The 119,810-nt window shown below is 40.6% G+C and overlaps 1 protein-coding gene and 2 long non-coding RNA genes across 6 annotated transcripts; 2 read left to right on the forward strand and 1 right to left on the reverse strand.

The window, feature by feature from the left end:
* The first annotated feature begins 19,735 nt into the window (after window positions 1-19,735).
* LOC117520701 lies at window positions 19,736-20,968 on the forward strand. The gene is made up of 2 exons (XR_004563738.1): window positions 19,736-20,730; window positions 20,814-20,968. It is a non-coding gene; the product is annotated as an uncharacterized LOC117520701 (long non-coding RNA).
* On the reverse strand, window positions 20,426-115,466 carry fam13b (family with sequence similarity 13 member B). Of its 4 annotated transcripts, XM_034181993.1 has the most exons (25): window positions 100,852-100,862; window positions 100,116-100,118; window positions 85,076-85,228; window positions 81,864-82,067; window positions 79,111-79,323; window positions 77,583-77,760; window positions 76,887-77,031; window positions 71,530-71,657; window positions 57,416-57,460; window positions 54,513-54,608; window positions 52,920-53,067; window positions 41,465-41,562; window positions 40,787-40,826; window positions 40,581-40,713; window positions 39,894-39,965; window positions 37,024-37,291; window positions 36,709-36,850; window positions 36,380-36,461; window positions 35,537-35,716; window positions 32,463-32,677; window positions 31,837-31,920; window positions 31,313-31,408; window positions 29,184-29,554; window positions 28,263-28,364; window positions 20,426-20,954 (listed from the first exon to the last, which is right to left on the reverse strand). In XM_034181993.1, exons 4-25 carry the CDS (start codon window positions 82,027-82,029, stop codon window positions 20,831-20,833), a joined length of 3,126 nt encoding a protein of 1,041 aa, XP_034037884.1. In that variant the 5' UTR covers window positions 82,030-82,067; window positions 85,076-85,228; window positions 100,116-100,118; window positions 100,852-100,862; the 3' UTR covers window positions 20,426-20,830. The 4 variants fall into 4 exon arrangements, with proteins under 4 accessions (XP_034037884.1, XP_034037883.1, XP_034037885.1 ...); XM_034181992.1 differs by lacking the exons at window positions 100,116-100,118; window positions 100,852-100,862 and adding an exon at window positions 115,220-115,466; XM_034181994.1 differs by lacking the exons at window positions 39,894-39,965; window positions 100,116-100,118; window positions 100,852-100,862 and adding an exon at window positions 115,220-115,465.
* Window positions 57,139-75,857, forward strand: LOC117520702. The gene is made up of 3 exons (XR_004563739.1): window positions 57,139-57,149; window positions 61,421-61,429; window positions 75,154-75,857. It is a non-coding gene; the product is annotated as an uncharacterized LOC117520702 (long non-coding RNA).
* Window positions 115,467-119,810: the final 4,344 nt, after the last annotated feature.

Consider the following 119,810-nt stretch of genomic DNA (forward strand, 5'->3'; position numbering starts at 1 on the left):
TGGTCCCAGTTGGCCTTTTTAAATGTGCAAAAATAAAATGTAAAACACTGATTGGGTGGCGATTAAATACTGCCATCCAGTGGTGAGTCTGTAGCAATAATCTGTGTTGTGGCCACTAGAGGCCACTATTGCTTGTTCAACCTCATACATAAAAGTAAATGTACCTTGACACTTGCACAAATTTAATCCCCGCCCTTCTGCGCAATTCATCATGCCAGTGTGACCCGCTTTGTCCCGCTGGGTGCCGCACTTTGTCCCATTTAATGCTGCATTAAATAAATAATTATTTCGTAGTGGATGACACATTTGCTGTTGGAACTTGGCTGATGAAACCATCTCTTATCGCTCCCGGAATCACAAATTCTCTGCAGCTGCTGCATCTCTCATGTACTTCCTGAGGTGGAGAACACATTGTTATAAAGGTAATTACTTATAATATCTATATATTTTAATGGATTGGTAAAACAGTTGCATTTTCATTCCTTCTTATGAGTTAGATAATGTATCTGTAAATTTATGTTTGTCGAAGTAACATCTCATCATATTTGTTCAGATGTGCTGCACTGCGCCAATGAGATGCATTGACTCGTAGTGACTTGGGTGATCCCCCGACACTTTGTATTACTGATTTGTGGGGGGGAGATATGTCCTGATGACTTTTGTTTTTGTATGCTTCATGATTTTGACATAGGTGGGTGTCTTTTTATTTTTTTTTTCCCCACTGACTGTCAGTGTTCCATGATGCATATCACAAAATGGCCACTGCACATCCAAAATGTCCTTGTAACTATCTGATCTTAACCTAACTGCTTTCCAAAATGGCTGACACACAAAATGTCCTTGTATTTGGGACAACCATCTGATCCTTTTATAGCTGTCTAATTGATAAAACCAAAATATTCACATCTATTTGGACAGCATGATGGAACATTGACATACACAAACACTAAGATTTTTACATAACCTTGAACGCAATGTGAGCAGACACCCGCTTTAGAGTGCCTTAATTGAGAGAATGGCGTCCACTCAGGACATGGCACCATTTTGTTTACAACTGCGCCGAACTGCTGAATGAACCTTTTATGGTTTCAATTTTTTTTTTTTTTTTTTTTTTTTTTTTTTTTTTTTTTTTTTTACTCATTTAACCACATACAGCAACACATCCAGGTACACCTGCTATCAAAATAAATATAAAAATAGTTAAGATATCAAATTTACAATTTATGATGATTTATTTAATTAATTTAAAGCCTGATTCATGCAGCTGCACAGCTGTAATTCAGTGTCATGCAGTGACGTGCATGACAGTTTTAAAGTTCTCTGTCTCTGGATTATGCTTTATTCTGGACTAATTTTACCCTCAACAAGCTTTTTTTTCTACAGTCATCGTGTCCAAATCAAAGGTAAGCTGAACAATTTACTCGTTTACTGACTTTGTGCTGTAAATGTGCAGACTTTTCTGATCCATTTGCGCGCACTACAAAAACTTATAATATGATGGCTCATGAAGCAGTGAAAACAGAAAAGTGTCAAATCACAGTCTTTTGTGTCTTAACAGGGGCACGTCAGGCTGCAGGTCCGTGTCTGAACACGGTTTGAAAAATAATAAATGGTTGGTTTTTAATCACAGAAATGACTCCGGTCCCACTTTCCTCAAATCAGCAAGTGTCAAGAGTGCTGAACTTTAATTTGTACCTCTGTTACTTTACACGTCCAGACTGCTCAGGGGTTTTAATGAAAATACATTATGATTGGATGGGACATTTACAAAAACAAAATCCATTATATAAAACTTTGACACTGATATCGGCTTCCATCCCACACGGCTGACTTTATTTTCCCAAATGCACAGCAACCTGTCATTTTCAGTAAAAAAAAAAAAAAAAAAATAGCTGGATTTACATGCAGACAGATTAACATTTTTTTTTAAATCATTAAAATAAGTCATAAAATCAGCAATAAAATTCACACATTCGCTAAAATTCAATTTTTACACATTTTTCCAAACTGAGTGCTGTAGTATAACCAGCAGGAGACCTCTGTGTTGGGTGAATTCGGTGACACCACACCTGAATTTATTGAATACTATTCGTTTTTGCACTTTGTACACGGCCCCTTAATTTCTGTTTTTCCACTACCTGCTCGGTCAGATCAGTATTAGTTTTTTGGCTTACAGGACGGTTCATATGGATAAAAATAAAGTTGTAGCTCGTTGTCTACTTTCCTGAGGTTAGAAACTAGTGTTTGTTTTTCTGCAACGTGTGTCTTCAGAATATTGAGCCGTTTATCGGAGGGGGAGGTTTCTGTCCTCTGTGAGGTTGACAGGTGGACCGTTCCAGTCAAACTCCTCACCTGACACCATCCCCGGAGCGGGACACACCCAGTGGGACCGGTCGCCTGACACCGAGAGCTGCACCTTCTCAGGCTGTAGTGACCCTCGCCCAAAAAAAAAAAAAAGTCATTTTGCGGTAAGGTTTATGATCAAGATTTCCTGCAGTAATTGAGTTGTAAACTGAAATCCATAAACTCCTTAAAATGAAAATTATATATATCATGAACGATATTCACATTTTGCGAGACCCGCGTTGACGTTTTGGGCGATATTTTTTTCAGTATTCACATTTTGCAATTAACGGTTTGCAGATAATTCACATTTTGGGGGTTAACAACAGTGAATACTAGTTGTATTTTGGAACCAAGATGGCACCATGAGTCACGTGACCTTTTTGACTTGTCATGTTGCCACTCTCTCAGTAAGCGAAGTGCGCAACGCATCTGCGCATGCGTGGGTCAAACGGGTCAAAAATTCCAGTTACCAAACACACACCGCTACCATTGAATTTCATATACGGTAGCGTTTGAGGAATGAAAGTTAAGGCTTACAGGGATTGTTTCAAAGGCTTTAAGCCTTAAGCGACACATACAATAATGAAAGGTTTTCAAATGCTCAAACGGCATTTATAGGCTTGAAAGGTGGATGAAAACACACAATTGCAAAGCTCTGCCGAGTCCACCTAAAGACGGAAAGAAGAAGAAATGTGGTTGTAAACCTCTGTTCATTCTACACAATTTCCCCACAGAAAAGAAAGATCCTGATGGACGTAAAAGATGGACTAAAATTGCAAGTTTCTTGCACACATTTATTTTGTCAATATCCTGAAACCGTGCAGAATTATAATGTTGTTGATGGCGCCATTTTCGTGCATCGGCTTATGACTGTAATGTCGCACCATGAATGACGTGGCGCGTAATAATGTAATATTGACATGTTCTATAAACAAACTGCATGCATGCACATACCACTGTACAGTAGTGTTCAGAATAATAGTAGTGCTCTGTGACTAAAAATATTAATCCAGGTTTTGAGTATATTTTTTATTGTTACATGGGAAACAAGGTACCAGTAGATTCAGTAGATTCTCACAAATCCAACAAGACCAAGCATTCATAATATTCACACTCTTAAGGCTATGAAATTGGGCTATTAGTAAAAAAAAAAAAGAAAAAAAAATTACAATAATAGTACTGTGGCATTCAATCAGTGAGTTTGTCAATTTTGTGGAACAAACAGGTGTGATTCAGGTGTCCCCTATTTAAGAATGAAGCCAGCAACTGTTGAACATGCTTTTCTCTTTGAAAGCCTGAGGAAATATAAAAAGCCTGAGATATTTGCGAAGATAGACAGAGTTTCTGTTAAACTGGGATCTGACATCATGACCGTGAGGGCAGAACTGAAAGCGGCAATTGAACCACTCCAACAGAAAGTTAACTCCCACGAGGTGGCTGTGCGGGAGCTAGAGGAGGCCGCTAACAACCACGTCTCTCGCATTACTGAGCTGGAAGTTAAAATTGAGCAGTTAGTTACACAAGTGGGGCGTTTGGGTGAGAAATGTGAAGATTTGGAAAGTAGATCGAGAAGAAACAATATTCATGTGGTCGGAGTGGTTGAGCAGGTCGAAGGGCCCCGAGTTACTGATTTTGTTGCGGGCTTATTACAGGACTTGTTGAATTTGGATGAGAAGCCACTGCTTGACCGTGCTCACCGCACGGGGGCAGCATGATCTAAGGAAGGTGCTCCTCCTCAGCCCTTTGTGGCCTGGGTGCTCTATTTTCATGTCCGCAACTTAATTCTACGTTGTGCTGTTGAAGCATCTCCACTTTTCTACAAGGGCCAAAAGGTTTTCATATTTCCTGATTTCACCGCTGCAGTTGCAAAGAGTTGGGCTGCTTTTGGTCCTGTGAAGCGCACACTACGCATGTTTGTGGAGGTGAAATACAGGCTCTTCGACCCTGAAAATCACCTTACCAGATGGCACTTCACGATGGTTTGTGGACCCCTCTCAGGCTGCTGACTTCGTCCAAAAGAACTTGAAATAATGAACACTGATATTTGATGCAGGTAATGGGTGGGGACTTACATTATTTCCATTGATAACGATGATGCTATTCCCTCCTGTAAGGTTTGCACAATGACTTAAGTATTATATATAATAAATGATGTTAAAAATTATTGGTTGATTGTGATTTCATAATTCTTTTTATTTAATATGCACATATTTCCTGTTTCTTATAACCATGTTTGAAATTTAAGTACTTTGTTTTATTCACTGATATCAACTTTTTCACAGGTAGCGCTAGCGTAATTAGGGCTATCATGGAGCGTTTTTTTGTTTTGTTTTTGTAGTCGAGCAGGGTTTTGTGTGCGTCGTGTTGGGTTGGATGCTAGCAATGGGGTGGATGGGGAGTGAGTGTGTGCGTGTATGTGTTTTTTCTTTTACAAATGGATGCTCATATTGTGCTGCTGCTGCTCTAATTTTGGCTACTTCAATCCTCAACCAATCTTTGAATGGTCTTACAAAATATGAACAATAAATTTAATGGTGGGGACTACATTTTTGTGTCTTGGAACTGCAAAGGTCTTAACTCTCCAGTGACGCGTACCAAAGTACTGAATCATCTTCATCGCTTAGGAGCTCAGGTACATTTTTTTTTTTACAAGAAACACACTTAAAACCTAGTATATGTTCACAGATTAAAAGTAGATGGATTGGCCAAACATTTTATTCTTCATTTCATAAAAAAGCCTGTGGTGTTGCAATATTGTTACACAAATCAATTCCATTTATTCCATCTCAAGTAATTTCTGATCCTAATGGTAGATATCTTATAGTGGTACACTACATGATATTTCACTACTACTGGTCAATGTCTGTGCTCCAAATTGGGACAATGAGGGCTTCTTTAGGCAACTTTTTTCAAGACTTCCTGACATGTCATCCCATCATCTCATATTAGCTGGTGACTTTAATTGCTGGCTTTCCCCAAATCTTGACCGCTCATCCACAAAACTTACTACCATTTCAAAATCTGATAAGATCCTGAAAAACTTCATGGCTGCGTTTTCTATTTGACCCTTTTCGTTTTTTTTAATCCTACAGCAAGAGTTTAGTCATTTTTCTCACCTGTACATCACTCTTTTACTAGAATTGATTATTTCTTACTTGGTAATCGGCTTCTTCCTAAAATCACCCCTAGTTCTTGTTCTTATGGACCAATTGTCATCTCAGATCACTCCCCAGTTACACTCAAAATTCATTTTGATAAGGATGGCCACTCACGATCCCCCTGGCGTTTCAATAAATCACTTTTGTCTGAAAATTTTATTGGTACAATTTCTGATCAAATAGATTTTGATCTGTCTGTCAATAACACCCCTGACGGGAGTCCCTGATTCCTTTATAGCACTTAAAGCGTATATTAGAGGACAAGTAATTTCTTATGTAAGTAATGAGAGAAAGAAAAAGAAAAGATCACTGCTCTCACCAATCGTATAGCTGAACTAGATGCTTTATACACAGTCTCGCCTAGCTCTGACATATACAAAGAACGTCTAATTGCACAATCAGAATTCAATATTTTGACTTCAGACCAGGCTGTCCAATTATTACTCAAATCCAGGAGTACATATTTTGAGCAAGGTGATAAAGCGGGCAGGCTTGTGGCACATAAACTGAGGCAGACTGCCTCCTCTCATCAAATTTTATAAATTCGTACTCATTCTGGCACCACAATAAATCAAGTTGAGATTAATGATGAATTTAAACAATTCTATATTTCACTCTATTCATCTGAGGTTAACCCAAGTAATCACAAATTAGATCTTTTCCTCTTTAGAAATTCTACAGGTTAATCCAGATTTATTGAACGATTGGAAATGCCAGTGACTGCGTCAGAATTATTGGGTGCTATCAAGTCAGTGCAGGGTGGCAGTTGCCCAGGGGCCGATGGTTATCCACTGGAATTTTACAGATGCTTCCAACATAAGCTACTTCCAGTTATGATTGATATGTTCAATGAATCCTACACTGTCTCAAAACTTCCTCCCACTCTAAACCAAGCTTCAATTTCTCTCATCTTAAAAAAGACAAGGATCCTCTTAGTTGTTCCTCTTACAGACCAATTAGTCTTTTGAATGTGGATTTAAAACATTATCAAAATCACTGGCACTTCGTCTGGAGACTATTTTGCCAGGTGAAATTTCTCCTGATCAAACGGGGTTCATCAAGAACAGACATTCTTTTTTTAATTTGAGACGTCTTTTTAACACAATTTACAATCTCCCCTCATCTAATATCCCACAAGCTATAATCTCTTTGGACGCTGAGAAGGCCTTTGATCGAGTTGAGTGGACTTATTTATTTTATACCTTACAGAAATTTGGTTTTAAAGAAAAATTTATTTCCTGGGTTCGGCTTTTGTATTCATCTCCCCTGGCTTCGGTTCGAACAAATAATAATCAATCTTCATATTTTTCCCTATTTCGCTCAACTCGTCAGGGCTGTCCTCTCAGTCCACTTCTATTCGCACTTGCCATTGAACCACTTTCCATTGCTTTTCGTAACCACCCTCAGATTAAAGGCATTTTGAGTTGTGGACAGGAACAAAAGGTGTCTCTGTACGCTGACGGTCTTCTTTATATTACAGATTTATCCCTCTCCATCCCAACTGCCCTTTCTCTGCTAAACTAAATTCGTTTGGATCTATTTCAGGCTATACACTCAACAAAATATAAACGCAAACACTTTTGGTTTTGCTCCCATTTTGTATGAGATGAACTCAGATCTAAAACTTTTTCCACATACACAATATCACCATTTCCCTCAAATATTGTTCACAAACCAGTCTAAATCTGTGATAGTGAGCACTTCTCCTTTGCTGAGATAATCCAACCCACCTCACAGGTGTGTCATATCAAGATGCTGATTAGACACCATGATTAGTGCACAGGTGTGCCTTAGACTGCCCACAATAAAAGGCCACTCTGAAAGGTGCAGTTTTATCACACAGCACAATGCCACAGATGTCGCAAGATTTGAGGGAGCGTGCAATTGGCATGCTGACAGCAGGAATGTCAATTAGAGCTGTTGCTCGTGTATTGAATGTTCATTTCTCTACCATAAGCCGACTCCAAAGGCATTTCAGAGAATCTGGCAGTACATCCAACCAGCCTCACAACCGCAGACCACGTGTAGCCACACCAGCCCAGGACCTCCACATCCAGCATGTTCACCTCCAAGATCATCTGAGACCAGCCACTCGGACAGCTGCTGAAACAATCAGTTTGCATAACCAAAGAATTTCTGCACAAACTGTCAGAAACCGTCTCAGGGAAGCTCATTTGCATGCTCGTCGTCCTCATCGGGGTCTCGACCTGACTCCAGTTCGTCGTCGTAACCAACTTGAGTGGGCAAATGCTCACATTCGCTGGCGTTTGGCATGTTGGAGAGGTGTTCTCTTCACCGATGAATCCGGTTCACACTGTTCAGGGCAGATGGCAGACAGCGTGCGTGTCGTGTGGGTGAGCGGTTTCTGATGTCAATGTTGTGGATCGAGTGGCCCATGGTGGCATTGGGGTTAATCGTATGGGCAGGTGTCTGTTATGGACGAAGAACACAGGTGCATTTATTGATGGCATTTTGAATGCACAGAGATACCGTGACGAGATCCTGAGGCCCATTGTTGTGCCATACATCCAAGAACATCCACCTCATGTTGCAGCAGGATAATGCACGGCCCCATGTTGCAAGGATCTGTACCACAATCTTGGAAGCTGAAAATGTCCCAGTTCTTGCATGGCCGGCATATTCACTGGACATGTCACCCATTGAGCATGTTTGGGATGCTCTGGACCGGCATATACGACAGCGTGTACCAGTTCCTGCCAATATCCAGCAACTTCGCACAGCCATTGAAGAGGAGTGGACCAACATTCCACAGGCCACAATTGACAACCTGATCAGCTCTATGCGGAGATGTGTTGCACTGCATGAGGCAAATGGTGGTCACACCAGATACTGACTGGTATCCCCCCCCCATAAACAAAACTGCACCTTTCAGTGGCCTTTTATTGTGGGCAGTCTAAGGCACACCTGTGCACTAATCATGGTGTCTAATCAGCATCTTGGTATGGCACACCTGTGAGGTGGGATGGATTATCTCAGCAAAGGAGAAGTGCTCACTATCACAGATTTAGACTGGTTTGTGAACAATATTTGAGGGAAATGGTGATATTGTGTATGTGGAAAAAGTTTTAGATCTTTGAGTTCATCTCATACAAAATGGGAGCAAAACCAAAAGTGTTGCATTTATATTTTTGTTGAGTGTAAGTTAAATTTGGGAAAAAGTGAGCTTCTTCCACTTAATAAGGCTGCCTCTGAATACCCACTAAACACCTTACCATTTAAAATCATTAGGGATCAACTCAGATATCTTGGGGTTCAGGTAACAAGGAGTCTGAGAAATTTATTTAGTGCAAATTACAAACCCTCTTTTGTCCCAGGTACAAAAAGATTTGGAAACGCTGGTCACTGCTCACTTTATCATGCCTGCTTGTATAAACAGCATTAAAATGAATGTTCTTCCTATGGTTCCTTTATTTTTTCAGTATCTTTCAGTCTTTCTTCTGCAATCCTTTTTTACAAAACTGGATACAATCATATCCAGTTTCATTTGGAATAATAAAACGCCTAGGATCCGCAAACAATTTTTGCAGAGACCTAAACAATTAGGAGGTATGGCATTACCCAACTTCAAATTTATTATTGGTCATCTTGTTTGAAAATATTACAATTATGGCTACATTCTGATTCATATCATACAACCCTTGTTTGGTTGGAGATCTCTTGCAGCATTAATTCATTCATTAAATCAACCTATTGGCAAAATGCGCACTAAAAACTTGATTGTAAAATCTACGCTAAAAATTTGGAATCAATTTGGCGCTGCTTTGGATTTCAAAACATATTCAATTTGGCACCAATTAAATGAAATCATGCTTTTCCTCCACTGATTGATCAATCTTTTATCATTTGGTTTGATCTGGGCATTAAATCATTCAAAGATTTATACATTGATTACTCATTTGCTACATTTCAACAATTATCTGAAAAATTTTCCCTCCCCAAACAGCACTTTTTTAGGTACCTACAGGTTCGTAGCTTTGTTGCTACTAGATTCCCTCATTTTCCTGTTCGGCCCCCTGATTCCACATTGGATTCATTTCTTGAACCAATGCCTACACTAAAGGGGATGATATCAGTTATGTATTCTGACATTCACTCTCTAAAAATGACTTCATTAGCCTCTATCAAGTCACGTTGGGAAGCTGACTTGGAAGTCATTCTTATTGGTGACGTGGAGGAATATCTTTGATAGGGTGCATCATTCCTCAATTTGTGCTAAGCATGGTGTGATACAATGTAAAATATTGCACCAAGCACATTATACAACAGTTAGGTTTTCCAAAATATACCACAATATTGATCCAATTTGTGATAGATGCCGTCAAACCACAGCTTCTCATATTCATATGTTTTGGTCTTGTTCAGCCTTGTAATTTTTTTGGAACAACATTTTTGACACTTTATCTACAGTTACAGGAAAATCACTTCATCCTCATGCAGTTACAGCAATTTTTGGTCACATTCTTTTACTACAGCAGAAAAGTCCTTTGTAGCATTTGCAACTTTGCTTGCAAGACGGTTAATTTTGTTAAAATGGAAGTCACCCACCCGTCCATCATATTTTCATTGGATCAAAGATGTAATTTATTTTGCCAAATTAGAAAAAAATCCGTTATATGCTGAAGGGCTCCAATGCAAAATTTACAAAGACTTGGGATCCATTTTTTCAATATGTTGGGAAGCTGGTCTTCCCAGATAGTCTCGAATACAAAACAAAACAAAAAAACCCAGAATGGTAAAGGCTCACCCATTGATCAGCTCCAGGATGATCAAAGACAGTCTGGAGTTACCTGTAAGTGCTGTGACAGTTAGAAGACGCCTGTGTGAAGCTAATTTATTTGCAAGAATCCCCCGCAAAGTCCCTCTGTTAAATAAAAGACGTGCAGAAGAGGTTACAGTTTGCCAAAGAACACATCAACTGGCCTAAAGAGAAATGGAGGAATATTTTGTGGACTGATGAGAGTAAAATTGTTCTTTTGGGTCCAAGGGCCGCAGACAGTTTGTGAGATGACCCCAAACTCTGAATTCAAGCCACAGTTCACAGTGAAGACAGTGACGCATGGTGGTGCAAGCATCATGATATGGGCATGTTTCTCCTACTGTGGTTGTTGGGCCTATATATCGCATAACCAGGTATCATGGATCAGTTTGGTTATGTCAAAATACTTGAAGAGGTCATGTTGCCTTATGCTGAAGAGGACATGCCCTTGAAATGGGTGTTTCAACAAGACAATGACCCCAAGCACACTAGTAAACGAGCAAAATCTTGGTTCCAAACCAACAAAATTAATGACTTGCAGATGTGAAGAAATCATGAAAAACTGTGGTTATACAACTAAATACTAGTTTAGTGATTCACAGGATTGCTAAAAAAGCAGTTTGAACATAATAATTTGAGTTTGTAGCGTCAACAGCAGATGCTACTATTATTGTGAACACCCCCTTTTCTTTTTTTTTTTTTTCTATTAGCCCAATTTCATAGCCTTAAGAGTGTGCATATCATGAATGCTTGGTCTTGTTGGATTTGTGAGAATCTACTGAATCTACTGGTACCTTGTTTCCCATGTAACAATAAGAAATATACTCAAAACCTGGATTAATCTTTTTAGTCACATAGCACTACTATTATTCTGAACACTACTGTATGTGAGACCCACCTTCCTTGTAGTCATTACGAAGCCAGTGGCGTAGCGATTTCTCATCCCTGCTTAGCAAATATTCTGCAATATCCACAGTTTAAGACTCTGGACTTCATCTGCAGCACACGCAAGGGCAGGCAGCTCTTCTTTCCGTTTCTCTCTACTGCCGTACATAGTCCTGGTTGTAACAGGCAATCCGCGGAGCTTACAAAAAACGCTTTAAATCGTCAACGTTCCAGCGGTTGAAATGGTCCAAATCATAGCACTCCTAGCTGCTTTCCGCCATCTTTGAATGTGGATTGATAGCTGAAAAATTTTGCATACCCATAATCAAGGTTGGGTAGGATTACTTTGAAATGTAATCCAAAAGTAATCAGATTACAAGTAATTCAAATGTATGTACATACATACATGTGATCCACATGTATTCTTTCAAAGTAATCCTACCCAACCTTGCCCATAATGCACTGTGCGGCCTGAGATGCGCACTTCCGTTTTTAAGATAAGGGGAATAGAATTTGATCAAAACAGATCAATAGCTTTAAAGTCAGAATCTTGAGATCAAAGAAAAACTTGTAGAATTCCAAACTTTTCATCAAAACACAGAATCAATGACATTGAAAGGAAACTAACAAATCTGTATTTAGATCAAAGTGATTTCTGTTCCACCATGTTTAATCCATACAAGGTCAACAGTGAGCTTCCCTCAGTTAGTTTCCCTCTGGCAGATCCCGAGCAGCTGGGAAAGCAGGCCGACTGGGTGACTGTGAGGAGGAAGCGTAGTTCTAAACACAAGCCCCGTGTACACCGCCAACCCGTTCACATCTCTAAACCGTTTTTCCCCACTCGACGACACACCCACCGAGGATCAAACTCTGGTTATTGGCGACTCTGTTTTGAGAAATGTGAAGTTAGCGACACCAGCAACCATAGTCAATTGTCTTCCGGGGGCCAGAGCAGGCGACATTGAAGGAAATTTGAAACTGCTGGCTAAGGCTAAGCGTAAATTTGGTAAGATTGTAATTCACGTCGGCAGTAATGACACCCGGTTACGCCAATCGGAGGTCACTAAAATTAACATTGAATCGGTGTGTACTTTGCAAAAACAATGTCGGACTCTGTAGTTTTCTCTGGGCCCCTCCCCAATCGGACCGGGAGTGACATGTTTAGCTGCATGTTCTCCTTGAATTGCTGGCTGTCTGAGTGGTGTCCAAAAAATGAGGTGGGCTTCATAGATAATGGCAAAGCTTCTGGGGAAAACCTGGTCTTGTTAGGGAGACGGCATTCATCCCACTTTGGATGGAGCAGCTCTCATTTCTAGAAATCTGGCCAATTTTCTTAAATCCTCCAAACCGTGACTATCCAGGGTTGGGACCAGGAAGCAGAGTTGTAGTCTTACACACCTCTCTGCAGCTTCTCTCCCCCTGCCATCCCCTCATTACCCCCATCCCCGTAGAGACGGTGCCTGCTCCCAGACCACAATAACCAGCAAAATCTATTTAAGCATAAAAATTCAAAAAGAAAAAATAATATAGCACCTTCAACTACACCACAGACTAAAACAGTTAAATGTGGTCTATTAAACATTAGGTCTCTCTCTTCTAAGTCCCTGTTAGTAAATTATATAATAATTGATCAACATATTGATTTATTCTGCCTTACAGAAACCTGGTTACAGCAGGATGAATATGTTAGTTTAAATGAGTCAACACCCCTGAGTCACACTAACTGCCAGAATGCTCGTAGCACGGGCCGAGGCGGAGGATTAGCAGCAATCTTCCATTCCAGCTTATTAATTAATCAAAAACCCAGACAGAGCTTTAATTCATTTGAAAGCTTGACTTAGTCTTGTCCATGCAAATTGGAACTCCCAAAAACCAGTTTTATTTATTATCTATCGTCCACCTGGTCGTTACTGTGAGTTTCTCTGTGAATTTTCAGACCTTTTGTCTGACTTAGTGCTTAGCTCAGATAAGATAATTATAGTGGGCGATTTTAACATCCACACAGATGCTGAGAATGACAGCCTCAACACTGCATTTAATCTATTATTAGACTCAGTTGGCTTTGCTCAAAATGTAAATGAGTCCACCCACCACTTTAATCATATCTTAGATCTTGTTCTGACTTATGTTATGGAAATTGAAGACTTAACAGTATTCCCTGAAAACTCCCTTCTGTCTGATCATTTCTTAATAACATTTACATTTACTCTGATGGACTACCCAGCAGTGGGGAATAAGTTTCATTACACTAGAAGTCTTTCAGAAAGCACTGTAACTAGGTTTAAGGATATGATTCCTTCTTTATGTTCTCTAATGCCATATACCAACACAGTGCAGAGTAGCTACCTAAACTCTGTAAGTATCTCGTCAATAGTTTTACATCCTCATTGAAGACAACTTTGGATGCTGTAGCTCCTCTGAAAAAGAGAGCTTTAAATCAGAAGTGCCTGACTCCATGGTATAACTCACAAACTCGCAGCTTAAAGCAGATAACCCGTAAGTTGGAGAGGAAATGGCGTCTCACTAATTTAGAAGATCTTCACTTAGCGTGGAAAAAGAGTCTCTATAAAAAAGCCCTCCGTAAAGCTAGGACATCTTACTACTCATCACTAATTGAAGAAAATAAGAACAACCCCAGGTTTCTTTTCAGCACTGTAGCCAGGCTGACAGAGTCAGAGCTCTATTGAGCCGAGTATTCCTTTAACTTTAACTAGTAATGACTTCATGACTTTCTTTGCTAATAAAATTTTAACTATTAGAGAAAAAATTACTCATAACCATCCCAAAGATGTATCGTTATCTTTGGCTGCTTTCAGTGATGCCAGTATTTGGTTAGACTCTTTCTCTCCGATTGTTCTGTCTGAGTTATTTTCATTAGTTACTTCATCCAAACCATCAACATGTCTATTAGACCCCATTCCTACCAGGCTGCTCAAGGAAGCCCTACCATTATTTAATGCTTCGATCTTAAATATGATCAATCTATCTTTATTAGTTGGCTATGTACCACAGGCTTTTAAGGTGGCAGTAATTAAACCATTACTTAAAAAGCCATCACTTGACCCAGCTATCTTAGCTAATTATAGGCCAATCTCCAACCTTCCTTTTCTCTCAAAAATTCTTGAAAGGGTAGTTGTAAAACAGCTAACTGATCATCTGCAGAGAAATGGTCTATTTGAAGAGTTTCAGTCAGGGTTTAGAATTCATCATAGTACAGAAACAGCATTAGTGAAGGTTACAAATGATCTTCTTATGGCCTCAGACAGTGGACTCATCTCTGTGCTTGTTCTGTTAGACCTCAGTGCTGCTTTTGATACTGTTGACCATAAAATTTTATTACAGAGATTAGAGCATGCCGTAGGTATTAAAGGCACTGCGCTGCGGTGGTTTGAATCATATTTATCTAATAGATTACAATTTGTTCATGTAAATGGGGAATCTTCTTCACAGACTAAGGTTAATTATGGAGTTCCACAAGGTTCTGTGCTAGGACCAATTTTATTCACTTTATACATGCTTCCCTTAGGCAGTATTATTAGACGGCATTGCTTAAATTTTCATTGTTACGCAGATGATACCCAGCTTTATCTATCCATGAAGCCAGAGGACACACACCAATTAGCTAAACTGCAGATTGTCTTACAGACATAAAGACATGGATGACTTCTAATTTCCTGCTTTTAAACTCAGATAAAACTGAAGTTATTGTACTTGGCCCCACAATTCTTAGAAACATGGTGTCTAACCAGATCCTTACTCTGGATGGCATTACCCTGACCTCTAGTAATACTGTGAGAAATCTTGGAGTCATTTTTGATCAGGATATGTCATTCAATGCGCATATTAAACAAATATGTAGGACTGCTTTTTTGCATTTACACAATATCTCTAAAATTAGAAAGGTCTTGTCTCAGAGTGATGCTGAAAAACTAATTCATGCATTTATTTCCTCTAGGCTGGACTATTGTAATTCATTATTATCAGGTTGTCCTAAAACTTCCCTGAAAAGCCTTCAGTTAATTCAAAATGCTGCAGCTAGAGTACTAACGGGGACTAGAAGGAGAGCGCATATCTCACCCATATTGGCCTCTCTTCATTGGCTTCCTGTTAATTCTAGAATAGAATTTAAAATTCTTCTTCTTACTTATAAGGTTTTGAATAATCAGGTCCCATCTTATCTTAGGGACCTCATAGTACCATATCACCCCAATAGAGTGCTTCGCTCTCAGACTGCAGGCTTACTTGTAGTTCCTAGGATTTGTAAGAGTAGAATGGGAGGCAGAGACTTCAGCTTTCAGGCTCCTCTCCTGTGGAACCAGCTCCCAATTCAGATCAGGGAGACAGACACCCTCTCTACTTTTAAGATTAGGCTTAAAACTTTCCTTTTTGCTAAAGCTTATAGTTAGAGCTGGATCAGGTGACCCTGAACCATCCCTTAGTTATGCTGCTATAGACTTAGACTGCTGGGGGGTTCCCATGATGCACTGTGTGTTTCTTTTTATTTTGCTCTGTATGCACCACTCTGCATTTAATCATTAGTGATCGATCTCTGCTCTCCTCCACAGCATGTCTTTTTCTTGGTTCTCTCCCTCAGCTCACCAGTCCTAGCAGAAGACCGCCCCTCCCTGAGCCTGGTTCTGCTGGAGGTTTCTTCCTGTTAAAAGGGAGTTTTTCCTTCCCACTGTCGCCAAGTGCTTGCTCACAGGGGGTCGTTTTGACCGTTGGGGTTTTTACGTAATTATTGTATGGCCTTGCCTTACAATCAATATAAAGCACCTTGGGGCAACTGTTTGTTGTGATTTGGCGCTATATAAATAAAATTGATTGATTGACTGATAAAACTCAGCTCTTACCGCAGGACTAATTCAAAAATAAATGACTAAGCAAAAAAAAAAAAAAGATATTTCAGACGGGGACTCGACTCCCTGATTGGTCACTTTGCTGGGAAATCACTTGATTTATGAACATTCTTCTTTAAATGCGCTAAACTTATTGGTGCCTTACAAACTCAGGGAACTCTGCAAAGAAAATATTGTAGTTCTTGGTCTGACGTTTATGTATTTAGTACTTTATGATGCTTTGTTGGAAATTTTTCTTTTAAATTCAGTTATTTTGTTGTGAACAAATAAAATGACATAAAAACAGATATGTGGCCGTGTTTCAATGGTCAGTGTGAAGTTGGTCACGTGATTGCAGCAATGAAGTGTGTGTATTTGTGTGTGTTGATTTCTATTGTTCCCATCAAAGTCACATATGTGACTCCTCTCCTCCACTCAGGTGCTGTGGGGGGCGTTTGGTTTAATTTGTTATTGCCCCCCCCCATATGGTAGTTCTCCTGGTTTTAAATCTCAGGTTTTGAGCAGCCAAGGACACTTTGGACACTCACTGGGTGAGTTTCATTGGTTGTAGTTTATTGACCACCAGAGGGTGCCGTTACCTCAATGCATTTCTGTATTTGTATAATTGACCTACTTATTTATAGGTTAAAGGTCACAGAAAATGTTTGGGCTGGAGCCATGATGATTTGCTGCTTTTTAAAATCTGCAGAAACTTGATTGTTGGTTCATCGGTTTTTGTAACGTTGCCTTTGGAACACAACATTCAAGATCTGCTTTGAGTGGGGAAAATTATGGGATTTGAGAGAGAAAAAAAGTGTCATCAGCAGATAAGATATCCCCACCAGTCCCCACAAACCAAGAGTACAAAGTAGGACCCAGTGCTCACAAATGACTAATAGACAATAGAGCAAATAAGGAAGCAACTTATAATCTGGAAGAAATGGACCGTGTGATCAGTATTCCTTTGGATTTTTGAGCTCATGACCTACATCTACAGTGGGGCAAGGCAGAGAAGGCAGAGCGTACTGATGTTCAGGGGGGAGTGTTTGGTCGGCGCCACCAGATCCGGATTGCACTTTATAGGCTTTGAAGGATTACGCCAAAACTACTTCACAGATTCTCACCAATTTTGCTTCACAGATAGATAACAGGGCATGGAAGACTCCACTGAATTTTGGAGGTGATCAAGGTCCAGATTGGGGTTACGTCAGACATCTCGGATTGTGCTTGATATTTTCATTGCAAACATTGTCTGGCATATTTTACATTATGGAACATATAGGAAGCAGTCCATGAAACTGAAGACATGGAGAAACCATAAGCCATTAGCTTACCAAGGCTAAGTCCTGCTGACCATCGGCTACCTGCTTAAACACATTAGAATTTTGATGTGCTGATCAAGGCTAAATGGGGATGATTCTTGAGATACATCTCCAGGAAAGACAAAATATTTGATATATTGCCATGACCTTGAAATGGACCCCAAGGTCACCATAATCAACTCGATGTTTGCGACTCAGGAATCAGGAGAAGTGCTGTGGTCTTGTCAACATCATCTTTATTGTTGTCATTACTGATTGTTTTTTTCCCCCATTATCTTGTTAAAAAAAAAAACACAAAGCATTCACAAAGAAAATGCACAAAGCCATGTGCAGAGCAAAACAGCACGTCACGTGTTCTTAGATATGAAAATGCAGAACCACCCCTCACACTTCTGCAGCCAAACTCACAGGAACAGTCGCTATCAGCGATGTCAAAAATAAAATAAAATCTGCATTTGTTTTGTAGTTGTGGTGGTTTTTGTTTTTCCTCCTCAACATTCTCTGAAGAATTCCTGCTCAGGATCATCTGACAAACTTTTTCCAGGAGTAGGCGTCTGTGACAGCGACGTGTCCCCATAAATTCAAGGCTACAGGTCAGTAAATGCACCATACGTGACAAGAAACATACGCCACACATACACACACAGAACACGTGATGAATAACGTGCACGTTTTCCTGCTGTGCTGCAGCTGTATTTGCACGCTGTGTTAGCAAGAGACTTTTTGCAGGATATGTACTGGAATGTTTGCAGATACAGTTGCCGGTGTTAACGTGAATGATGTGTACGCATAGTGTGTATGATGAAGGCCAAACGAGAACAAGGACCGTTCTCTTTACTTATTCACTCACACACGTTATCTAAATCCTGATGTGGAATCTCTGCAAAAAACATTATTGCTGCTTCTTCATGGCACAAAAAAATCCCAGATACATTAAACAATTTTTATTTTGTCTCTCCTTACTCAAGTTCTCTTTTTTGCCATGCAAGCTCACTACAGCACTGCATCTATTTTAGCTTATAATACAGAGCAAAAAACAAAAAAACAAACAAAACAAATTCACATCTGATTCACAACACTAAAGTCCCACTGTCTGTCTTACAGTAAGTTAATACAAAAGGGTTATTATGACACAAAATAATGGTAGTAAGAGGGGGACAACCCAACCCCCACCCCAAAATTCTCAGGGCTTCACAAATATCAACCAAAGGGGCCAAACGTATCGTTTGAAATAATTTATCCATTTCTGACATTCATTCCTTCAGGTGTCTATATTTACAGAATATATTTATATTTGTATAGAAGTAGTGCTTATTTTTTACGTTTTTATTTTTAAAAAGGGAAAAAAAAAAAACCGAAAAGGTCTGCATTCTGTGAATGCTGTGCAAAAATCATCTGTTCATATCTCGACTCTGGCAGGTTGGGAAAAATACAAAAAGTACAACGCCACCATCAGCTGCTTTGAACTGTTGACGTTCCTTCACTTTCGCTGACAAAAACACCGGTTCGGTTGACAAAACAGTCTCGCTTTATGAAGAAAAACCGACTGCTTGCCGTCAGTACCGTCGCTTCACCCGCCAGCAGGAGACGAAATGTCACCGAAACAAAACTCACCTTCCCCTCCACGCGACTATTAATCAGGATCGCCGCAGTGAATTAAGCTAAACAAAGAGAAAAGTCATCAAGTGGGCAGGAGAGAGAGGAAAAAAATAAAGATACACGAGTTAAATCAGTTTTAAAATCGGTCTTGAAACGTCAGCAGCACGACATGCAGCTTCTAAAAGTCCAAAGGGGAAAAAAAAAACCTGGTGAACCACAGGTTGCTTTCAGGATCAAACCGCTTAAAAAAAAGTGGTTATTCTCTATTTATTACCGACGAACCCTCAGCACCTCCCCTCGTTGAAGCTGAACAAAAGCTACAGAAATCAAAAGGCTTTACTTCAAAACTCGCAGTGACTCGTCTACCACACGCAGAAGCTTACAGACGACTTGCCATCGTCACGTCATCTGTTGACTTACTTTTTCGAGCATGTGACCTCCCGACTGTGATATCTGAAATTATACTGCACTCCAGACAGCAATGACAAAAAACAAAACAAAAAAAAAACTTTCAGTGCAAGAGCCTCATTACTGCAGGTAAATGCTGCCGTGTTCGCCTGCTTTCAAACTGCTAAACATCGTGATAAACTGCACGAGACAGGAAATCAGAACCTGAAACTTTCACAAAGCGCAACATCCACACAAAAAAGAAGCAGTAAAAAATAAGTCCCTTCCGGCTGCTCCCATGTTTTTTTCCACTCGGGGTCGCCACAGTAGATCCGAGGTGGAGCTGCATGTTGATTTAGCACAAATTTTACACCGGATGCCGTTCCTGATGCAACTCCACATTACATGGAGAAATGTGGCAGGGGCGGGATTTGAACCGGGAACCTTCCGCAATGAAACCAAGCGCGCTAACCACTTGGCCACCACAAAAAACAAACAAAAAAAAACAAAAAAAAAACGCATTTACAAAATAAAGGCATGAACAGCATTGTGTAGTAACATGTTTGTATAAACATTTTAACAAATGTACAGTGACATCATCTTGCCACAGAGAGCCGGTTTAACCAATCGGCTCCCTGCCACAAAGAAATATGTCAAACAGTGTGTGTATGTGTGCGTGTGAGAGGTTAGGGAGCGTTGTCAGTGTCCCCAATTGTCCAGTGTGTAAAAACAAAATAAAACAGAAACCAGAAGGTTGACGTGTGTTCATTTTTCCTCACGACATTAAACGAGACGAGTGAAAAGACCAAACCAAACGGTGATTTGTGCGTTTCAAGGACGTGGAAGCAGAGGGCAGCAGTGAGATAACCTTGCAAATGGAATGCAAGTCACAAATTGGTGAAAGGGGGAGGGGCCATGTTGGAGTGAGTCTGATGTTGCTTCATTGATGTCATGGGAAAACAGATGTAAATATTAACGTCCTGCTAATTAAACATTAAACCAACAGCAGTGATGTTCACGTTAATCAAAGCATAGTGAAAGATTTCACAGATCAAAATGTTTAAAAACGTCACAGGAAGTCGGCGTTCAGTCTGATGCGCTCAATATTGGTGCTTTTTGACCAATTTATTAATGGAATTTAAAATTTCTTCACCACAGTTGTTTGTGTTTCAATCTAAATTATTAAATTAGTGCAATAACAGATTTAAAAAAAAAAATGTGTTGATGCAAGGTTTTGATGGAAAAAAGCACTGTCTTGTTTATTTAACCGTTTAAACCTCAGCAACGTTAAAAGATTATTGTCTTAACACTGGTGCTACCTGCAGCCGCTATGGCATCATGCACGCACATGGAAGTTTGGATGTTCAGAGTTAAAACGTCAGTAAACAGGTTTTAAAATCCCATGACATAAATGCAGCGTTCACATGGTCTTTGATTTTCTGAAACACCCCCTAATATGCAGATGAGCTAAAGGACTTCCTGGGTGGGCGTGTCCTGACAGCTGATATGTGAAGAGGTCTAGATTGATTTAGAGGAATCCTGTTTGCTGATGAGGACTTCTAGGAGGCGGAGTTTGGCTTTGATCCTCTTGTACTCCCGGTACTCCTCCATCATTGGCACACGGTCCTCCTTCTGGACGTTTCTGCAACAGAAAAATCACAAAGATGGTTCACCGCACGCCCAACTTTCAAAAGGCCAGCAGCTACGGACATGTAACCTTTGAGTAAAGCACTGAAATCCCCCATTTTGCTGTTTATCACTGAACCTTTAAAATTTATGTTAAACGCACAGACTAATTTTATTACGATACTTATATTTTAAATCCTGATGGGATTAAAAAGCAGAATCTGGATTACAAGCTGTTAAAGCTTCACAATGGGAAAACAGTGGATCAAAGCTCAAAGTGAGTACTTAGTTTTAATGTGCTGTATCATGTAGTGAGAAAACATATCAAAGTCAATTTTAAGCATTTAACCTTTGCATAAATATACATTCATGTATATTTTACCCTTTGGAAAAGTTTTTTTTTTTCCCCTGAGCTCCACAGAAATATTAACAGCAGCATGTGAATTGACAGGTGGAATGATGATCACAATCCAGAAAAGTTTATTCTTTCTTACATATTTCTTATGTAAGCTGGGGCAGGGGTGGTGGCCAAGTGGTTAGTGTGCTTGGTTTCAGTGCGGTAGGTTCCTGGGTCAAACCTCACCCTACATTTCTCCATGAGTTAAAATAAGCGAGCAGCCATTTTTGTTTTATTTAAATTCATACATGAATTGGGTAATGGGCTTAAAGGATGGGGGCCTTATTTTGAGGGGCTCGTCCGGGATATAAATAAAAGGCACATCTGAGGTGTGATTGGAAAGTTTTGAGCTTGAACCACAAAAAGTAGGGCATGGTTCTCCACTATGTCCTTTTATGAGAACGGTATTAAGGCACTGCAGCAATGCTAGAAAAAGTGTGTAGACCTACATGGGGAATTCAGTTGTGGTTTCTTCTTGGTTGTGCTCAAAACATTTTGATGGGGTGGGGTGCACTATGTCACATCCAGTTACATTTTTTGTGTTACAACAAAGTGATATTCATTCACAGAGGAATGCAATTGATGGTTTGTGCCAAGTACAGCTGTATGCAGTGCATCCAGGAAGTATTTTTCCACATTTTTTATGTTACAGCCTCATTCCAAAATGAATGAAATTCATTTTTTTCCCTCAAAATTCTACACACAATACTCCATAATGACAATGTGATTTTTCTGAGATTTTCACAAATTTATTAAAAAAACAAACAAAAAACTAAGAAATTACGCATACATAAGTATTCACAGCCTTTGCCACGAAGTTCAAAACTGAGCTCAGGTGCATCCTGTTTCCACTGACCATTCTTGAGATGTTACAGCTTAATTGGAGTCCACCTGGGGTAAATTCAGTTGACAGAACACAATTTAAAAAGGCGCACACCTGTCTACATATAAGGTCCCACAGTTGACAGTGCATGTCAGAGCACAAACCAAACATGAAGTCAAAGGAATTGTCTGTAGACCTCCGAGACAGGATTGTCTCAAGGCGCAAATCTGGAGAAGGGCACAGAAACATTTCTGCTGCTTTGAAGGTCCCAGTGAGCACAGTGGCCTCCATCTGTAAATGGAAGAAGCTGAGCTCCATCAGGACTCTTCCTAGACTAGACTAAACTAAGTGATTGGTGGAGAAGGGCCTTAGTCAGCGAGGTGACCAAGAACACGATGGTCACTCTTGTCAGAGCTCCAGCATTCCTCTGTGGTGAGAGCTGAACCTTCCAGAAGGACAACCATCTCTGCAGCAATCCACCAATCAGGCCTGCATGGTGGAGTGGCCAGATGGAAGCTACTCCTTAGTAAAAGGCACATGGCAGCCCACCTGATGTTTGCCAAAAGGCACCTGGAGGAAACCAGGCACCATCCCTACAGTGAAGCATGGTGGTGTCAGCATCATGCTGTGCAGATGTTTTTCAGCAGCAGGAACTGGGAGACTAGTCAGGATTGAGAGAAATATGAATGCAGCAATGTACAGAGACATCCTGGATGAAAACCTGCTCCAGAGCGCTCTTGATCTCAGACCGAGGTGACGGTTCATCTTTCAGCAGGACAATGACCTTTAACATACAGTCAAGATGTCAGAAGTGGCTTCAGGACAATTCTATGAATGTCCTTGAATGGACCAGCCAGTGCCTGAGTGAACATCTCTGGAGAGAGCTGAAAATGGCTGTGACGCTCCCCATCCAACGTTGCTTGAGTTTGAGAGGTGCTGCAAAGAGGACTGGGCAAAACTGCCCAAAGATAGGTGTACCAAGCTTGTGGCATCATATTTAAGAAGAACTGAAACTGTAATTGCTGCCAAAGGTGCATCAACAAAGTTTCGAGAAAAAGGTGTGAATGCTTACGTACATGTGATTTCTTAATTTTTTTATTTTAATAAATTTTCAAACTAAAAAAAAACAAAACAAAAAACAAAACAAAACCAAAACAAAAAAAAAACCCACTTTTTTTTCATGTCGTCATTATGGGGTGTTGTGAGTAGAATTTTGAAGGGGAAAAAAATTAATTTACTTAATTCTGGAATCAATCAAATCAATTTTATTTATATAGCGCCAAATCAAAACAAACAGTTGCCCCAAGGCGCTTTATACTGCAAGGCAAAGCCATACAATAATTACGTAAAAACCCCAACGGTCAAAACGACCCCCTGTGAGCAAGCACTCGGCGACAGTGGGAAGGAAAAACTCCCTTTTAACAGGAAGAAACCTCCAGCAGAACCAGGCTCAGGGAGGGGCAGTCTTCTGCTGGGACTGGTTGGGGCTGAGGGAGAGAATCAGGAAAAAGACATGCTGTGGAGGGGAGCAGAGATCAATCACTAATGATTAAATGCAGAGTGGTGCATACAGAGCAAAAAGAGAAAGAAACACTCAGTGCATTATGGGAACCCCCCAGCAGTCTAAGTCTATAGCAGCATAACTAAGGGATGGTTCAGGGTCACCTGATCCAGCCCTAACTATAAGCTTTAGCAAAAAGGAAAGTTTTAAGCCTAATCTTAAAAGAAGAGAGGGTGTCTGTCTCCCTGATCCGAATTGGGAGCTGGTTCCAGAGGAGAGGAGCCTGAAAGCTGAAGGCTCTGCCTCTCATTCTACTCTTAAAAACCCTAGGAACTACAAGTAAGCCTGCAGTCTGAGAGCGAAGTGCTCTATTGGGGTGATATGGTACTATGAGGTCCCTAAGATAAGATGGGACCTGATTATTCAAAACCTTATAAGTAAGAAGAAGAATTTTAAATTCTATTCTAGAATTAACAGGAAGCCAATGAAGAGAAGCCAATATGGGTATATATATATATATATATATATATATATATATATATATATATATATATATATATATATATATATATATGTCAGTACTCTAGCTGCAGCATTTTGAATTAACTGAAGGCTTTTCAGGGAACTTTTAGGACAACCTGATAATAATGAATTACAGTAGTCCAGCCTAGAGGAAATAAATGCATGAATTAGTTTTTCAACATCACTCTGAGACAAGACCTTTCTAATTTTACATATTTGTTTAATATGCGCATTGAATGACATATCCTGATCAAAAATGACTCCAAGATTTCTCACAGTATTACTGGAGGTCAGGGTAATGCCATCCAGAGTAAGGATCTGGTTAGACACCATGTTTCTAAGATTTGTGGGGCCAAGTACAATAACTTCAGTTTTATCTGAGTTTAAAAGCAGGAAATTAGAAGTCATCCATGTCTTTATGTCTGTAAGACAATCCTGCAGTTTAGCTAATTGGTGTGTGTCCTCTGGCTTTATGGATAGATAAAGCTGGGTATCATCTGCGTAACAATGAAAATTTAAGCAATGCTGTCTAATAATACTGCCTAAGGGAAGCATGTATAAAGTGAATAAAATTGGTCCTAGCACAGAACCTTGCGGAACTCCATAATTAACTTTAGTCTGTGAAGAAGATTCCCCATTTACATGAACAAATTGTAATCTATTAGATAAATATGATTCAAACCACTGCAGCGCAGTGCCTTTAATACCTATAGCATGCTCTAATCTCTGTAATAAAATTTTATGGTCAACAGTATCAAAAGCAGCACTGAGGTCTAACAGAACAAGCACAGAGATGAGTCCACTGTCTGAGGCCATAAGAAGATCATTTGTAACCTTCACTAATGCTGTTTCTGTACTATGATGAATTCTAAAACCTGACTGAAACTCTTCAAATAGACCATTCCTCTGCAGATGATCAGTTAGCTGTTTTACAACTACCCTTTCAAGAATTTTTGAGAGAAAAGGAAGGTTGGAGATTGGCCTATAATTAGCTAAGATAGCTGGGTCAAGTGATGGCTTTTTAAGTAATGGTTTAATTACTGCCACCTTAAAAGCCTGTGGTACATAGCCAACTAATAAAGATAGATTGATCATATTTAAGATCGAAGCATTAAATAATGGTAGGGCTTCCTTGAGCAGCCTGGTAGGAATGGGGTCTAATAGACATGTTGATGGTTTGGATGAAGTAACTAATGAAAATAACTCAGACAGAACAATCTGAGAGAAAGAGTCTAACCAAATACCGGCATCACTGAAAGCAGCCAAAGATAACGATACGTCTTTGGGATGGCTATGAGTAATTTTTTCTCTAATAGTTAAAATTTTGTTAGCAAAGAAAGTCATGAAGTCATTACTAGTTAAAGTTAATGGAATACTCAGCTCAATAGAGCTCTGACTCTTTGTCAGCCTGGCTACAGTGCTGAAAAGAAACCTGGGGTTGTTCTTATTTTCTTCAATTAGTGATGAGTAGAAAGATGTCCTAGCTTTACGGAGGGCTTTCTTATAGAGCAACAGACTCTTTTTCCAGGCTAAATGAAGATCTTCTAAATTAGTGAGATGCCATTTCCTCTCCAACTTACGGGTTATCTGCTTTAAGCTGCGAGTTTGTGAGTTATACCATGGAGTCAGGCACTTCTGATTTAAAGCTCTCTTTTTCAGAGGAGCTACAGCATCCAAAGTTGTCTTCAATGAGGATGTAAAACTATTGACGAGATACTCTATCTCACTTACAGAGTTTAGGTAGCTACTCTGCACTGTGTTGGTATATGGCATTAGAGAACATAAAGAAGGAATCATATCCTTAAACCTAGTTACAGCGCTTTCTGAAAGACTTCTAGTGTAATGAAACTTATTCCCCACTGCTGGGTAGTCCATCAGAGTAAATGTAAATGTTATTAAGAAATGATCAGACAGAAGGGAGTTTTCAGGGAATACTGTTAAGTCTTCTATTTCCATACCATAAGTCAGAACAAGATCTAAGATATGATTAAAGTGGTGGGTGGACTCATTTACATTTTGAGCAAAGCCAATAGAGTCTAATAATAGATTAAATGCAGTGTTGAGGCTGTCATTCTCAGCATCTGTGTGGATGTTAAAATCGCCCACTATAATTATCTTATCTGAGCTAAGCACTAAGTCAGACAAAAGGTCTGAAAATTCACAGAGAAACTCACAGTAACGACCAGGTGGACAATAGATAACAAATAAAACTGGTTTTTGGGACTTCCAATTTGGATGGACAAGACTAAGAGTCAAGCTTTCAAATGAATTAAAGCTCTGTCTGGGTTTTTGATTAATTAATAAGCTGGAGTGGAAGACTGCTGCTAATCCTCTGCCTCGGCCCGTGCTACGAGCGTTCTGACAGTTAGTGTGACTCGGGGGTGTTGACTCATTTAAACTAACATTCATCCTGCTGTAACCAGGTTTCTGTAAGGCAGAATAAATCAATATGTTGATCAATTATTATATCATTTACTAACAGGGACTTAGAAGAGAGAGATCTAATGTTTAATAGACCACATTTAACTGTTTTAGTCTGTGGTGGAGTTGAAGGTGCTATATTATTTTTTCTTTTTGAATTTTTATACTTAAATAGATTTTTGCTGGTTATTGGTGGTCTGGGAGCAGGCACCGTCTCTACGGGGATGGGGTAATGAGGGGATGGCAGGGGGAGAGAAGCTGCAGAGAGGTGTGTAAGACTACAACTCTGCTTCCTGGTCCCAACCCTGGATAGTCATAGTTTGGAGATTTCTAGAAATGAGAGCTGCTCCATCCAAAGTGGGATGGATGCCGTCTCTCCTAACAAGACCAGGTTTTCCCCAGAAGCTTTGCCAATTATCTATGAAGCCCACCTCATTTTTTGGACACCACTCAGACAGCCAGCAATTCAAGGAGAACATGCAGCTAAACATGTCACTCCCGGTCCGATTGGGGAGGGGCCCAGAGAAAACTACAGAGTCCGACATTGTTTTTGCAAAGTTACACACCGATTCAATGTTAATTTTAGTGACCTCTGATTGGCGTAACCGGGTGTCATTACTGCCGACGTGAATTACAATCTTACCAAATTTACGCTTAGCCTTAGCCAGCAGTTTCAAATTTCCTTCAATGTCGCCTGCTCTGGCCCCTGGAAGACAATTGACTATGGTGTCGCTAACTTCACATTTCTCAAAACAGAGTCGCCAATAACCAGAGTTTGTTCCTCGGCGGGTGTGTCGCCGAGTGGAGAAAAACGGTTAGAAATGTGAACGGGTTGGCGGTGTACACGGGGCTTCTGTTTAGAACTACGCTTCCTCCTCACAGTCACCCAGTCGGCCTGCTTTCCCGGCTGCTCGGGATCTGCCGGAGGGGAACTAACGGCGGCTAAGCTAGCTTGGTCCGCACCGACTACAGGGGCCTGGCTAGCTGTAGGATTTTCCAAGGTGCGGAGCCGAGTCTCCAATTCGCCCAGCCTGGCCTCCAAAGCTATGAATAAGCTACACTTATTACAAGCACCATTGCTGCTAAAGGAGGCCGAGGAATAACTAAACATTTCACACCCAGAGCAGAAAAGTGTGGGAGAGACAGGAGAAGCCGCCATGCTAAACCGGCTAAGAGCTAGTAGCTACTCGTACACTAAGCTAGCGGATTCCTAAAAACACACAAAGTGAATAATGTGTAAATAATTTAGAGGTGATTCAGCAGAGGGAGTGCTTTAGTTAAGGCACGTGAAGATTACACTGTGAAACAAATCGTTATCTAGTTAACTAGATCAATCTAACTGCGCAGATTAAACAGCTAACAGATACAGCAAAACACCGCTGTGCTCCAGAACAGGAAGTGATACAATACCGCAGTGAGAGCCAACCCTAATAAGGCTGTAACATAACAAAATGTGGAAAGTGAAGTGCTGTGAATACTTTCCGGATGCACTGTAGTGCTAACAAACAAACAGTTATGTTTTCTTCATATTGTTAAAAAACAGGAAAATGTGGAAAACAAAATCAAGGTTCAGACATGTTAACAACAACAAGACATTAATTTTCAAACCTGAATAAATAATAATTCAGTTGAAGGTTAACACAGCGTGTCTGCTGCCTACCTGCCGTTACGTTGATAGAAATCCTCCTCAAATGCGCGGATAGTCTTCCTCATTTTCTTCTTCTCTGCTCTGGCCTTCCACAGCTGTTCTAACAACTCAGGCCTGAAGGATGATGGGATAAAGAACAAAGTCATACACCATGTTGGGGTCAACATCACGTCAGTGAAGTGGATGTTCTGAGCGACACATTAAAAACACCTGCTAGTGTCGCCACAGTTTGACATCAGTTAACACAAGGCAGGAAAACCTGTCAGACCAAAATTTATTCAAATACAGCTGCTTAAATTATCTGTACTCTGAACATGCTGCACACATGCTCAGGGCGTGTAAAGGGTTTGAAAATTTTGAGCTTTTATTTAGCTGTAACTTTTACTGTGGTCAAAATTAAGGTTGTCAAAAACAAGCAAACAGTCGATAAGTCATTTAAGTCATAATTCAAGATGAGACTAATTGATGATGAAATGCAAGTAAAGATGATCGCTCGCACAGTGTCAGATTTGGCTGAGGTGCTGGTATACTACATATACCCTATACGAGTATATTGTTACTTTCACCCAGAGACCTTCAAGGCTTGAACAGGACTTTTTGTGTCTTGCAAAATTACTTTTGTGCAGGTTTGACTGTAATGACGCTTTTTAAAAGTCATTATTATTATTAAAATCATTAAAAAATAGAACTGGATGAACACACAATAATTACTTTCATCTGTGTTACACTGACTTACAGAGGAGGTGCACTAATGACATGTACCACAATTAGCCACTAGGTGGTGACATGGTTTGGGCTTCACTTTTAAGATGTTGCCCCTCCCACCTCCTCTGACTGTTGGGGGTCTGTGGCACTAAAACACCTACATCGACCGAGAATTTGTCGACACTTTCCCCACAGCTTGTGCCAGCCTGATTTATCCCGTGTCCTTACATGGAGGAAGCGTTGGAACTGGACAGACGCAGATCCAGGGCCAGTTTCCCTGACCCCTCCTCCACCTGGGCGGTCACTGGACCTCCTGTCTCGCTGTGTTCACCGAGTCGGTTCAGGCTGCTCAATGACCCATCAGTCTCGTCGACCATGATGACCTCTGAACTCTGCATCTCCCCGCCGCTGCTCTCCCCTTCCTCCTCCTCCTCTTCATCGTCATCTTCTTCGTCATCCCTCTCCTCCTCAGGGTCATTCTTTCCTTCTTCCCCTTTGCCTCCATCATCCTCCTCTTCTTTCTCTTCCCAGAAATGGGCAGTTTCCCCCTCAATGATTGGCTGAAGGATCTGACTCCGCCTCTTACTGGAGGGCGACGCCTACAAGTGAGAGAGGGAAATTTTAAACCACAGCACACTGACATGAAGATCAGATTCATATAAAGTGCAGGAGAAAGAACGTAGATTACCATGTGTGGCTGACATCTAATAACGCAGCTAAAGCCACTCCCCTCACAGCGCTCACCACGCTGGCGACTCCACGCAGCTCGGGAGGGCCTGGTTCAGCCAAGTCTAGAAATGTTGCTTAATCTTGTACTGGCTTTCGACATGTTCCAAAGTTTAAAAGTTCAGCTAGATTCCCAGATACTGCAGCCTGACCTAGTGCAGCTTTGGCACAAGTCCTCATCCGATATTCATGCTAATAACACAAGATAAAAATACTGAGTTGAGGAGGAATTACAGTGAGGTGCACCGAGCCTGCACAGGGTCGCCCCAAACTAAGGATGCTGGAAGTCCAACTGAGATCCAGAAAAAAAGTCATGTGGACAGGAGATGCCTGCTTTGCCTGTTACGGCGGCAAGAACAGCTGAGTGTGAGAGCTGTTTAACCTTATGGAGTCGTCCGACGCGTGTCCGCATCAAAGAAACATGACCGAATTAAGCGGACATACAATCCACTCCACCACAGTCTGAGTCTCTGTTTGAATGTATTTTGAAAATGCAGACTTCAAACTATATACCAGTTTTTAAATTCTGTTGATTAGGGCTACCACGATTAGTTGACTATCAAAATAGTCAGAGACGAATTTAATAATCTACATCAGTTTATTTTTTAAGCTTTGTTTTTCTCTCAACGCTGCCGCTGTACTTTCCAATGCCTTTCTGTCCTTGACGCACATATGCAGTAGTTGTAATACAGGTCAGTAGTGATGTCACTGGAAAAGTTATGCCCAAACAACATCATGGCTAGCCGGCAATGAAGCTCAAACGTTTGGGAGCATTTTAAACAAATTAAAGAGAAAAATGTGTAATGCAAAATCTGCAGGGCAGAACATGCCTAAAATGGCAGTACAACAGAGATGCAGGAGCATCTGAGAAGAAAGCACATTGTGGTTGATGCTGACGAAGAGGGCTAGTCGTCTCGGTAAGCTAATTGGCTAGTTAGCTGCTAACATTAACATCAAAAGTACTTATATTGATAGCTGTAAAACATAACATTAACAATGACAATTTCATTAGTCTCAGCACACGTGTTTGCTGTAACGTTATAACAGCGATGTCATGACTGAATAGGAAATGTGATAACGCTAATGTTTTATAACAATACGTTACAGTGCTAAAAAACATGTTCTTCAATGGACAACTTTGTCACCAAGACAACAACATGCAGACCTCTGCAAGCAAATATTCTGACTGAAGCAATCTTAAACATGTCGGTAACTGACATGAGACCTCTGTCCATGGTTGGCGATCAAGGTTTGTCTTTATTTTATAGTTAGCACATACATTAAATACGTCAACACGTATTTAATGTATAACACAGTATGTCAGAATGAAATAAAAACTGTGAAGTCACATAAGTGATGTGGTGAAAAAAATTACACCAAACAAGGCAAAATAAACAGTTTTTAAGGTAACCGAAAAAGTAGTCAAAAACTATTATACCCTGGACTCCAGATGGTTAAGTTTGTGTGTTTGTAAATCACAATATTAGATGTCAACGGTAAAAATAAGATTTTTAAAATGGATATATCATCTTCGATAACTGTTTACGACAGGGATTTATTTACGGGCATCAACACTGAATATCTTTGGATATAAAGAGGATTTTTGTTCATGCTGTGTTTTGAGTACATACTGTGACTGGTGCAATGGCGCCTCTGGTAAGCATCTGTTTGACCAATCGGTATCGATCGTAGAGCGGCTTCACCACCAGATGTTCCTCTCTGCTCACCTGAAGGAGAGAGAGCTGGTCAGAGACGGGTTCATTCACAGAAGAAGAAGGGCCTTTTTTTGTTATGGTACATACAATAAAATGAGTCGTCTGCATTTAACCCATCCTAGCTACAATTAGGCACAATCCAACCACTAGGCGTGGTGGACAGCCACAGTCCGGCACTGGGGACCAACTCCAGATGTAAAGACCTTGCTTTGGTCAGGGGTAGAGAAAGGAGCAGTCTGGAAATAAGCATGTTTTTGATAGTGGAAGAAAACCCACGCAGAGACGGGGAGAACATACAAATTCCACACAGAAAGGACCAGGCGGGAAGTGATCCTAGGATGTTCTTGCTGTGAGCCATCAGTGTGAACAACTAAGCCACGGTGCCTCAGAAAGAACAAGTTTAAAAAAATAAACAAAACATAAAACAATTGATGACTTACAGGTTGACCGTGCAGGCCTTCATAGTGCAGCAGGTTTTTCTGAAGGACTGTCTTCTCACAGGAAAGCTGCTCCTTGGTCATCTTCTGCACAAATTGTCACATTAAAATAGATGTTTTTTTCCCCTTCCTAATTTTTTAAACAAATATTAATAGACTGAATATGTGGTGCATTAAAGTTTTGATCATAGAATGATGTCACTGAAAATACCATGGAATAAATCACACAGGATTCCACTTTTTAATTTAGAAACAGACATGCACATAACTGGTACGCGTGAGTGTTAAAAATAAATGATGCTCAGCAGCAAAACACAGAGGGAGTTGAAAGAGGTGATGACAGATGGCATGAAAAGCGGCGACTCCTTTTATGCTGTGCATCATTTATTTTTAATATGCACAAGCACCAGTTATGTGCACACCTTTTAAAAGGTATGGTAAAAGTGTGTTTGAAAAGTAGAATGAATGAAAATCTTTTTCTGCCTGCATCTCTGTGACTGCCACCCTGAGCCCAAGTTCAAGTTCAATCTCGGTAACAAGACGAGAGTCGATTTTTCAGTCTCTTCATGTTAATGACGGTCTGCATGTCACTGAGCTGACTCAACCTGTGGAAGAGTTCTCTTGCTGACCTTGATGTCTTCAGGCCAACCGTCCTCCTGCCTCTTGCCTTTGACCCTGCGATGGATTAGGTCTAGTGTTTCTTCTCTTGTTGGATGTTGACCTTTGATTTCATATGCTGCATCAGAGGCACCTTGGTCAAGCGTGGAACCGAAACTTCTGGGTAAAGTGTTGCTCCGTGGACGAGTGTGTGGGCCAAGCTCGCTCTCTGCACGGTGTTTGGCATCTAGGTGGGGGGCCAGAAAGAGAAACATGAGAAAGGGAACACATGAGACAACCAGGTAGCAGTAATGATGTCACAAAGGAAGGAAATGACCGGCGGGGGTGGTTAAAGAAAAAGTGGAATGAAAATAAAATAAAGATAAGCTACATGATTGCATGTAAACAACATTGGCATCATGGTGACAATGATCAAGACAAGAACAGCAAAACTCACATTACCAGCTTTACACACACACATATTAGTGGAGTAACCACAGTTGATCAGTGATCTGGGCAGACCACATGTATATACACCCACCCACCATATTTTCTGGCGCACAAGTTGCTTTTTTTTTTTTTATACATACAGTTGGGCAGGTCCTACTGATTTATAGTCTGGTGCGATTTATATAACGAAAGATCACAAATTTATTATTAATAATAAAAATAGTGATTATTTGTGTACAACTTTTTAAGGAAGCAAATCACTAAACAAAATAACTGCAATAACAAGAGAATAAATGACAATAATAAAAATACACTGCAACGATGCACAAAAATCCCAAATTAAAGAGCTGAAAATACAGAAAAAAGGTGCGACTTATACTCCGGTGCGACTTACATACAGGTTCTTCCTCTTCAATAGGCATTTTTTAACAGGTGCGACTCCATAAAATACGGTGTGTGTGCATATAGGTACAGAAACACACAAAAAAATGTGACTGGAACCTCAGAGAAGAAACAAGGACAGAGTTTGGAAAGTCACAAGAAGCAATTTTATGGCCATCCATCCATCCATCCATTTTCTTGAGCTTTATCCGGAGTCGTGTCGCGGGGGCAGCAGCTCAGGCAAAGCCGCCCAGACCTCCCGATCCACACACACCTCCTCCAGCTCCTCCGGGGGAACCCCAAGGCGTTCCCAAGCCAGCCGAGAGATGTAGTCCCTCCAGCGTGTCCTGGGTCTTCCCCGGGGCCTCCTCCCAGTGGGACGTGCCCGGAACACCTCTCCAGCGAGGCGTCCAGGGGGCATACGGAAAAGATGCCCGAGCCACCTCAACTGACTCCTTTCGACGTGGAGGAGCAGCGGCTCGACTCCGAGCTCCTCCCGAGTGACCGAGCTCCTCACCCTATCTCTAAGGGAGTGCCCAGCCACCCTGCGGAGGAAACTCATCTCGGCCGCTTGTACTTGCGATCTCGTTCTTTTGGTCATGAGCCAAATCTCATGACCATAGGTGAGGATCGGAACGTAGATCGATCGGTAAATCGAGAGCTTTGCCCCCCTACTCAGCTCTCTCTTCACCACGACGGTCCGATACAGCGACCGCATCACTGCAGATGCTGCACCGATCCGTCTATCGATCTCACGCTCCATCCGTCCCACACTCGTGAACAAGACCCTGAGATACTTAAACTCCTCCACTTGAGGCAAGGACACTCCACCGACCTGAAGAGAGCAAAGCACCTTTTTCCGGTCGAGAACCATGGCCTTGGATTTGGAGGTGCTGATTTTCATCCCGGACGCTTCACACTTGGCTGCAAACCGCCCCAGTGCACGCTGAAGGTCCTGATTTGACGAAGCCAACAGAACCACATCGTCCGCAAACAGCAGAGACGAGATTCTGTGGTTCCCAAACCAGACCCCCTCTACACCTTGGCTGCGCCTAGAAATTCTGTCCATAAAAATAATGAACAGAACCGGTGACAAAGGGCAGCCCTGGCGGAGGCCAACGTGCACTGGAAACAGGTTTGACTTGCTACCAGCAATGCGAACCAAGCTCCTGCTGCGGTCGTACAGGGACCGGATAGCCCTTAGCAAAGGACCCCGGACTCCCGGAGCACTCCCCACAGGGTGCGCCGAGGGACACGGTCGAATGCCTTCTCCAGATCCACAAAACACATGTGGACTGGTTGGGCAAACTCCCATGAACCCTCGAGCACTCGATGGAGCGTGTAGAGCTGGTCCAGTGTGCCGCAACCAGGACGAAAACCACACTGCTCCTCCTGAATCCGAGGTTCAACCATCGGTCGAATTCTTCTCTCCAGTACTCTGGAATAGACCTTACCGGGGAGGCTGAGGAGTGTGATCCCCCTATAGTTGGAACACACCCTCCGGTCCCCCTTCTTAAACAGAGGGACCACCACCCCGGTCTGCCAATCCAGAGGCACTGTCCCCGATCGCCATGCGATGTTGCAGAGACGTGTCAGCCAAGACAGCCCCACAACATCCAGAGACTTAAGGTACTCAGGACGGATTTCATCCACCCCAGGAGCCTTGCCACCGAGGAGCTTTCTAACCACTTCGGTGACTTCGGCCTGGGTAATGGATGAGTCCGCCTCCGAGTCCCCAGTCTCTGCTTCCTCTTCGGAAGACGTGACGATGGGATTTATGGCCATAAAACGAGATCAAAAGAAGTATATATATATATATATATATATATATATATATATATATAAACTCATTTTTCAGGAGCAAATATTCTGATTTAACATATGACTAGTAATCAACTAATATAGATTTGTCTTTCCCTAATTTGCCCATAAAAATGTCAAGCTGCTGTAGTGTGTGTGTGTTTCCTGCTGCACCGTTTACCTTTGAAGTGTGAAATTATCCATAATTTCTGCTCAAATCATCATGTGACACACCCACTAACCGTTACATTGGAACATGACATACATTGGGAGATGACTCACTGATGTCCACAAATGATTAAGTGGGTGTTTGTTATGACCGGATGAAGTGAGCGGGTGTGTGTGTGTGTGTGTGTGAAATGTCTCAGTATGCCGTCCCAACACAAAAACAAAGGCAAGATGCTCTCACAGCGGCGCTTCATTGTGCCTGTAAGCCGTGTTGCTGGTGTCTACTTACTGAGGGGTTAGTACTTACTGAGGTGACACGGTCTAGGGCAGAAGCCTGAGTAGGTGTGCAGCGAGGGGGTGAGTGTGTGATGGGAGGGCGAGGAGATTGAGGAGGAGAAGGGGAAGTAGGAAGCATGGTGACGTCTGTATGAATGGAGCAAAGCCTGGTGCCTCAGCGTGCTTCTGGGTAAAAGGTGATGCTGCCGTCCTGGTTGGCCGATCAGTCAGTCAATCAAGCAATCGGGCGATGGTGCGGGAGGAGGAGGGAGGAAAGTGGAGAGCGGGCGCTCGCGTTATTGTCGTTTTCAATTTTGACTCTGAACAAAAGAGAAATGTTTCGGCCACTGTGTTCTCTCTCTCTCTCAAATAAAAAAAAAGAACAATCACCTCAACGTGGAGGAAGGTGAGCGGTGTGATGAGCTTTGTTCAGTACGGTGAAATGGAGGACTGGATTTCTAACCTCTGCGTCAGGTTTTGGGTCGTATGCGTGCATCAGAGATTGATTCCTTCACATTTGAAATATTGTGCAGTGAATTTCTCCTCTGTGAGCTCAATAAAGTTTTTATCTTTTCTTCCACACTCTTTTGACCTTACTGAATTCACCACAAAGGTAATGAATGTGGATTCACAAGGACGTAGTAACACACAGGTGGGCGGAGCCACGAATGTGAGAGCCACAGCAACAAACAGTATGTGCATTTATATACGTGTGTTTGTTTTTGTGAGTTGGCGTAGCATGCATGCTGTCGTCAGACGTAGTGATCAGCCAATCGCTCCAGCATGAACAGGATGACACACACACAAGAAACCAAAAAAAGAAGGATTGAAAAAGAAAATCCAAAACAACAATAAAAACCATACACACGTCTACCTTTAATCTGCCTACGGAGTTTTGTGAGGTCTGCCATCCATTTCAAGACTTTGGGGTTCGCAGCCTTTTCTGCATGTGAGGGCTGCAGCAAGAAAAAAGGAGCATTTCAGAAAAAAAAAAGATAATTCATAAGCAAAATATATTTTACACATACATGAAGACAAATACATGTCACAAGATCAACAGTGTACAAGAATACAGAGTCCATGAAAAACTATGATAAATTGTCTTTTGTTTCCTCAACTATTAAAACATTGTATTTCATTTAGCAAACCAACACAGCAGAAAATCTTAAATCACAGTTTTGTTGCTTATGTTTTTTTTTTTACCTTGTAGTTTCTCTCCTTTTCAAATTGCTCCTCAAACTGTTTAATTTTCTTTTTCAGGTGCTGTAGTTTCTTGGTGAGTTGGTGAATAACTGAATCTCCGCCTTTCACTGCCTCTTTAGAGCCAAATGACGCGCGGCGTGGCCTGAAATTTGGTAGAGTATACACAGGTGAATAAATCCAACACGCACCCACACATTTCTACTGAATCCTCACCATAAAATCATGGCCGCAAAAATAAAACACAAACAACTCACAGTTCCAGTGAGTAAACTGCAGGTATCTGGACAACCTAAATGTGGCCGTGTTCTGACTTACTTCTGTGCCTTGGTGGGCGAGGTGATGTCCGGGTCCTCCTGGAGGAAGCGCTGGGCGCTGTGTGCACCAAAGTCAAGGAAGCGTCGTGCCAGGTGGTGAGGGTGGGTGCGGGAGGAAGAGGGGGAGGTGTCCCGCCCTTCCTCACCCACACTGTTATCGATTTCCTCCTCTAGGGGGAGTAGGGGCAGGGGGAGCATGCGCCCAGCTAGTGGAGAGAGCTGTGCCTCGTCACTGTCATCCTGCCATGATTTGTAGGCTGGCACGGGATCTGCAGGATATATTTGAGAAAGGAGGAGGAAGAAAAAAGAGAGAAAAGAGATGGAGCAAATACAAGGAAGGAAGAGAAAAATACAAATCGAGGTTAACTGTGAGTGTAAGCGTGTTGGCCCATGGGCGCTGCTGCTTATCCCCTGAGAAGCGAGTTAGCTTTGGATATGACAAAGGACCACGGAGACACACTTGCATTGTTGATTCATATAAAAACAATTTGCTTTGCTTTTCTTATTCAGAACAGCAGTCTGACGTTTGTCAGAACTACACAGAGTCAACGGAAGCAATGAAGAGGGAGGAGTGAAAACGTGAAGGAAGCATCAGGAAGATAACAAGACTTCAAAGAAGTTGGAAGTGGGAAAAGTCCCATATTTCCTTGATTAAATGCCTGACCCTGAATAGGGGCCTGCCTCATTTAATGACCAGGTCAAAACTTAAATAAGCGACAGGCATTATGTGCATTAAAAAGGATTACATTTGGTTGGGTCACTCTTTTTTCTATGTTCGCTGCGGAGTGGTACCTTAAAATCCAAAAGCCTGATTTATGCTTTTACAACTCTGTAATTCTGTGGCCACATCATAATAATGTGGGCTTGACCCTTTTAAAGTTCTCCGTCGTCTTGGTGGGTATCGTATCGTAATGCAATTTACCACAAGAACAGTGGCACTTTCGGGACCAATTTGTGCCTCAATGAGCTCTACTTCTTTATACAGGCATCAACCTCCAAACCAGTGTTACAGTACGCACAATTTCCCTCCATGAATTGCGGGTCATTTGAGCGTTTTTGTAGTTTTTAGACTTTGTGTTGTAAAGTTGGTCATATTTTCTACCAAACATTCATTGATTTGATCCATGATCAAAATGTAATCGGCGGGCGCACTGCAAAAACTTTTAAAATATGACGGGTGAGGAAGGAGTGAAACTAGAAAAGTGACCAATCACAGCTTTTGCGGTCTCCGTTGTTTGGGAGGTGCACGTCAGGCTATGGAGAGGGGTGACAGTCACGCAGAGGGCTCTGATCTAAAGCGGTTGTCTTTGGTTCATCACATCCAATGATACATTGTTAATAATTGCTGGCCCTGAATAAAAACCTGCCTCACTTAGGCACCAGGTCTGAGCACGGTTTGGAAAAACAAAAACAAACAAAAACAAGACAAAACAAAAAAAAAATGGCCAGGCTTAATCAAGGCAATACGGCACGCTGATCAACCCACCAGCATAGGACCAATAATTAAGTAAATAAATAAAAGGAGGCTGAGGGAAGGAGTCTGCAGTTGTCTTACCGCAGCTGATGGAAGTAACAAATGTTTCGCATGTACACAGAGATGGGTGAAAATCAAAAACCTAAGACACAAGCAGCTGCACTGCACTTTAGTTAGTCAGTAAAATGATGTCAATCATACACTCTTGCCTTTGCAGTCACCAGATTTCAACCAAACTGAACACAGATCAGAGAATTTGGACCTATGTGTTAGACCAGGGGTGCCCAAGTTCGGTCCTCGAGATCTACCTTCCTGACACTCTTAGTTGTCTCCCTGCTCCAACACACCTGAATCCAATGAAAGGCTCATTAAAAGCCTGCTAACAAGTCTTTCATTGGATTCAGGTGTGTTGGAACAGGAAGACAACTAAGAGTGTCAGGAAGGTAGAGCTCGAGGACCGAAAATGGGAACCCCTGTGTTAGACAGTGCTCCCCACCATCATTGCCAAAACACCAACTGAGGGAATATCTTGTGAAAGGACAGTGATCCACAAGTAAAATAGACTTATGCCTGGTTCACAGGACAGGATTTTAAAATTATCTGTAGGTTTCTAAAACCTGAGACCACACACGTGGAGATAAAAAAAAAAAAAATCATAGATCTAACAGGCTTTTTCGTACAGTGTGTGGTGTTCAGCCACACGGGAATGTCACCTGGGAGCGTCAGGGAGAGATGACCCACTTGGAAAACTACTCCCCCCCACAATACATAAACATTAATAACACCCCGCTCTAGGCAATGCAAAAACAAACCAATATGTGCAGGCAGAGTGTATGTGCATTGTGAACACAATTATGTAGGTGTGTCTGACTGTTGCACTTTTCGCACATTGGTGGAGTTTAGATCACATTATTACTGGTCTAAGACACAAATGTTTTCTGGTGCTGAGCAATATCAATGTGCCAGCTCTGAGCCCGGCCACACTTCATTTGTAAACCAACACTTTTACATATGCGCAAGTTGATTGTGAATCAGATGGCAGGGGCACCTGGTGTACACTAGGGTCCATAGAATCAATGTCAAGAAGCTTTTCAGGCAGAATGTGTTGATCTAAGAGCTTACTGAAACACTTTGTATTGGTTTGTCTAATTTGTACCCATCTGTACTGAATTATCACCGTCACCATTTATTTATCACCACCATGTGCTTTGAAAAAATGTGACAGTATTTTAAATAATGCATCCTGTCCTGCATAGACAGTGTTCTCCATCCTTAAAATATATTTGGAGCCCAAACCAAAGTGGGCCCAGCTTGAAATGTTTAAAAAAGTGCAGGAGAAGAAGAAAGAATGGATGGGTATATTTTGTGGACAGGTGGGCAGACATGAAAGTACTCACCTTGGCCTTCTTTTTGCAGATGCATACATGAGAAGTCTATGGGGGGGAGGTGGAGATGTGAAGGGGGTGACGCTGTTTGGATGGAAGACGGGCAAAAGGTGGGAAGAGAAGGAGGAAGAATAAGGAGAAAGACAGCAGAGAAGATGAGGGCTGTGGTCAATCACGACGTCATCCACCAACATTCATTCAGTGTGTGTGTGTGTGTGTGTGCGTATTAACACAGTTCATGTGCCAACAAAAGTGTAGACCATCAAGTTCTTTCTCTTATAGTAATTCGGAAAATTAGAGAATAATGACTTTCTCATGACCCAGCAATACAATTATGGAAATTAAAAAAAAAAAAAAAAGCAAAATATATAAAGAAGAATTCATATCTTAGACAGTATGCATGTCACCTTTATTTTTGAAGCTTTGTCTTATTGAGCATGTAGAATAATATCCACAAGCACTGGATAAAGCACATCAGTATACTTGGACTTTAATCTGGCGTCACTGAAAATAAACTTTCAACAAGAAAGCACCTGACAAAGATGAAGCAAGGCATAAAATACTCCAAATTCTATTAACTATTTCAGTGATTATTTGAATTTGTACTGCACTGCATTTTATTTATTTTGCAACTATATAGTAAAATATGATCTGCCAACTCGTAGCTTCACGTTTGCAACTACTATTCTTAGTAACTACCTTCCCACTGATCATCAGGGAAGAGCTGGAGGGTGTGGCCAGTGTTTGGTAGTTGTGGTTGGCATGGTGACAGATGGTTTCTGTTGGTCTCGCTGGTGTTGGCATTCTGATCACATGGTAACGTTTCCAAATCCTGGAGACAGACAGAAATGACAAAGAGAAGACACACAGACAGAAAGTAATTGATGATCCAATGTTCTACTTACACATTCTATAGTGTCTGTCTGCTCCATGATGTCACAGGTCCTAAAAACAAGCACAAGGAACATTTATACGTATTAAAAAAAGATAAATATGCAAAGATGAATCATTTAAACAGGTAAAAGGTTACTGATAGAGACATTTCTTGAAGTCCGTCCTTTTTTCAAATTTTTATTTTGTTTTCGTGTGTAAAATTTCAGCAATTTCGCAATACACTAGCACGTACGTTAAAGACTATGCCACAAATGATACGACACCTTCAGCCACGATGAGATACAGACATTTTATGGTATATGTGTGACAGAGAAAAAAAATCTGTTTCAGAAAACGAGCCCTGAGATAAACATCAGTGCCATCTGAGTCACAGTCATTCTCTTTAGGAAAGAAGACAGGACATGTTTTGACTTAGCACTAGAAACATAGTATTACTTTATCACAAACAACCAATAATTGTTGATCATGTCATCAATTAACAGACCAACTATACAGACTAAACAACGTGGAACTTCTTTAATCTCTTGATGTCTAGTTGTGGTCTTTAAACTTGTGACCCAAAACAAACAAAACAAAAAACTTGGTGTTATATGGCTGATGTGATACAAGACTGAACTTGTACAACGATTAACAGCAACCAGGGCCTTAACGTTTTAAAGGTTAATAAAGATGACGAAGCAGCAGTTCACCTCGCAGTTTTAACATTGTTATCAGCATCTGTGATGGTTTCTGTATCCAGGTCCATTCCTGATGTCTCCTCTGAAGGGGAACCAGAACCTGCAGAGTCCTGAAAGAAAGCAAATCCAGAACAAAATATAAAAGTTAGATTGGGAATCAGGAAGAGGAGCCATGACACATTACCACAATAAGAAACTGAGTGTTTCGGGTGCACAGAGTTCTTGTACGTAGTTGTTGATGGTAGACGGCGAGTGCTAATAGAAAAATGCAGACACCAAACGTTAACACCTACTGTAAATCAATAAATTACTCAGGAAATTTTGAGGTATTTCACATCTTGAATGTGCCCTATTTCTCTTGGTGTGACTCAGTACTTTGAGCATCCTCCTCATTTTGTCTCATGTCTCTTCCTCTTTACAGTATAACTGTCATATTAAAAACAAGTCGCACTGAAGAGCTTCAGCCTTTACAGGTTTAACTTTTACAACATTGACGTCCAAGTCTGCAGTTTTATCTGTTGCTGAATATATCACCAACACCATCATCCTCGTATCATCATTGTGGAATCACTTCAGAGTTTTAGCTGATCTTCATAAATTTATCAGAGCAGGACAATTATCCCCACTTAGTGAAGGACGGTGCAGGAGTCGCGGGATGACAAAGCATGTGCACGTCAGATACATCACCGAACACATGAACGGCACATATCACACAGACACAAATCAGCTTTAGGTGCTTAAGCAGCTTTAAATAACAGTGAAATGAGCTACAGGTGCTGCAGTCATTTTTACCTTCAAGGACATCAAATATGGCCATAGGGTATTGTGAAGACTTTGCGTCTGTCCGTCCGTCCGTCCATGCTCAGCATAAGTCCAGTCCTATTACTGTCAGAGACTTCAAACTCACAGGGAACATTCTTGGGACACACTCTTTGAACAAGTTTAAAGATGGCTAACCTTGATCTATTTTAAGAGGTTAAAAAGTCACATTCTGTTCCATTTTTTGGAGGGGCGGGGGTGACAGCCAATCAGAGTAGCGCGGCACCGTGGCATCAGTGGCTGGTCTAGTTAGCTGCAAACTCCGTTTTGTTTTTGAGTAAATATATACACACACACATACAGTTTACACTGGGACACCAATTAAACAACTGCAAATTAGAAACAAGATGAGGGTATTTTAACATTACGTGATATTTCATATTTAAGCTGTTGATTTGAAGGATGCGACACAGAGTATAGTTTACTCAAGTGTGTGACTTGTTTTCTGTGGCTGTCACAACACCTCGCACCCTGATCACCATCTCGTCTGCCTTTCACCTCTCTCTGCCATCTGGAAACCAACATGTGACATAAGAGGGCAGCATACAGGGGTTTTACTTTCCACTGACACAAGCCTTACTAAAAATGCAAGTGACCGATAAAATATGTACTCACAGCACAACAGTAGCAAGTGTAACGTATGTGAAGAATTACCAAATTCATCTCCTTCAAATAAACTGAAAGAGGGACAAATTTTAATTGTGTGTGTGTGTGTGTGTACCCGAGCAGATTTTTTTTTTTCTTTAAACAGATTTTTTTTTTTTTTAAATGGGCACTGTACTGTAGAGGGCTGACTAATTTCTCACCCAGCTGTAAAGGCACTTTGGCGTTGACTATAACATGACAATTCTAACCGAGCTGAAGAACTCTACTCTCCTCTTGACTGGAGAAGTAGCTTGCATCACACCGGCGTCTGATCCACGGGGAGTTATAGACTCACCTGTCTGACACTATGCTATCTGGGGATAACCACAGACACCCAGGAACCTGTATGGGACATATTTCTTTATATATATATATATATATATATATATATATATATAAAGTGATTTATTATCAGAGGACATCAAATATGGCCATCAGGTATTGCTAAAACTTTCTTTGCCATCCGTCGGTCGGATGGCCAGTGTGCACACCAACTTCCATTAACGCAAAGCTAACTTCCGTGCCTCATGTACAACCTCTGGCAATAATTATGGAGTCTCCGGCCTCAGAGGATGTTCATTCAGTTGTTTAATTTTGTAGAAAAAAAGCAGATCACAGACATGACACAAAAAAGTAATTTCAAATGGCAACTTTCTGGCTTTAAGAAACACTATAAGAAATCAGGAAAAAAAAAATTGTGGCAGTCAGTAACTGTTACTTTTTTAGACCAAGCAGAGGGAAAAAAAATACGGACTCACTGAATTCTGAGGAATAAATTATGGAATCACCCTGTAAATTTTCATCCCCAAAACTAACACTTGCATCAAATCAGATCTGCTCGTTAGTTTGCATCTAAAAAGGAGTGATCACACCTTGGAGAGCTGTTGCACCAAGTGGACTGACATGAATCATGGCTCCAACATGAGAGATGTCAATTGAAACAAAGGAGAGGATTATCAAACTCTTAAAAGAGGGTAAATCATCACGCAATGTTGCAAAAGATGTTGGTTGTTCACAGTCAGCTGTGTCTAAACTCTGGACCAAATACAAACAACATGGGAAGGTTGTTAAAGGCAAACATACTGGTAGACCAAGGAAGACATCAAAGCGTCAAGACAGAAAACTTAAAGCAATGTGTCTTAAAAATTGAAAATGCACAACAAAACAAATGAGGAACGAATGGGAGGAAACTGGAGTCAACGTCTATGACCGAACTGTAAGAAACCGCCTAAAAGCAAATGAGATTTACATACAGAAAAGCTAAATGAAAGCCATCATTAACACCTAAACAGAAAAAACCAAGGTTACAATGGGCTAAGGAAAAGCAATCGTGGACTGTGGATGACTGGATGAAAGTCATATTCAGTGATGAATCTCGAATCTGCATTGGGCAAGGTGATGATGCTGGAACTTTTGTTTGGTGCTGTACCAGTGAGATTTATAAAGATGACTGCCTGAAGAGAACATGTAAATTTCCACAGTCATTGATTATATGGGGCTCCATGTCATGTAAAGGCACTGGGGAGATGGCTGTCATTACATCATCAATAAATGCACAAGTTTACATTGATATTTTGGACCTTTTTCTTATCCCATCAATTGAAAGGCTGTTTGGGGATGATGAAATCATTTTTCAAGATGATAATGCATCTTGCCATAGAGCGAAAACTGTGAAAACATTCCTTGCAAAAAGACACATAGGGTCAATGTCATGGCCTGCAAATAGTCCAGATCTTAATCCAATTGAAAATCTTTGGTGGAAGTTGAAGAAAATGGTCTGTGACAATGCTCCAACCTGCAAAGCTGATCTGGCAACAGCAATCAGAGAAAGTTGGAGCCAGATTGATGAAGAGTACTGTTTGTCACTCATTAAGTCCACGCCTCAGAGACTGCAAGCTGTTATAAAAGCCAGAGGTGCTGCAACAAAATACTAGTGATGTGTTGGAGTGTTCTTTTGTTTTTCATGATTCCATAATTTTTCCTCAGAACTGAGTGAGTCCATATTTTTTTCCCCTCTGCTTGGTCTAAAAAGTAACCGTTACTGACTGCCACAATTTTTTTTCCTGATTTCTTATAGTGTTTCTTAAAGCCAGAAAGTTGCTATTTGAAATTACTTTAGTTTTGTGTCATGTCTGTGATATGCTTTTTTTCTACAAAATTAAACAACTGAATGAACATCCTCCGAGGCCGGTGATTCCATAATTTTTTCCAGGGGTTGTATGCGCCATTAAAACAAACAACATATCGTTTATGACTGATTGAGTTCATTTTTGAACATCAATATAAACATACAGAGGTGAATACATTAATGATACACAGATAACACAAAGCATGAATGCTTATTACCATCCTTGTGAAATTATCATGAGACAACATAGAGGGGTTTGACTGAACATGTACAAATTTTACATAAGGCAATAGGATCTTAATAAATAATGTAAATAACAACACACACACACACACACACACACACACACACACACACACACACACACACACACACACACACACACACACACACACACACACACACACACACACACACACACACACACACACAGTGAGGAAAATAAATATTTGAACACCCTGCGATTTTGCAAGTTCTCCCACTTAGAAATCATGGAGGGGTCTGAAATTTTCATCTTCGATGCATGTCCACTGTGTGAGACATAATCTAAAAAAAAGAAAAAAAAAATCCAGAAATCACAATGTATGATTTTTTAACAATTTATTTGTATGTTACTGCTGCAAATAAGTATTTGAACACCTACCAACCAGCAAGAATTCTGGCTCACTCAGACCTGTTAATTTTTCTTTAAGAAGCCCTCTTATTCTGTACTCTTTACCTGTATTAACTGCACCTGTTTGAACTTATTACCTGAATAAAAGACACCTGTTCACACAGTCAATCAATCACACTCCAACCTGTCCACCATAGCCAAGACTAAAGAGCTGTTTAAGGACACCAGGGACAAAACTGTAGACCTGCACAAGGCTGGGATGGACTACAGGACAACAGGCAAGCAGCTTGGTAGAAGACAACAACTGTTATGATTATTTTTTAGAAAGTGGAAGAAACACAAGATGACTGTCAATCTCCCTCGGTTTGGGATTCCATGCAAGATCTCACTTTGTGGGGTAAGGATGATTCTGAGAAAGCTCAGAACTACACAGGAGGACCTGGTCAATGACCTGAAGAGAGCTGGGACCACAGTCACAAAGATTACATTAGTAACACATGATGCTATCATGGTTTAAAATCCTGCAGGGCAGCAGGGTCCCCCTGCTCAAGCCAGCACATGTCCAGGCCTGTTTGAAGTTCACCAGTGACCATCTGGATGATCCAGAGGAGGCATGGGAGAAGGTCATGTGGTCAGATGAGACCAGAATAGAGCTTATTGGAATCAACTCCACTTACCATGTTTAGAGGATGAGAACAACCCCAAGAAAACCATCCCAACCGTGAAGCATGGGGGTGGAAACATCATACTCTGGGGGTGCTTTTCTGCAAAGGGGACAGGACGACTGCACCGTATTGAAGGGAGGATAATTGGGGTCATGTATTGCGAGATTTTGGCAAACAACCTCCTTCCTTCAGTAAGAGCATTGAAGATGGGTCATGGCTGGGTGTTCCAGCATAACAATGACCCCAAACAGACAGCCAGAGCAACTAAGGAGAGGCTCCGTAAAAAGCATTTCAAGGCCCTGGAGTGGCCTGGCCAGTCTCCAGACCTGAACTCAGTAGAAAATCTTTGGAGGGAGCTGAAACTCCAAACGTGAAAGATCTAGAGAAGATCTGTATGGAGGAGTGGACCAAAATCCCTGCTGCAGTGTGTGAAAACTTGGTCAAGAACTACAGGAAACATCTGACCTCTGTAATTGCAAACAAAGGCTACTGTACCAAATATTAACATTGATTTTCACAGGTGTTCAAATACTTATTTGCAGCAGTAACATACAAATAAATTATAAAAAAAAAAAAAAAAAAAATCATACATTGTGATTTCCTGATTTTTTTTTTTTTTTTTTTTTTTATTAGATTATGTCTCTCACAGTGCACCTAAGATGAAAATTTCAGACCCCTCCATCGCAGGGTGTTCAAATACTTATTTTCCTCACTGTATATAAAAATTAATATTAGTGCAGATATAGAGAAGTACTTGTTCCATGCATGTGTTTTTTGATTTATTATCAGAGGCCATCAAATATGACCATCAGGTATTGCAAAGACTTTCTTTGCCATCCGACGGTCAGATGGCCAGTGTGCACACCAACTTCCGTTAACGCAAAGCTAACTTCCGTGCCTGTTAAAAGCTCATGTATGCGCCATTAAAACATAAACAACATATCGTTTATGACTGACTGACTGAGTTTATTTATGAACATCAATACAGAGGTGAATACATTAATGACACACAGATAACACAAAGCATAAATGCTTATTACCATTGTGGTCCTTGTGAAATTATCATGCGACAACATAGAGGGATTTGACTGAACATGTACAAATTTTACATAAGGCAATAGGATCTTAATAAATAATGTAAATAATATGTGTGTGTGTGTGTATATATATATATATATATATATATATATATAGTGGTCCCTCATTTATTGTGGCAGTTACGTTCTAAAAATAACCCGCGATAAGCAAAATCTGCGAAATCTGCAAAGTAGTCAGCGCCAGTGGCGGCTGGTGAAAAACAGTCTTGGTGGGGCTGCTGTGCCAATAGATTCCCTTGCGTTGTCCAGTACAGGCATTCAAGAGATCAGTCAGAAAATTACTACAATTCCACAATAATCATTTCATGTCCTTCTCAAAATCAGCAGTTTTACAGATAAAGTTAACCATTTACAGCTATATTAGGCCCCATTTCTACTTTGGAAAGGAACAGTATCAAATACAACACTCAAGTTCTTGAGCAAAGAACATTTCACCATTTGACACCAATTACACACATAGTACACCAAACTGTACTGCACTGCCATTATCTTCAGACAAACAGATCCTGGGGTTCACAATGACACCGACCTTAACAAAATAGAAAATATCACCAAATTTACACACTTTCAAAATATGGAAAAATTCTTCAATTGACAAAAGAACATTATGTACATATTACAATGTTCACACCACCGAGAGAGAGAGAGAGAGAGAGAGAGAGAGGGAGAGAGAGACAGAGAGAGAGAGAGAGCGCGTGGGAGTGTGAGAGAGCGTGTGAGAGTGAGAGAGAGAGACAGAGTGACAATTAAGGTAATATTCTGCATGAACATTACTGAGTGGAATGGAGGCAAACTAAAGAAGCTTGAAAAACTTAAATAACTTGACTAACTAATAACACCAAAACCTTTAAATTAAATTGGTTAAAATTAATTAACAGTGTAGAGGACAAAGCAAATTAAGTATACAAAACCACTTAATTAAATGCGTTGCTAAACCTGGGTTTGTCTTACTATAAGTGTCTTGTGTGAATTTCTTTAAAAAACATGCAAATTACTATTTTAGGGTTTTGTTTTGTTTTTAAACTGAGCAAATAATTTGTTTTAGAGTGTGGAATACTCCAAAGAATATTTCACTTCTGTGGACGGATCCTCATAACTTGTAAAGTGAAATCAAAATGTCAGCATGACTGCAGCTTTGAACACTGTTACAAACAGCCCCGGCCTCCCCTATTACCATTATAACTGGTCTGCTGTCCCAATAAAGATCACAGCTTTGACCCCTTAAAACAAACAAAAAACATCACTCATTCGTTTTATCTTAAATTTTCATCCTCGTTTCCACACCAGGAGCAACATTCGGGAATAAATCCGAGCAGCTCGTCAGCTGACCTGAAGAGGTGGATGCGCTCCTTTCCATCCGCGCAGATCAGCAGCCTCCGTGACGTGTGCGCGCTGACAGTGTGAATGAAGCCTGACACGGTTTATAACGAGTCAGACAAACGTCTCTCCTCCAACCGGGATGTGCAATTGTCATTAAACCACGAGAAAGATCTGATGTGCGCACCTCCATGCGCCTCCAAAAGGATCCCCGCCAAACTTTGGTGTCATTGATTTGATTAGTTTTGTCCTGTTTTAACCCTCGGAAGACATAACGAGCAGGAGTCCCAGAGTTCTTCAACTTACTTCAGCAAAACACACGGAGACAAAATAAAAATAAATATAACCCAAACATCGCCATCTCTCTTCCTGCCTGACTGACTGACAGCAGCAGCTGCAGCATCACGTATAACACTGACTGTAGCAATCTAACGTTCCCGCATTTTTGTAGCAAGGGCTAAAATTCCGGCGGCCCAAAGCCATTAATTTTGGCAATGTTGATTTGCCAAATATTTATTAATTTTCCCTAGCAACTACATACAATTGGTTATTTCGCTGCACTTCAAGGGCGCTTGAATGAGCGCCCAAGGCGAGGAATGATACGTTCTCTGCCTATGTCGGTGGAAATGCACTGTTGAATGAGAGTCAGTTGGAGGAAGTGTTGTTTTAATCATTCATATTACATGTAGGCACATACTATTAAGTAAAACTGACATTGATAATACTTTTAAAAAAAATATATATATATATTATGACTTTTCCCCTCCACATCGAGGAGGGCAGCGCCCGAGCGCCCCCTATGGGCCGGTCGCCACTGGTCAGCGCTATTTTTTGCAATTATTATAGCTGTTTTAAGGCTGTAAAACCCCTCACTACACACTTTATACACTTTTCTCAAATAGGCATTAACATTTTCTCACTTTTCTCTCCTGTGTAAACACTCTCTTTTTTCTTCTGGGCGAGAAGATTATAAACAGACACACGCAGAACTCTCTCTTCGCTCACTGCCTCCGGAGGTACGGATGCGGGACCCGCAAAGAATCCAAGTCCTCTCTTGGTGGCCACAGAGCTCTGTGGCTACGGAGCTCTGTGGCTGCGGTCAACATCAGCATCAAAACAGCAAGCGTAATCTCTGGACCTGTTGCCAGATTTGGCGCAGCTCCACACAGCAGACAGGAGGGCGGTGTGAGTGGCCCACTGTTGCGTTTACCGAGCCCGCAGACTCAGTAAGCGCATCGGAGGCAGTGAGAGCAATCGCGGTGATGCCGACCGGTACCGCGACCGGCCCACCTGATAAGGACGCAGAACACAATGCGCTGTAAAAAAAACATGCAAAATTGCACTAAAAAAAAAAAAAAAAAATCATGGAAACTGCGAGGCCGCGAAAGGTGAACCGCGTTATAGCGAGGGACCACTGTATACAAATATATATACAAACACACACACAAACATCAAGCACCCCTTGCTGGGCACATTCGAGTTGTCTGTGAAAACTGTCAAAGTGCAACACGAGTGTGCCATCACCAAACAACACACGTGTGTGACTGCGCTGAACCCCCCACACACACACAAAAAATGGCATGTACGAGTGCGGTGTCCCCTTTCCCCCCAACACAAATGGCTTGTGGTGCATGTTGTCGGCCCCCGCTCCCCCAACACACACACACACACACACCATGAATCCAACATTGTCAGGAGTGGCTGAGGGTGCGCACAGTGCGCAGCTGGAACAGCTGACCGCTGTGTACTGCAACTCATCTCGAGAACATGCAATGCATATGTGTGGGCGGGTGCTCAGGCCCTCATGACATGCTGATAATTACGCACAGAGTACATCGTCTGAGCGTGCACAGTACGGTGTGAAATGAAAGAGCCAGCCAGGCAGGCTGATGCCACTTCCACCACGTAAATTGTAGTTTACATGACAGGCAGAAAGAGTAGAAATTAAATAAAACAAGTATGGGTAAGGCATGAACTCAATGTGTGATGGGTTTGCGGACATATGGTGCCTGTCACCTGACCGCCAACTGACTATCATCTGGACCTGACCGTGCACGCAAGGTGTTAAAATAAAAACACAGACATCAGACAGATGCAGGACAAAAAAAAAATACATACAACAATAACTACATACATAAAATAAAAACCACAGAACAAAGGAACAGAGAGTGAGCCTTTTTTTTCTGTGAGCTGACAAGGTCCTCAGACAAAGGTGGGCACGTCCCTGCGGCCTGCAGATGTTCAGATATCTGTGCTCGCAAGTCACAGCTGGAGAACACCTGTAACGGCTTGTAGAATATGACCTTGCATAACTTCACCATGAAGCGCGGATGTTGGCATGCTGTCCTCACATGGAAATAAATTAAAAAACATATCACCTCAGCTGACTGTGGCAATGCTGGTGAATATCGTGCGATGTAGCAAAACACCTAATGGGACACCTCCGCGAGGCATGTGTATCTGTGGGATACATTGTAATAATTAAAACACATATCACTTTTGCAACGCAGTCACTACTGATCACTGTGCACTGGACACCCCATGCTGGCTGATGTGTTCATGAGACAAGCGCATCAGGTAATTCATGTAAAAAATAAAAGGAAGAACAGTAATCCACGTCATTTCAGTACTTCCTGGTGTACGTCTAGGTGGAAGCTCAGTCCACTGTATATATTATGTATTATAAATTGTGGTGCTTTTTTAATTTTATTTATTTATTTTTTACAGTGAGAACAGATTCATGACCAGTAACATGATTGTCTTACATTTAAACAGTAAATTCATTGTTCCTATAATGTTCTGAATCTGTGCTCTGATTATTTTGTGTTACACATTTTCGTTTGTTTATGTATATATGTCCAGCATGTAATTGCTCCGCTGCTGTGTGGGTGACTTTCCACATGCTCGCACTGTGTTCATGTGAACGAACACGAGCATGCATGAAACAGTCACCGTGGTATCGTTCACGCCTGTTTGACCGTGTCCCCTTCCTGACAGCAGGTGGAATGTTTCGCGGTTCCCCATTTCCTTTTTTGTTCACAGATTTTCAGCCAGTTTTCTGCTGTGAAGGGGCCTTTAAGGGAACAGTTTATGGGGTCCACACTACAATCAATTAAAAACAAATTATATGTGCATAAAGAGAAAATGTTTAAAAAGATGGGGAATATATCTCCACATCTTCCAGGCAATTCAATGCGATACGACCCAAACTGAAAGCACCCAGTGTTGTGATTATTTACATTTGTTTTTAATACATGGGTTTTTCTTTATGTACTGACAGTCACAGTGATCATAGGATAGCGATGACTGATGATAGCATCTATGGTGCCATCATGATAAGTAAAAATCTAATTCAAGAGAACATTCTTGTATTAACTGGCTGAAAATGACGTTTTATGGACTAATTTAGAATTATACTCTGAGTAGGCAGTTAAGAAACACAGCTGCTTCAAATTCTCTGCACTGTCCACTGCATGGAAATTTGACAAACTGAACAAAGCTGACCAACACGGCAAAGCCACACTCAGAGAAATGTGGCTTCATTCTTGTACACGAGGAGTGAGAAGTTCATTGTTTGGGCTGTCGTATAGAAGACAATTCAAACTTTTGTTGCTTTCTTTTTGTGTGAATGTGAACAAGGCCAAGTTAAGGAATGTATTTTTACATTTCTGGCCAATCATGGAGAAAATGTGATATTTTCAAATGATTATGACTGTGTGTGTGTGTTTTTTTTGCTGGTGTTGTGTGTGTAAAACAGTCTTGTTATTGTCTCTTCCTGATACCACAGTAAAATTCCAACTTATGTAGCAATCAGAACAGAACAAAGACGGACTGTGCTGATATTATCAAGCATTCAGCCTTCTGACGACGCACCCGCCTGACACAGGAAGGTTAGTTATGAGAAATATGCTGCTCCTCCACACTAACTGGTCTGGCTGTGGGTCAGGCATGTGCGTTCACAGTAAGCCACCATACACTGTTTAATTTCTCTTGAAATTTGTGTACAATAAATAAATAAAAAATAAAAAATAAAAATCACATTTTTGTGCATTTGTATGCATCTAGAGGTGTCTGCGTGATTCAGAAGTTCCACACACACACCTACTACTACTACTACTACTGATACTACAGCTGTTCACAAGTGCGTGTGTGTGTCACACGTGTTTGTGCGTCTCCCACAGACCTGTATGTTGTTTTGTCTGTGGTCGTTAGGACACTCCGAGTGTTTCACTGGGGTCTCTGCGCCCGGGTAGCAGGGACTGTCCTCGAGAGTCGTATGTTGATCCTCGTCCCCATAACGAGTCCGGCCCGCAGAATTGCTGGGATCCACCCTAAAATTTATTTTAAATAAGAATTTAAATTAAATATATGAATGAGTAAAATGAAATAATTTTTAGTAAAAAGCTGTTAAAGATTAGTGGTTTCAAAGAGGGCAATGCTTTTCAATAACCAAATACTAGCTACAACCAAATGATCAAAAAACAGTTTTAACTAAAAAAAAACAAAACAAAAAACAGACAAAAAAAATATTAAAAGCTTATCTACTGCTTATCTTCAGCTTCTCGGGTCACAGTGTACTGACACGCCAACAGCATCAAAGATCATCTTTCCATTGCAGGTAAAACAAGTAACCAGTAAACTAACTCAATGTGTCTTTTTCAGGAGTAAATAAGGCAGTGTAATAAACATGTTTTGTCCCATAATTGTCCCACTGTGAGAGAACGTCGGCTACGACGTTATGACTGTGTGGCGCATTTCTCTGAGCGCGATCCAGTGCACAGGTGTCTCAGTGCTGAGGATTCTGGTGATGGAAAAAGGCCAAGGAGATGCCTGGCTATCACCTGGATGCTGCAAATGGATGGTTACTTTCAGGAGCTGGACATGAACCCGCGGTCTTCCTGGGTGGTAGCCAATCAGTCCAAGGCCTTGGGCAGTTCCACGGTATGGGATGTAGTGACACGCAGCCTTGGTGTATGCTGTGATGATGACGAAAAGTCAGCCTCTCTGAGATTATAACTAACCATCAGACTAAGCGTGTGTATTATATTACATCTAAGAAACTCTGTCAATAAACCTGCTAACTTTAGTATGCAGTATAGATTTAGTTTAATGGGTTTTTTTTTTTAAATGGTGCGATGAACCCCTTAATAATCACAAATTTTGTACATCATGTTTTCGTTAAGTTTCGACTCCACTAATAACAGCTGATAACCTCAACATGTGCAGGATGTTTATTATCTTGACTGCTGTCAACAGGTTTGCCGATAACCTGAACCACCCATGTGGCTTCATGCACTTCGACGCTGACTGACTTATGCTGACTGATGCGTGTCCTAACACCAAGCCAATGCTAATTTCAGCCACTTGGAAAAGTTGCTTCGTGCAAATTTCTTCCAGCAGGAGCAGAAAGAAAAAGTACAACAGTGTGATTTCACACCGATAAGGTTTTGTCAGAGTCATATAAGAACTTCAATAGGGGTGGTGGCCAAGTGGTTAATGCGCTTGGTTTCAGTGCAGAAGGTTCCGGGTTCAAATCCCACCCCTGCCACATTTCTCCATGTAATGTGTAGTTGCGTCAGGAAGGGCATCCGGCGTAAAACCTGTGCCAATTCAACATGCAGATCCACCTTGGATTTGGATTTGCTGTGGCGACCCGAGTGCAAACAAGGGAGCAGCTGAAGGGACTTACTTTATATAAGAACTTCAATGGAAACAACACTATGTGTTTGGGCTCAGTAGATCCGGTTCGCCCAGGTGTTTTTGAAGGCAAACCTACCTCTGGCTGTCATAGTTGCTGAGGCCTTGGTCGATGGAAGACTTCAGCTCAAAGAGGTGGTGTTCTACTGCAGCCCTGATGGATCTCTGAAGTATCCTATGAAACACACACACACATTTCCTTAATAATTTCTATTTTTTGTTTTGAATCACAAGGGATTTTTACGGCGTTCAGCTCAGGCCCATCAGACAAAAAGACACACTGTCCTCTGCTGGAATGTTGCTCAGACAGTAAAACTGAAATCAGGGTAAAATTTAAGTGTGGAGTTCAGTGTGTATACTGGAAGGCAGCCAGTGGTTTGAGTGTTTACTTACAGTGGACGAGAACATGTGCATGTTTTCTCTGTGACCGACTCAAAGCCGAAGCAGGGGGAAGTCCATGCATATCCAAGCAAATCAAAAGCCTCCTCGTCTATTTAAGTCTCGCTTAAGGAGTTTTAATGTATGATGCAAAACTGTCTCCTTGCCACTGAGGTTTATATCACAACTCAGGCACCAAGCATGCTGTAAAATCTGCAGTACTTCATTAAACTGCAGCACCAAACACAAATCTGTCCAAAACAGCCTTAATAATCAGATTTTATACACTGCATCCTGTCGTCTAGCCACATTTGAGACAAACAATGACGGATAAAGCTCCCCAACTGAAAACATACATATGAAGAAACATGTTGGAGAATCTGTTTTTCCAAACAGGATTAGGTCGTGTTCGCTCCTCTCACCCTTGTTGAAATGTTGAATGGCAACACAAATGACAATCTTATATGCTTCTGTGCAAAAATTTTAATCTGGTACTCACCGGAAAATTAACTGTCACCTTGAGGGGTTTTTCTAAACGGGGAAATAGGGGCACGGCGCCACTTTGTTTTAGCATGAACCCTTGCCAAAATGCAGATTTTTTTTCAAGCGCTATTCCTAGCATACAGCCTGCACCTCAGTGATCGATTCTTCCAGAAATACACAACACAAGTGTGTTTCCCGTGGGGAAATTATGTAAAGTTTCAATAATGAGTTGGAATGGCGTGCGAGTCCAGAATGTTTTTAGAACCTTAAACCTCAACAATATTTCGAAGAGGAACTCAACCCTTTTATTTCCTGTTAATTACTTAATTATTTAATGTTAATTTACTGCTTTAATATAATTATCAATTGTTTAGGTTCTTGCTATAATATACATAATATTGTTATTGTTATTATTATTATCATCATCAGTATTATTATTATTTTATTACTTCCACCAAGGACGTAATAAAATCATTGGTGTTAATTTTTTTTTATCTGCCTGTCTGGTAGCAGGATTACGTCAAAACTACTACACAAATTCTTGCCAAATGTGCACCACAGATAGATATTAGGGCATGGAAGACTCCACAGAATTTTGGAGGTGATCCGAATCCAGATTGGCGGACATCATAAATCTCTGATTGCTTTTGTTTTATTATTACTTCTATTTTGTCATTTGATTTTTAAATGGACCACAATGGAAATACATGTTTTCACTTTCTTGTGCCATCTATGTATTTTTAACATATTTACAATTTCACATTGTAAATATAATTCTGACACGGGGAAAGATTAAGGGGGGGGGGAGCAGAGAGGTGGGGAGGCCAACAAAACCTAGAAAAGGTAGCGTCAGCCTTCAGACTTTGAACTCTCGCAGCCTGATATGGAAAGTTTCAGCTTCAATTTTTTTTCCCCTTTTTCTTTTTTGGCTTCCTCTATTCACAGGGCCACTTTGCACCTAATCATGTAGCTCTCATGTGTTGTAACTTTTTGCTATTCTTTGTTACAAATATAGTTCAATGTCATAACTCGATATTACGAGTAAAGCCAAAATTTGTGTGTGTGTGGGGGGGGGGGGGGAGTAGTAACAAGATATCTATACAAATTACTTGATATGATTTGACATCAACCCTGAGTTTTCAGTAAGTACAGAATTTAACATGTTCAGAAATAAACCAATTTATGCATTCAGAATATTTTTTAAAAATGTAAGTTACTGAACAGTATTAAGAAAATACAATGCTTTTTCTCTGTCTCTCTCTCACACACACACACACACACACACACACACACACACACACACACACACACACACACACACACACACACACACACACACACACACACACACACACACACACACACACACACACACACACACACACCCTGTAAAGCGGGTCTGCTGCTGTGATCGGGAACTCATGTAAATCCTGCCAGCTGAGGAGGCGTTTTAAATGCCCCCTGGTAGCCGATGTAAAGTGAAGGCATTAATCAACCTCTCTGACACACACAAAACCGCACTGAGGAAACCACAGCCTCTGTAGCCACCTAATGCTAACACTTTACAGACTGACTCAACTTAACATGTAGTATACGACTGCTTTGCCATACTTTAAAAAAAATACTAACCTTTGACAGTCAGACTCCATTAATGTCCACATGTGACATAAATTTTTTTTTTTTTTTTAAATCTTGTTTCACGCAGTGAAGATGCAGAGGAGCAAATCATGTGACTGATTTCATGCCCTTCAGGCTGTAAAAGCATGCGTTTGTGCAAAATGCTTTGATTTTCAATAATCACCCTCTTTGTCACCTTTCTTGGCTCATCAAATTCTTTTCTGTCACGCCTCTCCTCGTCAGTAGCTCTTTCTCATTTCTGCTTATTCTGGCACTGCTTTATTAGAGTCCCTGTTGGGCTAACGCTGCCTCTCACATCCCTATTTTACAGTTCTTTTTTGTAATCACTCTACTTTTATTGTATTAGATGAGTAAAATGTGTGGGATCAAACTGCTCATACGAAGGCCCCCCCCCCCCCCCTCGTTTTTCCTCTTTTCTGTACATGAACATTAGTGTGTGTGTGTGTTGTGGTGAGTACACAATGTGACTGTGTGTGCACTTACTCAGCAGACTCTGCAGGCAGTATGGATATGGGGGAGAGGTGTGAGCTGTGGAGAAAGAAAGAAAAGAGGCAGAGGTTAGAACATCATGTACTCCTCAACCCCCCTCCTAGAGGTAAATGACTTTTGTGTGCAAGTGCGTGTTCCAGGCACATGACTGCATGTGAACACACATTTGTGTATATTATATGTGCACCATATATATAGGACAGATGGACCAAAAGACTAATGCCACGTTCACACCGGGTGCGACGCGAGCGACAGGTTGCCATGTAATCCCTATGGAATGACGCGTTTTGACACCAAGTCACGCAATGTGACGCGATGGACGTGAATGAAGTGTCGCGAGTGAAGCGTTTTTGAGCGATTGGCGCGTTTGTGGCGCGATATTGCGTCGCATCACGTCGCGTTGCCCTCCTCCCCAAGTTGAAAAATCTGAACTTTTTCCATCTCGTCGCACCGCGATGACCAATCAGGGACTGAATATGTAGTGACGTGGAGATGTCTAGAGTTTGACTGAAGATGTGAACATGTCCTGTATCTGGTAGCAGCCTGTGAGCAGGACTTATGTCTCTTTTGTCCTTTATTTCACAATTATGAGAGAGTTTTTGGAGCGAGCAGCAGCCCTACAGCAGCGGGAGCAGAGTTTCTTTCTCTTTTTATTTTACATGCATGCGCGAGCGAATCGTCCGTGGAAATTATTTTACTTATTAACTACACAGATGTATAATAAAACAAATGGTGACTGGTTTCTAAACACTTATTGCTCCCGGTGTGTAGTGAGCGCCTTGTATGGCAGCACCCTGACATCGGGATGAATGTGAGGCATAATTGTAAAGCGCTTTGAGCGTCTGATTCAGATGGAAAAGCGCTATATAAATGCAGTCCATTTACTTATTTATTTCTGTATGTATGTATTTATTTATTTATGTATGTTCATTGTTAGTTGGTTTTATATTTTCTGTTGCGTTTCTATTCAGGTTCTTTTTGTCTCTTTCTCTAAAACTGTATATAATAACTAATCATTAGATTATTAATATATAAACAAAAATAAATTTAAAAAAATTATAATTTGTAATACATTTGACTTTTACGACAACAAACGCTTGACAGCTGCAACTGTTTAATGCTAACTTTAACATTGAAAATGCCATAGATATGCTAACGTGTTAGCATTAGTCACGTTTTTAAGTTATAAAATACATCAACTGTTTCAGAAGACCATAAGAGGTCGGTTTAACATAAAAAATGGTAAATAATACTCATAACCATATGCTCTTTAGAGTTTTAGCAGGGGAAATTAAGATAAGCGAAAGAAAAAAAAAAGAATCAACGAAGCAATGATCGAAGCACTGTTTCGATCTGCGAATCACTGCTTCCATTGGTTCAAGGTTCAAAGCAAAGCCGCGCTGCAGATAAGTTGATTACAGACCCGCTGCAGGGTCTGTAATCAATGTAGAGAAATGATCATTTTCCTGACAAACACCCCAAAAACAACGGCCACACTGAAGCACCGATAAGGGAATTGTTAAGTAAAAAGGTTATTGATGTCGGTGGATCGAATCATTTCTTAACGATACCCGAAAGGAACTGGTTCTCAATACCCATCCCTACACTGGATCAGAGTTGTTGGGAACAGATGGTCCAGACCTTGTGTTACATTTGTTGATCAGATCTAATAGCTTTGTTCACAACCATTATGCTTCCACTGTCAATTAGGAAGGATTCAAATCATTAATAAAATGATCAACTGCATTCATAACTTTTCAATGTGTACAAACTGATGGCAGTAATGCACCAATATGACGGTATGCCAAATGCTGTCATGACGCGATCACTGCACCCACACTGTCATTTAACTTGCATAAGCAAGGAAGTGTGGCCGTGCATGCTTATGTGCAGTGAAATGTGTTTGTTTATTCAGCAGAAGGACAGACAGAGAGACATATGGGAATGTCCAGGATTATATAACACGCTAACGTATACAAACACACAAGGTTACTCACATTATTTAAAGAATATAAAGCAAAGTGGGTGTGTGGCAGGAAAACCATAAAATCCTCTGATGGATTCATAACCAGCTCTTTAAACACACACAAGTTCGCTGTGGAGAAGCTAAAGAGGCGCGGCCTTGAGACCGTCAAACAAGGAAATCATTAAGGTACCACAGACAAGGTCCTTCATCCAGCAAATCGCAGCACACAGACATCACTGCGTGAGTGAACAGGTGAATGTGAGGCATGACTGCAAAGCGCTTTGAGCATCTGCATCAGATGGAAAAGTGTTACAAAAATGCAATCCATTTACACACACGCGTGTCTGCACCAAATACTCCAAATGCAGCAAGAAGTACTGACTGATCAATAGACTGAATTATTAATGGAAGACAGGAAACCAAAAGGTTCACCTTTCTTACTTTTCCACATTCTGATCAGCCACTTCACATTTTTTAATTCCCATTTATGTCCTTTGACAGATTACTTGATCCACAGAAAGACTTTGATAATTGTTTACATAATGCATCAAAGAAAAAGTCAACTGACTGGTTTAAGAGTGAAAAACCTGTCGATCTGCTGCTTCTCTCTCTCTCTCTTTTTAAATGTTTAATTTTTTTGAAACATCACTGTACACTGGACATCTTTGGATAGTTTGCTCTGGCAAAATGTGATGACATTCAGCATTTTCTTAAACTTTGTTATTACAAATGATTAACTGAAGAATCACAAGAATAACTAAAAAAAGCTAACATTTATTTGCTCATTTTTCATTCCATTATCACGGTTCCTCTTTTCTGTCTGTGGCTCCCTTTTTTATTGCTGCTTGTTCTAAATGTAGCTTGTTGTTGCATTTTATTTTCCTAAGGCATCCGTATCACATTCCAATATTAACACTGCAACCTTAATAGTGACACAATTGTGTGTTCAAAAAGGAATGCGGAAAAAGCGAGAGGGAAGTTTTTTCCTTTGCTGACTTAAATCACATGCTCAGTTCTGGAGTGTGGCAAATGTAAAAGCAAAGTTATGCAATTAAGCGCACAGATGTCTGATTAGTTTTCATAAACTACAGCTATCTGACCCAACAGTCTACATCTGTGTGGCGAGTGGACGTTTCGGACTTGTGCCAAAATATGCTGATGCATATTTGTGTAATATTAGGATTAGACTTTCAAATACACCAAAAAACCTCAGCAATCTCAATTTTATCTTGGTTTTCCAAATAATTAGATGAAATAACATTTTCATTTTTATGAAAACATGAAGGTTACAGCTCATTAAGGCTGTGAAAGATGTCAATTCTGACTGGAACATCCTAGGTCGGAATGTCCTTGTCCGAAACATCCGTGACATAAACATTCTAGACTCCATCTCTGTGTGATGTTCATTCCTCAAACATATAAACTCTATTGGATGTGTGATTATCTGGCCTGAGCTTCTGTCAGACTCTAAGTCAAAGAATTTACATTAGATCCTTTTCTCCTGATACACAGAAGAGCTCTTTAAACGGTAACACACCCTTTACACGGCAGCTCTCGTCCCTTCAAGCACAGATAACTGCACCAGGCTTTCTTGTTAAGCTGTACCCAAAGGGGCCAAGCTGGGTGGTTGTATCACAAAAAGATCCTTGACAAGGCCTTGAAAGACATTACATATTCTCAGAGGGCCCTAAGGATACAAGAATTTGATCCCACACAATTTTACCCCTAAGAAACCTGCTAAGCGCTTTGGGATGTTCCTGAATGCTTCAAGCTCTTCCAACGGAACAGTTTTGGTTTATATATATATACTCAACAAAAATATAAATGCAACACTTTTGGTTTTGCTCCCATTTTGTATGAGATGAACTCAAAGATCTAAAACTTTTTCCACATACACAATATCACCATTTCCCTCAAATATTGTTCACAAACCAGTCTAAATCTGTGATAGTGAGCACTTCTCCTTTGCTGAGATAATCCATCCCACCTCACAGGTGTGCCATATCAAGATGCTGATTAGACACCATGGTTAGTGCACAGGTGTGCCTTAGACTGCCCACAATAAAAGGCCACTCTGAAAGGTGCAGTTTTATCACACAGCACAATGCCACAGATGTCGCAAGATTTGAGGGAGCGTGCAATTGGCATGCTGACAGCAGGAATGTCAACCAGAGCTGTTGCTCGCGTATTGAATGTTCATTTCTCTACCATAAGCCGTCTCCAAAGGTGTTTCAGAGAATTTGGCAGTACATCCAACCAGCCTCACAACCGCAGACCACGTGTAACCACACCAGCCCAGGACCTCCACATCCAGCATGTTCACCTCCAAGATCGTCTGAGACCAGCCACTCGGACAGCTGCTGAAACAATCGGTTTGCATGACCAAAGAATTTCTGCACAAACTGTCAGAAACCGTCTCAGGGAAGCTCATCTGCATGCTCGTCGTCCTCATCGGGGTCTCGACCTGACTCCAGTTCGTCGTCGTAACCGACTTGAGTGGGCAAATGCTCACATTCGCTGGCGTTTGGCACGTTGGAGAGGTGTTCTCTTCACGGATGAATCCCAGTTCACACTGTGTAGGGCAGATGGCAGACAGCATGTGTGGCGTCGTGTGGGTGAGTGGTTTTCTGATGTCAATGTTGTGGATTGAGTGGCCCATGGTGGCGGTGGGGTTATGGTATGGGCAGGCGTCCGTTATGGACGAAGAACACAGGTGCATTTTATTGATGGCATTTTCAATGCACAGAGATACCGTGACGAGATCCTGAGGCCCAGTGTTGTGCCATACATCCAAGAACATCACCTCATTGCAGCAGGATAATGCACGGCTTCATGTTGCAAGGATCTGTACACAATTCTTGGAAGCTGAGAATGTCCCAGTTCTTGCATGGCCGGCATACTCACCGGACATGTCACCCATTGAGCATGTTTGGGATGCTCTGGACCGGCGTATACGACAGTGTGTACCAGTTCATGCCAATATCCAGCAACTTTGCATAGCCATTGAAGAGGAGTGGACAAACATTCCACAGGCCACAATTGACAACCTCATCAGCTCTATGCGAAGGAGATGTGTTGCACTGCATGAGGCAAATGGTGGTTACACCAGATACTGACTGGTATCCCCCCCAATAAAACAAAACTGCATCTTTCAGAGTGGCCTTTTATTGTGGGCAGTCTAAGGCACACCTGTGCACTAATCATGGTATCTAATCAGCATCTTGGTATGGCACACCTGTGAGGTGAGATGGATTATCTCAGCAAAGGAGAAGTGCTCACTATCAGATTTAGACTGGTTTGTGAACAATATTTGAGGGAAATGGTGATATTGTGTATGTGGAAAAAGTTTTAGTTCATCTCATACAAAATCGGAGCAAAACCAAAAGTGTTGCGTTTATATTTTTGTTGAGTGTATATATATATATATATATATATATATATATATATATATATATATATGCCACATGTGGGACCCAAGACCAACATATGATTAAAAACACACATTTTAGATTTTTATACTAGCACACAAAAACAGTGCATCTGTCTTCAGATGTGATGTACTAGAAATCACCAGATATAACAACAACATGGATTATATCAGCTCATACCACATTTCTTCTTTAGTACTGATCCTTTTTATGCAACCAAATGCACCTTACACCGTGTTAAGTGGAATGAGCCATTAATGGCATTATAAATGACATCCTAAAATGATGACATACTTAAGACAGACATCTTTAAATATCTTCTCACATCATCCAAGAACTGAGTAGAAAGGAAAGAGAGAGAAGGTGTATGTGTGTTTTTGTGCAGTCAGTCTGAGGTCAGATGTGATTCCAGAGAGGTGCTGTAGTCAGTACATGTGACTCGGCTCAGTTCTGCCTGTGAGGTACTACATACTGCAGCAATCTAACCACCCACACAAGAGACACACACACACACACACACACACACACACACACACCACTGCCATACTACTTTGCATCTGCTCTAAGCCTTTTTCAAACATCTACATAATTTTTTCATTTATCCTTTACACACAATGAAACATGTACACAAAGATAAAGCCCATACTATCACAGAAGCACATGCAAAATGCAACCTACATATCACTACCACATTTAAATAATAATTTTTAAATATTTACCAACTGTAAATAAAACTGGACACACACACACACACACACACACACACACACACACACACACACACACACACACACACACACACACACACACACACACACACACACACAATTCAAAGTACATACTGCAACATTGAGCATACCATTGTTTAAAATCAACAAAAAAAAATCTTATTTCTACATTAACACATTGCATAAAATGATGGAAATACTGCATAAATAGACAATTTTGTAGTTTGGGCATTTCATGGAAGAACAGAAATTAGCCACAGTTAAGTTTTTATTATAAGCATGGTGACAGTTGTTCAACAACAATGTGGTTCACAATAAGAGTACCTTTAAGAAGGATTTGTAAAGTATTTACATTTAGTTTAATAATTAGGTTGTGAATTAAGTTATGAATTATTCATGAACTCAATACAGTAAAAAGGGGGTAACAGAAAAAAAATCCAACTTTGGATTGGTTAAACCATTGTACGTGCAACATTTTTTTTTCAAGATTTAGATTAAACTGTTGAAGGAATAGCAAGAAACTGTTCATCAGAAAATTCAAAATGAATGAAGATTTTCAAGGTTGAAGATGAATTTGAATATTTATTTTAGGCCTCCAAGTTCAGATGTTATTGCTAAAGGTCTACTGAAGGTTGTTGTAGTGCTGCCATCAGGTCACATAAGCTATACCTTTTTGCAGGTGTCCGTAACGAACATGTTCAATAAGTTTACTATCAAAATAGTTATTCAATCACAAGGTATAGCTGATTTTGTGATATAAACCACACCCACTCAACTTTGGCCCCCAATTGTAGCAAAACAGAATAAATAAATACATAAATAAAAATTAAAACTCCATGCAATAACTTTTGTGGTTCTTAAATTTTCCACACAATCATATTTTGCACATCATGACCAATTTATCACTTTGTTATGAAAATAATGAATTGTCACTGCTAAAAATTAAATCTGATCCTATACCCAAACTAAAAATGACATCACTGTTTTTTTTTGTTTTTTTTTAGAAACATACAACAAAACAACTTCTTTTCATGGTATTTGAGTTATTGGCAAATTTCTGTCAAATGTTTGGTATGTTTCAAAGGAAAAATACCATCCTGCACACATCAATTAAAACAATTCTTTCAAATGTGCAGGATTTAAAAGATTATATTGCAAAAAGTGCAAACCAAGTACAGTAATCAAAGTTGCTGCTTCAGCCATTTGAAAAATTGCACACTTTCAAATAGATGTAAAAGCGTTTAAACATTCAGCCCAAGAAGCAGACAGAATTATAAGCATATTTCAATAACAGCTCTTCAAGCTGCCTCTAAAAGAATAAACATTTACAGACTTTCACATTAAGGACAAACGTTCATACAGTGACTTCCACACACTGAAAACCCAAACAGAACAAAACTATTATTGCTGGATTAAAGATCACTTTGTCTCATGTCATCCCATTTAGAGTAAAATTACAACCTGACTTTCTCGATTGTCTCTCTTTACTCGTTCTCTGATAAACACTGACCAAGAAAATGGTCCGACCTCAGCTTCTCCCAATTCTATTGATTTCACTTGATTGAAAAGTAAAAGGCTTAAAATATTCAACATTTCAAGATTTCTTTTCATCAAACACTCAACCTTATTTATTCTATCCTCTAATTAACAATCTACCTTTTTCAACTTCTCTCCATCCAGACTTTTAAAATGTTTACCTGTAATCCATTCATTTATCCATCAATCCTTTATCCAGTAACACGTCTATTCATGCACTTACTTCAATCAAGCCAGTAAAGTTACAAAACACAGATGTTTACCTCTGCAGCAGAATGTCACAGGCTAGTCTCATTTCTCCAGCCTACTGTGACAGTAAATTGTCTTTCTTTCCTTGTCTTCTTTTGTCAGTGGATTCAGCCCGTAGGTGTTTCTTTGACGTCGTAGGGCACTTTGGCCAGTTTCTCTGTTCTGTCTGGGTCTGTATGTCAGCAGACCAAAACGTCACCTATTCAATCCCAGCTGCTGATGCTTTCAAATGTCCAAAAGAATAACTAGTTTCACTTTTAAATAAACTCTGTACGATTTCTGGTTTTGCCTTCTCTTTTGCCCATTTGACACATATCTTGAAGGACCAATATCCAGATGACCAGCTTATTCTGGCTTCCTTCAGTTTTCTCCTGTTGGTATTTACTGTCAGTATTTGACAGATCTGCGGGTCGACCATTTATCCTTTATTTCCAGTGGAGCACTTTGAGGTGTCAGCGTCGGCACCAGTAGGTCTAGCAGCACAGCCGGGTATTGCTTGGGTTCATTCTGTGGCTTCCATTGATCGGCTGTTACTTCTGTGCCTTGGACTGCTGGAGTCTGTGTGTTTATGTGAGTGTGTGTGTGAATGTGTATGTGTGAGTGAGCTTGTCTCACTCCACACTGCAAAAGTGCTGCAGTTGAGATCCACCGCTCTGCTCAAATATATGAGCTTCTGATGTAACCAGGCAACTACCCAGGGAAGACCAATGGAATGATAAATACTGCAGGTGATAGCCAATTATGAAGAGGGAATAAGTCCTGATGGCCTATCACAAGGCACAAAGTGGGAGGGCACTTGCTTTTTTTTGGTCCACTCAGTAGTGTCTATGAACTTGGTAGTTATTGCACTCAGCTCAACGGGCTGTGTAATGGTACACACACACTAATTTTATATAAGACTCTGAGCCTTTTGTAATGCCTATCTTAGCTTTGCAGGATGGCATCAAAATTCAACAGTTTCCTAACCACAAAGGGAAAGAGAGAAAGCTTGACAGTGACACAAAAACAGGTGGTCACAGAGTGTGTGACGTTTCTATATGAAGGAAAGCTGCAAATGGAGAAAAAAAAAAAGGTTAACACTAATTTTAACGGGAGAAAGATGACGGCAGAATAAATAGAGGAAGATAGAAAGTCCTATTTAAGCATAACAAACATGTTTTAAATGTATATTTCACAGTTCTATTCATGCCTAGGCTGTGTGAAGACACTTCAGGGTCTGTATATAAAATAGATCATCTAATGAGTTTTCAGTCAGAAGGGGCCTTTGGACTGAATTTTACTATTCAAGTCTGCAGCAGTTTGGAAAGCTTTTTCCAAACATTACAAAAGTGCCTTGGGGTGACCTATGTTGTGATTTGGTGCTATATAAATACATTTTATTAAATTAGCAAAGCATGTTGGGCTTGTCTTTTTTTTTGCTTCAAAATCTACAGCAGTATTTTACTGACCCTGTGACATGAGTTTGTGTCTGTGTTTCTTTCTTCTTCATTTGCACACAATCTGTTCGCATATCAGATCAACAGAATGTGTTTTTCTTGTTCTTTCCTAAGGCAACATGACTGAGCAGCGGATGCCACAGTTACCTCACTGCAAGACGAATAAATGTTCTGCCCATGTGGTGTATACATGCTCCTCTGATGGGTGCACGTTGGTTCCTGCACACTGTGCAGAGGGATAAATAGCACTGTTTAAGAATGGATAGCACTACTGGCTAATCGATAGCTTCATTGTTATTTTAATTTATGGCATGACCAACACGTTTACATAAACAGACTACTGACATATCAAGTGTGTTCTAACCTCTAGTTGACTTAATCTTGCTCATTTTGGTTAATACTTGAGGGCATTCAAAAGGTGCCAGATGTCAGTATCATCAACAGAATGCGACGCCTGTCAATATAAATGCCAAACCTTGCAAGCACCCAGGAAAAAAACAAAAACAAAAAAGAGAACAAAAAAAAAAAAAAAAAAGTAATGCCCACCTCCTCCCTCTGGGAATATATTTTGCACTGTAGACATCATGAACGGCCCCCCTGTAGTTGATCAGAATTCATTACACCAGATACGTGTGTGACAGATTTGTTGCTAAAGTCACTTTCACTGAAGGCAGACGTGTAAAACTTTGACACTTTAATGTGAACTGCGTTGTGAATTTGTGGTGACTGAAGCAGCTCTTTGCCAACTCTCTGTGCAGCGCATGAAAGTCTATAAATCAGGCCTACCTAATTTCAGGCCTGGATGCAACGTTTGGCCTTTGCTTTGAACTGATTCAGCAGGTATGCCTGGAATTACATTTTCAAGAATAAAGGGGGTGAACATACACCCTGATATCTGCCATAAATGACTGCAAATGAGGTCAGTATTAAAAAAAAGTCTAGAAAATAAATTTGGTCCATTAGGCAGAATAATAAAAGAGGGGGAGGAAGAAAAAAACATTCCATCATCCCCACTCTTATACCGAAATCGGCCCGTATCAATTTATTTTGGCCGAAATTCATTGACAGCGGTGCAGCTGGTGCAAGAACCAGCATGTCCGCTAGGTGGCGATTACGTTTTGGCCGAAGACAGCCAAAGTTTACATAGCTGGGCCACAAGATTTTTTTTGTAGGCTACTTACAAGGGGAAGTTTCATTTAACAACTTCAAAATTTTACTGTGTTGTTTGTTCTTCTTTTCTAAGAAAAATATAGCAAAATTATTTTTTAAAAATCCGCCCACCCTCATCACTTTTTTCTGATATCAAGAAACATGAACTAATGTTTTGTATTTGTTTTTTAATGTGGCCTTAGGCCCCAGTCACACTGCACTAATGAAGGCCACCGAAGCCAAAACGAAACAAGAAATCTGGACTTACGTTGACTTTCAGAGATGTCATCTAACCGTTGTCCAGCTTCGTTCCTGTAGCTGGCACTTTGTCAGAATTTTCAAACTGTTGAAAAATGTGACCGAATCCCGATGACAACTTCAATTCGTCCGTATTCTGTTTTCTTTGTCTTGACGGTTCCTCATCGTTTGTGTAGTTCCCATACCGTCAGCATTCCGTTTGACTGTCGTCCAACTTCGTCCAACCTCCCAAGTCCGACGTCTTGCACGAACATTGACGATATCTGAACGGATCAATAACTAAAGATCCCACGAGCTGAACGTGACTCGTCCATGTGCGGGATGAAAAGTAACATTTTCAAACAAACAATAGCGGGAAGAACATTTCGCCGTTTGCTTCATTTTTCTTTTGTTAGTTTTGGTTTTGTTTCGTTGTTTTATGCACTCCGGACTCGCAGGCTTTTTGGTGATAGGAGAAGTGGCAGCTCATTCGTCCACTTTTTCTCAGTGATTTGTGACTCTGGGACTTTTTTCCTTCGTTCAGTGATCGCCGTGTGGCGTGTGACCGGGCCTTTACTGATATTGATTTGAAGACATATCACCCAGTCCTAGTCATAAACATAACCAGTGGACAAGCGATAAGAGCTGTTTCACAAGTTTCTGTAGCCTTTTGTGACTTTTTTTTTTTAAACACCATGGAGAAACAGACTACACAAAGTCCTGGGTGCATTAGTGCATTGCTCTGTCATGATATAATAGTTGATGACCTCCAGAACTTACATGGTCAAAACACAGTGAGTCTACATTCTAGTCATACAGCTGTCAGTCCTGCACCAACTGACATGTACTCAGATCTATGTTGAGATTAGGCTTACTCATCAGACTGAACATAAATGTATAGTTTCTATGAATATGGGTGAGTGAAGAGAGACCTTAAAGTATACCTGGCATTACTTTAAGTTTGAATGACAAACATGCTGCATGCACGCATGTGTGCCTCGATGTGCATAACGCGTGAGCTACAGCCCAAGAAAAAAAAAAAAAAAAAATACAGCACACGTGCACCATATGCAGACGTGTGCGCTGTTGGCATCCAGAGAAAGCAAAGAGTTCTCCAGCATGTTGCAGTGTTTGATTAGAGTATAAACCATGTCCACAGCCACATAAAAATAACAAGGAGAAAATCTCATAAGGGGATTCACAGAGAGGCCCTTCAAGAAATGTAACCTGATTACAGCCCGGTTATCTGTGCTAACGGACGGCATTTCACTGGCAGAGCGTTGTTACAGTCATGCTCGGACTGTGATGACTGTAACAGACAAGAAGAAGAGCACAAATACAGGCCGAAAGCTCAAATTTCAGGACTAAAGTGGACACAAACGTTTCATAATTTGTTTAGAATTGACCTTATTTCCTGCAGTTTGACATTACCTTTCTCCTCAGACTGAAAAAAACTAAATAAAACAATAAAAATCAATAAAATTGATAACAGTGTAGAGACTCCTTCAGTCCTCCAGCCCCACCCCCACCCCCTTGTTGCTCCATCAAAGCTGTCTCTGCCCTCAATACATTGTTCCTTCCATTAATCCATCCCTGTCTCCTACATGTCTATTCCTGACAAGAGACAAAAGTGCCCCAGAGTCCTTGTTTTCAGCTGGTTTGATATTTCAGTGACCTCATCAAAAATACTTTCCAGATATGAAGACTATAAACCATGGACACACAGACAGGAAAACAGTGACATAACAAGAGTCCAGAAGATAAACAAAACACCAGGGATTATATAGATCTGAAATGAGTAGAGGCTGTTAACACACACACACACACACACACACACACACACACACACACACACACACACACACACACACACACACACACACACACACACACACACACACACACACACACACACACACACACACACACACACACACACACACACTGTTAATGTGTGGTGTTAATGTGTGTGTGTTTACTGTCAGATTATATTCAGGGACGACTGGATCAGGAAAAAAGAACAGACCTCCCTGTCAGTCAAGTGCGGGACAAACAACTCAGATAGTTAATGTCAAGTCACTTGAGGAGAGCTTTCTAAAGTGATCTCTGATCTCTCTTTGTCAAAGAACTGACAAACAAATGAAATAAAGTAACCTCAGAGTGTTTGAAACAATAAGAGACATTGATCATTACAGGACAAAGGTTGATTTAATCACCATAAAGAGTTCAGCATTGTCAGGCAATGCTCAGTAAATGTGTACGGCTCTATTATTTCTATACACACACACAAAAATTAACAGGCAACAGTTAAAGGACAGCATGTTAGGATGGAATAAAGACAGAATTAAAAGCTGGACTCAGTCTATTGGATCAGTATTTGAGGGCTTTCATAAAACTTTCTGTGAGCTCTTAAAGCAATGTTCCTGTGCACAATGAATGAATGACCAGTGACGCGCTGCAGCTGCAAGCATCAACTTTTTAAACAGGGCATGCACAGAACGATGCAATCAAGAGCTATTTTGGGACCCACTTAATTTCTCCAGGTACAGTGCTCACGAAGTACTGAAAATTACATTTAATGCTGAACTATTTTAAATGCATGCATCTACTCACATTATTGTCAACCAGTAATTATGAGTCATATATGGGTCATTTAACTAAATAACAGTTGAGAGCACAGCGATGCAACGAGAACTACATTTGCCATTTATTTAAGTTTTTCTGTGGTTAAAAGCCACATTTAATAGTTTTTCCTTTCTACCAGGAAATAAGGAGGCTTGTCTGAGTCATTTCTGCAAGACAGACTTTTTTTTTGGGGGGGAGAGATAAAATTTCAGAAATGTAAAGAATGTGGAAGAAAGGAAATAAAAGTGGCACAGAAATACAATACCTGGTGTTTTTTTTTTTTTTTAAACAACTTCAAAACAGATGTGTTCTCTGGAGCTTTGAGCCAACACACATTCAAAATGCTTTCTGATGCAGGCTGCAGACAGCTGGTGCTATAAATACAACAATAATCCACGAGACCAGACACCGAGGTTGGCCAAGGTCAAAGCCATGATGGCTGCAGGCTAGACAAGGCTAACAGAGAAGTACAACCACCTGAAACAATAGCATGAGAATTAAAGATCAAAAGGGCTGACTAACACTGTGTCATTTAGATTTATTCGCTGTATCTAATCCACATCTTTGACTGTGATTAAATCCACGTACTACAGCTGTCACCTCAAGCTATCATCCAGCACCACCCCCACAGACACGAGGTATTTTGTGTTCCCCTCACGAATAAACCTAATTCCTCACTGAGTCAAACAAATGATTAGTTGGCCCGATAGACTTGTGGGTAAGTACTGGTTGTCCTCCAGAGCACATGTCTCACCTAGCGGTGGGACTGTCTTCAGTGCATGTCAGCTGTGGTGAGTTGGAGGAAATTGGAGCTTCCTCTCCATCCTGGGGCAGCTCTTCACATTCTGCCTCACATTTCTCATCATCCAACAGCTCCGTGATCTAAAGACAAACAAGGAGAGACGTGGGTTGTTATAGGACAAACGGTAGGGCAAATGGCACTTAATGTTTAATGCAGCCTGCCTGGGGTGACCTGATCTCTGGAGTGTAAAGTCCTTTATATGACATACACTGATCTGTGCTTTTTATATTTACTCTCACTCTGATTTGGAGCGGAAAAACTACATGTTAGTTGAAATTTTACATTTTTTTGTTTGATTTTCTGTCCTAATTCAAGTGAAGAAAGAATGTGAAAGCAAGGAGACATGACCACTGGACAGAATGTAATGAATGTAGCACTGCAAAAAGAGGAGGGAGTGGGGTGGGGGGGTGGTGTTAAATATGTCAACAAAAATAGCTCCTAATGCAGATTGCTCACAGCATATGAAGAAGACAGTCTGCAGTGTAGTTTTGATGTGGTACATAGAGTCACTGTGTTTTAAAATTTTTAATTTTCTAGTTATGAAACAAGTTCTTTTGTTTGTTTTTTACTCCACAATATTTCTGTTTTCAAAATATTTATTTGTCTTTATTTAATGATTCCTGTGGTGACCCCAACAGAAAAAAAAACAAAAAAAAAAAAAACAAGAGAGCAGCCCAAGGGACTTACTTTTATTTAATGATTATTAAGGCAATTTTTAAGTGCAATAATTCTGGGAATTCAAGTCTGGGTCAGAGGTGATGAATTTGATTCATTTCAAGTGCAATGTTGCACATTAGGCCACCGAAACATGTTGAAAGGATGTTCTGTTACCGATTTTCTGGTTTTTCTATCCTACATATGACAATTTGTCCTCTAATTTCTTCGCTTGCCTCTCTTCTTCACCGTTCTCAGCAATCACGTCCATCTGCTGCTGTCACTGAGTCACTGCTATGGCAACATCTCCCCTCCAAGACCCGTGATTGGCTGCCTGGGAAACCTTGCATCGTCACATGTGCAGATCTGGTGGGATGACTCACTAGAAACTCTTTTCTGTTTGTATGTGTGTTTGAGAGATTAAGAAACCACACCATTTTTCTCTTTAGTCTTTAACTACCATCTCCCTATATATACCTTGGCTAAAAACTTTGGAACTCAATTTTCCCTAACTGCACAAATTGTTTTATCCACAATGCATGTAACTTGGACATTATAACTGAGCACACATACCGTTTGATAATGTAGCTTCATGCCTGCAGTCTGATCCACTGATCACACAATGTAAAATGAATTCACTCATAACTCCCCACAAGCAACATGAACGGCCTGAAAACGTGTATATAAGCTCAAGTTGTGCAGATATTTAAAGGTTCTATCAATGTTCTGATCACTGGCTCTACTCTTTTTTTTTTTTTTTTTTTTTTTTTTTTTAAGATATTTAGATCGACCTTAGTATACACTAGTAGAGTTCTACTTTAGAATTGGAATATATTAGAGAAGACATACCTTACTGAATTTTCATGAAAGAATGAGCTGTAATATACATTTAAATATAAGTCTTCTGAAGTGTATCATGTACGTACAAGGTCAATATTATGAACTCTAAATGATAAAATATTCATTCAGATGAGTCTACAAAGTTCTTAATGCGATCAAAGTTGTGGACAGTAAGATATCAAAAAGCCATGACTTGGTATGGTCACTCAGAGGGGAAGAAGCGAGGGTACTGGAAATAAGGAGGTGGAACATTTTAATCGCATTAATGCCCAAATTACTGAGCTGCAGGACATCTATGTGACTGATGCTTTAGAAGGTTTTGTGAGTGTGTCAACATATCCAAACGTGTGTGCGTGTGTGTATGGGGGCAGACACACAGAGTGAGTAAAGAGACAAAGAATGCCTGGGAACAAAAGGTCTTGACCTTGGCTTGTGTTCAGCGGTCTTGTCCAGAATTTCCAGATAAAACACAGAAACAAACTCACATCACTAGTTCAAGCAGAACTGCGAGCAAGCAGAGAAAACAGAACCACAACGATCAACTATTCTCATCTCAAAAAGTTGGTTTAAAGGCTGAGAGGGCTTTTTCTGTGTCTAATATATGTACTGTTTTACCCCACAGGTGGCACCAAATTATACTTATACTATGTTGGCATTCATTACTTCAGAGGAAGTGCAGTGGTGCAGAGCCAGTGCACTTGCTTTGCAAACAGAAGGATGCTGGTTCAAGCCTAACTGTACCCATCGGATACGATACACTTTATTGATAAATGGATAAACTGGAGATGTGTCAGGAAGGGCATCCGGTGTAAAACGTATTAGTGTGGCACTACTTTTAAAATTCTGCGTATGTATGAGCTCAATATTATTATTAATTTTATTTCTCAAGAATTTAACATTTAACATCAAGGTTTCTAAAACCAAGAAGGCCTTCAACAAAGAATCCTCTAGAGTCTAGACAAACTGATTTTGGGGTTGAGTGTTCTATTATACTTCATGCTAGTTTATCAACCAAGGTCTCAGCCTTGGAGTAGGTTATTGTGGTCCAGTTCTTTCTGCTGTAGAGAAAAGAGGAAAACAAACAAGAGCTCATGAAAAAACAACCAGCATCACTATAGTCACTAAAACAAATCTGTTTGCTGACATGACAAGGCTGGCTGATCAGGAAACGCTGACCAAATGTAGTAAGCACTGGCTCAGTCTGCAGTCTGTCCGACATACTGCATTTACTGAAAATTCTATCCAGCAATTTGCACTTGTTGGAAGCCAGAATGATATGAAGATAATAAATTAAACAGCATAATATGCTAAACTTTCCTTTCCTTTTTTTTTTTTTTTTTTTTTACTAAATGTAGCTCATGCGTTTCCACCTCACTCTGTCCTCTGCATCTTCATCTGTCACAACAACCACCTGCATGTACTCCCAACACATCCAAAAGCCTCCTCTTTAGCCTCCCCCTTCCCGTCCTTCCTTGTCACTCCATCTTTGACATCAGTCTTCCGACATACAATGTTTCCCTCCTCTGCACATACTAAATCAATCAATCAATCAATCAACTTTTTTTTTATATAGCGCCAAATCACAACAAACAGTTGCCCCAAGGCGCTCTATATTGTAAGGCAATGCCATACAATAATTATGAAAAACCCCAACGGTCAAAACGACCCCCTATGAGCAAGCACTTGGCGACAGTGGGAAGGAAAAACTCCCTTTTAACAGGAAGAAACCTCCAGCAGAACCAGGCTCAGGGAGGGGCAGTCTTCTGCTGAGACTGGTTGGGGCTGAGGGAAAGAACCAGGAAAAAGACATGCTGTGGAGGGAGGCAGAGATCGATCACTAATGATTAAATGCAGAGTGATGCATACGGAGCAAAAAGAGAAAGAAACAGTGCATCATGGGAACCCCCCCACAGTCTACGTCTAAAGCAGCATAACCAAGGGATGGTCCAGGGTCACCTGATCCAGCCCTAACTATAAGCCTTAGCGAAAAGGAAAGTTTTAAGCCTAATCTTAAAAGTAGAGAGGGTATCTGTCTCCCTGATCTGAATTGGGAGCTGGTTCCACAGGAGAGGAGCCTGAAAGCTAAATCATCTCAATCTCACTTCTCTGACCTCGTCTCCAAACAGTCTTACTTGTGCTGTCTCTCAGATATGTTCATTCAAATTCCTGTTCATCATGAGTACCAAAGAAAATTGCAGCATCTTCAGCTCTGCCTCATTTTTGTTAGTGCCACCCCCTATAAGCCATAAAACACAGCTAGTCTCTCAACCATGACGTAAACTTTCCCTTTCACGCTTGTAGACACCCTTCCATCACTAATCTCTCTCCTCCACTTACTTTACCCTTCCTGCACTCTCCTCTTCATCTCTCTACCACACTCTTTATTACTTTTAACATGGATCCCAAGTAAAAATACAAGCGTCATCCTTAAATACACACTCTACCAAATCATCTAACTCACTCCAGAGATCTTCTTTCTCCTTCAACTCACAACCTACCTGTGGGGCATATGCACTGATGACATTCATCATCACCCATTCTATTTCCAACTTTACACTCAGCACCCTATCAGACATTCATTTAACCTCCAACATTCTCTTAAAATACTCTTCCCAAACACCATTTCTCCTCCAGTCCACACCATGATACAAGAACCTCCAATGCTCCTGACCTCACTTCCCTTCCACTTGGTCTCTTGTGCTCAGCAAATTCAAATTTCAGAATTTCACACTTCTAACTTTCATCCTGTCCTTCTGTCCCTGGACACATTCAAAGCTAATTCTTCGCTCAACTGCAACCCAGTTTCTGATGTACAGATATCATTTTTTTATTTTATTTATTTAACAAGGTTAGTCCCACTGAGATAAGACAACACAATCAGGAAGAGTTGATCCAATCCAACCTTTTATTACATTGATTATTTTTTAAAAATGTAACATTTCAGATCGTTAAATGGCATTTTAGGACAAGGCTGCCAAAAACTACCCCTGGAGGGCAACTGCCTTGCATCGCCCCCCCCTCACTTACACCCACAACTAACTAACTGACAGGTGTGTTCAGCCAATGAAGAGCTGGGAAACATCAGAATTAAACAGTCAAGTATAGACATGACATTATGCAGGGTAGGGGCCCTTCAGGAACAGACTTGGGGAGCCCTGCTTTTGGGTTTCTGATCAAGTATTTTTAGTACCATACTTAAGGTGTTTATTACATACATACACACATGTTCAACTGCTTATCCAGGATTGGGTTACAGGCTTAAGGTGTTTATTATTATTATTATGAAAACCTTGATGAAGGAAGGATGTTTTTGTTGAATTCTCCCCCAAGATCAAGCAAGATTCATAGCCTAGTTTTCTGACAATATTTAAAATGGTTACGTGCACTTCGCTGGAGAGCAGGTTTGAAGAATGACTTATTTTTAGTACAGTAATTGTATAGTCTTTGGCAAAATGGGAGGCAAACTTAGTGGATTTAAGGATGCACAAAAAAAAAAAAAAAAAATCAGTGAACCTCAGTGTTTATTTCTTTGGGGATCAATTTTACAGCAGGAGAACTAAGATTTTGAAAGACAGTCTCCCCATGATTTCTCATCAATACGAGTAGATTCACAGCGACAGCTTAGATAACATTCACACAAACGTTACTTAAACAGATTTGGAAACTAATATTTCAAAAGCTTGTACAACAACAAAAGTAAAAATAATCAGGTATGGCATGACTCCTATCTGCATATTACAGATTAAAAAAAGGTTTATTCTGATTTACAATATGAAAATTAAAAGAGTCAATAAACATGTTAGAAACCAAGTAACCTGTTCATTGATGGAGCTGTAGTCATTTGTAGTGGAGACGTCATCGTCCTCAGAGTCAAATAGGCCCTCCTGGTTGTCCAACAACTCTGCCAATATTCTACTGACAGATTCTTGGTCTCGTAGGTCCTCAGCTTCTGTTGATAAGCTAGATGAAGCAGAAGAGGAAGCATTTGCTGTGGTGGATTTAAACTTCTTCTTATAGTTTGTCAAATTAGTAGCTGAGTAAATGGATGTCAATGTAAGTCCTTTATTTGTTTATAAGTCTATTTTCTTCTGATAGGAAAGAAATCAAGTGCCATATTCTTTCTGGATATCATTCTATAATATGTATTCTTCCCAATGGTGCGTTACAGAGCTTTCTTGTGATTCAATTATATACATGTAGATATACTAGGCCCCAATTTCTAATAAACGTGTAAACGTAAGACTGTTTTGAGAATGGTAAATTAACAGACATGTTATATTGCCAAATTCATACAACCTGCTGCTCAACTTTCACATAATGGAAAAGGTTACAAAAGCACAACATCCAATCTGAATCTGCATAAAAATCTACCTCCTTTCAGAGAAAAATCAGACACAGACTTGGTAAAGATTAGCACAACATAACCGTGCCTCTCTCCAGTGAGAACATTTTTCAAATGCAGAGTGACAGGGATCACATAATTTTTAGACAGCCCTATGCCAGCAACCTACTGGAAGATGTCTGGTCCGAAGACGGCGGCCAGCGCCCCAATGTTCCAGTTCTCCTGCTGAAGTGATGCCACGCTGGACAGGAAGCGGCACAAGAAACGCAGCAGGCCGTAGTTCAGCTGAGGAAGCTGTTGCAGCAGGTATTTCAGGTTTCTGCACAGCTCTTCTTCAGTACTATAATCTAGAAATTAATAAAGAGTAAACAGCAGGTTATGATAATATATAATTAGTATCATCAGAACTTAACTAACAACAGGCAGAGCAGCATATTTTTCACATTGTCATTCTCAATCGAATGTGGCCTCTTGCTACCACATCCTACTTGCTCTGCACAGTTGCCTGGGTTCTGTTTACCCTGGGTCTTAATTGCTATTGCTGCTAACAGTGATTGAAACCCTACGCTTCCCAGTGGGCGTGAGGTTGTGCAAGGATCATTTACAGAGGTGTCAGAAAAGAGTGAATGGTGGGGAGAACAGTGCACATTCCAGGCATCACTGTCCGTATAGACCAAGGGGCAAGACAGGGTTTTCTCCACAACATTACAGTTGCACTGATGCTGAAACCCAAGTCTTATTTACTTTGTTGGGAGCTGCTACAGATTTTAGTGTGGGCAGTGCTACACAGGCAAGTCTAGAGTACCTACGAAAAAGAAGCACTGGAAACGAAATTTTCAGAAAGCTGAATATTTTCACCAATAAAGAGGTCTTGGTTTTTGGCATTAGTGTGGCAGAGTCAGTAAATTCTTAAACATCCTCATCAGATTTAAACTAAAAACATGTGATTTGAAAGAAAACTGATACTAATGTTGGGCAAAGCCTTAAACAGAAGACAGTGTGGTTTATGAGATTCACAATCACTACTAGAATGAGTACATCTGATATGCTTTGCACCAAAGTTGTCAAAAGTGAATATTTGGAAACAGTCTGGACTCAGTTATGATTTTTGGAGCCCTTCTTGCTCCTGTGCACCCGGTCCTAAATATTCTTATCTGGCAGGTATAGGCAGAACAAAATTAGAATCCCTGGGGTCAAACAAAACCAATTAAAAGTCTTAGGAAGCAAATCGTGCTATTAGAGAAATTCTGTGAAACACTATCGTAATATTTCAAGTAAAACACGACAAACGCTAACGTGCTATATGAGAAAAATAATGCGTAACGTCCTAACCCATTAATGCTGTATTTGCAATGTAGTAACAACAATGGCTGAGTAAGAAGGGTTTATCTGTGAATAATAAGCAAGTTCAAACAGAACAAAGAAAAGGAGTGAGGGAATGAGTGAGAAAAACACGAAATGCAGAAGTGGGAGGGTTTGCTGCAAACAAAACTGGAACATGCGGCTGACTGACTGGATATGAAGATTTTAAGTAGACAAAATGATGTAATACCAAAACCTAATATGTTCATTTTAAAATGGTTCATCTTAACTACAAATTAAACATGTATCAAAATAATAATGTGAATTAAAAAACAAACTGCATCACACACAAAAAGTGAAACTGAAAGCAGAGAGCTGGTTGCCAGACAACACACCTTGGTGTAGCTGCAATATGTGTCGTTGGATGGCTGTAGGAATAACAGGCTCAGGGAGCTCCTGCAGGAACAATCGGAGTAAGCTGACTGCTGATGCCAAGTCTGCCTCCTTTTCTAGCTCCACCTCCTCACCGCTGTCGTAACGCTGTCGCAGCCAGTCTACACGCTCTGCATTGCCATTAACCAGGAACAGCCCCTCCAAGTCCAGACAACCTGTTGGGAGTCATACAGAGACAAAACAACAAACCTGAATTAAGATTAAAGTCATGACTGGACAGATGATGTCATCACAGGCCCGACAAAGTACATGTGCAGAATATTTATCTTGTGTACATTTGTGCATCTTAAGAACCCCCATTTCAATGTGAAATCCCATGAAATATCACTAAATGATGTCCACAGGCATGTGAGCGTGCATAAGTCTTAATCACACTTAAGCCCTGTTTACACATAGATGGTTTTGTTGGCGGGTAGTACGTAGACCGAAGTTCGTGGTAGTTCCGGCAGTTTTCGTGGTGGAAAGGGGCGGAGCATTTCGCCGGCGTTTTGGACGCAGTACTATCCGCAAATATGTGGATAAAACGCCGCTAAATCCGCCAAATAAAGCGGCGTTTTGCCGCCGTAGCATCCGGCACACGTCAGGCAACAGGGGTTAATACCCAGTTCTATCCTTTACAATCGCAGGTTAAGACGCACGTGAGAACGGCGGTGTTCTGCTGCCGCCGATAATGCCCTCTGTACCGCTGGTATACCCAGGTTTTTATCCAGGCAAATCCTGCGTTACTCCAGGATCTTTTGCATATAGGCACCACCCACAGAGTATAATAGGCTGAAGCAGCAGGAATACATGCCTCTGTCACTGCAGGGGGAGGGAAATCATCCTCAGCCTTTTATTCTCCTTCCTTTCCCCCTCCTCATGGTGTTGCTCCATCTCCACTACAGGCCTCCCCTCTGCTTCTGAACCAGACCTCTTGGTAAGTCCTTGCCGCTGCCAATTTTCTTTTGAGGCATACTGGAGCTTCTCTGCAAAAATATCTGGAGCTGGCCGCGAGTGCATGCAGCGCGCTAGCGTTTTTATACTGACCGCCGCCTATCGGCCGTTTGGAATGCCATTACCGGGAGGTGGCGTTTAGACCTCTGTCGCTGGTTAAAACGCCATTGAGGACGCCGATGTGGGCTCTATCGCCGTTTTACACGCCGTTGGTTAGGGATACAACGCCGGCTGCCAATTACGGCGGTGTAAACTGCGGCACTACAGGAAGGGGCAGGATGAAACGGCGATTAAAAAGTATCAAATGCCGTTGTTCGCATTGTCTCCGTCGTCATGCGAATTCTCCGACATGTTGAATAATTTTTTCGACGATTCCCGGTAAAGCCGGAACTAAGCCACGCCCCCTAGTGCCGGCGTTACCAACGGCGTTTGATCTTTTAGACGGCCAAAGACTCTTCCGGGAGCTCTTACCGTCTATGTGTAAACGGGGCTTTACGCAGCAATATCTAGTTCACATGAGCTTACCTGAGATATCATTAACTACTGCAAGGTCAGCTGAATGAGAAAGCATGTGATCTCTCTTCAGTTAAATGTGGACATGACTGGCATTTGACTACAGCACATTTAAACAAATTACTTCTCAAAACCTTCTCAGGAAAGTTTTTGCACAAAGAAAAATTGTACCAACCCCTTCAGTAATTGTTCGTGCAAAGATATTGTGGCTTCTTTGATTAAAAACGTAATGAAATTAATGAAAATATTTATTATGTTTCTTTCCGACTCATTTTATAATGTACTCAATATGCTGATACGTGGGGCAGGGCAGTGTTTTAGTGGTCAGCACTATTGTCTCATAGCTAGAGGGTCTGAGGTTCACTTCCACCTTGGTCCTTCTGTGTGGAGATTACATGCTCTCCCCATGTTTGTGTGGGTTTCCTTCAGGTGCTTCAAATTCTTCTTACTTCAAAGAAATGCAGGTTTGGTGAATAGTGCACCGCAGTCTTGTTTGAACCCTGCGTGATATCGCAGGATTTGACCACTTATTGGGACAGCGGGTCCCGTTATGCAATATATACACAGCATAACCTCACATAAAAAAATGGTGTACTGTTTTGTTTTTGGCTGCAATCACCGTAGAAGTCACGAAAAGTGTTTTTTTCCCCCGGCTCCCAGTGGAGAAGGGAAGACCAGGCAAAGGGGAGACATCGTGTCGATAAGTTAGCCTGCACAGCTAACCAGAGTAATTGCGTTCTCTCGCCTGCAAGACCGCCGTGACATATATGTGCTCCAGGTCATAAACAAACCACAACACATATACTTCCCATCGCATAGTCACTTTTTCTTTGCATTTTCACTTTGTCTGCATGTAATTTGCCCAAAAACTCAGAAAATGTTTTTCCCCTGGAAGCACAGAAATGACATCACATGCATCATATTTTACCCCTTTAGCGTCCGCCCTCAAACGAGACTGCGGTACATTGACCGTAGGTGTGAGTGAATGTGTTTAACTGTCAACATGTGGCCCTGTGATAAGACTGGCAACCTGCCCCCTGCCCAATGATCACTGGGATAGGATCCAGCCACCACCCTTGTCAACCTTAACTGGAATAAGTGGGTATAGAAAATCAGTGAATGACTGTTGATGCAGGTTAAGCCACTGAACATTTATAATTGATAGTCCATTCTTGTCCCCTTCCTGGGCTTTAGCTGCACACAATAATTTGATGCTCAAACAGAAGTTTTTAATATATATATCACTCACCGTGCTCTTCAATGTAGTCAACGATGTGTTTCACAAGTGCAGGAACCTCGTGGCCACTGATTGTGTGCGTGCGTGTCACCTCTTCCAATGGAACACCAAATACCCGTGTGGTGCTGGCTGAGCTCCCGCCCTCGTTGCCTGGCAACAGAGACACGCTCTTCCTCATGGCCGCCTCCTCACCACAACCCCGCCAAGACCTCACGTCTTCAGAAAGAAAAGGAACAACACAGGATTTACAAATAAAACTGCTCTTTTTTAATATATGCCAACATATAATGTGACTTCATCTTCAGGGATACTCTACACGTCTACCTGAAAGAAACAAAGAGCGATTCCAGGGAATAAATGGAGCAATATAAGGACACTGCTGTCATGCAAAACGAGCTGGTTCTCATATTGTTACACAGACCCTGAAGCTTCCCTTCCCTTCTACAAGGCAGAAAGGGATGAGGAGGAAGGCAATACCAAGCACAATGGCACTTTGGCCTGCAAAGGCAATTATGCCTGGCATGTGTATGTTTAGAAAAGTAAGAAAATGTGCAAGAGAAATGTAAGTGCTTAAAATCATCCTGTAGTTACAACATTTGCAAACACATGACCAATGAAGTTTTTTTTTCCTGAATATGAATGTTAACCAAAACTGGCCAAAGCACTGTTTATAATGGACTGCATTTATATAGCGCTTTTTCACGTGCATCAGAAGCTCAAAGTGCTTTACAATGATGCCTCGCATTCACCCATTCACACTTATACACTAGGCATATGAATCTCATCATTGATAACGATTCAATATGCATCTCGATACACTACCAGCAATACGATACATATTGCGATACGATTTGATAGATACTTTACTGATCCTTCACAGGAAATTACGCTGTTGCAGCAGCTCACAGAGACATACATTTCATACATCTATCATTATCATATAATGTAAAATAAAATGAAAGTGCAAAACCATGGACATCATTTAAATAATCAATGTGCATTAAACAACCTAATAGCAGCCGGGAGGAAAGTCTCCAACTTGCACCTCGGTGCCATCAGCCTGTGACTGAAGGTGCTACAGGTGATCACTTCCAGGGCATGGAGGAGGTGGATGATGCCTTAATTGCCTTGAACTTTGAGAGCATCCTGTCCTCGGCCACCTGTTGGACTGGTGAAAGTTCTGAGCCAACTACAAAGCCAGTCCTGTTCCCAATTCAATGTGATTTGATATGTATTTGATGGCGATTCAATTCCTCACAATGCGATTTGGTGTGATACGATGCAATTCAACATGATGCAAAGAAATACCAGAAATTCAAATTGAAAATAAGAAGCTGCAATCCAGTATGGTACTATGGTATTCTTCTACTTCTGATTCTACTAGGTACAGAGAGGATTTGTTTTACTCCTTATAAGCAGCAAATTTTCCAGATTCAACAGTAAGGAACAGGAACCGGTTCCTTCATATTTGGAACCCTTTTCATCACACTGTCAGAACTTAAACAGTACAGTAAACAGAAAGACATCACTCTCAATGAGTGACTTAAAGTGAGTCACTCACTGACAGAGTACCTCATTGGCAAAAGTACTATGACATACTTTTCTGACCAGTTTTGCTGGAGCTTCACTCAGTTTACAATCTGAGAAATCCAAGTTAGGTGGACTAGCGGCGGCCACGGCATTCTTTACAAACAACCTGCATCTTGTCAAGTTTCCCATCTTTTTTAAAAAGTGAAAATCTCTCCAAAACGGCTGTTTTAAATGTTTTTGGTGCGTCAAAAAATCTCCACTTGCTTGCGCTGTTGTCGCGGGGGCTCCATTTTGAAATAGATTTGTTGCAGTAGAAATGTGCATTCAGGCTTCCGTCGAGGCAGGTACTAAATGAAATTCGAGACCAACATTACAGTAACTAAAAACAAAGGGAACCCCTTCCCCCCAATATAAATGTCTAAAGGTTGGTAACAAATCTGCCCAAATATTTATTGTAATACAGAACATAGTTACTGGTTTTAGCCATGCTGCAAAATCTTCCTCATAAAGCAAATTTTTATTACATTTACACTTTCTCATGTCATCACATATGTTGCGTGGAGCTAGTAAAAGTGTCTCTGCTCTGAGTGTTCCGTCAACAAAAATGAGATTTGCTGGTTCCACTATCTCACTTTCAATAAATTATATTTTAAAAAGAAAATAGGAATTGCCATTTATTTTGATATTTCTTTACAGTAATGTCATAAGAAAACATGTATTTTCAAGACTTTAAAGACTCTAAAGTCATTTTAATACCAATAAAGGCCTTAATTTTAGATTAACAAATTCAACAACTTTGAAGACTTTAAGGATCCACAAGAACCCTGGTTTTCATTTGACACTGAAATTGAACCATAAGTACCTTTTTAAAAAAACAAAACAAAAAAAAAAACCTTTGATAATATGTGTAAGTGGCTGTTCCAAAGTGATGCACAGACCTTTTAAAACATCTCTGTTCCTACTCATCTTCCTTTGTATTTTCTCCTCCACATCTCTCTTCCTCTCTTGCAATATACACAGTCATAAATCACACAGGATTTCGAACAAACAAAGTTAGTCTTGTTAAAAATAGCTTCTCCTCCCACATTTGATGAGCAGTTATAAATCAGGCGGTTGTACTGATGGTACACTTGTTCTGCATCACCACATAGCATGGCAGTACAACTAGCTGTTTGTCAGAATTATGCACACAGAGCTAAATAAGTCATCTAAGTCACCGTGTCTGTTACATTTTGATATTTAGTCTGGGATTCCAGGTCAAATCATGAATATGTCGTTATGACTGAGGATTTAGAGGAGCTGCACTGACATCACAGGTCATGGAGCACACACTAACTTCCAGCATATTTTTTTTGATTAATCTTTCCATGACTAAGCATTCTCGCTTAACGTTCAAGTTGTTCAAACAGATGTTTTTCCATTTATTTGCTGTCTGTAAGTGTTCTGACACAATGAAACCAACAATACTCTCCCTTAAGTATATTGCAAAAATAGCAAAATTTTCATTACTCCATACTATCGATCATGCTGAATAGCAGGAATATAATGAAAAAAGACTGCACAGCCTGCTTGACCAAGACTTTCAAAGGGTTATGTGACCACTGTTTTTATGGCGATTATCCTAAATTTGAGTGCATGTTTGAACAGGGTACCGAGGGAACATTCCAGCAGTAAGAGTGTGTGTGTATACTCACCGTGTAGCAGTGAAAGTGTGTTTTATCCGCTCCTCCCCTAGCCAGTGAACCACTGAACCATCTATGGCTGCTTCAGGTTGTGGCAGAAGATGAGCCGGTAGTTCCTCATTGACAGACCGCAAATCCCTCTAGCAGGATTCCCTTCTAGCCACACTGAAGTGATACAGAAATGAAAGAATGGGAAAGAAAGACATAAGATCACAGGACAGAAAGGAAAAAAAATAGAATGACATGGGAGGTTGGAGGCAAAGGTCAAAGAGTTAACAACAACAAATTAAATTTATACAGACCCTTTCAAAGAACACAAGATCACTAAAAACATTTACTATGAATATACACAAAGTATACCTCTTGCTTGAATTAACAGTTTTCTGATAGAAACCGGAGACAGGATAGTGACAACGCAATGTGAACCCACTGGTGCATACCTTAAAATAAATAAATAAAACTGATTTTGGGTAACACACACGCAACAAACATTTTTAAGATTTCACCAAGCTTTCCACTTTTGTTATACAACATCTAAAACATTTGGATCTCTGGAACGAGACCTCAGAGTTACTCTCCATAAGCTCTGCAAAATATCAAGTTCCCCAAATATCATACCATTAGCTTTATAGTGTGTAGCTAAGCAAACATCAAAGTTCCATTTTCTGTTCCTACAAAATTCTATAAATTCAAAACACCAACGTAGCTCCACCTGTATTGCATTTTATACAGACTGCAGTATGTGGACCTCGTGTCATACGTATGTGTACCTTATTAGAGGAGACAATAGAGTTTAAAGATGGTCAAATATGATACTGTATCTTTCTTAGAATTACTATAAACTGTTTACAAGAAAAAGTGTATAAACTAGAACACTACTCATGAAAGGCACATACCGGATTTTCTAGCCTATAATTTGTACCAGGAGGATAAGTCGCATATATTTTTGAAACATATATTTCACACAAATTTAACAAAAAACATTTTGTAACACACTAGCCTAAAAAACATACACCAAGTATCTTTAATGTTGTACTTGTATACTGTTACACCCCTAGTTTTTGACATATAAATCACAACACAGTCCAGAAAATGTTGTAGTTCACCGTTTTTCAAATTTTTCACTTTGTATCTTTCAAGTTTTATTATAGCATCCACTGAAATGCAAGGGTCACTTCCAACTGAACTTTATTTAGAATGAACCTCTCTTACACCCTACTGGTTTGGCATTTGCCAAATTGATCCCGTTTTCATTTACAGCATCTTCCGCAGCTAGCCATTTTCTCTGTCTTTTTCTTGTGCACTACCATTCTATCTTTTCCCCACTGTGAAGCTTGAGATGTCAGGTTGTCCAAGACTCTGCTGGAAGTGATGAAAGAAAACAATTAACCAGATGCCGTCCACCACGGAGAGCTGCATCAGTGCGAGTGTCCATGTTCTATATGCCTGTGCTTGCCTGTGTGAAGTATAAACTGTTACTTTAAATGTGCATTTCAAGAACGTGCCTTTTAAAAGTGAGTGTGTCAATATGTGAGTGTGTACTTGTGTAGTTGATGAGGCCTGTGAGAGTGCAAATGACACTCTTGTTCAAAAAGAAAAATTCATGCAAGAGAAAAAACAAACAAACAAACCAAAAAAAACCAAAACAAAACAAAACAAAACAAAAAAAAAACAGCTGGACTATCCATTGTGAAAAATGCAAGTATGTGTATCTCAAGTGTGCACGTGTGGCACAGAGTGCAAGTGTGTTATTGGGTTCCAAGTGTAAAAGAGTGTGTTTGAACAGCCCTTTGTTGTTGTGGACATAGCTGTTCCATATGGCAATGCAGCTATACAATGACTTACTCAAAACAATATTTATCCTTTATTTTAAAAGACAAAGTCAGACAGGCAAAAAAAAAAAAAAACAAGGAAGGTGACTAGGAAGAAAATCAGATGGCAAGGCAAAGTAAGAAATTAAGTAGGAAGAGAAAAAGTTTCTGGATGGCACTCGACACAGTAGCAGGGTCATCCAGTTCTGGCACGAATGTGCTTCATAAATTAGTGTTTGAGAAAAGAGTGCTGGCCACTTGAAAATCCAATATGGCGCCCAGGTCAGGGTCAATGAAGAATTACACAGGGGTCAAAATTTAAAAATACTCCAGTCATATTGAAAAGTATAACACATTACTTACCTGATCATGAATATTCCAAAAAGGTATAGTTTGGACTATCTATGACTGAATGTTATGGAGTTATGGGGTAAAAACAGCAACAATGGTGACAAAGGACAGTTTCAGTTTGTAGCTACAGGGGTCAAAAGTTAATGTTGCTCCAATTTTTTGTAAAATGTGATGAAAATTACTGGTAATAGGGTGTAATTCTTCACTGACCCCTACCTGACCGCCATACTGGATTTTTAAATGGCCAGCTCTTTTTTTCTCAAACACTGATTTATGAAGAACATTCATGCTAAATCTGATGCTTGTATCACCATGTGACAGATTGTTTCAGTTATATGCTGCACTACCCAGCACCCTCTTCCCCCACTGGAATATGTTTATAAATATGGTGACTGCAGATACATTTACTTAAAAACATTCTTTTCTCACTCACAGAATTTATGTGCGACACTTGATCATGCCAGATATGCTGAGGAGAGTCTGCACTGAGCTAGATTATGCCATCGATGTTTGATGAGTAACAGGCGGGTGTCTGTGATACCAATTGATACCACATGAAACTGAGATCATGCAACTGTAGCCACCAATGTACACCCAACCCGTATCCAATATTTACAGCTTAATGACATGAGATATGACATCTCAGAATAATTGACAGAGATGGGAGCAACTTCTCAATAATGAGTGTTGACACACCATCATCACACCATTAAAACAAACAAAAAAACAAGCTTGTGCTTTATGTTTCTTGTGTTCTCTGCTCTGTGAAAGAACAGATTAAGTGTTTTTTTTTAAGCTGTTTGTGGTCTGTGCACAATCGCACTCCGTGTGCCAAAGCAGGTGATCCAAACACCTTTCATTCGGTGTTTCACCATTTCCCATAATCAGGGCTGGCATTGAGGCAATATGGCTAAGCCTGAAACTAATTTGTCGAGGGGTTTGGGTGCCGCCTAGGTCCCCAATGGAGTCCAGGGGCAAAGACCCAGGCTGGGGGCTGTAATTTTAGGCCTTTTCAAACCTGTTTGGAAAGCTCTCAGGAACACCCAATGTTAAAGATTTTAAACAATCATTACCATCTTTGAGGGCAAGTGGTTTGTGTTTTACAATGCAGTTTTCTAAAGCAAGAGGCCAATCTTGTTATTAAACAAAGAACAGGGTATATTTCACAGTTCTTATTAGACAAAGAACCGAAATATTTCCCGGCGTTAAACGTCATTCGCGGACCATCCCCTCAAACTCTGTCATAATTATGTTATAAACCAGTCACCATTTGTTTTATTATACATCTGTGTAATCAATAAAATTATCTTCGCGGATGATCCGTTCGTGTGCGCACGCATATGAAGGAAAAAACAAAAAACAAAACACCGGCTGCTGCCGCACTTCCTCGCTTTCTCCCCTCAAACTCTGTGATAATTGTGTTATAAACAGCATTTGTTTTATTATACATCTGTGTAATTAATAAAATTATCTTCACAGACGAATCGTTTGTGCGTGCACGCATGTGAAAAAAACAAAACAAACAAACAAAAAAACACCGGCTGCTGCACTTCCTCACTTTCTCCCCTCAAACTCTGATAATTGTGTTATAAACCAGTCTCTAGGGATGTGAATCGTACAACTCACGATTCAATTCGATTCCGATTCTTGGGGTGACGATTCGATTCAGAATCGATTTTCGATTGAAAGACCTCTGAGAAATAGTAATAATACTTAAAAAATGTTTATGTTTAAGAAAATGCAGCTCTACAAGGTTAATCAAGTGATTCCAGATGTAAATTTACTTATCTGCTTTGCTCATTCAGAGTTGGCTGGCAGTTTAGTGAAGCGCTAGTCAGTAGTCGGCAGATACCGCTGCTCCACTTCTTTTAGCTCCGGGTGATGGCGTAGCATGTGGGCTTGTGGATTTGAAGTGTTTCCGAAGTACTTGACTTTCATTTTGCAGATTTTGCACACTGCATAAGTCATGTCAAGCTCCTTCTTACGCAGCAAAGGATAAAATCCAAAATGCGCTCAAACATTTGCCTTCAGCAAAGACGGTGCTGGCTGAATTAGCTCTTCGTCTGCCATGCTAAGCTGCAGCTCACGAATGTTTGAAGCACGCCGGACCCTCTCCTCGTGGGGATGCTGTAGTACGGAGGCCGTTGCCTGACAGTACACGCAGCGAGTAAGTAAGAAAATGTTTTAAAAAATGCTTTTTAAAAATCGATTCTTGGACATTTTGGATCAATTCAGAATCGTAAGAAATAAGAATCGCGATTCGGACGTGAATTGATTTTTCCGTCACACCTACCAGTCACCATTTGTTTTATTATACATCTGTGCAATTAATAAAATTATCTTCACGGACGATTCGTTCGCACGCGCACGCGAACAAGAAAACACTGGCTGCTGCACGTCCTTGCTTTCTCCCCCTCAAACTCTGTCATTATTGTGTTATAAACCAGTCACCATTTGTTTTATTATACATCTCTGTAATTAATAAAATTATCTTCACAGATGATTCGTTCACGCGCGCACGTGAACAACAACAAAAAAAACACCGGCTGCTGCTGCACTTCCTCGCTTTCTCCCCTTCAAACTCTGCCATAATTGTGTTAAATAAAAGACAAAAGGGACATAAGTCCTGCTCACAGGCTGATTGCCAGAGACAGGACATGTCCACATCAAGTATAAACTCCAGACAGACATCTCCACATCACTACATATCCACAACCCGTCCTTACATAGGGATTACATGGCAACCTGTCGCCTCCGCTGCATATATCCGGATCCAAAAGCTGGAAATCCGGCTCAAGCCGGAAAAATACCAGGCCTGCATAATGCCCCTGGTGGCCGCCTACGCTTCTCAGAATGCACCGTGGTGCCAGCAGAGTTCCGCTGTCTCACAGCACATGTAAACAATGGCAAAGCAAGGATGTGGATAATTTAGCAAGTTCACGGGCGATTATGATGATTATACACTCTCCCAAGTTGAGAGGGTTATCTAGAGGTGGTGTAGCACCTGTGATGTACTTCTGCTGCGCCCCAATGTTGTCTTATTGTCCATACTACACGAGATGTGTTTACACTGTGAGTGCTGAGCTCCTGACACCGGACCTCTGCTGAAACTGACCTCTCGCGTGAGTTATGGACCGCCACATGGCGCGAGATTCACAACTGTGAAACACTGAATACAGCACAAAACAAACAAGTCCCATCCAACTGACTTCATATTTAATGTGGTACTTTCCTGTTTAGGGCAACACGGTGGATTAGTGGTTAGCACTGTTGCCTCACAGCAAGAAGGTCACAGGATCGATTCCCACCTGTCGCCTTTCTGTGTGGAGTTTGCATGTTCTCCCCCTGTTTCCATGGGTTCCCTACAGGTGCTTCCAGCTTCCTCCGACCTCTAAAGACATGCAGGTTAGGTGAATAGGGTGTGAATGTGTTTGTCTATATGTGGCACTGCGACAGTCTGTTTTTCTGTCTGGGGTGTAGCCCCCCCAAAGCCCTTAATTGGAGTAAGCAGGTACAGAACATGGATGGATGGACTTTCCAGTTTAATCTTAATCATGACTGCAGAGGCTGTAGACAAAATGTTTGTTAACAGAATAGAATAGAGCCTTTTGCCATATGGTATTTTATGGTATTTAATAGACATGTCCAGCTTGTCCACAATTTCTCAGATAGTCACATGACTGAAAAGCCACCGAAAGCCGTCTGAATTTTCCGAATGGTTGACGAGCTGGGCAGGTTACAACATGTCCTGTGAGACTTCAACACGGAGGCGCTGTTGCTGCGTGTTCAGCTTCATGTCGATGAATTTCGCCGCCACTCTTTTCATGGCAAAATCTTCTTTCACAGTGGAATGTGCCGAAAAAGTGCTGATGTCCACCTCTTCCACAATTTCTCGGATAATCACACGACAGCCCCACATCACCACAGCGTTCACTTTGGAAATGATCCGGTCATTTCAGGGTGTTGATGCCGATCGGAGCGTGACGCGCCCTCCACCGTTGTGCGGACATTTTTTTTGTACCGCTCATTAATCTGTGTGATGCCCAGAGGATCGTCACCGAAAGCCGTCTGAATAATCCGAATGGTTTCCACCTGGCTATTGCCCACTTTGTGGCAAAATTTGATGCAGTCGCGCTGCTCCAGTCGTTCCGGCATTTCCTTACAAAGAAAAAACGACAAGACTCCACCCATCCTCACACAAAGGCTGCTTACAAGCAAATGACGCAACCGACAGGCGTGAAAAAAAAAAATCACGCATGCGCACGAAGGTTCAAGGTTGGTTCATGCAAGCACACGTGATTCAAATCCATCAGGTTTTTGAAAAAAATAAAAAAGGTCAGATACTTTTCTAACAGACCTCGTACATACATATAGTGAAATTTGTCCTCTGCATTTAACCCATCCTAATTTACAGTTAGACACAATACAACCACTAGGAGCAGTGGGCAGCCACAGTCCGGCACCTGAACTATGGCTTGTAGAATTTTTTTTGTAGAAATTCTACAAAAAAATTAAGTGTGATATATCAAATCTCTGCTGCTTCTGTGTTGGTTGTCTTCGAAATGCCTCTTCCAGCACTTTCACAGTTGACATAAACCTTTTCCATAGAATATGATGGAATATTAGCTGACACACATTCACATGGGATAGCTATAATTTAAGGTAATTCCTACAGATTGTTTTACAGAAGGTAAAAGTTGCTGCAATCATGACTGACACTGCAGTGAGGGGAATGGTGCATTCATATGGGACTAAAATCACTGAGTAACTCACTGTATTACCCCACCTCCCCTGGGAAACTAATCCCCTCTGAAAAGGACAAAAGTGAACAAACACCTAGAGGACATTTCCAGATATGACAGAACTCACTTCTCCCAAACTACTGCTTATCCTGCTGTGAAAACCGACCTTAAAGACTGCTATAGTGAAACCCTGATAAGTAATGGAACACTACAGAAATGGCCCTGTGTCTGTCTACTGGTGTCTCAAACCCAGGTATCATGCCTTGCAATCCTCTGCTCAACAATGAGGGGCATTGTTGTAAGGGAAAGCGAAGCGGACGGCTAGGGGTGAAAAGAAAGCGAGAGAATGAAAGGCAGCTACATAGAGGACCAGAAGGAAAAGGAGTTCACAGGGAAGGTTAAGAGTGATTCAGAATGAAGGAGCTTTATTCAACCACTGGTGTAAATTTCAAAATAAAGGTTTTTCTTCAACTTGCACTTTACAGAGAAATTACAATTTAATTTAATATCTTAGGTAAAAAGACCATAATGTGCACCAATGCAGATTTTAAACATGATATAAAAGCATCTTCAAAAAGAACTTCAACAACATGCATCTTAGAGTGTACACTTCTGCCGAGTCCAAAAGTGTCCTATCTAACAATGGTCTCTTTCTCTTGGATGTCGCTGCCTGACAGTCTTTCCAGATCCATTCTCAGACCAATGTAAATGCTATAAAGACACTATTAGAGCAAATCCCTGACAATTTTATATATCATATAGGAAGCAATATCTTTTATTTGTCAAAGTGCATCAATTACCTCCAGTGTCCTCATTAGCATTAAGTACTGAATTCCCCATAATATTTATCTAATTTGTAAAATACTTAACACGAGATGATGATAGCAGTTTAACTTTTTAAAACTTCATAGTCCATTTAAACAAGTCATTCGCCCTGCCCATTTCTCATGTCATGTGGAGTTGTGTCAGGAAAGGCATCCGGCATAAAACTTGTGCCAAATCAACATGCAGATCTGCTGTAGTGACCCAGAGTGAAAACAAGGTAACAGCCAAAGGGACTTACTATTCTGTCGTGTCTGCCAATACCAGAATACCAAGAAAAGACAGAACATAGTACAGTAACAATCTTTATCAGAACTCTGATGAGGAGCCTATAACAGCAGTCATAGGGTGAGAGGCAGGGTACACACTTAGACAGGATACCAGCCTATCACAGGGCAAGTACATTAATTATTTACATATGAGGTCTATTAGAAAAGTATCCGACCTTATTATTTTTTTCAAAAACCATATGGATTTGAATCACGTGTGATTGCGTCAGACAAGCTTGAACTCTCGTGCGCATGCGTGAGTTTTTCCACGCCTGTCGGTTGCGTCATTCGCCTGTGAGCAGGCTTTGAGTGAGGAGTGGTCCACCCACACGGCGGATTTTCATTGTCAGGAAATGGCGGAATGATTTGGGCTTTTTTTCCAATCAGAATTTTTTCAGAAACTGTTAGAGACTGGCAGCTGGAAACCATTCGAAAAATTTATCTGGCTTTCGGTGAAAATTTTACAGGCTTCACAGAGAATAAGGACTGTTACTACAGCTTTAAGGATGGCTTTAAGGACGCTCGGCACGCCGCGCTCCATGCCGCCATCGAGAGCCACAAACCACCGGATCATTTCTAAACGGATGGCTCTGTGGAGCCGGACCGTCGTGTGCACTCTCTGGTTATCACAAGAGCTGGACATCAACCATTTTCCAGCAGATTTCACTTTTAACAAGAGATTTTGTCATGGAAAGCCGAGCGGAGGCTTCGCACGTCACGACCGATTTGCTGATGGAGCGAGACAAAGGAACACCTCCGTTTTGGTCTCACAGGACAGCTTCGAGATGGTGTTCAGACAGCTGTCGGTGGTTTTTCCATCGAGTGATTATCCAAGAAATTGTGGATGTGCCTGGGCATGCCAGAACATGTCCCGTGAGGCTTCATCACGGCGTTGCTGTGCGCCATGCAGCACCGCCGCGACACGCGAAGCCTCCGCTCCTCTTTCCATGACAAAAACTCCTGTAACAGTGGAATGTGCCGTTCATTTCCAAACTGGACGCTGTGTTTTATCCGGGACGTCGTCTGACTAGCACAGGAATTGTGAAAAGACGTGGACATCAGCACTTTTTCGGCAAATTGAGACAGACGTGCGGAGGAATTCCTCGCGTCGCAGCGGTGCCGCATGGCGCACAGCAACGCCGTGATGAAGCCTCACGGGACATGTTCTGGCATGTCCAGGCACATCCACAATTTCTCGGATAATCACTCGATGGAAAAACCACAGACAGCTGTCTGAACGCCATCTCAAAGCCGTCCTGTGAGACCAAAACGGAGGTGTTCCTTTGTCTCGCTCCATCAGCAAATCGGTAGTGACGCACGAAGCCTCCGCTCGGCTTTCCATGACAAAATCTCTTGTTAAAAGTGAAATCTGCCGGAAAATGGTTGATGTCCAGCTCTTGTGATAACCAGAGAATGCACACGACGGTCCGGCTCCACAGAGCCATCCGTTTAGAAATGATCCAGTGGTTTGTGGCTCTCGATGGCGGCACGGAGCGTGGCGCGCCGAGCGTCCTTAAAGCTGTAGTAACAGTCCTTATTCTCTGTGAAGCCCGTAAAATTTTCACCAAAAGCCAGATAAATTTTTCGAATGGTTTCCAGCTGCCAGTCTCTAACAGTTTCTGAAAAAATTCTGATGGAAAAAAAAAGCCCAAATCATTCCGCCATTTCCTGACAATGAAAATCCGCCGAGGGGGCTGGACCACTCCTCACTCAAAGCCAGCTCACAGGTGAATGACGCAACTGAAAGGCGTGGAAAAACTCACGCATGCGCACGAGGGTTCAAGCTTGTCTGATGCAATCACACGTGATTCAAATCCATATGGTTTTTGAAAAAAAATAATAAGGTCGGATACTTTTCTAATAGACCTCGTAATCCTGCAACCTCAGCAACCATACGAGGTCTGTTAGAAAAGTATCCGACCTTTTATTTTTTTCAAAAACCTGATGGATTTGAATCATGTGTGCTTGCATGAGCCAACCTTGAACCTTCGTGCGTATGCGTGAATTTTTTCACGCCTGTCGACTGCGTCATTTGCTTGTAAGCAGCCTTTATGTGAGGATGGGTGTAGTCTGGTCGTTTTTTTTTTTGCAAGGAAATGGCGGAACAACTGGAGCAGCGCGACTGCATCAAATTTTGCCAGAAACTGGGCAACAGCCAGGTGGAAACCACTCGGATTATTCAGACGGCTTTCGGTGACAATGCTATGGGCATCACATAGATTAAGGAGCAGTACAACCGGTTTAAAGACGGCCACACAACGGTGGAGAGCGCGCCGCACTCTGGTCGGCCATCAACATGCTGAAATAACCAGATCATTTCCAAAGTGAACGCTGTGGTGATGTGGGGCTGTCGTGTGACTATCCGAGAAATTGTGGAAGAGGTGGACATCAGCACTTTTTCGGCAGATGCCACTGTGACAGAAGATTTTTGCCATGAAAAGAGTTGTAGCGAAATTCATGCCGATGGCTTTGGCATGAAGCTGATGGTGGAACAAAAGCGCCACCGCGTTGAAGTCTCACAGGACATGTTGTGACATGCTCACCTCTTCCACCATTCGGAAGACTCAGACAGCTTTCGGTGGCTTTTCAGTCGTGTGACTATCCGAGAAATTGTGGAAGAGGTGTGTCGTATGTTCTTGAACCCTCACAGGGGGGGCATTTTTTGTTGTGTGATGTGAGGGTTCAACATTACGACAATTGTATGTTGTAAAGCTCGAAAGCACAGAGCCATTCTCATAATAATTATTATTATAATTATTAATAAAATTGCTATTTGTGGGCCACATGAGCACAATTTAGTAAATTAAGTAAATCAAGGACAAGTTTTAATAATCAGCAATTTCGCCATCATTTAGTAGCAGCAAATTACACAATTTACATTGTTGACTGAAGAATAAGAAACAGAGCAGGGTGCAGAAAAAGGAGATATACTCAACAAAAATATAAATGCAACACTTTTCGTTTTGCTCCCATTTTGTATGAGATGAGCTCAAAGATCTAAAACTTTTTCCACATACACAATATCACCATTTCCCTCAAATATTGTTCACAAACCAGTCTAAATCTGTGATAGTGAGCACTTCTCCTTTGCTGAGATAATCCATCCCACCTCACAGGTGTGCCATACCAAGATGCTGATTAGACACCATGATTAGTGCACAGGTGTGCCTTAGACTGCCCACAATAAAAGGCCACTCTGAAAGGTGCAGTTTTGTTTTATTGGGGGGGATACCAGTCAGTATCTGGTGTGACCACCATTTGCCTCATGCAGTGCAACACATCTCCTTCGCATCATCCGTGAAGAGAACACCTCTCCAACGTGCCAAACGCCAGCGAATGTGAGCATTTGCCCACTCAAGTCGGTTATGACGACGAACTGGAGTCAGGTCGAGACCCCGATGAGGACGACGAGCATGCAGATGAGCTTCCCTGAGACGGTTTCTGACAGTTTGTGCAGAAATTCTTTGGTTATGCAAACCGATTGTTTCAGCAGCTGTCCGAGTGGCTGGTCTCAGACGATCTTGGAGGTGAACATGCTGGATATGGAGGTCCTGGGCTGGTGTGGTTACACGTGGTCTGCGGTTGTGAGGCTGGTTGGATGTACTGTCAAATTCTCTGAAACGCCTTTGGAGACGGCTTATGGTAGAGACATGAACATTCAATACATGAGCAACAGCTCTGGTTGACATTCCTGCTGTCAGCATGCCAATTGCACGCTCCCTCAAATCTTGCGACATCTGTGGCATTGTGCTGTGTGATAAAACTGCACCTTTCAGAGTGGCCTTTTATTGTGGGCAGTCTAAGGCACACCTGTGCACTAATCATGGTGTCTAATCAGCATCTTGGTATGGCACACCTGTGAGGTGGGATGGATTATCTCAGCAAAGGAGAAGTGCTCACTATCACAGATTTAGACTGGTTTGTGAACAAAATTTGAGGGAAATGGTGATATTGTGTATGTGGAAAAAGTTTTAGATCTTTGAGTTCATCTCATACAAAATGGGAGCAAAACCAAAAGTGTTGCGTTTATATTTTTGTTGAGTGTATTAAAGATTGTCTTTGCCCTTGAATAAGTAGCAGTATCACCCTGCTCTGGCCTACTTTTGCTGTTACCATCCCAGGCTACTGCTAGTGATAAATTAATAAGAATGAATTACAGGGGCATTGCTCATGAAGGTCTTCTCATCTCTTTCTGTACTCAAACTACTAGGATTACCCTTAGTTGTACAATTAAAGATAATTTTACATGCATATATTTTGTATAGATTACGAAAGTGTAGCAACTGCAAGGGGAAAGCTTGAATAGATTAACAAACAACAGCCATCCTAAATTTTCTTCAGCGAGTTGTCTCTGAAGCTCTTTCATCTGATGAATATGTCTGCTGGAGGGGCTGAGCAGACATGAGCTTGTTATGTGTGCCCAGACCAACTCTGCCTATGCCATTTGTTGTGCGAAAGTCTGTTGTGAAGCTTTTATGAATGCATGGAAAAAAAAAATTGCTGGATTATTTCTTATACAATAAGTTCAAGTGGAATCTTCTGCAGCTAGTCGTTAGCCTCCATTGAAGCAGTGACAGATTATGGGCCCTCCTAGAGGACATCTTAATAGCCTTTGCTGAGAAAGGAGGAGATTTGTGACAAGTGGTGATTAAGCCTGCTTCATTATACTCCAGGTTATAAGAGTGTTCTTACACCTGTGATGTTACACAGTCCGGGGGGGGGGGGGCATGCAATTACAAGTACTTTGAAGGGACATGAGTGAAATCTAAACTTTGCTGGCTTGCGGCTCTGTGACTTGCAAAAACCTTTGATGCCAGCTCTGGACACAAATACAGTGCTGTGTTTGTAACCGTGGGAGTGGAAGTAAAGCAGCTTTGTTTGGCTCATCTGCATAAAATTTACTTGGGTGACTACTGGCTGAAAGGGCATGAAGGTTCTAGAGTTATAAGCTTTTGTAATTCTTCACATGGTCCAAAATTTCCAGCATATATAAAAATCCTGACTGATTTCTGGAGCAGAAATCTCTGGGCATCTCACAAGTTGATTAGATTGTAAAATGATTATCATTGCTTCTTGATACATCTTTTTCTTCCTATACAGGATTTCTTATTACCCACTGTGTGACTACTTGATACCTTTCAAAGCAAAGTACTGTATTTGTAATGGTCCATAATGAATTTACATTCTTTAACAGCTCAGACATATTTGCACCCTTGTGGGTCTAAAACCCGGAGGGGTTGTTTCCCCCCAGTCCACCCGCTATAACCACATGGAAGTGCTGGGCTCACATATGAAACTGACTTGATGTTTGGATTGTTATCACTTCAACAAAAATAAAATATTTATGTTCACTTCAACGCAATGCACAGGCACATGCACACAAGATGTGCTGCACTAACCCACTTTGTACTTCTGTCTGAACAATTTAAACAGGAACATGCATTGAGACAATGGTGAAACTTTGTTGCACTGCTGACACTCTTAAGACTGTAGAAACCGTGGCACACAGAATATGTTCTCATTTCAGTTTTGTTTAAAATTGCACTTTGGATTCAGCAGAATGAACTGCACCCAGTGCACCACAATGAAAAACAGGTGTGGAGACAAACTGAGGTACTCAGTCAAAAATGACAGCAATCTATTTGGAATCTTCCTTAGCCAATTATGAAACAACAGAATGAGTCTGCTTTCACTGGAGCACTCAGGTGAGCCTTTAACGTGCAGATGGAGGGTGAAAATAAAGATTTTCTTTAGCAGCGCAAACAAGCGCAACAACACCTCACTGTTTTGTTTGTTTAAGACTTTGAAGTTGAAAAATATGTTAAGATGCCCTAAAACTTGTCTCCAGGTGCTTCTTGTCCTGTGGTGTGTTGCTTACAGTCCAAAAACAGGTGGTTGTTCACTTTCATTATGGAGCGCAGCACCTGCATCTGCTCCACGCCATCTCCCACAGACGGACAACACACTGTACCAAGAGTGACTGTAGCGAATCCGTATGGCGAATGTATATTGAGATAAAAAGTACATTTCTGGATCAAAAATGACTAGCAAAAGTAGAAAAACAGGTTCACATAAGGGCTGTGAAAACTCATTAACAGTGGCCAGCAGCCATGTTCCTACCACAGCAAATTGTCCACCACTAACCCCTACTGTTTTCATGTCTGCAAGCTTGACTCGCATATGATTATTTAACTTTGGTGCTTCCCTGTGATGGTCTAGTGGTTAGCGGTAGGTTCAAGACCAAGGGATCCTCTGTTTGATTCCCCATCACTGCATCAGTTCTTGTAAACTGACATGTACACAGCCAAGTGTGGAGGCTGTCAACTGACAGGTCAATTGGCCAACAGGTGTCAGGGTGAACAGGCATTTCCCTGCTCTTGACTGACTAAGCACACCTGACCAAGTTAGTGAGACGTGGCTGAAGCGAGGAAGAGTTAGAAAATATGCAAGGCATGTGCTCTCCAAGAACAGGATTAGACACACCTGGCATGCTTTGATTTGGTAATGCATAAAATACCATATGGCAAATTTACATCAGTGGACTTTATTTTATACCATCCACCTCAAGTACAGACTCGGAAATATAAATCACAGCAATATCAGTGCAACTCAGTCAATAAGTGTTCAAACTTTAGAGGTTATTCAGAGGCACTGGGCCCAGTCATGTCTGAGAAAATGACATTAAGTCTTATTGATTTAGCATTAATCTATATTACCCAAGGTTTCCCATTCAGTCTCATATTGTGGACATTTTCAGACCATGGCACAATATGCTTTGTGTATCTGCTGCAGTAACAGAGGTCTCTTTCCATCTGTTGTCTTTATATTCTGAGCATGGCTGATAGCTACGTGAAAGCAGTGACGGCGGTGCAGTAATAAAGTGACAACGGCGAATCAATGAAAATCCCAAGTCTGTTGTTAAATATCATCCAAGTCTTTGCTTTTTATTACTGGATAAAATGAACATCAAACAAATATCTTGTACAAGATCATCCAAATCTTGTCAATTCCATCTGTGTGCGAGTGTGCCTGTGTGTGTGTGTAAACAATAAAACACCAGCTGTGAGACAACATTGACAAATGAGTCAGCTGCACAGCATGCAAACAGTGACCAAGCAAACGGACAGTGAAACTGCAGTGTTTCCTTCACAGCAGATACAGCTGGTAAATTAAGTTCCATTGCCATATTTCATTGTTTACACATGTACTAATTTAATTTCCATTTCTATTTTGTGACACTAACAGACTTATACAACCTTGAAAACTGTAGTTGTTACTGATGGTAAGCTTCTGGAGGCAAACAGAGGGCAGAAGTTATGTTCATTTAAAAACAAAAACACAGATCAGAAAAGATGCACATTAAAATATCCCATCACTTTCTGCAGCTTTGGTGTCACCTATCTCACCAGTGTTTCCTACCTGCCATATTAGATTTTGGTCATACAGGGGATTGTGGGAAATGTGTCCCTGCTGCATATGCACAGATATGCTCAGAAAGTAAAGGTTCAGAATGTTGGTGTCGCCGACCGAACGGTCCCCCCTAAAAATCGCTCCGCCCTGCCTTCACTGCGCATGCGTCATTTCAGAGCTCAGCAGCATTATTTCTGAGCGTCACCAGCAATTCACTGATTATCGCCTTGTTTCTGCTTCAAACTGCATTCTAGTCATCATCTATCTCAGCAACAGATATCTAAAGCTTTTGTACAACAATCACTTCCACATAAATTCAGCATTATTTCATAATAAAAGACAGCGGACCGATCAGAGCGCAGAGCAGCTGCTGCAGTGCCTACGTCAACACAGAGCATGAATAACGACTCGCCAAGTATCACCTCGTTTCTGCTTAAAACAGCCTCGTTCTTTCTAAATTTGACTTTAGAATAATTTAAGAGGTTCTACTTTGTCATCTGATGGTTAATAATCCCATTAATCCTTTTGATCGCTTTGGGTCAGAGCGTCCGTCTCAGACGTGCTGCTGTGGTCCCAAATGACACGTACAGTGAAGGCAGGGCGGACCAATTTTTAGGGGGGGAACATTCAGTCTGCGACAACAGGGATTACTTGTGTCCCTGCATGCTTCAATAACAATCTCAGGGATAAATGTGAATGTCTGCATTTTTTTTGGAAAACTTGAAAAGGAGTTTTTTTTTCTTTTTTAAACTGACTCATTTACATGATACAGCCACCCACTCAACAGTGGTGTCGCTCTCCACAGCACCTCCAGATGCAAGATCTGGTTGTCTTCACTACAGGTTTGTTTTCAGAACAACAACATGTGCAACGTGCGCACATGCACATTCCAGCCAAAGACAGCTGGAATGTGTGTAAATAGTAGTTGATAAAATGTTCTTGTCGCTGTTGTTTCTGTACGAAAGCGGTGCTTTTCGTCCCACACATGGACGAGCCACATGCAGCTCATCAGATCTTTAGTTACTGATCCATCAACATTTGCGTAAGGCGTCGGAGTTGGGTGGTTGGACGAAGTTGTATGACAGTCAAACGGAATGCTGACGGTACGGAAACTACGCAAACGATGAACCGTCAAGACAGAATGCAAAACGGAATACAGACGAACTGAAGTTGTCGTCAGGATTCGTTCACATTTTTCAACAGTTTGAAAATTCTGATGAAGCGCCAGCTACAGCAATGACGCTGGACAATGGTTAAACGGTGTCTCTGAAAGTCAACGTTAAGTCCAGATTTCTTGTTTCGTTTTTGGCTTCAGTGTCCTTCGTTAGTGTCGTGTGACCGGAGCTTGAAGGATGCTCAACACCGTACATGGAAAGCTACTGTTCTGCATGTTTTCTAAAGTTACCTGCTCCACCCACAGCTAATTTAGTTGGCTAAATAGGCTGTGGGTGGGATCAATTAATCAATCAATCAAGAGCTGGCAAACAAGTGCACAGGGCAGGCAGACATGAAAACATGCAGAGCAGGTGCCTTCCAGAGGCAGATGCAGGCACCCCTGCTCAAAATGAAGATACTTTTCTTTTGACAAACTGACCAGTTATGCTCACATGTGATAGGATATCAGTGTACGTAATATCGCTTACTCATTTAAAAAGCAAAAATGAGAAGTGAATCAGCGGTTTCAAATGAACTGATCACAGTTACAGTGGCATCTAAAACAGAAAATGGTGCAAGAAGCATTACAACTTTAGGTTGTTTCTGGTCATCCTATATTTCCAGTCATGTGAGCTTCAACAGCTTGACATTATTCAGTGAAAACACTGATCTCAAAACGAGTGACTGCACGCTCGACCCCAGATTATTTCAGCGCAACAAGCAGCTCAAATCAGGAATTTTCCCATCTGCTTCTGCTCATGTGCTGCAATTAATTGCATTTCGGCATACCATGACACGAGTTAAGATTTGACCCTGAAGAGCTAACAGTGTTTTTGCAGGGTGTCGGGAGGGAAGCTAGTAGAAGTTCAACATTCATTCTTTTTGGTTAAACTGTGGTATGTCAGGGGGAAATGAAAGGGCCAGAAATTATGCTGGTTCATCAATATTTGTTCATTTATCGCAACTTGCAACGTCATCACCATAGTGAGCAGTGACATTGCACATCACAGGTTTTCCTTATATCATACAGGCCTATTCTGACCCTCAAACTGGGAAATTGGCTTCTGATTTGCTTATGCTTATATGTGCAATAAAGTCTCAATGTTAATTATCTAAAATCAACAATAATTAAGTTCGTACTCTGTATGGTTGCACTGGCTTGTTTTAAGGAATGAAGATAGAGAGACAGATCAGGTGACAGGGTTTGGAGACAAAGTCAGAGAGGTGAGATTGAGATGGTTTTGACATGTGCGGAGGAAGGACTCAGGGTATACTATAGGGAGAAGGACACAGAGGATGGAGCCACCAGGCAGGAGGAGAAGTGGGAGACCAAAGAGGAGGTTTATACGAGATGTGCTGAGGGAGGACATGCAGGTGGATGGTGTGACAGAGGAAGATGCAGAGGACAGGGTGAGACGGAAATGACTGATCTGCTGTAGCGACCCCTAACGGGAGCAGCCAAAAAAGAAGCAATATTGAAGTTCTTCTGGCTTCTCCCTCTTTCCCTGGGGTTTTCCCCACAGAAACTCCCTACATGCAGCTCACAATGCAATAGTCCTCACCTGGGTCTTTCATCATGCAAGACTCAACTGCACGCTGGGAGAAACTTGAGAATTAAGGACCTTACCCAAGAGAACACAGTGATTTATTTTTTTGGAGTGATGTAGATTTGTATGCAGTCACTGCTTTAACCACTTGATCACGACCTCCCTTACATCACCTACTACCTTACTGCTGCCAGAGCTTTTTTCTGGGTGGGGGTTATAAGGGTAATGTAAAGGTGAGCGAGCAAAATCACCTTTGATCAAAATAACGATTGATCAAAATGATTTTGAAAATTTGAAGTGAAAATGATGCATTTTGAGGCTATGCAAGAGCAAAAATGTTTCTTGTACTTTTTTTTATGAAAAGTCAGAGAGTAAGTTTAAAGAGCAAAGAACATAAATTCCCAAGGTCTATTTGGCCTTCTTTGATAAAATTGCACTTTAATGGATGTACACAGATCATGTTTTTTCTTCAAAAATGTACTTCAAAACACTTACTTCTACAACCCCTGGCAAAAATTATGGAATCACCGGCCTCAGAGGATGTTCATTCAGTTGTTTAATTTTGTAGAAAAAAAAAAAAAAGCAGATCACAGACATGACACAAAACTAAAGTCATTTCAAATGGCAACTTTCTGGCTTTAAGAAACACTATAAGAAATCAGGAAAAATAATTGTGGCAGTCAGTAACGGTTGCTTTTTTAGACCAAGCAGAGGGAAAAAAATATGGACTCACTCAATTCTGAGGAAAAAATTATGGAATCACCCTGTAAATTTCCATCCCCAAAACTAACACCTGCATCAAATCAGATCTGCTCAGTCTGCATCTAAAAAGGAGTGATCACACCTTGGAGAGCTGTTGCACCAAGTGGACTGACATGAATCATGGCTCCAACACAAGAGATGTCAATTGAATCAAAGGAGAGGATTATCAAACTCTTAAAAGAGGGTAAATCATCACGCAATGTTGCAAAAGATGTTGGTTGTTCACAGTCAGCTGTGTCTAAACTCTGGACCAAATACAAAAAACATGGGAAGGTTGTTAAAGGCAAACATACTGGTAGACCAAGGAAGACATCAAAGCATCAAGACAGAAAACTTAAAGCAATATGTCTCAAAAATCGAAAATGCACAACAAAACAAATGAGGAACGAAAGGGAGGAAACTGGAGTCAACGTCTGTGACCGAACTGTAAGAAACCGCCTAAAGGAAATGGGATTTACATACAGAAAAGCTAAACAAAAGCCATCATTAACACCTAAACAGAAAAAAAACAAGGTTACAATGGGCTAAGGAAAAACAATCGTGGACTGTGGATGACTGGACAAAGTCATATTCAGTGATGAATCTCGAATCTGCATTGGGCAAGGTGATGATGCTGGAACTTTTGTTTGGTGCCATTCCAATGAGATTTATAAAGATGACTGCCTGAAGAGAACATGTAAATTTCCACAGTCACTGATGATATGGGGCTGCATGTCAGGTAAAGGCACTGGGGAGATGGCTGTCATTACATCATCAATAAATGCACAAGTTTTGGACATTTTTCTTATCCCATCAATTAAAAGGATGTTTGGGGATGATGAAATCATTTTTCAAGACGATAATGCATTTTGCCATAGAGCAAAAACTGTGAAAACAATCCTTGCAAAAAGACACATAGGGTCAATGTCATGGCCTGAAAATAGTCCGGATCTTAATCCAATTGAAAATCTTTGGTGGAAGTTGAAGAAAATGGTCCATGACAAGGCTCCAACCTGCAAAGCTGATCTGGCAACAGCAGTCAGAGAAAGTTGGAGCCAGATTGATGAAGAGTACTGTTTGTCACTCATTAAGTCCATGCCTCAGAGACTGCAAGCTGTTATAAAAGCCAGAGGTGGTGCAACAAAATACTAGTGATGTGTTGGAGCGTTCTTTTGTTTTTCATGATTCCATAATTTTTTCCCTCTGCTTGGTCTAAAAAAGTAACCGTTACTGACTGCCACAATTTTTTTTCCTGATTTCTTATAGTGTTTCTTAAAGCCAGAAAGTTGCTTTTTTTTTCTACAAAATTAAAAAACTGAATGAACATCCTCAGAGGCCGGTGATTCCATAATTTTTGCCAGGGGTTGTAGTCAATCATTAAACTTGAGCCCAGAAAGCAAATAATGACTGTGTATTTCTAAGGATTTTTCTTTGGAAAACTACTCTGTGATAAAACTGGTATGAGCTCTCTTTCTGCTCAGATACATACCAGCTTCTATAGTTTGTCATCTTCCGTGTTGGGCTGGGCGGCTCGTTTCTACCGGCCGCACATGATTCATCACAGTGCTCCCCAGTCAAAGTAAAACCAAATTCAATGTTGACTGAGGCACGCTGATGCCAAATGGCGGTGGTGTGTGCACAGCAGACTGGCATGCAGCAATGGCACTTGCTCTTTTGCTAGGCGCTTGATTCTGCACAGGACTAGCCATTGTAAACACAGGATTATCGCAAAGCACTTTGTGAATTTGATGTGAAAGGTGCAAAAGAGATGCTATCTTTGGACACTGGACTGTTGGATAGCATTCTACGAGGTCTGTTAGAAAAGTAACGGACCTTTTTATTTTTTGCAAAAACTATATGGATTTGAATCGTGTGATTGCATCAGCCAAGCTTGAACCTTCGTGTGCATGCGTGAGTTTTTTCACGCCTGTCGGTTGCGTCATTCGACTGTAAGCACGCCTTGTGGGAGGAGTGGTCCAGCCCCCTCGTCGGACTTTCATTGTCAGGAAATTGGCTGATCGACTGCCGCTTTGCTTCATCAAAATTTTTTCACAAAGTGTGAGAGACAGCCAGGTGGAAACCATTTGGAAAATGCAGATGGCTTTCGGTGAAGATCTTATGGGGATCACACAGATTAAGGACAACTACAAATGGATTAAAGACGGCCCACAGCGGCGGATGGCGCGCTGTGTACCGAGCGGCGATCGACAGGCTCAAATGACCAGATCATTTCCAAAGTGAACGCTTTGTTGATCCGGGATGTCGTCTGACTACCAGAGAAATAGCAAGACAGCTGGACATAGCACTTTTTTGGCACATTCCACTGTTACAGGAGTTTTTGTCATGAAAAGACGTGCGGAGGAATTCGTGCGTCGGGACGGAGGCGCAGGGCACAGAACAAAAAGCAACGCCGTGATGAAGTCTCACAGGACATGTTGTGGCATGTCCAGCTTGTCCACAGTTTCTCGGATAGTCACACGACTGAAAAGCCACCGAAAGCCGTCTGAATTTTCTGAATGGTGCAAGAGCTGGGCATGTTAGGGCTTGTCCTGTGAGACCAACTAGGAGGTGCTTTCGTCCCGCGCCATGAGCAGCTCCGTTGCGAATTTCTCCACTTGTCTTTCCATTACAAAAACTCCTGCAACAGTGGAATGTGCTGAAAAAGTGCTATGTCCAGCTGTCTTGCCATTTCTCTGGTAGTAAGGTTCAAGCTCGGCTGATGCAATCACACATGATTCAAATCCATATAGTTTTTGCAAAAAATAAAAAAGGTCCGTTACTTTTCTAACAGACCTTGTAAAACTGTAACCTTGATATGTAGGAATTTGGAAAATTATTTTACACTTTTTTTTTTCTTTTTTTTTTTTAGAGGAATTAACTGATTAATCCTGAAAATAAGACAATTTTGACAGACAATGAGACAACTTGCCAAAAGATTACCATACAAGTTAGTACTCAATGAAAGTGAAGCATTCTGTACCATTTATTGCATAGTTAGTGCAGTAGTGTGTCCGGCTGTTTGCTGTCTAGTCTGCATTCACCATAAATAGACCACATCAAGGGCCACGGTGTCTCAAAAATGGGCAGAGTTCTTCATACACATTCAAGACCAAAACACAATTAAGAAACCTGGCAAAATTTGTTTGACTTGGTGTAGCATTTTACATTTTGGCATGGACCATACACTAGTGTAGCGGCTCCTCTCCATTGTGTTGAGTACTAACTCTTCCCACTCGCTTCCCTCAGGACACAAATTCACGATCTCCGGCATGGGAGGCAGATGCTCTGACAAGTCAGCCAAAACCTGGGCTGGGCTTGAGAATCCTTTAGCTGCTGGGAGAGTAGGGATGGGTACGGATAACATTTGAATTGATATGGATACCATTATCAATTCTGCTTATCTCTCTGATTCCTTATCAATTCCCTTATTGATACCTCTTGTGAATTTTATGTGTACTAAAACTAGGCTTTACAAGTTTTCTATGTCAACAACATTTTATTGAGTCTTAAACTAAATAAATGTGAAATTGGTCACTGGATCCTTAAATTCTGGACATAATAAACTCTACATGGTGGATCCTTGATCTCTGGACATAAATAGAAATAAACCATATCTGTAATTTTTGTCAAAAGCATTTCCTTTCAGACATTATTGGCATGAATGTCTTCCCATACATCTGAGCTGAGCTCTTACAGCTGACTGTTGTGTGTCAGGATGAAATTCATAAAGAATGCAGGACGTCTCATTTCGGGAGGAAAAAACGTTTTAGTCGATTGTAGTTTATTGTCTGTATTACAGCATTTGAAACGAGGTGTCATTTTATTTAAAGCGTCAATTAATTTTGAAGTTATTAATTCCAACCGGACTCTGTCTCGGCAGAGAGCTGGGCAGCGTTTGGAGCTGTGCCAATGGAACAGAGGGCGATTCTCGTTTCTTGACTGTAACAAAAGTCCCAGTTAGTGACTTTAATCCACACAAAAGTGACTCACAACTGACATATTTTAATGGCTTTGAGAGGGGTTAAGAAGTAAACTTGCCAGTTCTGAAGAGCAGCGAATCAAAGAACCAATGAATCAGCAGACTGAAGCCCTGCTTCATTGGTTCACACTTCAAAGTGAAGTTGCGCTGCAGAAGCGGCTGATTACAGAGGCGCTGCAGGGTCTGTAATCAATGTAGAGAAACGACCATTTTCCTGACAAACACCCTCAAAAATAACGGCTACTCTGAAGGACCGATAAGGGAATCGTTAAGCAGAAACACTATTGATATCGGTGGATTGAATCCTTTCTTAAAGATACTCACAAAGAACCAGTTCTCCATACCCAATCCTATGGGAATCATTCTAAACTCAGTTTTAAGCAGAAAGGAGGCGATAATCGGTGAATTGCTACTTACGTCCCAAAATGACATAGGCGCAACAGCAGCACATCAGATTCAGAGGTGCTGCTGTGGCACTCTGATCGGTCCTCCGCCTTTTATTATGAAAGAATGCTAAATTTATGTGGAAATGATTGTTGTACAAAAGCTTGAGATATCTGTCGAGAGATACATGATGACTGGAGTGCAGATTTGATTTCTGGCACTATCGGGGTGGGATTATGGCACTATAGCAGAGGGAACCAGGTCGGCATTGGCTCTGCTGTGACTGGTTGTCTCTAGAGAGCGAGGTTTGATTGACAGCCCTCTTCTCTGACATGGAAGTCAGTCTGCGACAACGGCGTTAAGTGATCATCACCTTGTTTCTGTTTAAAACTTCACTCCACTCATCATCTATCTCAGCGACAGATCTCTGAAGCTTCTGTACAACAATCATTTCCACATAAATTCAGCATTATTTCATAACAAATTACAGAAAGTCCTAAAAATCACCTCCTGACACTCATCTGAAGACTGACTCTGTACACCCAAGCCGATCAAAGGGAATAATGTGATTATTAACCACCAGATGACAAATTAAAGCCTCTTACATCACGTGCAAACCATGATGCCATCACCTCCCTGAAGGAGACAACCGTGTCTCCTTAAAAAAAAAAAAACAAAATTATATATATATATATATGAATCAAATCCAAACAAAACATGTCCTGTACAAAATCCTGAAATAGCTGTATACATGAAAATACGAATACAAGAACATAAGGGGAATATTATTTATAAATAATAAAAGAAAAGAAGGGCAACCAAACATTTAAAAATCACATTTGTCTATCAAAGAAACTACTTTTAAAACATTTTTGGATTCAATCAATGATAGAGAATTATAATTAAGTTTAAACTCACTTTTCCAATGAGTAATGTTTGGTTTTGTCTTGAAAAAAAAAAAAATTGTGTATGTAATGTTTGCTTAATAAAATTACATTATTAATACCAAAGAGATTACAGTTAATATTCCAGAGATGATGTCTGTGATGTTTAGATCACCGATCCAAATTCCTTCAGAGACAATCCATTGTTGAATGTCAAACCAAAAGCTTTGCACTGTTTCACACAAAAAGAAAAGATGATCCAGCAGGTCTTCAGTTCCAGTCTGTTACCAACATCCATTTGGAATCTCTGTTTAAAAACTCCTTAGTTGGATAAATGTTAGTATTTTTTTTCTCTCAGTTGGAGTTCTTTCATTTTTAGTGAGACTGGAAATGTTTGAAATATTTACATCTAATCGTTTGTATTTCCTCCTTTCCAAAATCTTTAAGAATATAATCTCTTTTGGGCAAATTTCTGAGACAGTTATTAAGTAACTGTAATGACTTTGGTATTAATAATATAATTTTCTAAGCAAACATTACATACACAATTTTTTTTTTTTTCCAAGACAAAACCAAATATTACCCAGTGGAAAAATGAGTTAATCTTAAACTTAATCTCTATTTTTGTTTGAATCCAATAATGTTTTAAAGGTAGTTTCTTTTATTGACAAATTTGATTTGCCAATCACCGCAGACCCAGTGCCGACCTGGTTCCCTTCCCCATAGTGCCATAAGTTTCAAGCGAGTGAGCAGGAATTCTCTGCGTGCGAGCAGAAATCAAGTTCGAGCGGGCGGGCGGGGGCGTTTGCTGGTCCTCGTTCACAGCACCTTTGCGTGCGGAGTGATTATTTGCGCAAGTGCAGTTAATATCTACACATGAACGCATTTTTTATGCAAGTGGGGTTTTGTCACTGATCTGATGCCATACTGATGCTTTGAAATAACGCATGCGCAGTGAAGGCAGGGCAGACCAATTTTTAGGGGGTACTGTTCAGTCGGTGACACCAGCGACTGCATGGCGTTCAGGGCCGTTTAACGAAGTGTGCAGCCTGGGTGTCATGCTTCCCAGCCAGTGTTTTATCAGTGTTGTCTGTTATTCCCCCCTTTCCCCATTTCATTATGGATTTGGAGTTTATGAACAACAAAGTGTTTTCTAGTCTGTCATGCAGACAGGGTGTGTATGGCATGTTTGTTGTATTTATGGGGTGACCATGTGAGGCGAGAAGTTGAGTGGTGAGTGTTTTGAACATGCTCAAAACACTCACCATCCCGCAACTGAGTACCGCCAACCATGTGGTGTGTTTGTGGTGGATAGTGGCGAACGCCACACACACACACACATCTCTAAATGTGTTGCACAGGCCTTCTGTGTGAAAGGGGCTTAAAGTTCATATTTCTGATAAGGGTGATTCTTACACTACGGGTACTTATTATGTCCTTTGATCATATTGTATGAAAAACAGAAAAAAAGGGAGATTTCACACTTTTATAGTTATCTTTACAATGAAAGTGTGTTACGAAATTTGTTCTAGTAGTCTATAATGACTTTTTCACCTTTTTTCAGCATCATTATATGCAAATATTGCCATTTTGTGCTTGTCCCACACCCAGACTTTTGATCTTCATTGATAAAAATGAATGGTAAAGAAACGTTTTTTCTAATGTTTTAAAATATCTCTGAATAAAATATCAGTAAAATAATCAAAACATAATTGGGGTATTCAATGTCATACAACTGTTGTGATTTTTTTAAACAAAATGTAGTTGTCCCACACTATTGCCGTAATTTCCACCACAACACTGTAATGTCCCTTTGAACAGTTTGTATGAAAGACTGTTTGGGTAGTTTCTATGGAGATAAACAGTGACATCAGAGCACATGTATATAGCGCCAAATCACAACAAACAGTTGCCCCAAGGCTCTTTATATTGTAAGGCAATGGTGTGGTGGAAATTACATTTACACGGCCAATAGTGCCCGTAGTTAAAGAATCACCCATAAATGAAATGTCAAATAAGCTGACTATTCTATTATGAAAATGTTGATTATATAATTATGAAATGTTGTCAAATTTCTCATGCAGGAAAACATATGACTCAACACCAATATCATTAAAATAGGTCAAGGCTAACTGTTTTTCCCCCCAAATTTTCATATTATCAAAAGTTCGATGACCTTTTGATATTTTATCTCATAACACCCTCATTTGAGATCAGATGCATAACAAACTATATATTTTTGGAATCATTATGAGTAGACAAGTAATTTCATATGCATAGACAAAATTGGGGCAATTTTAAATTTTGAACCTTGTTTGACCTTTCTTGCCCCTCCTAAAAATGCTCGTAAGTTTGAAGAGGGCAACCCAAGTAAAAAAAATTTCAAAATCCATCAGGGAACCAAAAACCACTTTCAAACCTTTGTTCCCAGAGTTTGGTCATGGGGTCTACAGGCTGGTCTTCTACTATGGAATAAGGCGTTAACTCATGTGAAAGTGGGTACCACCTCCAGCAGGTGGCAGACATGTATGGAGAAAAGTAACATGAATTACTTTTTCCATTGACCTGGCACACCAGTGGCTATCAGATTCAAATCCATTTGCCTTCATTACCTCTGCCAGTGAAGTTTGAGGAGGTTATGTTTTTGCCCCATTTGTTTGTTTTTCTGTCTGTTTTGAACAGCCTGGAACCCACAATTTTTGATATACCATTATCAAATTTTTTACTGAAGACTCATATCCTCATAGGCAAGAACTGATTTCATTTTCAAGGTCAAAAGATCAAAGTCAGGAAAATCCCTATCGTTAGCATTGAACTAATTTTCAAAAATTCATGACTCTCAAAAAAGATCAAATAGCTTTCATATGAGTGTTATATAGGATGGTATCCTTTATCAACTGACAAAGGTTGATCGAGATCTGATCCAGATTACAGATTTTGTGGCCATTTAAATTTAACATTGAAAACTGCATTTAATGTACAGTGAGGAAAATAAGTATTTGAACACCCTGCGGTTTTGCAAGTTCTCCCACTTAGAAATCATGGAGGGGTCTGAAATTTTCATCTTAGGTGCATGTCCACTGTGAGAGACATAATAAAGAAAAAAAAAATCCAGAAATCACAATGTATGATTTTTTTTAATAATTTATTTGTATGTTACTGCTGCAAATAAGTATTTGAACATCTACCAACCAGCAAGAATTCTGGCTCACACAGACCTGTTAATTTTTCTTTAAGATGCCCTCTTATTCTCCACTCTTTACCTGTATTAATTGCACCTGTTTGAACTTGTTACCTGTATAAAAGACACCTGTTCACACAATCAATCACACTCCAACCTGTCCACCACAGCCAAGACCAAAGTGGAAGAAACACAAGATGACTGTCAATCTCCCTCGGTCTGGGATTCCATGCAAGATCTCACTTTGTGGGGTAAGGATGATTCTGAGAAAGCTCAGAACTACACAGGAGGACCTGGTCAATGACCTGAAGAGAGCTGGGACCACAGTCACAAAGATTACATTAGTAATACATGATGCTGTCATGGTTTAAAATCCTGCAGGGCAGCAAGGTCCCCCTGCTCAAGCCAGCACATGTCCAGGCCCATTTGAAGTTCACCAGTGACCATCTGTATGATCCAGAGGAGGCATGGGAGAAGGTCATATGGTCAGATGAGACCAGAATAGAGGTTTTTGGAATCAACTCCACTTACAACCCCAAGAAAACCATCCCAACCGTGAAGCGTGGGGCTGGAAACATCATACTCTGGGGGTGCTCTTCTGCAAAGGGGACAGGACGAGTGCACCGTATTGAAGGGAGGATGGATGGGGGCATGTATTGCAAGATTTTGGCAAACAACCTCCTTCCTTCAGTAAGAGCATTGAAGATGGGTCATGGCTTGGTCTTCCAGCATGACAATGACCCCAAACACACAGCCAGGGGAACTAAGGAGGGGCTCCGTAAGAAGCATTTCAAGGTCCCGGAGTGGCCTGGCCAGTCTCCAGACCTGAACTCAATAGAAAATCTTTGGAGGGAGCTGAAACTCCAAACCTGAAGATTTGGAGAAGATCTGCATGGAGAAGTGGACCAAAATCCCTGCTGCAGTGTGTCAAAACTTGGTCAAGAACTACAGGAAACATTTGGCCTCTGTAGTTGCAAACAAAGGCTACTGTACCAAATATTAACATTGATTTTCATAGGTGTTCAAATACTTACTTGCAGCAGTAACATACAAATAAATTATTAAAAAAATCATACATTGCGATTTCCGGATTTTTTTTTTTTTTTTTAGATTATTTCTCTCACAGTGGACATGCACCTAAGATGAAAATTTCAGACCCCTCTATGATTTCTAAGTGGGGGAACTTGCAAAATTGCAGGGTGTTCAAATACTTATTTTCCTCACTGTATATTTTACATTATATCTGAAATCAAACATGTCCCAATCACTGTGAGGTGCAGACTGGCAGTCACTATCACCTGACATAGTTTGACCCAGATCTCTTCCGAATTGTGGATTTTATGGACATGAGAATTTAATGTTGAAAAGCCCATTTTGTGTACATTTTGCATTCTCAATCAAAAGTGCCTCAATCACTAATTTTTCTGTGATGGATTTACTTTATTATTCTTTTTATATTTAATCATTGCTGCTACTGACTGGTTGTCACCAACAAAGTTTCGTTGTTTATTACAATGACAATAAAGTCTCTCTTATCTTATGTTATCTTTTCTCTCTTTTACAACCACTAAAATTGGATGGATATTCCAAAAAAAAAAAAACTTAATTAACTAAGGCGTTACATAACGTCTTGATTAATTACGTTTTTTTTCCTGTATTGGAGTGCTGTGGCTGTGCGGATCATTTGGTCTCTATCTTTGGTACAATGTTGAATGGTCCTGCATGCCTTTTCATGTACTTTGGATGTGCGTGTATCTATTGCATTACTTATCTTCCAGTTATCAGACAAAAACCAAGTGACAAAAAGCAGCAACAAATTGTGCATAGCAAAGATAACCAATGTTCTGTGAAAATTATCTGAAAAAGAATTCAGAAACTGAAAAGTTTAAAACAAAAACACAAAACCTGACACCACCACCACAAAATACAAATTTGATTCAAGTGCATAAAATAAATACTCCTGACATCTGATCACATCTAACGTAGCTTATGAAAAGGACTTTGACCTTGAAAATTTTTTACAAGGTAAAATTTGTGGAATTGGAAACGACAGAGGTTTGCACTCGGTGCTGTAGTATTATATTATATATATAATCCTTGTAAAGTTAAGATGGGAAAAAAAAATTGCTTGCACAAGCTGCCGGGGATAGACTAACTCATTCATCTACATTTTTGCTGTAATGAAAACAATTGTTAATTACCACTGTACACAATCCAATGCAAGTCATTACAGCTACAAAAATTGTGACGTCATACCATAAACTTGTGACAGACACCCCCCACCAAAAAAAAAAAAAAAAAAAAAACCTCGTCGTTGTTCTCCATCTTACTAGAACATTCCTGCAGAAAAAAAGTTACCAATCAAAGAAAACTGAGTGAAGTACACTGCAGGACAAAGAATGAAACCGACAGCTACTACCGAAAAAAACGACAAATCAAAATTACGCGATTTTGTTTTATTATCGAGTCAAAAGAGAGAGGTCCAGCAACAAACAAGTCCTCTCAAGACAACAAATAATATTATTTTAGCCAGCATAGAAAATTTTACACGTAGCATCCAAAAACAGCAAAAATATTCTGACATCTTCAATTTTTTTCAGTCTCCAGTCAGGTTGCCTCGCTTTGCCTGCGGAGATGTGATGGAACTGGCTCTGCTGCTAGCTAACTGTCCCTTAGCCTTTTTTAAGATTTTTGTAAAAAAACACACATTATGCAAAAGCACCTGAACCGCCGAACAAACGTCACAACTGCGACAAAGAACAGCACAATTTAACTACAAGCCAGAATAAATTAAAAGGGCACCACAGAGCGTCAGAAATAGTTAGCACTGCTGGCTAACATTAGCCAAGATGATAGCGAGCTAATCAGTCGGTACCTTACCAGGTCAAAACAGACAGGAACGCGACGCTTGATGCATTAATTTCTTGTTTGGTGTTTTTGGTGGCAGACGTCTGGAGAGACGTTAAGTTCGATCAAATCAAAGCATTCGCTACACGAATGTGTTCGGGAACATCGCACATAGAGCAGAGTGTCGTTCCTGTTTTCGCTCCGAGCGGCTCCTCGATCGCAGGTCGTTGCTTAGAGAGAACCGACGTCGCTGCCAAATAGTGACCACGCCTCTTTTCCCTCCGAGCAGCGAGGAAGACAGCTGCCAGATACTGACCCCGCCTCGCGCAGCGTTCAACACGGCAAAAAGTCCTCAAAAGACAAATAAGTCTTTTTCCTTGTTTTCCTTTCCTTGCCTGTCTTTTGCTTTGCTTGTTTGTCTCTAGGCTTAATTAAAAATCCCACGGGCCGATTTCCTTAAAGTTTGATGGATGGGTGGAAGAAAAGAAGCCACCCAAGTTCAGTGCTGATCCGGATCCAAAGGCGGATCCATAAAAAATAAATGTTAATAATAATTTGCTTCGACATGTACCCCCCCCCCAATAATTTGATGAAAACATTTAAATTATTATTATATATTATTATACTATATAATAACGATAATAATATTAATAATATTAATAATTTTTGTTAATTTGATGTAAATCTATACATGAAATTATGGGGGAGGGGGGGCTGGGGTTCATGACAAAGCAAATTATTATTATCATTATTTTGATTTTACAAACAAGCTACTGCTTGGTTTCATAATTGTATGTTGTTTTTATAATGATATACTTTTGTGTGCATTTTGGTGGTTTGTGTACTTTTTTTGGTGGGGGGGGGGGTGGGGTGGAAACCATCAGCGGCATCTGGCAACACTGAATGCTTGCACATTGCCAGCAAAACATGAACAAATTTGTGAAAAATCAATTAAAAAAATTGAAATACATAATTTATGTCATTTTTACTAAACCCGCTGTAAAGACGATTTGTCACTTAAGTTATTTTGTTCAGTAAGAAGTTGTAGTTTTGTATAAATTACAGTGTTTAAATAAATTATAATGGAGTTTGGATGCAAAACATCTACAAAACGGGGCCCTGCAGAAAAAAACTGGGAACCACTGCCTTGATCTACCAGTTCATTTACACTCTTTTCCTTGGAAATGGGATTCCTCTGGCAGAAATCTGGCCTTATTACACTCAGAGACAGGGTGAGAAGCTTGGAGTAGAGCTACACCTTCTTCACATCAAAAGGAGCCAGCTCAGGTGGTTCAAGCATTGGGTGAAGATGCCCTCTGGCCGTCTTCCTAGAGAGGTCTTCCAGGCACAGCCAACTAGGAGGAGGCCCAGGGGTGACATAGGACACACTGGAAGGATTATATCTCCCAGATAGCTTGATTTAGATAACTTGGCCAAGGATAGGGAAATGTGGGTGGGCTGCTTGGTCTAGTATCACCGCGAGGCGGGCGCGATAGGCAGCAGAAAATGAATGAATTAATGAATGCTGCAAATATCATCCTACATATATTTATGTCATATTGTAGCATTCAATTTCTGGAATACTTTGGACACCACTGCTCTAGAGCAGGAGTGGGCAACTTGTTCCAGAAAGGGCCAAGAGGGTGCAGGTTTTCTTTGCAGCCACTGACACCACCAGGTGATTTCACTGATGAACAGATGGAATCAGTGAATCAGTGAAATCACATGGTGGAGTTGGTGGTTGCAAAGAAAACCTGCACCCTCTTGGCCCTTTCTGGAACAAGTTGCCCACCCTTGCTCTAGGGGTTGGTAATGTTAAACCTTACTCATGTGAAGCATCTTGAGGCAGCTTTGTTGTGATTTGCTATATAAATGAAATTAATTGAAATTGATCCTCATCATACGAGTACATCATATTCTTAGTATTTTTCTGTCAGTGTAGTTTTATACAAATATAAGTGACTATAAACAAAATGTACTATCCCTCAAATATTACATGTGTATGCACTGCCACCTAGTGTACTATTGACTTCACAGCATTTTTGACCACCTTTTCCCCCTTTTAATTCTATAAAATTAATTAAATGTAAAAAATATAAAACTCAAAAAAGAACAGTTCTATAGACACTTTATTGCTGTATTTATTGATTTACACTCAGTGAAATGTTTATCTCACTCACCCTCCAAATATATGTTACCAAACCAAGGCTTAAATAACAAAATAGCTATAACGACACCAAAAAGTTTACAATTAATTCATTTTCACTAGCATATAGGCTGTAATTGTCCATTACAAAATGCTTCTTATATATTTTTTTTATATGTAAGATATAAAACGAGTAATGCACATCCCTCAAAGGGTAAAGAAAAAAAAAAGCAGTCTTTTGAATATATTGCAAATACATTTGTGTGTAAATTGTGTATTGGCAACAAAATAATACCCAACATTCATTATGATAAACAGGTGTCTTGTTTTAACCACTAATGTAATAACTGTCACAATATTTTAATGATTATTACAAAGTTGGCACAAAGACACAACTAACACAGCTATTAGTAATGTCACGACCGCCTCATTCATGAATATAGAGTCTTAGTCTGATAAGAGTTCACAATACTTTCCAAATGATTATTACAATATTGGCTGGAGTTTGCCTGCTATTTTACTAATTATTTTAATATTGGTTATGTTTCCTGTGCAGTTTCACCTGCAGTTGTAGTTTCATAAATCTTTCTGAAATTTTTATGGAAGATTCATATCCTGGTAGGTAAGAACTGATTCAATTTTCAAGGTCAAAGGGCAGTCAGGAAAAATCTTGGAAAATTGGAAAAATCCCTATCTTTGACACTGAACGAATTTTCAAAAATTCATAACTGTCAAAAAAGCTCAAATTTATTATGTTATATTTGAAAGCATTATGTAGGACGGTATCATTTATCAACTGACAGAGTTCGATCCAGATCTGATCTAGATTACAGATTGTATGGCCATTTAAATTTAAGTTTGAAAACCCAGTTTAATAAATATTTTGCATTATATCTTAATCAGAAATGCCCCAGTCACTCTCATATTTGAAAGTGAGGTGCAGACTGGCACTCACTGTCACCTGACAAAGTTTGATCCAGATCTGATCCAGATTGTGGATTTTATGGACATTTGAATTGAATACTGAAAAGTCCATTTAGTGTACATTTTGTATTATATCTCAATCAAAAGTGTCTCAATCACTCTAATTTTTCTGTTATGGATTTACCTTTTTATTCATTTTATTTTTATATTTAATCATTGCTACTACTGACTCGTCACCAATGAAATTTTGTTGTTTATTACAATGACAATAAAGTCTCTCTTATCTTATCTTATCTCTCTCTTACAACCACCAAAATTGGATGGAGGTTCCAATTTTATGCCTGTTTGTCGATCTTCCAGTTATCAGTCGGAAACCAAATGCCAAAAAGCAATGACAAGTTTTGCATAGCAGTTATAACCAATGTTCTGTGAAAATTATATCAAAAAAGAATTGAGAAACCAAAAAAGTTGAAAAACAACAACAAAACTGACACCACACAAAGAAAACTTTCATTCAAGTGCATGAACTCAATACATACTTCTGACATTTGATCACATCTAACTGAATGAAAAGCCACTTCTAACAGGGCTTTGACCTTGAAAATTTTTCCAACGTAAAATTTTTGTGGAATTGGAAACTAGTGTTGGCGGAGCATGAGCACGGTGCTGTAGTTGCAATAGTGTTTGAGTTTGCGATTCTAATTGTTGGCGTTATTGTATTTACAGTCATGGTTTGTTGTGATATTTCATCTGGTATTGTAATTATTGCAATACAATTTCATTCACTATTTGTTTAGTTTGCTATGCATTTGCACCCACTATGGGAATTATAGTAATAGGGTTTGTTGTGCAGTTTTACCTGCTATTGTAACAGCAATTACAATTCAATTTCACCACTACAGTACATATTAAAGTAGTGATTAAATTTGCACCCACTGTGGTTTCTTCTGCAATTTCACCTGCTATTGTAATAGTTGTTACAATAAAATTACACATGTTAATACTATGGTAGCTACAATAGCATTCGTTGCATTCACTTGCTGTTGTAATAATTATTACAATAACTGTTGTGTTTCAAGTGCAATTTTTCCTCACTCATGTGATCATAATTAAGAAAGCGGTTGTTATCCGACTAAGATGAAGAATACTCTACTATTCACAGAATGAGGCATTAATGACATGACTAACTTGTATTACGATAATGATTGAGTTAGCTGTGCATTTTCGCTTGTTACTGTAATAATTATAGCGACAGTTATTACAATAGCAGTTTCAACATTTGCCTACAGTTTGCAAAATAATAACATATTCGACAGTGATGGTCAGGAAAAAAAATCATAATAGTGTAACATCATCAGCATATAACTGGAGATCACTGGCAGTACATATGAAATATATTTTAATTATTTTTTCCATTAATGTTTACAGTTTTTCCTTGACAAATTAGACCAGCTTAAAAAAATAAGACCTGTTGCACTGGTTCAATGCTCATTTTAGTAACAGTCCAGACATGGCTTTAGTGGTTGTTTTTACATAATGGGGAGGTTGTGTGGA

Source organism: Thalassophryne amazonica, chromosome 11 (assembly GCF_902500255.1).
Source record: "Thalassophryne amazonica chromosome 11, fThaAma1.1, whole genome shotgun sequence".
NCBI lineage: Eukaryota > Metazoa > Chordata > Actinopteri > Batrachoidiformes > Batrachoididae > Thalassophryne > Thalassophryne amazonica.

Bases quoted from the DNA above. Each gene is read 5' to 3' on its own strand.
- fam13b (XM_034181992.1), bottom strand. From the start codon at position 82,029: ATGAGGAAGAGCGTGTCTCTGTTGCCAGGCAACGAGGGCGGGAGCTCA. The intron at 79,324-81,863 runs GTGAGTGATATA...GACTCCCAACAG, and splicing joins TGACTACATTGAAGAGCACG to GTTGTCTGGACTTGGAGGGG. The intron at 53,068-54,512 runs GTAGGTTTGCCT...AATAAATTTTAG, and splicing joins AGCAACTATGACAGCCAGAG to GGTGGATCCCAGCAATTCTG.